Source organism: Zea mays, chromosome 2 (genome assembly GCF_902167145.1).
Source record: "Zea mays cultivar B73 chromosome 2, Zm-B73-REFERENCE-NAM-5.0, whole genome shotgun sequence".
NCBI lineage: Eukaryota > Viridiplantae > Streptophyta > Magnoliopsida > Poales > Poaceae > Zea > Zea mays.
This window is the reverse complement of record NC_050097.1, coordinates 32,691,307-32,813,880: the sequence shown is the minus strand read 5'-3', so window position 1 is coordinate 32,813,880 and position 122,574 is coordinate 32,691,307. Positions and strand designations below refer to the sequence as shown.

At 45.6% G+C, this 122,574-nt stretch overlaps 3 protein-coding genes, 1 long non-coding RNA gene and 1 pseudogene across 7 annotated transcripts; 3 read left to right on the top strand and 2 right to left on the bottom strand.

The window, feature by feature from the left end:
• The first annotated feature begins 25,730 nt into the window (after nucleotides 1-25,730).
• On the top strand, nucleotides 25,731-44,801 carry LOC100382433 (uncharacterized). Its single transcript, NM_001372218.1, has 3 exons — nucleotides 25,731-26,254; nucleotides 34,452-35,365; nucleotides 43,998-44,801. Exons 1-3 carry the CDS (start codon nucleotides 25,907-25,909, stop codon nucleotides 44,482-44,484), a joined length of 1,749 nt encoding a protein of 582 aa, NP_001359147.1. The 5' UTR covers nucleotides 25,731-25,906; the 3' UTR covers nucleotides 44,485-44,801.
• On the top strand, nucleotides 36,296-42,545 carry LOC118476297 (uncharacterized). The gene is made up of 2 exons (XR_004856171.1): nucleotides 36,296-36,501; nucleotides 41,206-42,545. It is a non-coding gene; the product is annotated as an uncharacterized lncRNA (long non-coding RNA).
• Nucleotides 44,802-44,994: 193 nt separating the features above from the next.
• LOC103648531 (potassium transporter 10-like) lies at nucleotides 44,995-76,177 on the bottom strand (annotated as a pseudogene).
• A 773-nt stretch (nucleotides 76,178-76,950) lies between these two features.
• LOC100382185 (uncharacterized) lies at nucleotides 76,951-84,027 on the top strand. Of its 2 annotated transcripts, NM_001361627.1 has the most exons (9): nucleotides 76,951-77,324; nucleotides 80,571-80,638; nucleotides 80,736-80,959; nucleotides 81,250-81,333; nucleotides 81,813-82,026; nucleotides 83,009-83,185; nucleotides 83,270-83,389; nucleotides 83,487-83,726; nucleotides 83,813-84,027. In NM_001361627.1, the coding sequence occupies exons 1-8, from the start codon at nucleotides 77,051-77,053 to the stop codon at nucleotides 83,700-83,702; spliced, it is 1,377 nt and encodes a 458-aa protein (NP_001348556.1). In that variant the 5' UTR covers nucleotides 76,951-77,050; the 3' UTR covers nucleotides 83,703-83,726; nucleotides 83,813-84,027. The 2 variants fall into 2 exon arrangements, 1 of the variants encoding a protein (NP_001348556.1); NR_158539.1 differs by lacking the exon at nucleotides 81,813-82,026.
• A 7,008-nt stretch (nucleotides 84,028-91,035) lies between these two features.
• On the bottom strand, nucleotides 91,036-99,642 carry LOC100273563 (uncharacterized). 3 transcript variants are annotated; one of them, XM_008669305.3, is made up of 16 exons: nucleotides 99,266-99,642; nucleotides 98,375-98,766; nucleotides 98,169-98,297; nucleotides 97,537-97,744; nucleotides 97,262-97,408; nucleotides 96,843-96,917; nucleotides 96,674-96,745; nucleotides 96,410-96,481; nucleotides 94,843-94,914; nucleotides 94,612-94,683; nucleotides 93,970-94,041; nucleotides 93,645-93,716; nucleotides 92,281-92,424; nucleotides 91,969-92,040; nucleotides 91,629-91,775; nucleotides 91,036-91,550 (listed from the first exon to the last, which is right to left on the bottom strand). In XM_008669305.3, exons 2-16 carry the CDS (start codon nucleotides 98,579-98,581, stop codon nucleotides 91,366-91,368), a joined length of 1,746 nt encoding a protein of 581 aa, XP_008667527.1. In that variant the 5' UTR covers nucleotides 98,582-98,766; nucleotides 99,266-99,642; the 3' UTR covers nucleotides 91,036-91,365. The 3 variants fall into 3 exon arrangements, with proteins under 3 accessions (XP_008667527.1, XP_008667528.1, NP_001141453.1); XM_008669306.4 differs by having other exon boundaries at nucleotides 99,289-99,531; NM_001147981.2 differs by having other exon boundaries at nucleotides 91,087-91,550; nucleotides 99,263-99,402.
• Nucleotides 99,643-122,574: the final 22,932 nt, after the last annotated feature.

Here is a 122,574-nt window from a genome sequence, read left to right as displayed (position 1 = left end):
TGTGCTTTGCAATGAATGCTAGCTCTTGTATAGTAGTTGGAAGCTGGAAAACTTGGATGCCATGAATGGTGGGGTGGTTGGGGTATTTATAGCCCCAACCACCAAACTTGACCGTTGGTGGAGCTGTCTATTCGATGGCGCACCGGACAGTCCGGTGCACACCGGACATGTCCGGTGCCCCAGCCACGTCACCAGTTCCGTTGGATTCCGACCGTTGGAGCTTCTGACTTGTGGGCCTGCCTGGATGTCCGGTGCACACCGGACATGTACTGTTTACTGTCCGGTGTGCCAGTATGGGCACGCCTGACCTCTGCGCGTGCTGCGCGCGCATTTAATGCGCCGCAGGTAGCCGTTGGCGCGGAGAAGCCGTTGCTCCCGAGTTGCACCGGACAGTCCGGTGCACACCGGACATGTCCGGTGAATTATAGCGGACTAGCCGTTGGAGATTCCCGAAGCTGGCGAGTTCCTGAGGCCGCTCTTCCTTGGCGCACCGGACATTGTCCGGTGTACACCGGACAGTCCGGTGATTTATAGCGCGAGTGCCTCCGGAAATTCCCGAAGGTGGCGAGTTCGAGTTGGAGTCCTCTGGTGCACCGGACATGTCCGGTGGTGCACCGGATATGTCCGGTGGTGCACCGGACAGTCTTGTGTGCCAGACCAGAGGTGCCTTCGGTTGGCCCTTTGTTCTTTTGTTGAACCCAACTCTTGGTCTTTTTATTGGCTAAGTGTGAACCTTTAGCACCTGCATAACTTATACACTAGAACAAACTAGTTAGTCCAATTATTTGTGTTGGGCAATTCAACCACCAAAATTATTTAGGAACTAGGTGTAAGCCTAATTCCCTTTCAACCTCCCCCTTTTTGGTGATTGATGCCAACACAAACCAAAGCAAGTATAGAGATGCATAATTGAACTAGTTTGCATAATGTAAGTGCAAAGGTTGCTTGGAATTGAGCCAATATAAATACTTACAAGATATGCATGGATTGCTCCTTTGTTTTTAATATTTTGGACCACGCTTGCACCACATGTTTTGTTTTTGCAAAAATCTTTTGTAAACCTTTTCAAAGTTCTTTTGCAAATAGTCAAAGGCAAATGAATACGTTTTTATGAAGCATTTTCAAGATTTGAAATTTTCTCCCCCTGTTTCAAATGCTTTTCCTTTGACTAAACAAAACTCCCCCTAAAAGAGATCCTCCTCTTAGTGTTCAAGAGGGTTTTGATATATCATTTTTGAAATACTACTTTCTCCCCCTTTTGAACACAATAGGATACCAATTGATAAATACTCTTGGAAAACACTAAGTTTTTGAAATTGGTGGTGGTGCGGTCCTTTTGCTTTGGGCTAATACTTTCTCCCCCTTTGGCATGAATCGCCAAAAATGGAGTCATTAGAGCCCTAGAAGTAATTTCTTCCCCTTTGGTCATAAACAAATGAGTTAAGATTGTACCAAAGATGAAGTCCTTTTGCTCTCTCCCCCAAAGATGGAGAGTTGCTTGGAGTGACAGCGAAGGATGAGTTACGGAGTGGAAGCCTTTGTCTTCGCCGAAGACTCCAATTCCCTTTCAATATACCTATGACTTGGTTTGAAATAGACTTGAAAACATATTAGTCATAGCATATAAAAGAGATATGATCAAAAGTATATAAATGAGCTATGTGTGCAATCTAGCAAAAGAAGTTGCGTGAATCAAGAATATTGAGCTCATGCCTAAGTTTGGTAAAAGTTTGTTCATCAAGAGGCTTGGTAAAGATATCGGCTAATTGATCTTTAGTATTCATGTATGAAATCTCGATATCCCCCTTTTGTTTGTGATCCCGAAGAAAATGATACCGAATGGCTATGTGCTTAGTGCGGCTATGCTCGACGGGATTGTCGGCCATTTTGATTGCACTCTCATTATCACATAGCAAAGGGACATTGGTTAATTTGTAACCGTAGTCCCGCAGGGTTTGCCTCATCCAAAGCAATTGCGCGCAACAATGACCCGCGGCAATGTACTCGGCTTCGGCGGTTGAAAGAGCGACCGAATTTTGCTTCTTTGAAGCCCAAGACACCAAGGATCTTCCCAAGAACTGGCAAGTCCCCGATGTGCTCTTTCTATTAATCTTACACCCCGCCCAATCGGCATCCGAATAACCAATCAAATCAAATGTGGATCCCCGAGGGTACCAAAGCCCAAATTTAGGAGTATAAGCCAAATATCTCAAGATTCGTTTTACGGCCGTAAGGTGGGATTCCTTAGGGTCGGATTGGAATCTTGCACACATGCAAACGGAAAGCATAATGTCCGGTCGAGATGCACATAAATAAAGCAATGAACCAATCATCGACCGGTATACCTTTTGATCCACTGACTTACCTCCCGTGTCGAGGTCGAGATGCCCATTTGTTCCCATGGGAGTCTTGATGGGCTTGGCATCCTTCATCCCAAACTTGTTTAGAATGTCTTGAGTGTACTTCGTTTGGCTAATGAAGGTGCCCTCTTGGAGTTGCTTGACTTGGAATCCTAGAAAATACTTTAACTCCCCCATCATAGACATCTCGAATTTTTGTGTCATGATCCTACTAAATTCTTCACAAGTAGATTCGTTAGTAGACCCAAATATGATATCATCAACATAAATTTGGCATACAAACAAATCATTGTCAAGAGTTTTAGTGAACAAAGTAGGATCGGCCTTGCCGACTTTGAAGCCATTAGCAATAAGGAAATCTCTAAGGCATTCATACCATGCTCTTGGGGCTTGCTTGAGCCCATAAAGCGCCTTAGAGAGCTTATAGACATGGTTAGGATACTCACTGTCTTCAAAGCCGGGAGGTTGCACTACAGGAATCCGAAGCATCCCCGTCGGCTACTTTAATTCCCGTCGGCCGGAGACCGGGCCGACGGGAATAACGTAATCCCCGTCGGCCAAAAGAAGGCCGACGGCGATTAATTAAATCCCGTCGGCCAAGAACGCCAGCCGACGACGATTACTTTATTCCCGTCGGTCAGTTTGTCAGCCGACGGGAATAACTTAACTCCCGTCGGCCCAATGCTCTGGCCGACGGGAGTTATTGGAATAAGTCAACAGCCACGCCGCCGCGAATTCATTTTCCTTCCTCTCCCCGGAAACGAACGCCCGCCCGCCGCGCAAGGACGACCGCCGTCCGGCCACCGCGACCACCGTTGCCGCCGCCCGTCCGGCCACCTGCCCGACCGTGCCAAGCGCCGCCGCCGCCCGTCCGGCCTCCGCGCCCAACGCCGCCGCAGCCCACCCGTCCGCCCGCCCGCCGGACCGGCCAAGCGCCGCCGCCAGCCCGTCCGGCCTCGGCGCCCACCGCCGCAGCCCGCCCGTCCGCCCGCCCGCCCGACCGGCCTCCGCGCCTAGCACCGCCGCCCGCCCGTCTGGCCACGGCCGTCGCCGCCCTCCCGTCCACGCCCAACCGCCGCCGCCCGTCCGCCGTTTGCCAGTGTTGTTTGCTGCGCCGCCCGACGCTGCCGCCTCCCCACGCCATCCGTCGTCGCCACAACGCCGTCGTGCACCACCGTCGTCCACCGTCTTCGTCCACCACCGTCGTCCGCGCAAGTCAAGGTATATTATATATATTAAAACATTTTATTTTCGTCGGTTTTTTGTGGCCGACGGGAGTTAACTGTTATGTGATTAGATTTTGTTTAAATTTGTTAGTTGATATTGTTATTAGTCTTCATATGACTTTATACAGTGTAGTTGTTATTTTTAATTTTATGTTGCAAAATAAAATGTGTTGTTTGATGTTATTAGTTATTGAATATGATGGTGAATGTGATGTGTTATACAAATAGTAGTTATTGCAAATATTATTATTTAATGAATTTGATGTTATGCAAGTATTAATCATGTTATTGTGATGAAGTTATGTTATGTATATATATATAGTTTTACTACTTACCTATAGATGTATGTGTGACGTGTAGAAACGTGATTGTCTCACACACACTCTTTACTCGTACACAGCCGCAATAATGGGTGATAGACGTGATTGGATGTATGAAGGTTTCAAGAAGGGTGGGTGTCACACTAGTGAATGGTTTGCCAAGACGCAAATATTTCTGGACCATGCAGCTGCTTTGTCACAAATAGATAATATTAGGTGTCCATGCAATAAATGTAGAAATATGACGAGCCACACCAAGAGGCAGGTCACACTACACCTGTGCTCGCATGGTTTCGTGCCAGGCTATAAGGTTTGGTATCTCCACGGTGAAGATGCTGAACGAGCAACAGAAGTAGAAGTTGATGACGGTGAAGATGATGTTGATAGGATGGACCAGATGCTTGAGGATCTGCAGCCTGAACTGGCACCAGATCATCATGATTCACCTACACCGGAGGTTCAGAAGTTCTTCGACCTACTCAAAGCGTCAGAAGAGCCTCTTCACGGGCAAACTGACGTGACCGTCCTCGAATTCGTGACCCGACTGATGTCAATCAAGTCAAAATTTGCATTTTCAATTAATTGTTACAAGGAGCTTGTGGATTTGATTAGCGAGGTTCTTCCTACGGGTCACAAGATGCCCAAAGACATGTACCAGTCCAAAAAATTGCTTGAAGGTCTTGGTATGGAGTATGAGAAGATTGATGTTTGCCAAGACAACTGTATGCTTTTTTGGAAGGAACATGGCAGAGAACAAAAATGCTTAAAATGTGGGAAGTCAAGGTACGTGGAGCTTGTAAATGAAGATGGGGAGAAGGTGGTGACAAAGGTTGCACATAAACAGCTTCGGTACATGCCTCTCACTCCTAGAGTGAAACGTTTGTTTCTCTCGAGGAAGACCGCTATGCACATGAGGTGGCATAAAGATTGTATGGACAGACAAGATGGGTTAATGGTGCACCCGTCAGATGGTGATGCATGGAAGGCTCTTGACAAATTTGATCCAGATTTTGCCAGCGATGCAAGAAACGTTCGTATCGGCTTGGCAACTGATGGTTTCACGCCGTTCAATATGACCGCTGCGTCGTATTCATGTTGGCCTGTCATTGCCATACCGTACAACCTTCCACCTGCTCTTTGCATGAAATATGAGTTTATGTTCCTATGTCTTGTTATACCTGGGCCTGAGCATCCTGGCGTACGCCTCAATGTGATGCTTCAACCACTGATTGAAGAGTTAAAGAAGCTATGGCAAGGTGTGGAAGCCTATGACTGCTTCAAGAAGCAGAAATTCAATCTTCGTGTTGCATATCTGTTCTCGGTTCATGATTTTATGGCGTATGGTATTTTCTCTGGATGGAGCGTGCATGGTAGATTGACGTGTCCTTATTGTGCTAAAGATACAGATTGTTTTCGTCTTAGTGCTGGTGGCAAGATATGTTACTTTGATTGCCATAGATGTTTTCTACCCTTCAATCACCCCTTCAGAAGGCAGAGAAAGGAATTTAGGAAGGGCACCATTGTCACGAAGGGACCGCCCAAGCGACGTAGTGGGATAGAAATTACAGAAGAGCATATGAAACTTGTCCTAGACGAGAGTGGTAAAAGGTATCAAGGTTTTGGTGAGGAGCATAACTGGACTCACATATGTGGCTTGTGGGAGCTTCCTTATGCTAAGTCATTGATTTTGATGCACAACATCGACGTCATGCATCAAGAGAGTAACTTTTGCCAAGCCCTCATAAATACATGCATGGATTTCCCTGATAAAACGAAAGACAATGACAAGGCACGCATGGACTTAGCAGTGATATGTGATCGTCCAACCCAAGTGCTTAGAGAAAACGGAGGCAAACCAAAAGCTGACTATTGTCTGAAATCTAAGCAACGGAGAGAAGTGATGAAGTGGATGAAGGATATTAAATTCCCCGATGGTTATGCCGCTGGTTTTAGAAGATCTGTGAACTTGAAGACAATGAAGATGAATGGACTGAAGAGCCATGACTTCCACATAATTATGGAGAGGCTCATGCCTGTAATGTTTCGTGGGTACATTTCCGAAGCTGTGTGGAAAACGTTAGCTGAAGTTAGCTATTTCTACAGACAGTTGTGTGCTAAAGAAATCAGAAGAGATGTGATGGAACAGCTGGAGAAAGAGGCACCGGTGCTTTTGTGCAAATTGGAAAAAATATTTCCACCGGGTTTCTTCAATCCTATGCAGCATCTCTTTATACATCTTCCATATGAGGCTAAGGTCGGTGGTCCTGTTCAGTATAGGTGGATGTTTCATATAGAAAGAGCATTAAAGAAGCTTAGAGCAATGGTGGGCAATAAGGCAAGAGTTGAAGGATGTATTGCGGAACAATTTAAACTAAAGGAGGTAGCACACTTCACAAGTTGTTACTTTGCAGAAGAACATAATGTATTTGCTCGAAAGAAAAGGTACCATGATGATGAACGAGAGATGCCTCCGTGTAGTGATCTTTCGATTTTTCAGACAAACGGCAAAGCCGTTGGTCCACCCAAGGCATATCACCTCAGTATGGAAGAACAGAAGTCTGCTTTACTGTACATGTTCACGAATATGCCTGAGGTGGAGAAATACTTTGTGTAAGACTTATTTTCTTAAATTGTTCATATGTGAATTAGTTTATGTTATCAAATATCTCATGTCATACAATAATATTTGACAGCGAGTTTGATGAACAAAACATGAGGTGTCTTGGTAGGCCAACAGCGAGAGACATAGATAAATTGCGACGCGATGGTATGCATGGGCGACCTAATTTCATTATGTGGCTTCGGGACCGTGTAAGTCTTAATTATGTGGCTCCGACAGCTAATTTCAGTTAACTAATATTACAGAATTTGCTAATACTTTGTGGCATAATTGACAGTTTGGGGAGGAAATGAATTTGAATGATGACTTACGTCAGTTATCTATTGGAAGCGTAACTGCCAAAAGCTATGGACGTTACGACGTCAATGGATATCGCTTTCGTTCAAGCATTTTCGAATCAAGTCATCCTATGGCCGCCACTCAAAATAGTGGAGTCGTTACTAGGGCAACCGACATGGAAGGACACGAAGCCTGCTATTACGGGAAAATAAAAAATATAATCGAGATTACATTTGCTGGAAATAAGCCTTTAGCGCTAGTTTTCTTTGAGTGTAAATGGTATGACCCGAAGTATTATAGGACCGAATTTGGGATGACACAGATCCAACCTGAAAAATTGCTTCAAGGACACGACACATATATCCTTGCCCATCAAGCAGACCAAGTTTATTTCTCGACATATCCATGCAAAAAGTTGTCTAAATGGAGGGTTGTGTACAATGTAAATCCCCGCGACCGCCTATACACTCCTGGTGAGGACGAATATCAAATTGGTCACCTTGAGCAGGTTGATGAGGTGTTTCAAGAAGAAGAGTTGCCAACTAGTTTTCATATTGATCCTGCACCGGCATTAGATTCACTAGTTGCAGACGTTAACGACTTAACTTTTCCCGAGAAAAGGAGAAGACAACCTGTTAGGAGAAAAGTAACATGGCGACCTCTACATAGAAGAGAACAAATAGATCCTGATTTTGATGATATTTAACAAGTAAAGTTGTTTTGTTATTTAATTTGTTTATATTTTAAGTATTATGTCATTTTTTATCCTAATTTGTTTATATTTAACAAGTAAAGTTGTTTTCTTATTTTTTATGCAGGATGCCGCCAAAATCAAAGAAGTCAGTAAAGGGGTTGTTCAAGGGCCTGGGCCTTTTTCAGGGCAGTTCTTCGAGCAGCAGCAGACGTCGAGAGCTGTTGAGCGCGGTACATGGAGATGAGGTAACATATCTTGTACAAATAAATTTGTTTACATATTTACAAATAAATCTTGAGTTGTATGTACCAGGATGAGCAGCACACTGAGGAGCAGCACATTGAGGAGGAGCAGCACAATGAGGCTGAGCAGCACAATGAGGAGGTGGAGCACAATGAGGAGGTGGAGCACGTGACATGGGACCAGGCCGCACAGCATCACCAGCCATGGGACCAGTGGGACCACCAGAGAGAGCAGCAACAGGCGTGGGACCAGTGGGGCCAACAGGGCGAACCGGCTGACAACCCGATGGATGATGGCTCGGGAGGCTCTTCAGCGACACGCACACGTCGCTCAAGAAAAAGCCACTCAGTAAAGCCTCGTCACGCGATAGAGCGAGAGGCTGATAGGACTTTAATCATGCCACATGGAGATCGGTGAGTGTAATATATTAACTTATCTCATATAACTATTATGTGTATTGTTAATGTTTTTGTGTAATGCAGGAATTGGGAGGACCTGTCCTTTGACGGCAAGGGACACCACACTCAGGTTAACCTTACGTTGGGTTCTCTTTGCCGCCTTCACTACCCTGGTATAGTGAAGGTGTCAAACGGTGATACCGAGGATGCGGTGCTCGTCAGTACCTGGGACGAGTACAAGTTTAAAAAGGAACGAAACCACACCGACAGACAGGGACTTGTGCGTAATGACTTTTGGGTATGAATTCTTTATTATTTTTGTTATGTTTCTTAATATTGTAAATCTATGACTTATACCATTGTATTTGTATTCTTTATGTTGTAGCTTCGATATCGGTTGCCTGACGGAGAGGATTACATGGGGCACGCTGAACGTGTCTTCCAAAACAATGCAAAGAAGCTAGTGAAGGATGCCATATACTATGCGAGAATTCAGGCTACAAACCTGTATTTTCAAAAGCATCCGGAAGAAGCAGGCCCCTTGACTAAAAAGGAAGGGTCGTCAAAGATATATTTGACTGAGGATCAATATCGTGAGGTTAGTATTCAATTTGTTTTACCCTTTATATTTATTGTTGTGATTGATAATATGTAACATTGTGTGTGTGCAGGTGATGGTTCCATGGATGGCGCCCGTGCCTGATGCGTACTATGCTTGGTGTCGATATTGGGCTTCCGAAGGCTTCTAGAAAGCGTCAGCGCATCACAGACAATGTCGAGGAACCAATCCTAACCACAAGTTTGGCGGTGACGACATGATACAAAAAGCTAAAAGAATGGTAAGTTTGATCTATCTATGTCGATCAGCAAATAATACGATTGCTTATGAATGTTTTTTGTTTATACAGGAAGCTACGAGTGGCCAAAAGCCTAGTGACATTGAGGTCTACCAGGAGGGCCACAAAGGACCAGACCCGAACAACCCTGACCAGCTCTGCAGCCAGACAGCCACGGATCGCTTGGTGAGTTTTGGCTCAAAAGTTCAAACGTTCAAAGTATATAAATTCCTGCATTTGTAAGGTTGTCAATGATGTATAGGCGGCATATGGGGAGGAGATGGTTCGTCGCCATGGCCCTGAGTTCGACTGGCGCCATGAACCGGTGGATCCCTCGGTGGTGTACGCAAGTGGTGGTGGCAAAGCGCATGGACGGTAAGCTCTAACTTATGAAATTATATGGTTGACACTAAATTGATTATACAATAATCACATTTTTTGAATAACTTATAGATACGCACTCTTCGACGGATTCATTGACTCGTCGTCGGTGAGATCTCAGAGGACGGGTTCATCTTCCCGTAGCTCATGCTCTCGTCGACCGAACGAGCAGGAGTTGGAGATTATGAGGATGCGCGAAGAGATGAGACAACAACGCGAATTTATGGAGGCTTGCAATGCACATAACCAAGCGATGTATCAAGTGAGTACACATAATCCGAACTCTAAATTATTATATTTCAATACAACATCTTCGGTAGTAACACATATATGTTTAACAGTTAATGCAGCAACAGGGCATGACATCAAATTTTCCACCGCCACCACAATGGAGCCAATTTGCAAACACACCAGTTCCACCACCACAGTTCACCACCCCTCCGACACATATACCTGCACCTGGAGATAGGGTACGTTTGATAACTCTCCATTAATTTATATACTTATATACTTTTTTGATATTTGCATTTAACGTGATGATATTTGCTAACTTGCATAGGTTACGCCCGAAGCGGGTGGTAGTGGATCTGATCCCGCAGCAGGGACTGGATTTGTTGACTCGCTCTTCGCGTTCCCTCCTCCTGGTTGTGGTGGCGGCAGCGGTCAAAGCTCTAACCACCCAAGTGGTGGTTATCTCTAAACACATGAACATGTTTCTTAACTCGTGGACTCTTGGTCGTACTTGAACATATGTCGTACTTATATTTCAATACTATGTCGTACTCGTTGACTCGATGTGGTGGTTGAACTTATATTTGAAATGTTGGTGGATGTTATGTTTGTAATGCGTGATTTTATTATGAATGCATGTGTTTGTAATGTGGCTGTTATCTGTTATTTATGTTATGTGTGATATATGTTATGTGTGCAGAAATAGTGTCCTAATTTAGTGCTGTTTTTGTAGCAGTATAGGGTAATTCTCGTCGGCCCAGTTAATTCCCGTCGGCTATGGTCGAACCGACGGGAATTAACTAATAACTCCCGTCGGCCCAGTTAATTCCCGTCGGCCTGGGGAACCGACGGGAATTAACTAATAACTCCCGTCGGCCCTGTGAACCGACGGGAATTAACTCATAACTCCCGTCGGCCTGGTGAACCGACGGGAGTTAGCATTAATTGTCGTCGGCTAGTTAGTAGCCGACGGGAATTAATAATTCCCGTCGGCCGCCGACGGGGATAAACGTATCCCCGACAAGGGACGCCTGGCGGCTGAAAACCGACGGGAATAAGCCCTAAACCGACGGGAATTAAGTAATTCCCGTCGGTATATGCTTATTCCCGTCGGTTTCTGGCCGACGGGAATTAAGTGAATTCCTGTAGTGTTGCTCAACATAGACCTCTTCCTTGATAGGTCCATTGAGGAAGGCACTTTTCACGTCCATTTGATAAAGCTTAAAGCCATGGTAAGTAGCATAGGCCAATAATATGCGAATTGACTCAAGCCTAGCTACGGGTGCATAGGTTTCACCGAAATCCAAACCTTCGACTTGGGAGTATCCCTTGGCCACAAGTCGAGCTTTGTTCCTTGTCACCACACCATGCTCGTCTTGCTTGTTGCGGAAGACCCATTTTGTTCCTACAACATTTTGATTAGGACGTGGAACCAAATGCCATACCTCATTCCTAGTGAAGTTGTTGAGCTCCTCTTGCATCGCCACCACCCAATCCGAATCTTGAAGTGCTTCCTCTACCCTGTGTGGCTCAATAGAGGAAACAAAAGAGTAATGCTCACAAAAATGTGCAACACGAGATCTAGTGGTTACCCCCTTATGAATGTCGCCGAGGATGGTGTCGACGGGGTGATCTCGTTGAATTGCTTGGTGGACTCTTGGGTGTGGCGGCCTTGATTCTTCACCCTCCTTGTCTTCATCATTTGCATCTCCCCCTTAATCGTTGCCGTCATTTTGAGGTGGCTCATCTTCTTGATCTTCTTGTTCAACATCTTGAGCCTCATCCTCAATTTGAGTTGGTGGAGATGCTTGCATGGAGGAGGATGGTTGATCTTGTGCATGTGGAGGCTCTTCGGATTCCTTAGGACACACATCCCCAATGGACATGTTCCTTAGCGCTATGCACAGAGCCTGTTCTTCACCTATCTCATCAAGATCAACTTGCTCTACTTGAGAGCCGTTAGTCTCATCAAACACAACGACACAAGAAACTTCAACAAGTCCTGAGGACTTGTTAAAGACTCTATATGCCCTTGTGTTTGAGTCATATCCTAGTAAAAAGCCTTCTACAGTTTTGGGAGCAAATTTAGATTTTCTACCTCTTTTGACAAGAATAAAGCATTTGCTACCAAAAACTCTAAAATATGAAATATTGGGCTTTTTACCGGTTAGGAGTTCATAGGATGTCTTCTTGAGGATTCGGTGAAGATATAACCGGTTGATGGCGTAGCAGGCGGTGTTGACCGCCTCGGCCCAAAACCGATCCGGAGTCTTGTACTCATCAAGCATGGTTCTTGCCATGTCCAATAGAGTTCGATTCTTCCTCTCCACTACACCATTTTGTTGTGGAGTGTAGGGAGAAGAGAACTCATGCTTGATGCCCTCCTCCTCAAGGAAGCCTTCAATTTGAGAGTTCTTGAACTCCGTCCCATTGTCGCTTCTAATTTTCTTGATCCTTAAGCCGAACTCATTTTGAGCCCGTCTCAACAATCCTTTTAAGGTCTCTTGGGTATGAGATTTTTCTTGCAAAAAGAACACCCAAGTGAAGCGAGAATAATCATCCACAATAACTAGACAGTACTTACTCCCGCCGATGCTTATGTAAGCGATCGGGCCGAATAGATCCATGTGAAGGAGCTCCAGTGGCCTGTCACTTGTCATAATGTTCTTGTGTGGATGATGAGTCCCAACTTGCTTCCTGGCTTGGCATGCGCTACAAATCCTGTCTTTCTCAAAATGAACATTTGTTAGTCCTAAAATGTGTTCTCCCTTTAGAAGCTTATGAAGATTCTTCATTCCAACATGGGCTAGTCGGCGATGCCAGAGCCAACCCAAGTTAGTCTTAGCAACCAAGCAAGTGTCGAGTTTAGCTCTATCAAAATCTACCAAGTATAGCTGACCCTCTAACACTCCCTTAAATGCTATTGAATCATCACTTCTTCTAAAGACAGTAACACCTACATCAGTAAATAGACAGTTGTAGCCCATTTGACATAATTGGGATACGGAAAGCAAATTGTAATCTAAAGAATCTACAAGAAAAACATTGGAAATAGTGTGGTCAGGTGATATAGCAATTTTACCCAATCCTTTGACCAAACCTTGATTTCCATCCCCGAATGTGATAGCTCGTTGGGGATCTTGATTTTTCTCATATGAGGAGAACATCTTCTTCTCCCCTGTCATGTGGTTTGTGCACCCGCTGTCGAGTATCCAACTTGAGCCCCCGGATGCATAAACCTACAAAACAAATTTAGTTCTTGACTTTAGGTACCCAAACGGTTTTGGGTCCTTTAGCATTAGAAACAAGAACTTTGGGTACCCAAACACAAGTCTTGGAGCCCTTGTGTTTGCCCCCAACAAACTTGGCAACTACCTTGCCGGATTTGTTAGTAAGCACATAAGAAGCATCAAAAGTTTTAAATGAAATAGCATGATCATTTGATGCATTAGGAGTTTTCTTTCTAGACAACTTGGCACGAGTTGGTTGCCTAGAGCTAGATGTCTCACCCTTATACATAAAAGCATAATTAGGGCCAGAGTGAGACTTTCTAGAATGAGTTCTCCTAATTTTGCTCTTAGGATAACCGGCAGGATACAAAATGTAACCCTCGTTATCCTGAGGCACAGGAGCCTTGCCCTTAACGAAGTTAGACAAGTTTTTAGGAGGGGCATTAAGTTTGACATTGTCTCCCCTTTGGAAGCCAATGCTATCCTTGATGCCAGGGCGTCTCCCATTATAGAGCATACTTCTAGCAAATTTAAACTTTTCATTCTCTAAGTTATGCTCGGCAATTTTAGCATCTAGTTTAGCTATATGATCATTTTGTTGCTTGATTAAAATCATGTGATCATGAATAGCATCAACATCAATATCTCTACATCTAGTACAAATAGTGACATGCTCAATGGTAGATGTAGAGGGTTTGCAAGAATTAAGTTCAACAATCTTAGCATGTAGTATATCATTCTTATCTCTAAGATTGGAAATTGTAACTTTGCAAACATCAAAATCTTTTGCCTTAGTAATTAATTTCTCATTTTCACTCCTAAGGCTAGCAAGAGAAATGTTTAATTCTTCAATCCTAGCAAGCAAATCATCATTATTATCTCTAGGATTGGGAATTGAAACATTACAAACATGTGAATCAACCTTAGCATTTAACCTAGCATTTTCATTCCTAAGGTTGTCAATCATCTCACGACAAGTGCTTAGCTCACTAGATAATTTTTCACATTTCTCAATTTCTAGAGCATAAGCATTTTTAACCTTAACATGTTTCTTGTTTTCCTTAATTAGGAGATCCTCTTGAGAATCCAAAAGGTCATCCTTTTCATGAATAGCACTAATCAATTCATTTAATTTTTCTTTTTGTTCCATGTTAAGGTTGGCAAAAAGGATACGCAAATTATCTTCCTCATCACTAGCATTATCATCACTAGATGTTTCATATTTAGTGGAGGATCTTGATTTTACCTTCTTCCTTTTGCCGTCCTTTGCCATGAGGCACTTGTGGCCGACGTTGGGGAAGAGGAGTCCCTTGGTGACGGCGATGTTGGCGGCGTCCTCATCGTTGGAGGAGTCGCTAGAGCTTTCGTCGGAGTCCCACTCCCGACAAACATGGGCATCGCCGCCCTTCTTCTTGTAGTACCTCTTCTTTTCTCTCCTCTTGCCCTTCTTGTCGTTATCCCTGTCACTGTCACTTGATAATGGACATTTTGCAATAAAGTGACCGGGCTTACCACACTTGTAGCAAACTTTCTTGGAGCGGGACTTGTAGTCTTTCCCTCTCCTTTGTTTGAGGATTTGGCGGAAACTCTTGATGACGAGCGTCATTTCCTCATTGTCGAGCTTGGAGGCGTCGATTGGTTGCCTACTTGGTGTAGACTCCTCCTTCTTCTCCTCCGTTGCCTTAAATGCCACCGGTTGCGCCTCGGACGTGGAGGGTTCGTCAAGCTCGTTGATCTTCCTTGAGCCCTTGATCATACATTCAAAGCTCACAAAATTCCCGATAACTTCCTCGGGGGTCATTAGTGGATATCTAGGATTACCACGAATTAATTGAACTTGAGTGGGGTTAAGGAAAATAAGAGCTCTTAAAATAACCTTAACCACCTCGTGGTCGTCCCACTTTTTGCTCCCGAGGTTGCGCACTTGGTTCACCAAGGTTTTGAGCCGGTTGTACATATCTTGTGGCTCCTCCCCTTGGCGAAGACGAAAGCGACCGAGCTCCCCCTCGATCGTTTCCCGCCTGGTGATCTTGGTGAGTTCATCACCCTCGTGCGCCGTCTTGAGTAGGTCCCAAATCTCCTTTGCATTCTTCAACCCTTGCACTTTGTTGTATTCCTCCTTGCTTAGAGAGGCGAGGAGAATGGTTGTGGCTTGGGAGTTGAAGTGCTCGATTTGGGCCACCTCATCCTCATCATAATTAGGGCTGGGCATTCGGTCTATTAGGGTAATTCGGTTCGGTCTATTCGGGTTTGTGAAATTTCGGGTTCTGAAAAATGAGAACCGAAATTTCCAAAAATATTTTAGGAACCGAACCCGAATAGACTCACAATTTCGGTTCGGTCTATTCGGTCCACCGAATAGACCCGAATTGTAGAGAGACTAGTATATTTTGTTAAAATATATACAATGAATAATTAATTGAAAGTACTATTACTACAACAAGTGACTATAAAAATTAGCATATAAAGATATATATACTATCGTTAAGATGATATCATTATTTCTAGCTAATAAGTTCATAAATCATATAATAATACCATCACATATTAAGAGCTTTTTTATATTTCGGGTTATTAGGTCTATTCGGGTTTTAAAGGTTAGGAACCGAACCCGAACCTATAACCCGAAATATAGCACATATAGGAACCGAACCCGAACCCGAAAACCCGAATAGACCGACAATTCGGTCTATTCGGGTTCGGTTCGGGTTCGGGTTCGGTTTTCGGTTTTAAAATGCCCACCCCTAATCATAATCTTTATCCCTTATGGATGGTACCTGTGCACCAAACTCAATAACATCCCATATACTTTTGTGGAGTGAGGTTAGATGAAATCGCATTAAATCACTCCACCTAGCATAATCTTCACCATCAAAAGTTGGTGGTTTGCCTAATGGGACGGAAAGCAAAGGTATATGTTTGGAAATGCGAGGGTAGTGTAGGGGGATCTTACTATACTTCTTGCGCTCTTGGCGCTTAGAAGTGACGGATGCCGCGTCGGAGCCGGAGGTGGATGCCGATGAAGAATCGGTCTCGTAGTAGACCACCTTCCTCATCCTTTTCTTCTTGTCCCCACTCCGATGCGGCTTGTGAGAGGAAGATCTCTCCTTCATCTCTTTGTGGTGAGAAGAAGATTTCTTCTCCTTCCCTTTGTTGGAGGAGCTCTTCTTCTTCTCCTTCCTCTTGGTGCGGGACTCTTCCGATGAAGTGCTTTCGTGGCTTGTACTGGGCTTTTCGCCGGTCTCCATCTCCCTCTTGGTGTGATCTCCCGACATCACTTCGAGCGGTTAGGCTCTAATGAAGCACCGGGCTCTGATACCAATTGAAAGTCGCCTAGAGGGGGGGTGAATAGGGCGAAACTGAAATTCTCAAAAAAATAATCACAACTACAAGTCGGGTTAGCGTTAGAAATATAATTGAGTCCGCGAGAGAGGGCGCAAAACAAATCGCAAGCGAATAATAAAGTGAGACACGCGGATTTGTTTTACCGAGGTTCGGTTCTCTCAAACCTACTCCCCGTTGAGGAGGCCACAAAGGCCGGGTCTCTTTCAACCCTTCCCTCTCTCAAACGGTCCCTCGGACCGAGTGAGCTTCTCTTCTCAAATCACTTGGGAACCAAACTTCCTGCAAGGACCACCACACAATTGGTGTCTCTTGCCTCAATTACAAGTGAGTGTTTGATCACAAGAAAGAATGCCAAAGAAAAGAAGCGATCCAAGCGCAAGAGCTCAAATGAACACTACAAATCACCCTCTCTAGTCACTAAAGCTTTGTGTGGAGTTGGGAGAGGATTTGATCTCTTTTGGTGTGCTTTGCAATGAATGCTAGCTCTTGTATAGTAGTTGGAAGCTGGAAAACTTGGATGCCATGAATGGTGGGGTGGTTGGGGTATTTATAGCCCCAACCACCAAACTTGACCATTGGTGGAGCTGTCTATTCGATGGCGCACCGGACAGTCCGGTGCACACCGGACATGTCCGGTGCCCCAGCCACGTCACCAGTTCCGTTGGATTCCGACCGTTGGAGCTTCTGACTTGTGGGCCTGTCTGGATGTCCGGTGCACACCGGACATGTACTGTTTACTGTCCGGTGTGCCAGTATGGGCACGCCTGACCTCTGCGCGTGCTGCGCGCGCATTTAATGCGCCGCAGGTAGCCGTTGGCGCGGAGAAGCCGTTGCTCCCGAGTTGCACCGGACAGTCCGGTGCACACCGGACATGTCCGGTGAATTATAGCGGACTAGCCGTTGGAGATTCCCGAAGCTGGCGAGTTCCTGAGGCCGCTCTTCCTTGGCGCACCGGACACTGTCCGGTGTACACCGGACAGTCCGGTGATTTATAGCGCGAGTGCCTCCGGAAATTCCCGAAGGTGGCGAGTTCGAGTTGGAGTCCTCTGGTGCACCGGACATGTCCGGTGGTGCACCGGACACTGTCCGGTGTGCCAGACCAGAGGTGCCTTCGGTTGGCCCTTTGCTCTTTTGTTGAACCCAACTCTTGGTCTTTTTATTGGCTAAGTGTGAACCTTTAGCACCTGCATAACTTATACACTAGAACAAACTAGTTAGTCCAATTATTTGTGTTGGGCAATTCAACCACCAAAATTATTTAGGAACTAGGTGTAAGCCTAATTCCCTTTCATGGACTCTACTCGTACTCCCCATCCTAGGAAAAGGGGAGAAAACCGGATGATTCAGTATCAGCCAAGCGGGGACGCCTGCACCGGCAAGTTACTGAAGAGAATGCAACATGCTCCCTTTCAGATGTTCCAGCAGTAACACACCTTGAAGGTGAACGTCCTAGTGCAAATGTGCGCACAAATAAAAGCACAAGGACTTCGGAACAATCGGTTTCAAATAACTTGGGAAATCACAATAAACTGGATGATTCAGTTGAAGAAATTGCCATAAACTATGTTGAGACGGGAGAGTTATATAACCGAAAGACTACAGTTGTCGACACTGATTTCGTCTCTATGATCGCCATTGTGATTGCTGAGGATCCTGAACCAAAGTCCATGGCAGAGTGCCAGAAGCGCTCAGATTGGGTCAAATGGAAAGAAGCAATAGAGACGGAATTGCTCTCGCTTTCAAAGAGGCAAGTATTTGGGCCTGTCGCCCGCACGCCCCCCAATGTTACCCCAGTCGGGTTCAAATGGGTGTTCGTCCGAAAGAGGGATGCGAACAACGTGGTGGTGAGATACAAAGCGAGACTTGTAGCACAAGGGTTCACGCAGAGACCCGGCATCGATTACGATGAAACTTACTCCCCGGTAATGAGTGGCACAACGTTCCGATATTTGATATCACTGGCAGCAGGTTTAAACTTAAAAATGCAGATGATGGACGTAGTGACCGCATACTTGCATGGGTCATTGGATTCGGAAATCTATATGAAGGTCCCGGATGGGCTGAGAGTTCCGGATGCCAAGTCAAATCGCAACATGTACAACGTTAAGTTGCAGAGGGCGCTGTATGGGCTTAAACAATCTGGGCGGATGTGGTACAATCGGCTCAGTGAATTCCTCCTGAAGAAGGGATACGTAAATAATCCAACTTCTCCTTGTGTATTCATTAGAAAATCCCAGAAGGGTTTTTGCATAGTTTCGGTCTATGTTGATGACTTGAATATCATTGGATATGTTGAGGATATTGAGGAGGCCAGCGCCTACCTCAAGACAGAGTTTGAAATGAAAGACTTGGGAGAAACCAAGTTTTGCTTGGGCCTGCAGATCGAGCATCTCCTAGAAGGAATATTTGTACACCAGTCGACCTATTGTAAAAAGGTCCTTGAGACATTTAATATGATTAAAGCTCACCCTTTAAAGACCCCGATGGTCGTGAGATCCCTTGAAATGGATACCGACCCATTTAGACCAAAGAGTGATGATGAGAAATCGTTGGGACCTGAAGTTCCTTACCTTAGCGCTATTGGAGCACTGATGTACCTTGTGAATTGCACCAGACCTGATATTGCATTCGCGGTAAATCTACTAGCTAGATACAGTGCAGACCCAACCAGAAGACATTGGGTAGGTGTTAAGACTATACTTAGATACCTCAAAGGCACTCAAGATCTTGGCCTGTTTTTTTCCGAAGAATCAGGACCAGACTATGGTGGGCTATGCTGATGCTGGATATCAGTCAGATCCCCATAATGGTATATCTCAGACTGGCTTTGTATTTCTATGTGGTGGCACTGCTGTATCCTGGAGATCGTGCAAACAGACATTAGTAACAACGTCTACTAACCACTCAGAAATAATCTCACTATATGAAGTCGCACGAGAATGTGCTTGGCTACGACGGATGACTAACTACATCTAGAAGTCATGTGGTTATAACACCGCAAATACCCCCACCATTATCTATGAAGATAATGCTGCATGTGTTGCACAAATGGAAACGGGCTATATTAAGAGCAATATGACTAAGCATATCTGTCCTAAGTATTTTTATCCTCATGAACTCCAGAACGAGGGTGAGATAAAAATCCTGCAAGTCAAGTCTTGTGATAATCTGGCTGATTTATTCACTAAATCCTTACCTGCAGTCACATTTAGAAAATGTGTACGAGGTATAGGGATGAGGCATTTGAGAGACCTGCAGGGTTCAGGGGGAGATCACCTCTGAATTTCAGCCCTTACAATTCGACCTGAAGATCGTATATTATACACCTTGAAGGTTATGGTTGTCCTGAAGACACCCGTTGTACTCTTTTTCCCATTGTGAGTTTTCCTGAAGTTTCTCACAGATGGTTTTTTAACGAGGCAACAAGTGCAATACATCGAGTGGCACTATGCTCTCTTTCTCCATTTTTTCCCACTGGGTTTTTCGGAGTTTTGATGAGACATAAGTCGTCACGGTATTCGCCCAAGGGGGAGTGTTGAGAAACCCTAAAAGGGGTTTAATGGGCTAATACCGAAACTGCCCTTAGGGGTACACAGGTTATATATATGTACCCATACCCATCATAATAAAGATAGACAGAAGAGCTTCCATTCACTGTGTCTCTTGTTCCTCTCTGTGTTGAGTTACTGGGAAGGGAGCGGGCTTCTACAACTTCTCACGTCCCTACTGCTGTTGGGAGGGTTTGGAGTCCGGATCGGGGATCTGCGACAACCACGTTGTTTAACAATCTAAACATCAGGGGCATCATGTTCTTTGGGGAACCCTAAGGATGTTTTAAGGCCTTCTGAGTCTATAAGGCTTTATATGTGGTACTTGGGGCCCTCTAGGGTGTTGGGACTCTGGTCATTTGGGATGTTGGGGCCCTTGGGGTCATATGGGGGTGTGGTTGCTGAGAGTACCTGGGGCATCAGTGGTCGTCCATGGGTTTCAGGGCTGTTAGGCAGGCTATGGTTATTATTTTGTTTTGGGGCTTGTTTGCGGTTAGATTTGTTTGTCATACGTGTAGAGGTGATAATGGACTCTAAATTTTGTATTATAATAAAATTTAAGAATCGAACTGGATTAGGATCATGTTATATCTATATCTATTTTAAACTAAAATTTATTAAGGGACCTAACTCACCATAAAGAAGCATTTGGATCGTGATCCATTAATATCCTACATAACTAATGGACATACATTATGATACTAGTTAGGTGTTCATACGTAGTTACAGTTTCCATTTATATTTAAGTATAGAGTATAAAACACAAAATAAATATGTATTTTGTTGGATGTAGGGTTCAAATTCCGATTATAGAGGTGCAAACGACTAAGTTTTTGAGAGTGTTTTTGTGACGACTACTCGCTGGTCAACTTGTTTTTGATGGATGGAGAGGTGACACTGTGATCATCTACCAGGATAAAAGTAATAGATTTTAAAGAAACACCTTTTTTGTCTCGCGAAGTTTCTTGATACCCACGCACGGTTTTCATTTATCTCTCCCCTCAAATCAATAAAAGTAATACGCCAATCTCCTACTGTCTATACTAAAACATGATTACAATACCTTACAATGATTGCTCTTAGGTGCATGATTGAACCGCTAGCTGGATGATCCCGATCTCCATGGACCGATCGAGATGAGATCGTCTGCCCAGCAAAAGCGGCAAAAACAAAGACCAAAGCGGCCTTTAGCGCCTCGGAAAGGCCGCTTTTTTCAGCCCTCCTGTCGCGCCGCGCGAGGCGATGCATAATCAACCGGATCCACACGCCGCGTGTTCGCGCGAGGACCATGAGCCGAAGACGACGACGGCCGACGAGTTCATCCGTATCGGCGCACCAACCAATCAATCGTATTATGGGATGGGAGCTTGGCAGCGGGATATTTGTTAGAGGGACTAAAGATTAGTCTCTAGTTTTTAGTCTCATTTAGTCTCTTTTTTGCCAAACACTAGGACTAAAATATGGACTAAAATGATTTAGATTCTGTTTGGTTGGGCTGAGGCTGTGAAAAAAGCTGTTGTGGGCTGTGAGCTGTGAGAAAAGCTGCTGTGGTCTGTGAGCTGGTAAAAAGCTAAAAAGTGTTTAGTGGAAACCACTAAAAGTCGCTAAAATTTTTTCCATATATATTTTCCCAGTTCCATCAAAAGCCGCTAAAAGCAGGTCCAGAGGTGCTTTCAGTTTTGCACTGTATGAAAGTCGGCTTTTAGAAAAAGCTGCTTCCTAGATCCAATCCTTTGATTTGACTTTTGGCTTTTAGGAGGTAAAAGCCAAAACCAAAAGCCAAACCAAACACACTCATAGTCTTTAGTCCTTCACATAAGTGTTAAAAGAGACTAAAAGCCCACATGAGTGTATTCCAAGGGTATTTGAGTCTTTGGACAATGTATTTAATGATTTTAGAATATATTTAGTCCTTATAACGAAATAAGTAGAGACTAAAGTTTAGTCTAGTACTAAAGTTTAGTCTTAAGACTAATTGAAACCAAACATTGCCTAAAACGACGACTCGCATTTTTTTTTCTTTCTTTCTTGCTGCCAACCAATTCGCGGCGGGACGGAGAGCGACCGGGACGCGTCGTTACCGCTCTGAGACTGCCGGAGGCAATGGCCGACAGAAGAGTCGGGAATCGGGAGGGTGGGCACGCGCGTTCATCTTCATGCATCGACTTGCTCGTTCGGGAGGTGACGAAGCCTGTGTTTTTGCTCATTCATGCACGTGACGGAAGTCCTAGAAACATCGGTCGCTAATCCCCTTCACACCAAAACGACAAGTTACGTGAACAGGTTCTTCTACTTCTAGGAAGGCCACAGCCAGGAGACATTTTGTCAGGACAGTCTAGCATGACAGCGAAGCAGGAAATGACTATCGCTGGACCAGCAGGCCTGCTGTGTCGGCCGTCGACCACCAGCGCGGCGATTAAGCATGCAGACACTGATATGATCTTCGATCCCGCCATAACCCAGGTCAACTCGCAAGTGTCAGCGTTCCTCCCGGGGCAGTGGGGCACCCCGGCTCTGCTTAGACTGACCGCACCGGTCTACCCTACCGTGTCTACCCTACCGCTCCTCCTCCCCTTGTATGTCGGCTGTAGGGGACACCCTATGGCCGCAGCGGTGTCCCTACAGCGCCCCTTACGTGTCGGTCCCTTTCTTTCTCCTCTCAGATCTAGCGTGTCACTGTTCATCACCTAAACACTGTGCTGTGGGTCCATGAGTAATTGTTAGTAGATAAAAAATTGATAGTTGGTATAGAAAATGATATTTTATAGTGGTAGTGGGGTATAGGGGGTATTTAGGGGGAACCGCTGCGTGAGATGAAAAAATTGGGGGGAAAATAGGGGGAAAAAGTGATATAGGGGGGAAATTTTAGGGATAACGGTTGCGGATAGCTTAGAAACCACGCATCATTGCGTCGAGACACAGGCGGATCGAAAAAAAAAATATGGCGACATTAATTTCCGGCGCGACTCTGCCACTCGACGTCGTGATGATATGAGTAATCGAGTATAGTAGTGAACACGGAGTATACTAATCGACAGCTACTTCCATGTGCCTTGTCACGCAGACACGTCGTCACAGAATATATATGGTTTGCCTTTTCTTCTAGCTCGTCGAATATTATCCCAAGTAGGCGGGCATATTCTGCGAAGGGCATTGGATCTTTTTTTTATTTTTGTCCGTGCTCGTAACACCGGAATCATATGATTACTACGCTACTCTTATCAACAGCCTTTTCACCATCTGTTCTCGCGAAGAGTTTTACTCTTCTTCTTAAAAAAAACAATAAAACGAAAAAAAACTAGCCAACAGTTCGCTTAATCTGAAGTTGGCCACAGCGACTTGTCTCTGTAGTCGCTCGATCTCGAACATTCACTTGTATCCAATGGTAATCAGGATGCTAGGAGCATGTGTGCTGCCCCCACGCTGCTCAGTAATTTTTCTAACGTATTTCTTACAATCATTATGTGTTCTTAGGGTTTAAAACGGACTGAAAAAATCCCGTCCCGATCCGTACCGTTTTCTACATTTGATCTGACCGTTTCCGTATTTACGAAAAAATATGGAAACGGGACGAAATCCCGTTTTTTTCCGGATTAAACCTGTATTTATTCCGTATTTGACAAATATGGGACGAGCCTAATATGCATTAGTATATAAACTAAATCCTCGTGTATTTAGGTAACAAAATATAGCACAATTGGTCATTGTAACCACCGACTCTTTTCAAATGACAAGTGATCTAAAGTCTTAAACAACATCGGATGTAGCTAAATGTACACATTTAGCAACCAAACAACAGTAGAATGTTGCCTCTCTATATCTATTTGTTTTATGTTATTGTTCTGCCAATCAATCACTAGTCAAACATCAATAACATTTTTATTTGTATTAAATTATGAGATTTCATTAGTATTTCCATCTCAGTTCGTTTTCGCAATTCTGTTTATCCCGCTCCCGTTTCCGTTTCCGACTATTCCGGACCCGATCCCGTTTTTCGATGATAAAATGCGGATACGGAAACGGAAGAGAGTTTTTTTCCGTCCGTTTTCATCCCTATGTGTTCTTGGCTTGAGAGAGATCAAAGTACTGTTGTTATGGATAAAAACCAAAACACTAATTTTGGTTACTAGAAATTATTCTCGATTTTTTTCTGAAATATAGAACTTAAGAGGGTTACCAACAATATAGAAAAAAACAGATAAAAAAATCCAGAAACGGAAACAAGAATGAAAATATTCTGAAAATTACCGCATTTATTTGGTATTATACGATCGCTTAATTTTAAATTAACTTTTATAAATTTATCTTAACTTATAAAAATATGAAACTAATTTTATTTTTTATTGAAATTCAGTATAAATTTATAATAACTTTATATTTTCCCAAATTAGGATGCATTTAATATAAATTTATAAAAAATATTTGTATTTTTTTTAAAAAATATCAAATTTATCACTGACAATAAAATAAGAAATAAATATAAATGAAAGAGACATAAATTCTTTATTTTTCATTTTTGATTTTTTCTGTCGATTTTCGTTTCTATTTTGTTTGTGTACCTACATTTAGTCATAAATTTCAGTAGTTTTGAAAATGATTTTTAGTAACAAAAAATTGCATTTTTTGTTTTCATCCTTAGTAACAGAAGTTTGATCCCTTGGACCCTCGCGCCTCGAAAATCATTATCATTTTCGGAAACGATCAAAAGAGAACGTTTCTGATTTTTTTATCGATTTTGTTTCTATATTTTTGGTAACCCTTTTCGTTTAGTTTTAAATTTCAGTAAAATTCCGAAAATAATTTCCAGTAACCAAAACTTGCATTTTTGTTTTCATCTATAGCAACAATAGTTTGACTCTCTCACGCCAAGAACACATAAGGACTGTAAAAAATAGGTTAGAAAATTTGTCGAGGCTTTAATACGTGAAGCGGCGGCGTGCAAATATTGGGCCGAAGTCCAGCAAAGCAGCGTGGGTAGCACACATGCTGACATGCTCGTAACATCTTGGTTACCGTTGGTTACAAGCGAGCGTTTGAGATCGAGCAACCGCATAGACAAAGTCGTTCTGATTAGTGCTGGGAATTGGGCCGGGCCGGGCCAGCCTGGCCCAAGCCCATACGAAGCAAATCGTGCTTCGTACCAAACGGGTTCGGGCCAGAAAAGACCAAATAATTTTTGTGCCATGCCGTGCCAGCTCGAAGTGTAAAAACAGTGGCTTAGTCTGACCCCAAACCAAGTCGTGCCTTCGTTGGGCCGTGCCGACCCAAACCCGGCCCGTATATTTGACCACATAAAATCAAAATATTATAACCATATAAAGTTCATAGCTTAATAAATTAAAGATATTAAACAATTCTATCATCATATAACCATATAAACTCCAAATATAACAACAATATAAAGTCGATATCTTACTAAATTAAAGAAATTAAACAGATTGAGCTTAATTGGGCCGTGTCGGCTCATCTATGCGGGCCATGCCGGGGGCCCGACAGGTCGGAATTTGAGGCCCGACCCAGGCCCGTCTTCGTGGCGTGCTAGTCCGGCTCATTTCGTGCCGAAAGTGCCACCTGAATCCCAGCCAGTTTTCAGGCATTTGAAGCGCAGAAGAAGTGTTGTTTCTGTAGTTGACCAGTAGGAGAGTAAAGAAAGCTAGCGGCCAATTATACCAACCTATCAGCAAAGTAGTAGATCACGCAATGCGTCCAAACTTCCCTTTAGGCTTTACCGAGTTTAAGATGATAGGAACAGCCAAAGGTCCTTCTCACGGTCACGGCCAACAGACAACAGCCCAACACCGAACGAAAAACGCGACCGGAATTCCTCCTCTCCTCCTAGTGGGGACACGGACTAGTCAACTGTTACTACTCCACCAAAACGTCCAAACGCCGGCCACGAGAGCAGAGCGAAATCCCCCGAACGAACCGAGTACTCGAGTGGCGCTCGTTCGCCCCGCAGGTCCGCCGCCCGCCGGGGTTATATTCCACTGATGCTGTGACGCATCGAGTCCAGACACCAGGCAAATGCGGCGAAGGCACTGAAGAAGCCACACCGCCGCCGCTGTAGCCTGTAGGCTGTCGCCACGACCCACGCCCGCGCGCGCGCTGCTGCCGTGCTGCGGTCTGCTGCCACTGCCACGCACCTGACCTGTCAGCAGCCTCCGGAGGAGGCCCGGCCCGGGGCAGTGCGGCGGCATGGCTGGTGGTGGTGGAGGGCCGGGGCCGGGGCGGGTGAAGGCGGGGAGCCGCCCGCCGTGGGTCGGGCTGGCGGCGGCGGTGTGGGTGCAGGTGGCTGCGGGGAGCGCCTACGTGTTCCCGCTCTACTCGCACGCCGTCAAGGAGGCGCTCGGCTACAACCAGCAGGCGCTCACCATGCTCGGCGTCGGCAACGACGTCGGCGAGAACGTGGGGCTCGTCCCGGGGTTGCTCGCCAACCGCCTCCCGCCCTGGCTCATCCTCGTCATCGGCTCTGCGTGCGCCTTCTTCGGCTTCGGCACGCTCTGGCTCGCCGTGACCAAGACCGTCGCCATGCCTTATTGGGTGGTACGCTCCTCCCCCCTGCCTCCCTTTGTTTCCCCGCCGCTTTCAGTATTGCGCCGATCTAGCTCCTGACATGTGTGCTTGCTTCGCATGCTATTTTTGGGCTGTTTGTCATTGTTTTGCTTGATTCGACGAGTGCTCGGTGCCACGGGGAATGGATCAACGAGCTAAGCTGGGGCTTAATTCTTAGCTAGCTCTTCAACCTTCTATTTTCGAGTTTGATTAAAAACGAAATCTATTCAGTTTTTTTTTACTATTTCGGTACCAAATGTAGTTTAAACTAAAGGAGCCGTGTTCATTGAACAAATCCGTGGTGTTAGCCTGTCATAAAGTAGGGAGATATTTTACACTTTTGTGTTTCAAGTAAATGAAACCATTGTGTCCACACGTGCATGTTTTTTAATTCATGTTTGACAGTAAGACCCGCACATATTTCATGTTTTCAAGTTGGCTGAAGCGAAATGATATGAAGGTTTTCTTTGCTGCAGTCGTTTACATTTTATTAGAATGCTGGTTTTGGTCTATAAGTTGCTTATTCATTCATGCTTTGGCCAATCATTTGTGTGGAAGGGATTTGGTTTCAGTGGCCGACCACACTATAAATTCTGACATGTGTGCTTCAAGGCTGTCTCTAGCAGGTAGCAGCTCTCCTATTCTATCTCCTATTTCAAACTTTACTGCAAACAATATTATCTACCGTGCAAAAACACGGTGACAAAGCCAGCGGGGTTGGCAGGGTCCATGGCCCCTCCCAAGGCTGCGACATATATCTACACACTAGATTTTGTACAGTTATATATATATACTAGCTGAGTGCCCGTGCGTTGCAACGGTAATATATAATACCAGTATACTACGATAACTTATATATAAAATGTGTGTTATATTGTTATGAGAAAATGTTTCATAATCAATTTGTGATCCTAGTCATACATAAATTTTTTTATTTTAATCTAGTCGTTTCACCACTACATTGCAACCATCAGTATCATGCAGACTTCGATATATGCCACGATTTGTATGGTCTCATCATTGGAGAGCACGTTCCACATATACTAGAAGAAATTTCTTCGTACATCGTTAGTCATCAGGCACGCACCACCATACGCTCTTGCTTAAACAAAAAGGTAAATGTGTGTGTTTGCGAAGAGAATTAAAGGCAGGTCGGCACAAAAGCTACCCTGACGGTGGCGAGGATGACGAACTGGTCACTGTTGTCGATCCTCCTCTGCGTCACCTCCGACGCTAAGATGACGCCACAATCCTCAATATAGTAGTCGTCGAACACGCGCGACATGACGAGTACCGATGACTCTTGGTTGGGCTGCCAAACGAAGTGTACCCCGGGCTCATCAGCGAGGTAGTACCCCTGGCCGTTGCACCACCAGATGCGCTACTCCACTACATACATCATGTTCGAGGACACTCACACAACGTCAGCAACGTCCATCGTCCCAGCGCACAAGAATTCATGTCCGGTCAGTAGCGACTTACGTGGTAGGTTGGGCTTCAGGTGGACGATGAGCTAGACGACGTGATGGCGTCGTCGTCGGATGCGGTGTCTAGAACAACCCGAGAGTCGTCGATGTTGGCGACAACCATGAGGCCTCCCTGCTTAACGATGGACAGTGCGGTGCGGCTGCTCTGGACCGCGTCCAAGTGGTGGCTTCGCGGGAGCTTGTCGTACACAGCGGCGCATGCGACCACGTAGGACTGCTTCTAGAGGTCGAACTGACAGTCGCCAAGCTTCTTCTCGTCATCGATGAGCGACGCCAACGTGAGTGCCTCTTGCTCATGGTGTTTGTTCGGGGTTTCAAGTAAGAAACATGGATTCATGATTGGCGTTGGTTTATGAAAATAACTCAGAAGTCTGATCTATGGACAAAAAATATTACGGAGAAAAATGTCACGCATGCAAAAAAAGAATTTAAGTATAATACATTATTCAAACAAAAGAAATTGAATGCAAAGCTCTTCTTTAAATAATATTACCTCCATCCAAAAATCTAATTCAAGAATCTCGGTGATACTTATCTACTACTACGCATTGTGCAAGGGTAGCAAGTGAGCTTGGTGAGAGATGTAGTAGATGTGTTTCCTGTCATAATTGTAGACATAAACACATATGTGGTGTAGTGGTAGCTACTCCTGGCCTTTGCTTAAGAGGTCACGGGTTCAAATCCCCTTGAGGACATGTGTTTTTTTAATTTTAGCTAGACATAGGCTGTACGGGGGAATGATGGGAATGACAGACATGGGAATGGGAATGAGAACAGTGGCAGAACGGGAATGGCAGAACAGGAATGATGGCAGAACACGGGAATGGCCGACTACTCTTGCAGCCTTAATAGTAGTATATATATATATATATATATATATATATATATATATATATATATATATATATATATATATATATATATAGAGAGAGAGAGAGAGAGAGAGAGAGAGAGAGGTTGTATATTACGAGCCATGTGTTTCCAATAATTAGAGGAAACCCAGGTTAGAGGGTGCAATCCGGTCAAGCCGGACCAGGTCCGGGCATCTATAAAAGAAGACCCGGAGTGATAGGGTTTAGTTTTTCACGCCCCATCCCGATTCATTAGCGATGGTGCCTACACAGGCGCGTGTGACGGTGGCGGTTGCCCGAGAGCGCGCGGCGGTGGACCCCCGACCAGTGGCTGCGGTGGTCGTGGCTCCTCGACCCGGACGCACGGTAGCGGCGGTTCCCATGTCGACCAATATAGGCGAAGAAGAAGACACGACTGCCAACAAAATAGCCGACCCAAAATACTTCATGCTCCGATGGTGCCCATAGGGACTGACACGGTCTCAAAAACCGAAATTGCAGCGCTTGAGAGCAAGAAAAAATATTTAATGATACACATCCGCAGTACCCACTACCGCAAAAGAGGTGGAGGCTAAAGGCCGTTGAAGTAAATCAAACGACCACGAAGACAGAAAACAAGACAGCAGCTTTACAGCTCTCTCAGGAGTTGACTTTTCTGATTATCAGTCCATAAGTATAGATAGCAAAGGCTTCATTCCTGTAATGCTAGAGTCGATGGAGAATCGGTTGAATCCCAAATAAACTCTAAATGATGAGTACACCTATAAGGAATGTGATCCAGGTCGCGGACAGTTCGACCCCCAAGGCTGGACGGTCCGAGGATAGGCAAGAAAATCCTCAGGGTTCAACCCAGGACGCGGACGATCCGATCTCTTCCAGAACAGCTCGGTCCTTAAGGCCGGGCAGTCTGGCTACTGCCATACAATGCTACAACGCGGGTCCTGTGTCGCCAGTGGCGGAGCACCCATTATGGCCTACTATGGCTAAAGTCATACCTAAAAAACATGTTTGGTGTAGTGGTAAGTACATACTACTTGCAATCAATAGGTTCCAAGTTTGAGTCCTACGTGTTGCATAATGTTTTTTTTCTTTTTTATCCTTCTTCAGCCATACCTAATTATTATTCCGTCCTCCGCCACTGTGTGTCGCGGACGGTCCAGCCTTAGAGGCCGGACGGTATGCAACTGAGAAGAGGGTGCCTAATTCTTCTGAAGGAGGCATAATAGAAGAATTTCGGGATCTCGACAAGCTAGGACAGGGGTTTACATTGGTCGATCCTTTGGAGGAGATTGACATAGGAGATGGTAAAACTCCGAGGCCGACTTTCATAAACAGGACCCTGAAGGCCGATCCTAGAGATGAAATGATCGGTATATTAAAAGAATATTCCGATTGCTTTGCTTGGAATTACACTGAGATGCTAGGATTAAGCCGAGAGATATTAGAACATCAGCTGCCTATTAAGTACGATTTCAGGCCTTTCAAGCAAAAACCCAGATTATTTCGTACAGACTTACTCCCAAGGATAAAGGACGAAATCCACCGGCTTTTAGAAGCTAATTTTATTAGACCTTATAGATACGCAGAGTGGGTCTCCAATATTGTGCCGGTGAAGAAAAAAGAATCAGGTAAGCTCATAGTGTGTATTGATTTCCGCAATTTAAATAGAGTAACCCTTAAGGATGAATATCCTATGCCATAGCCGATATTTTCATTAATAATGCGTCAGAAAATAGAATTATTAGCTTTCTTGATGGTAATGCCGTATATAATCAGATTTTTATGGCCGAAGAAGATGCGTCTAAAACAACCTTTATATGTCCAGGCTTTATTGATTTATTTGAGTGGGTTGTCATGACATTTGGTCTGAAGAATGCTGGTGCTACTTATCAAAGGGCTATGAATTTGATCTTTCACGAGCTGTTGGATAACGTTGTGGAAGTTTACATCGATGATATTGTAGTCAAATCGGTTGAGTTTAGTTCTCATATAGTTGATTTACGCAAAGCCTTTGATAAAATACGTCGGTACGGTCTAAAAATGAATCAACGTAAATGTGCTTTTGGAGTGTCGGCTGGTAAGTTCTTAAAATTTACCATTAATGAACATGATATAGAGATAGAGCCTGACCGAATTAAATACATTCAGAATGTGGGACCTCCGACCTGTAAGTTTGAAATGCAGAAATTTCTCAGCAAGGTAAATTATTTACGAATGTTTATTTCTAACCTAGCCGAGAAGATTGATGCCTTCACTCCTATTCTCCGACTTAAAAATATGCCGAATTCACTTGGGGGGCAGAACAACAGGAAGCATTTAATCTTATTAGAAAATATTTGTCTTCGGCTCCCGTGTTAAAAGCACCACAAGCTGGAGTACCATTCAGGTTATACATTGCAACCGAAGATATAGTTATTGGAGCTGTTCTGACACAAGAGACCAAAGGAAAGGAGCATGTGGTAACCTACCTAAGTCAGAGACTGGTGGATGCTGAAACAAGGTACACTTTCATCGAAAAGTTATGCTTATGCCTGTTTTATGCATGCACCAAGTGTAGGTGTTATTTATTATCTAGCCATTGCACCGTTTCTGGTCAAACCGATGTGATCAAATACATGTTGCAAAATTCGATCATGAGTTATAGAATTTGTAAATGGGCTTATGTACTTATAGAATATGACTTGGCCTATAAACCATTAAAATCTATAAAAGGACAGGTCGTAGGAGATTTTATTGTAGAACATCGGATTGATGATACTCGTAAACTAGACATATCATATTTCACTGTTACTCACTGGACTTTGTATTTTGATGGATCAGTTTGTAATGAAGGACAAGTAACTGACATCGTGCTTATTTCGCCAAGTAACGCCTCCTTCGACTTCTCTGGCCGATTAGAAACTTATTGCACTAATAATCAAGCCGAATATGAGGTCCTCTTATTTGGCTTGTAGTTTTAAATTGTATGGGAGTAAAACATGTGAAGGCATTTGGTGATTCTCAGTTGCTTGTCCAGCAGATATTAGATGGTATTCTAAATAGTTAACTTGAAAAATGTTAGGACATAATTCATTCTTTTGACGAATTCAACATTCAGCACATATCAAATGTTGAGAATTGCAGAGCTAACAATTTGGCGCAAGATGCATTAGGTTATCAGATAAAGCGAGGGAAATTTCACAACACCGAAAATCTGATAACTGGTGTCGCGCTAGATCCTAAGGTCATGGACCGTCCGGGCTGCCAGCACGGACCGTCCGCGGCAGGTTCGAACCGTCCGGGTATGGGATCCGGACCGTCCGACGTTGCCAGGAAAGTTCTCCTGATTGATTCGGCTGATAACGAAGCCGATGCAATTGATTGGAGGACACCCATAATTAATTAACTATGAAATCCCAGTGTTAAGCCGAATAGGAACGTTCGGCGTACAACTTTCAAGTATGTTTTAATGAGTGATGAACTCTACCGCCGAACGGTCAACGATGTCCTGCTTAAATGCTTGGGCCTAGGTAATGCTATATTAGCCATGACCGAAGTACATGAGGGGATTTGTGGTACTTATCAATGGGCTCTAAAGATGAAGTGGTTATTGCGAAGATCTGGCTTCTATTGGCCTAACATAATAGCTGATTGTTTCAAGTATTACAAAGGATGTCAAGTATGTCAGAAATTCGGCGACTTACATTTGGTCCCTGCAGCCGAATTACATCCTATCATCAAACTTTGGCCTTTCAGAGGATGGGAATTGGACTTTATAGGAGAGATTCATTCTTCATCATCGAAAGGGCATCGATTCGTGTTAGTTGCCACAGATTATTTTACTAAATGGACTAAAGCCATTGCTCTGAAGAACGTGACACACAGATAGGTAATTGAGTTCGTAACTAAGAACATTATTCATAGATTCGGCATTCTCCAGACCTTGACCACAGACCAAGGTGCTTCTTTTATGTCAAAGGAGGTACTTGAATTTGCTGAATCATATAAAATTAAATTGCTCAATTCATCTCCGTATTATGCTTAGGCCAATGGGCAGACCGAGTCTAGTAATAGGACATTAATTAGCTTAGTAAAAAAGAATATATCTGATCATCCCAAGCATTGGCATAAGATTTTGTCCGAATCTTTATGGGCTCACAGAATATCTAAACACCGTGCTACTAAAGTATCTCCGTTTATGCTTGTTTATGGGCAGGAAGCAGTGTTTCCTATAGAGATAAGTTTGAATGCTGTCAGGTTCGCCAGGAAAAATGATCTAACTGTCGGTGAATATTATAATTCAATGATGGACAATATTGATGAAGTGACCGACAAGAGAGTGACAACTTTAGGAGAAATAGAAAAGGACAAGATCATGGTCGCCAAAGCTTACAACAAGAAGGTCAAGGCTAAATCATTCCAGTTACAACAAGAAGGTCAAGGCTAAATCATTCCAGGTAGGGGACCTGGTATAGAAGATTGTCTTGCCTCTAAGGAGCAAAGACCGAAAGTTTGGGAAGTGGTCGCCAAGCTGGGAAGGCCCTTATAAGGTCACACAAGTGATATCCGGTAACACCTACTTGCTGCAAACACTACAAGGCAAAGACTTGCCCAAAGCGCTAAACGAGCGTTTTCTCAAGTAGTACCATCCTAGTATGTGACAAGATGTCTAAGAAAATCGATGTGATCACATCGAGTTAGTTTTCAGCCTGTGCCAGTGCTTTTGGTTCGCTCTGCTCCGCCAAAAGACAGGGGGCATATGTTGAGCGCCGAATTAGCCGAGCGGACGGTCCGCGCGCACGCAGAATCAGTTAGAATTCCGAGTTTTTTGCGGGATTTGTTAGCTAAATCTGCGGGATTAACTCGAGAATCGGCTTGTAACGGGTCCAAGCCTCCCCCCTCTCTATATATATGAAGGGCTACGACCGATTGGAACACCAACAATCGATCAATCAATCAATATACATCTAGTTCTTTACATTTTGCCCTAGGAGTAGACAGTAAATTAGATTCCTCTCTAAATCTTCACCTCTATCTGGCTCTACGTCGATTAGAGGCGTCTTGGGTGGCCTGTCGATCCTCCCCGACGGGTCCCTCCTGGGAGCGAAATTCAGGCGCAGTCGGCGAACTCCGCTGCCCTTGTGCACGCGCGGACCGTCCGACTCGTCAGGCAGGACCCTAGCCCCTGCGCCAGGTCGCGGACCATCCGCGCCTCCGCAGAGAGCACCGCCGCCGGTTCTCATCGCAGTGATTGGCGTCTGGATCGGCGCCAATAGACACTATGATCTCACTTTGATTGTTGGAATTTCTTGTAATGATTGTGGACTTGTGGTCAAAAGGACCCAAAGTTGGACAATGTGAAAATCTACTCTTCCTGCTTACCTCTGGACTAGTAAACTAGGCGTGCAAGACACATGCATGTCCTGTTCATTGTGTCCAGTAGAGAAAATAGAGCAAAATAACTCATAAAATAGTCAGAGATTCATAGTGCACTTAATGCTAACCATGTGGCCTATCGTGACAATCTTTGTTTGATTTTGCCAAAGAAGTTATCCCTTGACATACCTATGGGCGGTAATGGGCTATAAACTTTACACTGCAAATTTTAAGGGTCGAATCGGATTAGGATCGGACCTTATTCTTATTCATTTTTGAACTAATATTATTTGAGGGCCTTAACTTTTTGTGAAGAATCATTTGGATCGTGATCCATTACCACCCCTAGACATACCCCAAAAATATACCTTCAACATTATTTTTTATGGAACTATGTCATTTGTTGCAACATCAGTATGCATTTTTTTCAGATCGAGCCAGCTTATTTTCTTTTTCTTTTTTTGGTACCTTGACTAGTTCATTGTATGCTTGCAGTTGTGGATAGCTTTATGTATTGGCACGAACAGCAGTGCATGGTTGGGCACTGCTGCTCTTGTTACCAACATGAGGAATTTCCCTCTCAGCCGAGGCACTGTTGCTGGTCTCATCAAGGGTTATGTTGCTGTTAGTGCTGCTGTCTACACTGAAACGTTTAATGGAATGCTAGGCAATTCACCCACAAATCTTTTGATGTTGCTTGCCTTGGGGATCCCAACAGCATGTATTGTGGTGATGTATTTTGTTAGGCCTTGCACTCCATCACTGGATGAGGACAACTCAACAGAACACAGCCATTTCATGTACACACAAATCTCAAGTGTGGTTCTCGGAATATACCTTATGGTTGCTACAATACTTGGTGATACTTTAAAACTAAGTCAGGCTGTCACCTATCTATTGTTTGGCATAATGATACTTTTGCTCCTTGCTCCACTTGCAATACCAATAAAGATGACACTTTATCCAAACAAACAAACAAAGGAAAAGGCCAGCACCCTTGCTCCATCTTATTCAACTGATAGTCTGTCTGGTGCGGATCCAGAGAACTCACAACCACTTTTGGGCAGTGCCTCAACAACACTTGCTACAGGTACCAATGAATCTGATGACAGTACTGATTTGGATCTTCTATTGGCTGAGGGTGAGGGAGCAGTGAATTTGAAGAAGAAAAGGGGGCCAAGAAGGGGGGATGATTTCACATTCCTTGAAGCCCTAGTAAAGGCGGACTTCTGGCTACTGTTTGTTGTTTACTTTTGTGGAGTTGGCACAGGGGTCACTGTTCTCAATAACCTGGCGCAGATTGGAATGTCTGTTGGTGCTAATGACACAACTATTTTGTTGTGCCTCTTTGGCTTCTGCAACTTTGCTGGTCGTATCCTTGGTGGATCTGTCTCTGAATATTTCGTAAGGTAAGCTACATTTAACTTATTCGCAACAACTTAACCTGTACAATTTCCCTACAATGCATCACTTACTATATTCCAGCTTATTTAAGCTGAAAGCTGAAAGTAGTAAAGCTGATTGCTTTCTACAGTACTGTGATATATTGATATTACTAAACATCAAACAAGCATTATTGAACATTGCGGTTAATTCCCAATGCCATTGATCTCTAACCGCCGTGTTACTTTGCATATGTTTTGAGGACTTAGTCATCTAGAATCGTTTGGATTTTTTTTGTCGAACATGCAACAGAGCTGCACATCTTTTATATTAAGGAAAAAGGGGTACAGATTTATTTTTATCAAGAAATACTAGTCAATCAACCTGTGCTCTAGCATGGCCTTGGATCTTATATTATCTATAATTATTGAAAGTTTTATGAATAAATTTAGTACGTACAACCAATCAAATTTGCTTATGCTTACTCTATATCCCTCTATTCATTTCCTAACACAATACACATAGATACTCTATAATCTCTATCAGGTTATGAACTTGTGCTAAATTTATCGGGCTCCTCGTCTTCTGCGTCATCGGCATGAGCAGCCTTTGCGTGGAGGTTGATGCGCCGCCGCTGGACATGAGCCGAGGCGGTGGCTAGCCCACGCGTGGCTGGTTCGCGACAGCGGCCGGCGCAAAGGCTGCTCATCCATGCTTAACACAATACACATAGACACACACTCTAACAATACCAATTACATGTGTTTTTGTCATGTGCGGGCGCACATATAGGCGCCGCCGTGACGCACGCCGCGCTGCAGAGCGCGCTGAACGCGCAAAGGAGGAGGCTACAACCAGTGGATAGATTTAGAAATAAAGATAAGGCTAGAGAATAAGATTTAGATGAGAGAATTGTGGAGAGTTAGTTGGCAGCAGATAAGTCCAAGAAAATAGGAGTTAGTTGAGAGTTTATAGGAGAAGTTGGTTAGCCATAGGGCTATTTATAAGCCACATGGCAGCAGGGAATAAGGCAAGCAAGATTATTATTTCCTAATCTCTCTCTCTCTAAACAAGCCGACGGTTGAGGGGAAAAACCTCACCGGCGACGACGGACCGTGGCTACGAACTCCGTAGTCAGGGGCCAGCTACCCTAGGTCGGGAGGTCCTTGACAACCTGGTATCGCGATCCAGTCGTTCCTCGACTTCTTCCACCCAGCCGCAATCCCAGCCAAGCCCACCAACCTTGCCGCCTTACGCCGACACCACCTCTACCATGGCCGAGCCAACCACCTCTGATTTGGCCAAGATAATCGAGACCCTGACATCAACGGTCGCCGCCCTCCAATCCTCTGTCGCCGAGCTCCAGAGGGGAAAGACCTCGTCGGGCGGCCATGGGACCAATGATGGGCAGCACCACAATGATCGACCGCCGCGCTTTCAAAAGATGGATTTCCCCCGCTATGATGGGAAATCTGATCCACTGATTTTCACCAGTCGGTGCGAATCGTATTTCCATCAGCAGCGCATCATGGAGGAGGAGAAGGTATGGATGGCCTCCTACAACCTTGAGGAGGGCGCACAGATGTGGTACCTTATGGTCCAGGAGGACGAGGGCACGCCATCCTGGCGCCGCTTCACGGAGCTGCTGCACCTTCGGTATGGGCCGCCCCTGCGTTCCGCGCCGTTGGCCGAACTAGCGGAGTGTAGGCGCACCGGTACGGTTGCCGAGTACCAGGACCGGTTCCAGGCCCTGCTTCCTCGCGCGGGACCACTCCAGGAGGCGCAGCGGGTACAGCTCTTCGTCGGCGGACTCCAGCCGCCACTCAGCATCGACGTCAGGATCCAGAATCCTCAGACGTTGGCCGTCGCCATGAGTCTGGCGCGCCAATTCGAGTTGCGCGAGCAATTCGTCGCCCCGGCCGCGCGCGCTCCTGGGCGTCCTCTACTGCCGGCCCCTGCCGCCCGGCTGGCCCTACCCGCGCCGCCAGGAGCCAAACCGGCTGCGCCGGGGACCATTACCGTCGAAGGCCGCACCATCAAGCGCCTCTCGCAGGCAGAACAAGAAGAGCGCCGCCGCCTTGGCCTCTGCTACAATTGTGACGACAAATTCACAAGGGGCCACAATCGCATCTGTAAGCGGCTGTTCTTACTGGAGGGCCTTGAGGAGGAGGAAGATGAGGCTGTCGAGGATACCGGGACTGAGGAGACCCCAGTATTCTCCCTCCAAGCTCTTGCGGGCGTGGCGCTCACCGACACGATGCAGCTGCAGGTCACGCTGGGGGCCACCTCCATCGTCGCCATGCTAGATTCGGGCAGCACTCACAACTTCATATCGGAAGCCGCGGCTGCACGCACGGGCCTGCCCCTCGAACACCGGCCACGCCTCACAGCCATGGTCGCGAATGGGGAGCGCGTCGCGTGTGTGGGCGTCATCCGCAACGCACCACTGGACATCGGCGGCCACTGCTTCCCTGCTGACCTATACGTCATGCCTTTGGCGGGCTACGACGTGGTCCTAGGCACCCGATGGCTGGCAGCGCTGGGACCGATCATGTGGGATTTCAGCAACCACGCGATCTCCTTCACCTTCCAGGGCAGAGCGTTCTGCTGGCAGGGGCTCGCGGCCTGCCGAACGGCTGCTGTCAGCACAACCACCGCCACCAGTACACTCCTCGACGAGCTCTTGGCGGACTTCGACGACGTTTTCAGCGAGCCTCGCGGCCTACCTCCCCCACGCAGTCGGGACCACAGCATCACCCTGGTGCCGGGGGCACCGCCAGTGGCAGTACGCCCGTATCGCTACCCCGCCCTGCACAAGGACGAACTGGAGCGTCAGTGCACAACTATGCTGGACCAGGGGCTCATTCGGCGCAGTAGCTCCGCGTTTTCGTCCCCGGTGCTCTTGGTCAAGAAACCGGATGGCTCGTGGCGGTTCTGCGTCGACTACCGCGCGTTGAACGCCATAACCATCAAGGATGCGTTCCCCATCCCGGTCGTCGACGAGCTCCATGGCGCCAGCTTCTTCACCAAGCTCGACCTCCGATCCGGATACCACCAAGTCCGCATGAGGCCGGCCGACATCGACAAGACAGCATTCCGGACGCATGACGCCTTCTTCGAATTTTTGGTCATGCCGTTCGGACTCTGCAACGCGCCAGCCACCTTCCAAGCTCTCATGAACGACGTGCTGCGCGCTTACCTCCGCCGGTTTGTGCTTGTCTTCTTTGACGACATTCTGATCTACAGCTCATCCTGGGCGGACCACCTGCGCCACCTCCGCGTCGTCCTCTCGGTGCTCCGACAGCACCGTCTCTTCGTTAAGCGCTCCAAGTGCGCTTTTGGCGTGGACACCGTCGCCTACCTCGGCCACACCATCTCGGCGTCGGGCGTGGCCATGGATCCGACCAAGGTGCAGGCCATCCGTGATTGGCCGCAACCGCGCTCGGCCAGGGCGGTGCGTGGATTCCTCGGGCTCGCAGGCTACTACAGGAAATTCGTCCACAACTACGACATCATCGCAACCCCCCTCACCGCTCTCCTGAAAAAGGAGGGGTTCCGATGGAACGACGACGCAGCGAGGGCCTTCAGTACTCTCAAGGAGGCCGTGACATCTGCACCCGTACTGTCGCTCCCTGACTTCACCAAGCAGTTCGTCGTAGAGTGCGACGCTTCGACGTACGGCTTCGGCGCGGTGCTCGTCCAGGAGGGCCACCCCATTGCTTTCTTCAGTCGGCCGGTGGCTCCACGTCACCGCTCCCTCGCAGCTTATGAGCGGGAGCTCATCGGCCTGGTACATGCCGTTCGCCACTGGCGGCCATACCTTTGGGGGCGGCGTTTCACCATCAAGACGGACCACTATAGTCTCAAGTACTTGCTCGACCAGCGCCTCGCCACGATTCCGCAGCACCATTGGGTCGGCAAGTTGCTGGGGTTCGACTTCTCCGTCGAGTACCGGTCAGGCTCCACGAACACGGTGGCCGACGCCCTCTCCCGCCGCGACACTGAGGAGGGCGCCGTGTTGGCCATTTCTGCGCCGCGCTTTGACTTCATCGGCCGCCTCCGTCACGCCCAGGCTACCGATCCGGCACTGGTGGCCATCCACGACGAGGTGCGCCGAGGCACCCGCACCGCGCCCTGGTCGGTCGTCGACGACATGGTCGCCTACGAGAGGCGCCTATACATTCCCCCCGCCTCTCCACTACTACAAGAAATTTTGGAGGCCGTCCACGGCGACGGGCATGAGGGCGTCCACCGTACACTGCACCGGCTCCGCCGTGATTTCCATTTCCCCAACATGCGACGTTTGGTGCAGGAATTTGTGCGGGCGTGCTCCACTTGTCAGCGGTACAAGTCCGAGCATCTCCATCCAGCAGGGTTGCTCTTGCCTCTACCCGTGCCCTCGGCGGTCTGGGCCGACATCGCGCTGGACTTTGTGGAGGCGCTACCCCGCGTGAATGGGAAGACGGTGATCCTGTCCGTGGTTGACCGCTTCAGCAAGTACTGCCACTTCATTCCACTCGCGCACCCGTACACGGCAGAGACGGTGTCACAGGCATTCTTCACCGACATTGTGCGCCTCCACGGCGTTCCGCAGTCCATCGTCTCCGACCGCGACCCCGTGTTCACCTCGACGTTCTGGCAGAAGCTCATGAGGCTTATGGGTACTAAGCTTCACATGACGTCCGCTTTTCATCCCCAGTCGGACGGCCAGACGGAAGCCGCCAACCGAGTCATAGTGATGTACCTGCGCTGCTTCACTGGAGATCGCCCCCGCCAATGGCTGCGTTGGTTGCCGTGGGCTGAGTACACCTACAACACCGCGTACCAGACTTCGCTTCGGGACACACCGTTTCGGGTGGTGTATGGCCGAGAGCCACCTTCCATCCGCTCTTATGAGCCGGGGGAGACGAGGGTGGCAGCCGTCGCCCGGGACATGGAGGCTCGGGAGGCCTTTCTGGAGGAGGTCCGGTACCGCCTAGAGCAGGCCCAGGCGACCCAGAAGCTTTACTACGATCGGCACCACCGTCAAGTCTCCTACCAGCCAGGGGATTGGGCCCTCCTTCGTCTTCGGCAGCGGGCAGCTTCTTCAATGCCCAGGACCACCACGGGCAAGCTAAAGCCTCGCTTTGTGGGGCCCTACCGCATCGTCGAGCTCATCAACGACGTCGCCGTTCGCCTGGCCTTGCCGCCAGGGGCGCGCCTCCATGATGTGTTCCACGTGGGTGTCCTCAAGAAGTTTGTCGGCGTTCCACCAGCGTCCCCGCCTGCCTTACCAATCATCCACAACGGCGCCGTGGTCCCTGAGCCGCTGCAGGTTACTCAGGCACGCTTGGCGCGAGGCGTGCGTCAAGTTCTCGTCCACTGGAGGGGCGAACCGGCCGAGTCTGCTTCCTGGGAAGACCTCGACGAATTCCGCAGCAAGTACCCAGACTTTCAGCTCGAGGACGAGCTGGGTCTCGAGGGGGGGGGGAGAGATGTCATGTGCGGGCGCACATATAGGCGCCGCCGTGACGCACGCCGCGCTGCAGAGCGCGCTGAACGCGCAAAGGAGGCCACAACCAGTGGATAGATTTAGAAATAAAGATAAGGCTAGAGAATAAGATTTAGATGAGAGAATTGTGGAGAGTTAGTTGGCAGCAGATAAGTCCAAGAAAATAGGAGTTAGTTGAGAGTTTATAGGAGAAGTTGGTTAGCCATAGGGCTATTTATAAGCCACATGGCAGCAGGGAATAAGGCAAGCAAGATTATTATTTCCTAATCTCTCTCTCTCTAAACAAGCCGACGGTTGAGGGGAAAAACCTCACCGGCGACGACGGACCGTGGCTACGAACTCCGTAGTCAGGGGCCAGCTACCCTAGGTCGGGAGGTCCTTGACAGTTTTCATATTTTATATTGCACTTCTATGGATCTTTAATATGTATTTCGTTGAAACTTTAATTAAGTTATATCAGCTCTTGTTGCATTTTTTACCTTATGACTCTAAATTTTGGCTTTCAACATTTGATCTTATTAGTTGTTGCAAGTTTTTATCCATGTGTTAAGTTGAAACAGATTCTAGGTCCTATTATTAACAGGTCCTATTATTAACCTTGGGGATTTGATACGATAATTACTTCATTAGTGGAAATGACTATATATAAAGAGCCTCATAGGCCATACATGCTTATATTATATGGGCATTCATATACTTAACACTCCCTTCAAACTCAAGGTGGAAGTATAGGATCTAAAGTATTGAGCTTGATCAAATGAAGCCAATGTTGCTCTCGAGTCTGCTTTAATAAAGAAATCAGCCAACGACACCTCAGAAGGCACATATTGAAGAGCAATGGTTTTTTTATGACAATGAGAAAGTGAAGAAAGCATTGGCACCAATATGTTTGGTAAGTGCATGCTTCATAGGATCATTGATTGTGTTGTCACAGGGAAGTGGTGTGACAACATCACAAGAAATCCCAAAATCAACCAACAACCATCGAAGCCATACAATCTCTAAAGTAGTAGTGGCAAGTGCTCAATGTACTGCCTCTGTGCTAGAGCGAGATACAACTTCCTGCATCTTGGACTCCCATGCAATAGGAGAAGAGCCAAGAAGAATACAATATCCTGTGATGGAATGACTGGTTACTCACCCAAGTGGAGTACGAGTAAGCATGGAGCTGAAGTGAACTATTATAGCATAAACATCGATATGATGTCCCCCATAAATATCGTAGCACATGTAGTAAATGTCCAAAGTGAACGGAAGTAGGAACACATACAAAATGGCTCAAAATATGGACTCCATGAGCAAATGTCGGGTTTGGTAATGGAATAACAGTGAGATAAAACAAGGCTTCCCATAATGTATCTATATCTTGAGGGAACCATAAGAGGTGTATCATCACTAGGTCGAAGTTGTGGGTGAAGATCCATGGGTGTGGCAGCTATTTGATTGTCAGTGATACCGAAACGAGCAATAAGATCATGTATGTACTTGGTCTAAGAAAGATAGTATCTATGGGCATCCTCTTTAACCTCAATTCCTAAGAAATAGCTGAGGAAACCTAAATTAGACATTTGAAATTGCTTACCAAACTTCTACTTCACAAGAGAAATGTGTTCCACATCATCACCCATAATCAACATATAGAAGAAGCAAAGTACGACCACGTGGTGAGATGAATTTTTTTCTCGAAAAACATAGGAGAGCTGCGTTTCATTCCATTAAGAAGAAAAACAGAGATAATACAAAAACAACCACCTCACGGGGGGCCAAGTACAGGAATACTGATACTCATCAATGAATAAAACACCCAAAGCTACAAACTCTAACACAAAACCTATAGACCTGGATGCGACTAGTTAGCAAGGATAACTTTCTTGCTCCAGCCAACTCCCACTTCTCTCGCTCTTGATCAGCCATCCTAACAACAAGCTCCACAACGTGGTGAGATGAATAAATAGAGTAGGATCATGATCACTAGGTGTGAAACCAGCAACCTTTAACACGGATACAAAACGCTCAAACCAAAAGCACAAGAAGCTTGTTTAAGACCATATAAAGTATGACGAAGCCAACAAATATAACCTGGAGGAGCATTAACACATCCTTAACATCCATATGACATATGGCCCAAGAAGAGGAAGCACCCACTGCAAGTAAAGTACGAAGAATAGTCATATGAGCAATGAGTGCAGAAATCTCACCATAATCGCGACCGTGGTTTGTTGAAAAACCCTGGCAGCGAGATAGGCCTTATCTCTCTCTCTATAGAACCATCCGACTTTGTCTTAATTTTGAATACCCACTTAGAATTGAGAGACACAACATGTGACAAAACGCTAGTTGCCTTCTAACAAATAGATACACTCCTGGGTTTGTCCAATCATGTTATATCCAATAGTAAACTTTCAAGTAAAATGCATTAACGATCCTTAAACTTGGCACATTGTGTCACTTGGATCCCCAAACTAGAAAACAGGTCCTAAAACTTGGTTCGGCCGTGCAAAACCATAAAAAATCAGGTTTGCTCAAACCGGATGCTAACGTGGTGTGCCATGTTGGAACACACTAATGAAAGTTCGGGGACCCAAATGACATATTATACCAACTTAAGAGACTCAAGTGACACAGCAATGCCAAGTTCTAGGACCCAAGTGAGTCTAACGTGGCACGCCACGTCGGTATCCGGTTTGAGCAAACCTGGTTTTAGATGGGCCGCCAAGTTCCAACACATGTTTTTCTGATTTTGATAGTTCAAGGATCTAAGTGACATAGGATGCCAAGTTCGAGGACCACTAATACATTTCCCATATAACAACTCTGTACATGTGACAGTAAAAGAACAGATCCCAAGTGCATGTACGATCCAGTGCAGCAAGTTTCTCAGACATAACAAGCTGCCATTCCGGAATGCTAGAGCCTTGTTGATAAGTGGAAGGCTCATCCACAACAACATTAACACGTGGAAAAAATCATGCTTGTCAGCAGCTCCAATAGTGGCACGATCTGGTATCACCCCGTGAGTCATCACAAATAGCACATGACTCATCCATATTAATAGAATTAAGATGTATAAATAGCACACGATCTCGTAGGCCTTCTAATCAGTAATATTACTAAGATTAAGGAGTGTGTACTTAAAAAAGGACTGCTAAGAACATGATATTCTGCAGGTCAAGGATGCTCCCTCGTCCTTTCTGGATGATGTGCACACAAATAATCATGGTGGTAACGTTCCTGCTCTTCGCGACTGGTCTTCATAGCTTGATTTATGTTTCAACTACTCTCCTGGGGATATGCTACGGGGTCCAATTTGCTGTCATGATACCAACGGTCTCGGAGCTTTTTGGGCTAAGGGACTTCGGGCTAATGTACAACTTCATGCTGTTAGTGAATCCACTCGGTGCATTCTTTTTCTCAGCTCTTCTTGCTGGCTACATCTATGACAAGGAGGCAGCAAGGCAGCACCCAGGTGTACTGGAGCCTTCCGACTGCTATGGGCCTGACTGTTTCAGATTGACTTTCTATGTCTGCGCCGTCGTGTGTTGCTGCGGTACCCTGTTGGGCGTGTTCTTCATATCGAGGATAAAGCCGGTCTACCAGATGCTCTACGCAAGTGGATCGTTCAGACATCCTCGGAGCCAACAGCAGCTCCACTGATGTTGCATATACACTACAGTCATATGCTAAGAAATAGTCCTATTGAGTTTTGGGAATGAAATCATAATGTTCTGGAGTAAATCATCTGCTGGATGCCATGTTCCGGTGCTGTATCGCATTAACGGTGCTTGATTTGCCCCTGTTTGTATCAGAGTTTTATTCTGATTTCATTTGTCCCTGCTCTGTAAGGTCGCCAGCCTAGTAGATATAATATAGCGGGTCATCAATATATACTGGTAAACCAGCTGCCTATTTATATGGCAGCTCGTGTGCATCAGCAAGTTTGAGGACGTCATAAAGCGAATGTATCTTCTTTATTCTGTTGTTCCTATACAATGGGTTTCCTCCATTGAGACGCTGCTGCTTCTTTATTCTGTTACTAGGTATGTACCCGTGCGTTGCAACGGTACACAGATTAATTTAGTCGAGCCTTATGACACCGTACAATTCCATCGGTGCTGCAGTGGCATTCTGCGCAGCGGGTACGAACATGAAGAGTGAGATAGACCTGAATGCGTCTTATGATCATAGAACTTCGAACCGCATACAATAAAGTGTGAAAAAATATAGAATAAAATGAAACAAAAAACGAGGTAAATGGGCACGCAAGTTGGTGACGAAATGCGAGAAGATAGCTGGGATGTCGGTTTCGAGCTCGGTGTGGATGAGGCCAATGCCACGAACGCGGACAATGCCAAGGTTTAGGCTGAGACCAAGGAGCCAGTTGATGGAGACCTTGCTCTCGACGTCAAACTCGTACTTCTTGATGGTGCCATAGTGCCATACGCACATTATCAAGATGAAGATGGGAGCAAGAACGATTGGGACCCAGGCTCCCTCCCTGAACTTGATGAGTGCGGCTGAGAAGTACAGTGCCTCAATGGTCCCAAAGAACAGGATGAAGCCAATCGCAAGGAATATGCTCTTATGCCAGCACAAGACTATCACCAGGGACATCAGGCACGTTGTGACCAGCATGACGGTTATAATAGCCAATCCTATGTAAAAATAACAAGTAGATGTGAGATGGTCAGATGGACATCCATTACTACTCACTTTTAGTATGTATATATGTTAACATTGGCATACCTGATGCATTTCCCAAGTGTTTTGTGTTCCTAAAACCAATGGTTACAGCTAAGCACAGTATCATCATAATCCAATTGATCTCAGGGATGTATATTTGCCCGTGTACTTTGGCAGATGTATGGATTATCTTCACCCGAGGAAAGCAGCCCAGAGAAGCGCACTGCTTGATCATTGAGAATGTACCAGTGATGACGGCTTGGCTTCCCACAACTGCTGCAAGAATAGCAATTGTCATAATGGGCCACCTAATTTTCTCTGAAATGGTGCACTGTAAGCATTAAGAATCAACACTGATTCTGATATCGCGCTATGGTTCGCATCTCTGATGATAAGAACTGACGAGAATAACTTTTTTTGAAGAATCAGTAGGGGAGGTCCCTACTGAGAAATTTATTAAGGAAGCGAAACGAAAACGTTAAGACAAGGTCTTTTTACAAACGTTAAAAAGTAATGAAAAAGGGAACACTACTCCTATGCCTGTCACAGGCTCAGCCAATTCGGGATAGAGGTGTCAAATTTCCCCCGCGCTCTGTGCATGATCAATCGCAGCTCTTTGCTGAATTCCTGCGTACAACGGTGCACCGAAGGATCTTTGTTTGAAAACAACCACTCGTTTCGGCTTTTCCAGATGCTCTAAGTCATGAGAATAATAATCTCACTTTCCATGATATGATGCTTACACAGATAAGCAGCTTGTCCCATGTATGCAAGGATCAATGTTGGATACACCATGTGATAGTCGCCTAGAGGGGGGTGAATAGGGCGAAACTGAAATTTACAAATATAAACACAACTACAAGCCGAGTTAGCGTTAGAAATATAAACGAGTCCGCGAGAGAGAGTGAAAAACAAATCGTAAGCAAATGAAGAGTGTGACACGCGGATTTGTTTTACCGAGGTTCGGTTCTCGCAAACCTACTCCCCGTTGAGGAGGCCACAAAGGCCGGGTCTCTTTCAACCCTTCCCTCTCTCAAACGGTCCCTCGGACCGAGTGAGCTTCTCTTCTCAAATCACTTGGGAATCAAACTTCCCGCAAGGACCACCACACAATTGGTGTCTCTTGCCTCAATTACAAGTGAGTGTTTGATCACAAGAAAGAATGCGAAAGAAAAGAAGCGATCCAAGCGCAAGAGCTCAAATGAGCACTACAAATCACTCTCTCTAGTCACTAAAGCTTTGTGTGGAGTTGGGAGAGGATTTGATCTCTTTTTGGTGTGCTTTGCAATGAATGCTAGCTCTTGTATAGTGGTTGGAAGCTGAAAAACTTGGATGCAATGAATGGTGGGGTGGTTGGGGGTATTTATAGCCCCAACCACCAAACTAGCCGTTTGGTGGAGGCTGACTGTCGTATGGTGCACCGGACAGTTCGGTGCACACCGGACATGTCCGGTGCGCCAGCCACGTCACCAAATGCCGTTGGGATTCGACCGTTGGAGCTCTGACTTCTGGGCCCGCCTGGATGTCCGGTGCACACCGGACATGTACTGTTCAATGTCCGGTGCGCCAGTATGGGCGAGCCTGACTTCTGCGCGCTTCTGGCGCGTATTGAATGCGCCTGCAGGTAACCGTTGGCGCGAAGTAGTCGTTGCTCTGCTGGTTCACCGGACAGTCCGGTGTACACCGGACATGTCCGGTGAATTATAGCGGAGCAGCCGCTGCGTTTTCCCGAGGCTGGCGAGTTCCAGAGGCCGCTCTTCCTTGGAGCACCGGACACTGTCCGGTGTACACCGGACAGTCCGGTGAATTATAGCGGAGTGCCTCTGGAAATTCCCGAAGGTGGCAAGTTTGAGTTGGAGTCCTCTGGTGCACCGGACACTGTCCGGTGGTGCACCGGACACTGTCCGGTGTACACCGGACAGTCCGGTGCCCCAGACCAGAGGTGCCTTCGGTTGTCCCTTTGCTCCTTTGTTGAATCCAATATTTGATCTTTTTATTGGCTAAGTGTGAACCTTTTACACCTGCATAACTTATACACTAGAGCAAACTAGTTAGTCCAATTATTTGTGTTGGGCAATTCAACCACCAAAATTATTTAGGAACTAGGTGTAAGTCTAATTCCCTTTCAATCTCCCCCTTTTTGGTGATTGATGCCAACACAAACCAAAGCCAGTATAGAAATGCATAATTGAACTAGTTTGCATAATGTAAGTGCAAAGGTTGCTTGGAATTGAGCCAATATAAATACTTACAAGATATGCATGGATCGTTTCTTTGTTTTTAACATTTTGGACCACGCTTGCACCACATGTTTTGTTTTTGCAAACTACTTTGTAAATCCTTTTCAAAGTTCTTTTGCAAATAGTCAAAGGTAATGAATAAGATTTTGCAAAGCATTTTCACGATTTGAAATATTCTCCCCCTGTTTCAAATGCTTTTCCTTTGACTAAACAAAATTCCCCCTAAATGAGATCCTCCTCTTAGTGTTCAAGAGGGTTTTGATATACCATTTTTGAAATACTGCTTTCTCCCCCTTTTGAACACAATAAGATACCAATTGAAAATACTCTTTGAAAAACTAAGTTTTTGAAATTGGTGGTGGTGCGGGTCCTTTTGCTTTGGGCTCATACTTTCTCCCCCTTTGGCATGAATCGCCAAAAACGGAATCATTAGAGCCCTCGAAGTACTTTCTTCCCCTTTGGTCATAAGTAGATGAGTTAAGATTATACCAAAGATGAAGTCCTTTTGCCCTCTCCCCCAAAGATGGAGAGTGGCCTGGAGTGACGGCGAAGGATGAGTTACAGAGTGAAAGCCTTTGTCTTCGCCGAAGACTCCACTTCCCTTTCAATACACTTATGACTTGGTTTGAAATGGACTTGAAAACTTATTAGTCATAGCATATGAAGGAGACATGATCAAAAGTATATAAATGAGCTATGTGTGCAATCTAGCAAAAGAAATTGCGCGAATCAAGAATATTGAGCTCATGCCTAAGTTTGTTAAAAGATTGTTCATCAAGAGACTTGGTAAAGATATCGGCTAATTGATCTTTAGTGTTAATATAAGAAATCTTGATATCTCCCTTTTGTTGGTGATCCCTAAGAAAATGATACTGAATGGCTATGTGTTTAGTGCGGCTATGCTCGACGGGATTATCCGCCATCTTGATTGCACTTTCATTATCACATAGCAATTGGACTTTGGTTAATTTGTAACCGTAATCCCGCAGGGTTTGCCTCATCCAAAGCAATTGCGCGCAACAATGGCCTGCGGCAATGTACTCGGCTTCGGCGGTGGAAAGAGCGACCGAATTTTGCTTCTTTGAAGCCCAAAACACCAAGGATCTTCCCAAGAACTGGCAAGTCCCCGATATGCTCTTCCTATTGATTTTGCACCCCGCCCAATCGGCATCCGAATAACCAATCAAATCAAATGTGGATCCCCTAGGATACCAAAGCCCAAACTTAGGAGTATAAGCCAAATATCTCAAGATTCGTTTTACGGCCGTAAGGTGAGCTTCCTTAGTGTCGGCTTGGAATCTTGCACACATGCATACGGAAAGCATAATATCCGGTCGAGATGCACATAAATAGAGTAAAGAACCTATCATCGACCGGTATACCTTTTGATCCACGAACTTACCTCCCGTGTCGAGGTCGAGATGCCCATTAGTTCCCATGGGTGTCTTGATGGGCTTGGCATCCTTCATCCCAAACTTGTTTAGAATGTCTTGAGTATACTTCGTTTGGCTTAGGAAGGTGCCTTCTTGGAGTTGCTTCACTTGAAATCCCAAGAAGTACTTCAACTCCCCCATCATAGACATCTCGAACTTTTGTGTCATGATGCTACTAAATTCTTCACATGTAGACTCGTTAGTAGACCCAAATATAATATCATCAACATAAATTTGGCATACAAACAGGTCATTTTCAATAGTTTTAGTGAATAGAGTAGGATCGGCCTTTCCGACTTTGAATTCATTAGTGATGAGAAAATCCCTAAGGCATTCATACCATGCTCTTGGGGCTTGCTTGAGCCCATAAAGCGCCTTAGAGAGTTTATAGACATGGTTAGGGTACTCACTATCTTCAAAGCCGGGAGGTTGCTCAACATAGACCTCTTCCTTGATTGGTCCATTGAGGAAGGCACTTTTCACGTCCATTTGATAGAGCTTAAAGCCATGGTAAGTAGCATAGGCCAATAATATACGAATTGACTCAAGCCTAGCTACGGGTGCATAGGTTTCACCGAAATCCAAACCTTCGACTTGGGAGTATCCCTTGGCCACAAGTCGAGCTTTGTTCCTTGTCACCACACCATGCTCATCTTGCTTGTTGCGGAAGACCCATTTGGTTCCTACAACATTTTGATTAGGACGTGGAACTAAATGCCATACCTCATTCCTAGTGAAGTTGTTGAGCTCCTCTTGCATCGCCACCACCCAATCCGAATCTTCGAGTGCTTCCTCTACCCTGTGTGGCTCAATAGAGGAAACAAAAGAGTAGTGCTCACAAAAATGTGCAACACGAGATCTAGTAGTTACCCCCTTATGAATGTCGCCGAGGATGGTGTCGACGGGGTGATCTCGTTGGATTGCTTGGTGGACTCTTGGGTGTGGCGGCCTTTGATCTTCATCCTCCTTGTCTTGACCATTTGCATCTCCCCCTTGATCATTGCCATCATCTTGAGGTGGCTCATTTGCTTGATCTTCTAATTCATCAACTTGAGCTTCATCCTCATTTTGAGTCGGAGGAGATGCTTGCGTGGAGGAGGATGGTTGATCTTGTGCATTTGGAGGCTCTTTGGATTCCTTAGGACACACATCCCCAATGGACATGTTCCTTAGCGCGATGCACGGAGCCTCTTCAGTACCTATCTCATCAAGATCAACTTGCTCTACTTGAGAGCCGTTAGTTTCATCAAACACAACGTCACAAGAAACTTCAACTTGTCCAGTGGACTTGTTAAAGACTCTATATGCCCTTGTGTTTGAATCATATCCTAGTAAAAAGCCTTCTACCGTCTTAGGAGCAAATTTAGATTTTCTACCTCTTTTAACAAGAATAAAGCATTTTCTACCAAAGACTATAAAATATGAATATTGGGCTTTTTACCGGTTAGGAGTTCATAAGATGTCTTCTTGAGGATTCGGTGTAGATACAACCGGTTGATGGCGTAGCAAGCGGTGTTGACCGCCTCGGCCCAAAACCGATCCGAAGTCTTGTACTCATCAAGCATGGTTCTTGCCATGTCCAATAGAGTTCTATTCTTCCTCTCTACTACACCATTTTGTTGTGGAGTGTAGGGAGAAGAGAACTCATGCTTGATGCCCTCCTCCTCAAGGAAGCCTTCGATTTGAGAGTTCTTGAACTCCATCCCATTGTCGCTTCTTATTTTCTTGATCCTTAAGTCGAACTCATTTTGAGCCCGTCTCAAGAATCCCTTTAAGGTTTCTTGGGTTTGAGATTTTTCCTGCAAAAAGAACACCCAAGTGAAGCGAGAATAATCATCCACTATTACAAGACAATACTTACTCCCGTCGATGCTTATGTAAGCAATCAGGCTGAATAGATCCATGTGGAGTAGCTCAAGCGGCCTGTCGGTTGTCATGATGTTCTTGTGTGGATGATGGGCTCCAACTTGCTTTCCTGCCTGGCATGCGCTACAAACCCTGTCTTTCTCAAAATGAACATTGGTTAATCCTAAAATGTGCTCTCCCTTTAGAAGCTTATGAAGATTCTTCATCCTAACATGGGCTAGTCGGCGGTGCCAGAGCCAACCCATGTTAGTCTTAGCAATTAAGCAAGTGTCGAGTTCAGCTCTATCAAAATCTACCAAGTATAGCTGACCCTCTAACACTTCCTTAAATGCTATTGAATCATCACTTCTTCTAAAGACAGTGACACCTACATCAGTGAAAAGACAGTTGTAGCCCATTTTGCATAATTGAGATACAGAAAGCAAATTGTAATCTAATGAATCAACAAGAAAAACATTGGAAATGGAATGGTCAGGGGATATAGCTATTTTACCCAAACCTTTGACCAAACCTTGATTTCCATCCCCGAATGTGATAGCTCGTTGGGGATCCTGGTTTTTCTCATATGAGGAGAACATCTTCTTCTCCCCTGTCATGTGGTTTGTGCACCCGCTGTCGATTATCCAACTTGAGCCCCCGGATGCATAAACCTACAAAACAATTTCAGTTCTTGACTTTAGGTACCCAAACGGTTTTGGGTCCTTTGGCATTAGAAACAAGAACTTTGGGTACCCAAACACAAGTCTTGGAGCCCTTGTGTTTGCCCCCAACAAACTTGGCAACTATCTTGCCGGATTTGTTAGTCAAAACATAAGAAGCATCAAAAGTTTTAAATGAAAGACTATGTTCATTTGATGCACTAGGAGTTTTCTTCTTAGGCAACTTAGCACGGGTTGGTTGCCTAGAGCTAGATGTCTCACCCTTATACATAAATGCATGATTAGGGCCAGAGTGAGACTTCCTAGAATGAATTCTTCTAATTTTGTCCTCGGAATAACCGGCAGGGTATAAAATGTAACCCTCGTTATCCTGAGGCATGGGAGCCTTGCCCTTAACAAAGTTAGACAATCTTTTAGGAGGGGCATTAAGTTTAACATTGTCTCCCCTTTGGAAGCCAATGCCATCCTTGATGCCAGGGCGTCTCCCACTATAGAGCATACTTCTAGCAAATTTAAATTTTTCATTTTTTAAGTTATGCTCGGCAATTTTAGCATCTAATTTTGCTATATGATCATTTTGTTGTTTAATTAAAGACATGTGATCATGAATAGCATTAATATCAACATCTCTACATCTAGTACAAATAGATACATGCTCAACGATAGATGTAGAGGGTTTGCAAGATTTTAATTCTACAACCTTAGCATGTAACATGTCATTCTTAGTTCTAAGGTCGGAAATAGTAGCATTGCAAACATCAAAATCTTTAGCCCTAGCAAGCAATTTTTCATTTTCAATCCTAAGGCTAGTAAGAGAAATGTTTAATTCTTCAATCCTAGCAAGCAAATCAACATTATTATCTCTAGGATTGGAAGTTGAAACAATACAAACATGAGAATCAACCTTAGCTATCAAATTAGCATTTTCATTTCTAAGGTTGTATATTGTCTCATGGCAAGTGCTTAGCTCACTAGATAATTTTTCACATTTCTCAATTTCTAGAGCATAAGCATTTTTAACCTTAACATGCTTTTTATTTTCCTTGATTAGGAAGTCCTCTTGGGAGTCCAAGAGATCATCCTTCTCATGGATGGCACTAATCAATTCATTTAATTTTTCCTTTTGTTCCATGTTAAGGTTTGCAAAAAGGGTGCGCAAATTATCTTCCTCATCACTAGCATTATCATCACTAGAGGACTCATATCTAGTGGAGGATTTAGATTTAACCTTCTTTCTTTTGCCGTCCTTTGCCATGAGGCACTTGTGGCCGACGTTGGGGAAGAGGAGTCCCTTGGTGACGGCGATGTTGGCGGCGTCCTCGTCGGAGGAGGACTCGGTGGAGCTCTCGTCGGAGTCCCACTCCCGGCACACGTGGGCATCGCCACCCCTCTTCTTGTGGTACCTCTTCTTTTCTCTCCTCTTGCCTTTCTTGTCGTTATCCCTGTCACTGTCACTTGATAATGGACATTTAGCAATAAAGTGACCGGGCTTACCACATTTGTAACAAACCTTCTTGGAACGAGATTTGTAGTCCTTCCCCTTCCGTTGCTTGAGGATTTGGCGAAAGCTTTTGATGATTAAAGCCATCTCCTCATTGTCGAGCTTGGAGGCGTCAATTGGTTGTCTACTCGGTGTAGACTCCTCCTTCTTCTCCTCCGTCGCCTTAAATGCCACCGGTTGTGCTTCGGACGTGGATTGTTCATCAAGCTCGTTAATCTTCTTTGAGCCTTTAATCATACATTCAAAGCTCACAAAATTCCCGATTACTTCCTCGGGAGTCATTAGTGTATATCTTGGGTTGCCACGAATTAATTGAACTTGAGTGGGGTTAAGGAAAATAAGAGATCTTAGAATGACCTTAACCACCTCGTGATCATCCCATTTCTTGCTCCTGAGGTTGCGCACTTGGTTTACCAAGGTTTTGAGCCGGTTGTACATATCTTGTGGCTCTTCCCCTTGGCGAAGACGGAAGCGACCGAGCTCCCCCTCGATCGTTTCCCTCTTGGTGATTTTGGTGAGTTCATCACCCTCGTGCGCGGTCTTGAGTAAGTCCCAAATCTCCTTTGCATTCTTCAACCCTTGCACTTTGTTGTATTCCTCCTTGCTTAGAGAAGCGAGGAGTATGGTTGTAGCTTGAGAGTTGAAGTGCTCGATTTGGGCCACTTCGTCCTCATCATAGTCTTCATCCCCTACGGATGGTACCTGTGCACCAAACTCAACAACATCCCATATGCTTTTGTGGAGTGAGGTTAGATGAAATCGCATTAAATCACTCCACCTAGCGTAATCTTCACCATCAAATGTTGGTGGTTTGCCTAATAGGACGGAAAGCAAAGGTGTATGTTTGGAAATGCGAGGGTAGCGTAGGGGGATCTTACTATACTTCTTGCGCTCTTGGCGCTTAGAAGTGACGGATGCCGCGTTGGAGCCGGAGGTTGATGGCGATGAAGAATCGGTCTCGTAGTAGACCACTTTCCTCATCCTCTTTTTCTTGTCCCCACTCCGACGCGTCTTGTGAGAAGAGGATTTCTCCTTCTTCTCCTTTTGGTGTGAAGAAGACTTCTTCTCCTTCCCTTTGGAGGAGTTCTTCTTCTCTTTTCTCTTGGTGCGGGACTCTTCCGATGAAGTGCTCCCATGGCTTGTAGTGGGCTTTTCGCCGGTCTCCATCTCCTTCTTGGCGTGATCTCCCGACATCACTTCGAGCGGTTAGGCTCTAATGAAGCACCGGGCTCTGATACCAATTGATAGTCGCCTAGAGGGGGGGGGGGGTGAATAGGGCGAAACTGAAATTTACAAATATAAACACAACTACAAGCCGGGTTAGCGTTAGAAATATAAACGAGTCCGCGAGAGAGAGTGAAAAACAAATCGTAAGCAAATGAAGAGTGTGACACGCGGATTTGTTTTACCGAGGTTCGGTTCTCGCAAACCTACTCCCCGTTGAGGAGGCCACAAAGGCCGGGTCTCTTTCAACCCTTCCCTCTCTCAAACGGTCCCTCGGACCGAGTGAGCTTCTCTTCTCAAATCACTTGGGAATCAAACTTCCCGCAAGGACCACCACACAATTGATGTCTCTTGCCTCAATTACAAGTGAGTGTTTGATCACAAGAATGAATGCGAAAGAAAAGAAGCGATCCAAGCGCAAGAGCTCAAATGAACACTACAAATCACTCTCTCTAGTCACTAAAGCTTTGTGTGGAGTTGGGAGAGGATTTGATCTATTTTTGGTGTGCTTTGCAATGAATGCTATCTCTTGTATAGTGGTTGGAAGCTGAAAAACTTGGATGCAATGAATGGTGGGGTGGTTGGGGGTATTTATAGCCCCAACCACCAAACTAGCCGTTTGGTGGAGGCTGACTGTCGTATGGTGCACCGGACGGTCCGGTGCACACCGGACATGTCCGGTGTGCCAGCCACATCACCAAATGCCATTGGATTCGACCGTTGGAGCTCTGACTTCTGGGCCCGCCTGGATGTCCGGTGCACATCGGACATGTACTGTTCAATGTCCGGTGCGCCAGTATGGGCGAGCCTGACTTCTGCGCGCTTCTGGCGCGCATGGAATGCGCCTGCAGGTAACCGTTGGCGCGAAGTAGTCGTTGCTCTGCTGGTTCACCGGACAGTCCGGTGTACACCGGACATGTCCGGTGAATTATAGCGGAGCAGCCGCTGCGTTTTCCCGAGGCTGGCGAGTTCTAGAGGCCGCTTTTCCTTGGAGCACCGGACACTGTCCGGTGTACACCGGACAGTCCGGTGAATTATAGCGGAGTGCCTCTGGAAATTCCCGAAGGTGGCAAGTTTGAGTTGGAGTCCTCTGGTGCACCGGACACTGTCCGGTGTACACCGGACAGTCCGGTGCCCCAGACCAGAGGTGCCTTCGGTTGTCCCTTTGCTCCTTTGTTGAATCCAATATTTGATCTTTTATTGGCTAAGTGTAAACCTTTTACACCTGCATAACTTATACACTAGAGCAAACTAGTTAGTCCAATTATTTGTGTTGGGCAATTCAACCACCAAAATTATTTAGGAACTAGGTGTAAGTCTAATTCCCTTTCACCATGCATGTAAAAGCAATCTGCCCAAGATTTTTTTTTATTGGAGAATAATTTGCCATATACTGCTTCTAGGATGAAACGCAGAGAAAAGTTAGTTTGCAGCAAACATTCTTCACCTGTATTGACAACTGGTTGAAATGCCCCAGATCAACAGACATTTCTTCAGAACCTGAAAGAGTTAAAGGGTCACCTTGTAATAAGAGAAACTCCAAAGATCAAGACAAAAGGTTCAGAAATGGTTTGCTGAGCATAGTACCAGTTACACATAGCAGTATTCCTCCCAGGGACATCCAACCTCCCCTCTGCGTCTTTCCTCAAGAACTTGTACATGTAATACGGAGATAATGCTCGATATACAGTGGGTTCCCAGTGAATAATATTGTAAACATCGATCAGGGTTATACATAGGAGCCATGTGATCACCACTGGAGCAAAAATGAAGCCAACCCGGTGTGTACCGTAGTGTTGCAGTGCAAACAGGCAAACCAGTATGATACAAGCAATAGGAAGTTCCACATCTGCAGATTCACATTAGCAGAACTTGATACAGTTAGAAGGGACTTGTAATAAAACAGCACATTATGGGCGCAAAAGGGAATCAGAATAAAGTAAAGTCATAATTAGCTTGACAAAGCAGAAATTATTATTTGAAAAGTCAATAATAGGGTCCTTTGCTTCACAATTTGACCTTGGCAAATGTGAACTTCTATCAGCACAAGTGGCCTTTTTCCCCAAGTCCCTGAATCTTACTAAGTGGTACCATCTTTCTGCCATCCCACTTTTTTATACTAACACGACATCAATTTGGGTAGCATATCTTACATGAACTATTATCCTTCCTCTATGACGAGCAGTTCAGTTTAAGACCTCTACCTATATCCCTAAAAAATGAGTAGTTCCATGTATTGTAGCATGGGTTGACCAATAGTTAGATTTTGCTACACATGAAAATTGTCAGTATACATGACTACTAAAGAGATATGTCTTATTTGATGATCTCTTCCTGTTTCCCAGTCAAAGAATCAAAGACCCTCCAAGATGAACTGTATCTCCACCACAACTTCAGATTAAACAAAGAGATAACTCGAGGCGATTGTGTTCGACAGTTCACACCATGGGATTAAAACTTCTAGTAACCAAATTCTTCAGTTACAAGGCATCTGATTTGACCACCTTTTCCTATGAGAAACTCCAAATACAACAAATCCAGTCTTGCACACTTGTCACAGATAAGAAGCAGTCGCTGAAACAAGACGGAGACATAACATACCTCACAAATTGTATGATTGTACCAGGAAACTTTGAGATGGACCCTGATTCATTTGACTAACAACTTCAATCGACGAACAGAACAACGCTACCTATAAAGCTACAAAGACAAATCTAGACAACAAATACAAAATCAATAGAAGGGCGATGATTGGATCCTTACATTTATGATGTTCCTTCGCCATGGACAGCTCTAGCCCGGAGACTGCAGAGAACACTGCAACAGTAGAGCAGCATGTCAGAATCGGAACAGAACTACACAACACACCAACACAACCCAAACAAATCAGGCAAGGCGATAGCGGACTCACCGGAGATGGCCGACGTGAGCACTCCGTCGCCGATCACCATGCAGGTGCCCACCAGCGCCAACATGAGCAGAACCCGCTGAAAGGGAAATAGGCTTTAAACCTTTTCCTAAATAATTTTGGTGGTTGAATGTCCAACACAAATAAATTGGACTAACTAGTTTGCTCTAGATTGCATGTTCTACAGGTGTCAAAGATTCAACAAAAACCAATAGAAAGAACAAGACAGGGTTCAAAACAAAGGAGCAAAAAGAAACCGAAGTGCTCCCTGGTCTGGCACACCGGACTGTCCGGTGTGGCACCGGACAGTGTCCGGTGCACCACCGGACAATGTCCGGTGCACCAGGGAGGATTGCCTTCGAACTCTTCACCTTCGGGTTTCTTAGGCGCAGCCCACTATAATTCACCGGACTGTCCGGTGCACCACCGGACAGTGTCCGGTGCTCCAGAGTGAAGCGGCTCTGAACTGGCCAGCTTCGGGAAAATGGAAGGCCGCTCCGCTAAAATTCATCGGACTGTCCGGTGTACACCGGACTGTCTGGTGCGCCAGCGGAGCAACGGCTACCTCGCGCCAACGGTCGACTCTGACAGCGAACAGTGCGCAACAGTACACGCGACAGAAGTCAGAGCAGAAGGACAGAGGGGCACCGGACTGTCCGGTGTGCACCGGACTGTCCGGTGCCACATGAGGACAAAGCCTCCAACGGTCGACCAGCTCCAACCCCAACGGATAGGATGACGTGGCTGGCGCACCGGACACTGTCCGGTGTGCACCGGACTGTCCGGTGCGCCCATCGCCAGCAGCCTTCTCCAACGGCTACATTTTGGTTGGTGGCTATAAATACCACCCAAACCGGCCACTTCAAAGTGGGGGAGCCCAAGCAACATTCCAAGTCATCTAGTTGACATACTCAAGCCCTCCCAACCACATATATTCATTGATCCATCCTATACACAAGATTTGGACCACTACAACCAACACAAGTGACACAAAAGAGAGAGCAAGCAATTGAGAGCTACTCAATTGAGTTTAGCCCTAGTGCCTTGTGAGATTCCTTGAGAGATAGTGTGTGCTACATCTTTGTGTTCATTTGCGCGTGGAGTATTGACTCCCATCGAACTTCCTCCAAAGTTTTGGAGGCTTGTAAAAGCTAGCAAGAGACACCAAAAAAGTGTGGTGGTCCTTGTGGGATCGAGAGTGATCCTTGAAAAGAAGAAGAGCTCGCCGATCCTTGTGTGATCGGTGGAGAGAGGGAAAGGGTTGAAAAGGACCCGTCCTTAAGTGGACTCCTCAACGGGGACTAGGCCTTCGAGGGCCGAACCTCGGTAAAACAAATCACCCGTGTCTCGTGTGCTTATTGCTTGTGATTTGTTTGTTCTTTCCCTTCTAAGTTTCTCTTGCACTACTCTTTGCTAATTCTATTTGGTGTTGCTTTAAGTTAAACTCACATTTAGTGAAGCAACTCATTGCAAGAGAAAACTTGTGTTATTGCTTTTCCTTGCCTAAGCACTCTTGCTTTATTCTCATAGACTTATTAGTAGTATTGATTTATCAATTCCGCATTATTTGAAAGCAATACTCTTTACAAGCAAGGACTTAGTTTTTATACTCCGATAATTGTATATCTTGTTCTAACCACTAATCAAGGGATCTAGTTGGGGGATAAAATTTTAATTTTTCAGGTTTCGCCTATCCACCCCCCTCTAGGCGACTTTCAATTGGTATCGGAGCTAGGCACTTCATCTTGAGTCTAACAACTCGAAGTGATGGCTCGTAGAAGATCCCAAAAGAACAAGAAGACTCCTCCAACGAACGCAACTCAAAAGGAGGTAACTCTTGAGATATTATTTGATGATTGTTCTAATTATGATTCATGGTCTACTAGTGTGATAAATGCTTTTAAAACCGTAGATCCACGATTAGAACAAATTATAGACAAGAGAATTTTTCCCTCTAGTTTTAATGGAAAAATTAATTCCGAGGAGGATCAAAGATGTTATCGCTTAAACTATCTAGCTTTTGACATCTTAACTAATTCTCTTAGCAATGAAGATTATCGTGCCTTCATATCAAACTATGATGAATCCATTCATGATGCGCATGATATTTGGACTAGAATTAAAACTAAATTTGATGAGTCCAAACATAATAGTTCATTTGATGCTTCTACTTCCTTTAGTTCTTGTGATACTAACCCTTGCAAGGAGGAAGAGGAAAATGAACGATGGAGATCAAACGATGAATCCACCTCTCCAAAAGGTTTGTCTTTCCATTTTGATTCCCACATGTGTTGTGTGGCTAATGAAAATGATAGCGGAAGCACAAATGAGGATGAGGAGGAAGAAAGGAGCTTTGTGCAACTCTACGCTCGCCTAAGCCAAGAAGATAAGGCAGTCATGCTCAAACTTCTAGAAAGAGCGAGAGAGCAAAGCGAAGCTCGTCAAAGGCTAGAAGATATTCTCTCCATGAAAATGCTACACTTTGACGAGTTGACTAAAGAACATGAGGAGCTAAAGTGCTCTCATGTTGATTTGGTCCAAAGGTATGAAACTATTTCAATTGAGCAAGATAATGCTTTACATTGTATCGCTCAATTAGTAAATAGGAATACCTTGCTTAAGGACCAAGTAGAAAAGCTAAAAATTGAAAATCTAGCTTTTCAACAAAAATATGATATGCTTCTATGTTCTCATGAAAATCTTAGAGATGATCATATCATATTAAACATTGCTCATGAGGTTGTAATAGAAAACTTAAAATCCCAACAACCTCACTCATGCACATGTATTCAAATAGAAACTATATTACCATGTGCTAATGCTTGTTGTCCGTCGACAAGCAAATCTTCCTTTGAGCTAGAATTTGCAGGAACAAATGATGAAACCTATCAAAAGCTCAAAGAAGAAAATGAGAGGCTAAAGATGAACTTGACACAACTTAAAGGGAAGTGCATTGCTCGACCTTCTCAAGATAACTGTGATCACATGGTGAAGAAGCTTGAGACAGGAACAACCGTGGCATGCACTACATCCCTTGAAGAAAATGTCAAGGACTTGAGGATTGACAAGAGGAAGAAACAAAAGATGAAATTCAATACCTCCTCCAAAAGCCTCAACCTCGCCTCCACAAAAGGTAACATCCAAGGTAATGATCAAGCCACACTTCACACTAAGATAAATAAGAAGTGCAGTGAATGCTTTGAAGAGGGACACTTGATTAGGTCATGTCCCTACATTAAAAATGGCTTGATTATTAACAAGGATGATAGACTTTGTTTTAAATGCTCAAAGAAGGGACACTTAGTTAAATCATGTCCCTATTTAAAACAAAAAGGCATGATGTTAGAAAAGAAAGTTTTTACTAACCATGTAGCAAGCAACAAACAAGGAAAGAAGAAATCTTCAAAACTTGGAAAACGCCTATGCTACACATGCCGGAAGAAGGGACATCAATGCAAAGATTGTCCCATTGGTAAAAATCCCACTCCTAACTTGTCATTTGATTCATATATAACTAGGCAACCCAAGATTGTAACTTGTGCTAGAAAGGTAACGAGTTTACCAAGCGCTAGCACAAAGGACACTTGGGTTCCTAGATCTTTGTTTACTAACCTTAACGGACCCATCAAGCGATGGGTACCAAAATGTGCTTGACAAGCTTTGTAGGAGAAGGAGATGGTATGAAGCCTTGGGGTGCTTGAGGGAGTTAATTCAATTCTAATCAACTCAAGCTATCAATCTTCAAATGATCTACATATTCAAGATTGACCCAAGGTTACTTCAATTTATTGTATTCAAAACCCATATCATCTCGGGGAAGATATTAATGTTGTAGGAAATAAAGAATCATCATGTGCGGAAAATCAAGGCCTACAACATGGAGGAACGTCAAAGGATGGTAACACTTATGCTTTTAAAGTGCAAGTATCTTAAATTATCATTTCTTATGTGTCTGGTGTAGTCACATAGAAAAAAGGGAGCACTTAAGATGTTTTTAAAATTATGTCACCATTCTTTAAAGAAATTCCTCTCATATGGTAGATTGCATATTCTTCATTTCTATATTATGGCAATCTACATGCTTTAAATTGTTGCAAGTTCCCATGGCATGTTTTTATCTTTAATTATCCTATTATTGCCATGATCTAGATAGAGAAAAGGATTCCATGTTCTTAAAATAATAAGGTGTCATGTAAGGAATTCAAATCCTAAGGACACTTATAAAAGAGAATCTTTCTTTATGTCTAGAATAGTGAGACTAATGTTGTTATCTAAGTAACTGAAAGGGAATTAGGCTTACACCTAGTCCCTAATTAATTTTGGTGGTTGAATTGCCCAACACAAATTTATTGGACTAACAAGTTTGCCCAAGTGTATAGATTATACAGGTATAAAAGGTTCACTCTCAGCCAAAAAAAAGACCAAGTTTTGGATTCAACAAAGGAGCAAAGTGGCAACCGAAGGCCCTCTGGTCTGGGAGCACCGGACTGTCCGGTGTACACCGGACAGTGTCCGGTGCACCACCGGACAGTGTCCGGTGCACCAGAGGACTCCAACGCAAACTTGCCACCTTCGGGAATTTCTAGAAGCGACTCCGCTATAATTCACCGGACTGTCCGGTGTACACCGGACAGTGTCCGGTGCGCCAAGGAAGGTCAGCCTCAGGAACTCGCCAGCTTCGGGAAAACTCCAACGGCTAGTCCGCTAAAATTCACCGGACTGTCCGGTGCGACTCCGGAGCAACGGCTATCTTCGCGCCAACGGCTCTCTACCGCGCATTTAATGCGCGCTCTGCGCGCGCAGAGGTCAGGTGCGCCCATACTGGCACACCGGACAAGGAACAGTGCATGTCCGGTGTGCACCGGACACCCAGGCGGGCCCACAAGTCAGAAGCTCCAACGGTCAGAATCCAACGGCAGTGATGACGTGGCAGGGGGCACCGGACTGTCCGGTGTGCACCGGACTGTCCGGTGCGCCATCGAACAGACAGCCTCCCAACGGCCACATTTGGTGGTTGGGGCTATAAATACCCCAACCACCCCACCATTCATTGCATCCAAGTTTTCCACTTCTCAACCACTTACAAGAGCTAGGCATTCAATTCTAGACACACCAAAGAGATCAAATCCTCTCCAATTCCACAAAAGGCTTTAGTGATTAGCGAGAGAGATTTGTCGTGTTCTTTTGAGCTCTTGCGCTTGGATTGCTTCTTTCCTTTCTCACTTACTCTTGTGATCAACACTCAATTGTAATCAAGGCAAGAGGCACCAATTGTGTGGTGGCCCTTGCGGGGAAGTTTTGTTCCCGGCTTTGATTTGAGAAAAGAAGCTCACTCGGTTCGAGGGACCGTTTGAGAGAGGGAAGGGTTGAAAGAGACCCGGCCTTTGTGGCCTCCTCAACGGGGAGTAGGTTTGCGAGAACCGAACCTCGGTAAAACAAATCCGCGTGTCACACTCTTCTTTTGCTTGCGATTTGTTTTGCGCCCTCTCTCGCGGACTCGTTTTTATTTCTAACGCTAACCCGGCTTGTAGTTGTGTTTATATTTGTAAATTTCAGTTTCGCCCTATTCACCCCCCCTCTAGGCGACTATCAATTGGTATCAGAACCCGGTGCTTCATTAGAGCCTAACCGCTCGAAGTGATGTCGGGAGATCACGCCAAGAAGGAGATGGAGACCGGCGAAAAGCCCACTACAAGCCACGGGAGCACTTCATCGGAAGAGTCCCGCACCAAGAGGAGGGAGAAGAAGAAGAGCTCCTCCAACAAAGGGAAGGAGAAGAAATCTTCTTCCCACAAGCCGCACCGAAGTGAGGACAAGCCAAAGAGGATGAGGAAAGTGGTCTACTACGAGACCGACACTTCATCAACATCGACCTCCGGCTCCGATGCGCCCTCCGTAACTTCTAAACGCCAAGGGCGTAAGAAGTTTAGTAAGATCCCCCTACACTACCCTCGCATTTCTAAACATGCACCTTTACTTTCCGTCCCATTAGGCAAACCACCAACTTTTGATGGTGAAGATTATGCTAGGTGGAGTGATTTAATGCGATTTCATCTAACCTCACTCCACAAAAGTATATGGGATGTTGTTGAGTTTGGTGCACAGGTACCATCCGTAGGGGATAAAGACTATGATGAGGATGAGGTGGCCCAAATCGAGCACTTCAACTCTCAAGCGACAACAATACTCCTCGCCTCCTTAAGTAGAGAGGAGTATAACAAAGTTCAAGGGTTGAAGAGCGCCAAGGAGATTTGGGATGTGCTCAAAACCGCGCACGAGGGAGATGAGCTCACAAAGATCACCAAGCGGGAAACGATCGAGGGGGGGCTCGGTCGGTTCCGGCTTCGCAAAGGGGAGGAGCCACAAAACATGTACAACCGGCTCAAGACCTTGGTGAACCAAGTGCGCAACCTCGGGAGCAAAAAGTGGGATGACCACGAGGTGGTTAAGGTTATTCTAAGATCTCTTATTTTCCTTAACCCTACTCAAGTTCAATTAATTCGTGGCAACCCAAGATACACACTAATGACCCCCGAGGAAGTAATCGGGCATTTTGTAAGTTTTGAGTGCATGATCGAAGGCTCGAGGAAGATCAACGAGCTTGACGAACCCACCACATCCGAAGCTCAACCCGTCGCATTCAAGGCGACGGAAGAAAAGAAGGAGGAGTCTACACCAAGTCGGCAACCAATCGACGCCTCCAAGCTCAACAATGAGGAAATGGCGCTCGTCATCAAGAGCTTCCGCCAAATCCTCAAGCAAAAGAGAGGGAAAGACTACAAGTCCCGCTCCAAGAAGGTTTGCTACAAGTGTGGTAAGCCCGGTCATTTTATTGCTAAATGTCCTATATCTAGTGACAGTGACCGAGGCGACGACAAGAAGGGGAGAAGAAAGGAGAAGAAGAGGTACTACAAGAAGAAAGGCGGCGATGCCCATGTTTGTCGGGAGTGGGACTCCGACGAAAGCTCAAGCGACTCCTCCTCCGACGAGGACGCCGCCAACATCGCCATCACCAAAGGACTCCTCTTCCCCAACGTCGGCCACAAGTGCCTCATGGCAAATGATGGCAAACGGAAGAAGGTTAAATCCAACTCCTCCACTAAATATGAGTCTTCTAGTGATGACAATGCTAGTGATGAGGAGAATAATTTGCGTACCCTTTTTGCCAACCTCAACATGCAACAAAAGGAGAAACTTAATGAATTGATTAGTGCCATCCATGAAAAGGATGATCTCTTGGACACCCAAGAGGACTTCCTAATCAAGGAAAATAAAAAGCATGTTAAGGTTAAAAATGCTTATGCTCTAGAAGTAGAAAAATGTCAAAAACTATCTAGTGAGCTAAGCACTTACCGTGAGTTGATTGACAACCTTAGAAATGAAAATACTAATTTGTTAGCTAAGGTTGATTCTCATGTTTGCAATGTTTCAATTCCCAACCCTAGAGATAATAATGATGATTTGCTTGCTAGGATTGAAGAATTGAACATTTCTCTTGCTAGTCTTAGATTAGAAAATGAAAATTTGATTGCTAAGGCTAAAGATTTTGATGTTTGCAAAGTTACAATTTCCGATCTTAGAGATAAAAATGATATTCTACATGCTAAGATTGTTGAACTTAATTCTTGCAAACCGTCTACATCTACTGTTGAGCATGTATCTATTTGTACTAGATGTAGAGATGTTAACATTGATGCTATTCATGATCATATGGCTTTAATTAAACAACAAAATGATCATATAGCAAATTTAGATGCTAAAATTGCCGAGCATAACTTAGAGAATGAAAAATTTAAATTTGCTAGAAGTATGCTCTATAATGGGAGACGCCCTGGCATCAAGGATGGCATTGGCTTCCAAAGGGGAGACAATGTCAAACCTAGTGCCCCTCCTAAAAGATTGTCAAATTTTGTTAAGGGCAAGGCTCCCATGCCTCAGGATAACGAGGGTTACATTTTATACCCTGTCGGTTATCCCGAGAGCAAAATTAGGAGAATTCATTTTAGGAAGTCTCACTCTGGCCCAAATCATGCTTTTATGTATAAGGGTGAGACATCTAGTTCTAGGCAACCAACCCGTGCTAGGTTGCCTAAGAAAACTCCTAGTGCATTAAATGAGCATAACATTTCATTTAAGACTTTTGATGCATCCTATGTTTTAACTAACAAATCTGGCAAAGTAGTTGCCAAGTATGTTGGGGGCAAGCACAAGGGGTCAAAGACTTGTGTTTGGGTACCCAAAGTTCTTGTGTCTAATGCCAAAGGACCCAAAACCATTTGGGTACCTAAAGTCAAGAACTAAACTTGTTTTGTAGGTTTATGCATCCGGGGCTCAAGTTGGATACTCGACAGCGGGTGCACAAACCACATGACAGGGGAGAAAAGGATGTTCTCCTCATATGAGAAAAACCAAGATCCCCAAAGAGCAATCACATTCGGGGATGGAAATCAAGGTTTGGTCAAAGGTTTGGGTAAAATTGCTATATCTCCTGACCATTCCATTTCCAATGTTTTTCTCGTTGATTCTTTAGATTACAATTTGCTTTCTGTATCTCAATTATGTCAAATGGGCTACAACTGTCTTTTCACTGATATAGGTGTCACTGTCTTTAGAAGAAGTGATGATTCAATAGCATTTAAGGGAGTGTTAGAGGGTCAGCTATACTTGGTAGACTTTGATAGAGCTGAACTCGACACTTGCTTAATTGCTAAGACTAACATGGGCTGGCTCTGGCATCGCCGACTAGCACATGTTGGGATGAAGAATCTTCATAAGCTTCTAAAGGGAGAACACATTTTGGGACTAACAAATGTTTATTTTGAGAAAGACAGGATTTGTAGTGCATGCCAAGCAGGAAAGCAAGTTGGCACCCATCATCCACATAAGAACATCATGACGACCGACAGGCCACTGGAGCTCCTACACATGGATCTATTCGGCCCGATCGCTTACATAAGCATCGGCGGGAGTAAGTACTGTCTAGTTATTGTGGATGATTATTCTCGCTTCACTTGGGTATTCTTTTTACAGGAAAAATCTCAAACCCAAGAGACCTTAAAGGGATTCTTGAGACGGGCTCAAAATGAGTTCGCCTTAAGGATCAAGAAAATAAGAAGCGACAACGGGACGGAGTTCAAGAACTCTCAAATCGAAAGCTTCCTTGAAGAGGAGGGCATCAAGCATGAGTTCTCTTCTCCCTACACGCCACAACAAAATGGTGTAGTGGAGAGGAAGAATAGGACTCTATTGGACATGGCAAGAACCATGCTTGATGAATACAAGACTTCGGATCGGTTTTGGGCGGAGGCGGTCAACACCGCTTGCTACGCCATCAACCGGTTGTATCTACACCGAATCCTCAAGAAGACATCATATGAACTCCTAACCGGTAAAAAGCCCAACATTTCATATTTTAGAGTCTTTGGTAGCAAATGCTTTATACTTGTTAAGAGAGGTAGAAAATCTAAATTTGCTCCTAAGACTGTAGAAGGCTTTTTACTTGGTTATGACTCAAACACAAGGGCATATAGGGTCTTTAACAAGTCCACTGGACTAGTTGAAGTCTCATGTGACGTTGTGTTTGATGAAACTAACGGCTCTCAAGTAGAGCAAGTTGATCTTGATGAGATAGGTGAAGAAGAGGCTCCGTGCATCGCGCTAAGGAACATGTCCATTGGGGATGTGTGTCCTAAGGAATCCAAAGAGCCTCCAAATGCATAAGATCAACCATCCTCCTCCATGCAAGCATCTCCACCAACTCAAAATGAGGATGAAGCTCAAGTTGATGAAGAAGAAGATCAATCAAATGAGCCACCTCAAGATGACGACGATCAAGGGGGAGATGCAAACGAGGAAGACAAGGAGGATGAAGAACAAAGGCCGCCACACCCAAGAGTCCACCAAGCAATCCAACGAGATCACCCCGTCGACACCATCCTCGGCGACATTCATAAGGGGGTAACCACTAGATCTCGTATTGCACATTTTTGTGAACATTACTCGTTTGTTTCCTCTATTGAGCCACATAGGGTAGAGGAAGCACTTCAAGATTCGGATTGGGTGGTGGCGATGCAAGAGGAGCTCAACAACTTCACTAGGAATGAGGTATGGCATTTAGTTCCACGTCCTAATCAAAATGTTGTAGGAACCAAATGGGTCTTCCGCAACAAGCAAGATGAGCATGGTGTGGTGACAAGGAACAAAGCTCGACTTGTGGCCAAGGGATACTCCCAAGTCGAAGGTTTGGATTTCGGTGAAACCTATGCACCCGTAGCTAGGCTTGAGTCAATTCGCATATTATTAGCCTATGCTACTTACCATGGCTTTAAGCTTTATCAAATGGACGTGAAAAGTGCCTTCCTCAATGGACCAATCAAGGAAGAGGTCTATGTTGAGCAACCTCCCGGCTTTGAAGACAGTGAGTATCCTAACCATGTCTATAAGCTCTCTAAGGCGCTTTATGGGCTCAAGCAAGCCCCAAGAGCATGGTATGAATGCCTTAGAGACTTCCTTATTGCTAATGGCTTCAAAGTCGGTAAGGCCGATCCTACACTCTTTACTAAAACTCTTGAAAATGACTTGTTTGTATGCCAAATTTATGTTGATGATATTATATTTGGGTCTACTAACGAGTCTACATGTGAAGAGTTTAGTAGGATCATGACACAGAAATTCGAGATGTCAATGATGGGGGAGTTGAAGTATTTTCTAGGATTTCAAGTGAAGCAACTCCAAGAGGGCACCTTCCTAAGCCAAACCAAGTACACTCAAGATATTCTAAGCAAGTTTGGAATGAAGGATGCCAAACCCATCAAGACACCCATGGGAACTAATGGGCATCTCGACCTCGACACGGGAGGTAAGTCCGTGGATCAAAAGGTATACCGGTCGATGATAGGTTCTTTACTCTATTTATGTGCATCTCGACCGGATATTATGCTTTCCGTATGTATGTGTGCAAGATTCCAAGCCAATCCTAAGGAAGCTCACCTTACGGCCGTAAAACGAATCTTGAGATATTTGGCTTATACTCCTAAGTTTGGGCTTTGGTACCCTCGGGGATCCACATTTGATTTGATTGGTTATTCGGATGCCGATTGGGCGGGGTGCAAAATCAATAGAAAGAGCACATCGGGGACTTGCCAGTTCTTGGGAAGATCCTTGGTGTCTTGGGCTTCAAAGAAGCAAAATTCGGTTGCTCTTTCCACCGCCGAAGCCGAGTATATTGCCGCAGACCACTGTTGCGCGCAATTGCTTTGGATGAGGCAAACCCTGCGGGACTACGGTTACAAATTAACCAAGGTCCCTTTGCTATGTGATAATGAGAGTGCAATCAAGATGGCCGACAATCCCGTCGAGCATAGCCGCACTAAGCACATAGCCATTCGGTATCACTTTCTTAGGGATCACCAACAAAAGGGAGATATCGAGATTTCTTATATTAACACTAAAGATCAATTAGCCGATATCTTTACCAAGCCTCTTGAAGAACAAACTTTTACCAAACTTAGGCATGAGCTCAATATTCTTGATTCACGCAATTTCTCTTGTTAGATTGCACACATAGCTCATTTATATACCTTTGATCGTATCCCTTCATATGCTATGACTAATGTGTTTTTCAAGTCTATTTCAAACCAAGTCATAGGTGTATTGAAAGGAAATTGGAGTCTTCGGCGAAGACAAAGGCTTCCACTCCGTAACTCATCCTTCGCCGTCGCTTCAAGCAACTCTCCGTTCTAGGGGGAGAAAACATGAGCACCAAGCAAAAGGTCTCAATCTTTGGTATAATCTTCACTCATTTGTTTTGACCAAAGAGGGAGAATGTAACTTCGAGGGCTCTAATGATTCCGTTTTTGGCGATTCATGCCAAAAAGGGGGAGAAATGAGCCCAAAGCAAAAGGACCGCACCACCATCTATTTCAAATTTCAAAAACTCAGTGTTGAATATTTTTCAATTGGTATCCTATCGTGTTCAAAAGGGGGAGAAAGTAGTATTTCAAAATGATACATCAAAACCCTCTTGAACACTAAGAGGAGGATCTCTTTTAGGGGGAGTTTTGTTTAGTCAAAGGAGAAGCATTTGAAACAGGGGGAGAAAATTTCAAATCTTGAAAATGCTTTGCAAAATCTTATTCATTCACCTTTGACTATTTGCAAAAGAACTTTGCAAAAACAAAACTCGTGGTGCAAGCGTGGTCCAAAATGTTATATAAGAAAGAAACAATTCATGCATATCTTGTAAGTATTTATATTGGCTCAATTCCAAGCGACCTTTACACTTACATTATGCAAACTAGTTCAATTATGCACTTCTATATTTGCTTTGGTTTGTGTTGGCATCAATCACCAAAAAGGGGGAGATTGAAAGGGAATTAGGCTTACACCTAGTCCCTAATTAATTTTGGTGGTTGAATTGCCCAACACAAATTTATTGGACTAACTAGTTTGCCCAAGTGTATAGATTATACAGGTATAAAAGGTTCACTCTCAGCCAATAAAAAGACCAAGTTTTGGATTCAACAAAGGAGCAAAGTGGCAACCGAAGGCCCTCTGGTCTGGGAGCACCGGACTGTCCGGTGTACACCGGACAGTGTCCGGTGCACCACCGGACAGTGTCCGGTGCACCAGAGGACTCCAACGCAAACTTGCCACCTTCGGGAATTTCTAGAAGCGACTCCGCTATAATTCAACGGACTGTCCGGTGTACACCGGACAGTGTCCGGTGCGCCAAGGAAGGTCAGCCTCAGGAACTCGCCAGCTTCGGGAAAACTCCAACGGCTAGTCCGCTAAAATTCACCGGACTGTCCGGTGTGCACCGGACTGTCCGGTGCGACTCCAGAGCAACGGCTATCTCCGCGCCAACGGCTCTCTGCCGCGCATTTAATGCGCGCTCTGCGCGCGCAGAGGTCAGGCGCGCTCATACTGGCACACCGGACAAGGAACAGTGCATGTCCGGTGTGCACCGGACACCCAGGCGGGCCCACAAGTCAGAAGCTCCAACGGTCAGAATCCAACGGCAGTGATGACGTGGCAGGGGGCACCGGACTGTCCGATGTGCACCGGACTGTCCGGTGCGCTATCGAACAGACAGCCTCCCAACGGCCACATTTGGTGGTTGGGGCTATAAATACCCCAACCACCCCACCATTCATTGCATCCAAGTTTTCCACTTCTCAACCACTTACAAGAGCTAGGCATTCAATTCTAGACACACCAAAGAGATCAAATCCTCTCCAATTCCACAAAAGGCTTTAGTGATTAGCGAGAGAGATTTGTCGTGTTCTTTTGAGCTCTTGCGCTTGGATTGCTTCTTTCCTTTCTCACTTACTCTTGTGATCAACACTCAATTGTAATCAAGGCAAGAGGCACCAATTGTGTGGTGGCCCTTGCGGGGAAGTTTTGTTCCCGGCTTTGATTTGAGAAAAGAAGCTCACTCGGTCCGAGGGACCGTTTGAGAGAGGGAAGGGTTGAAAGAGACCCGGTCTTTGTGGCCTCCTCAACGGGGAGTAGGTTTGCGAGAACCGAACCTCGGTAAAACAAATCCGCGTGTCACACTCTTCTTTTGCTTGCGATTTGTTTTGCGCCCTCTCTCGCGGACTCGTTTTTATTTCTAACGCTAACCCGGCTTGTAGTTGTGTTTATATTTGTAAATTTCAGTTTTGCCCTATTCACCCCCCTCTAGGCGACTATCAGTAACCTAAGTAGTCTCACATTTAGAGAATAAGTTTCTCTATGGAAATGTGTAATCCATCATGCCAAGGAAAATCAATCCAATAATTTATGTTGTATGTCTTATTGCTTAAATTGGATATGATTCTTCTACACTTATCGCTCTCCATGTTATGAATTAGATTTATTCCCATGATCTTAAGGAATTGAATATGCTTGTCTTACAAGTTCAAACTAAGCATTCTTCTCAGAATAATCTAGTTCATATTATAAAGTTTCCATGCTGTAGCAATACACTTTTCATTCCATGTCAAAATGATTACAAAAAGGGAAACTAGTGCTTGTGTTACTAATAACATATTTCTTGAGCATATTTATGAAAATCTACAAAATAGTATGCTCAACTCATTAAAAGACACAAGCATCAATGGGTACTCTTCACCCAAAGGAAGAAAGGTAAAAGCAAAGGTATGGGAACTCAACTTCTTAATCAAATATAGTTCCCTTCAATGGTAACTTACTCTAAATTATCATTCTTGAAGAATAGATTCTTTATTGGACTAAAAACTTATCTAGAAGTGCATTCAATCTCATTCTTTTAAATGCACTTGTCCATTAGAATCTAATTCATGCCTTTTGCTATATTTATTTTCATATTAATATGCTTCTAAGGTATGATATTAAAATTCAATATGAAGAAGTAAACTTTCTATGATTAATCAAAAATGTTTAAAAGGTGCATATTCCTCTTTTCTAATGATATACACTATTAATAAGGATTTTACTTCATGTCTGTGTGACTTGTGGATGATGAATTGTGTATATTAATTATCTAAAGAAATCATTCTTCATCATATACTCCCTCACACTATTAACATCTCTCTTGAGTATTTTCAATAAGTTTGGAAGAAAAAGGAGACAACTACAAAGGGAGGACACTCAAATGAAAAAGGAAGAACATCAAGGACAACAACACCTACTTGGACAATAAGGTCTTCACAACAATCAATGGTGTGGTTGTAAGCATTCTAAATCTTTTTCATTGTGAGAATATAAGACTTAAGTTGTTTATTGCAAATTTTATAAGCCTTGATCAAGATGTATAATGGGTCTCCCTTTATGTCTTTAAAAGTGAATGCATCGAAATCAATTCTTTCAATTACTTGATGCATATCTTTAGGGGGAGTCCATTCCTATATTTTGATTATGTTGAGACTATTGCTTTATCTTAGTAATTTCATATAGTCTCTTGCATGAGAATAATGTTTCTCATCTAGTATGCTACTACACATCAATCCAACTTGTTAAAATAATGTCGCTCTTATCAAGGATTGTTGCTTTCATTGCTAAAGTAGCATGCTTACTGGATTCTCCTATAATAAGCTTATTTGTTAATCTAATGCTCATATTGTTCTTTTGATCACATCTGTTATTTGTTTGATCATTGAATAACTTCTATTAACACTTATACTTCTTAGTGCCTCATATAAAATCAATCAATATCTCTTGATATGCACTAAGTTGAAAGGAGAATTCATGTTGCCTTTATACAATTTGTGATCCATTTAATTTAATCTAACATTAACTTGGAAAAGGATCACTAGTTGTAGAACTCTCTCTTGTGCAAATATTTCCATATATTGTCTTGAGTATAGGTCTTAAGCAACTAAGACTAAGGACAAAGCACAATGAAGAGAGCATCTCTATTTGAAGGTACAAAAGGGTAAAACTACTTCCTTTCATTCAAACTTATACCTAAAATCTTCCTTTTCTATACTTTCCTTACATATCTTGTATAAAAGGAAGAGAAAGCATGTCCATGCATTTTTCCCTGCTTCATACCTAGTTTATCCTCTCAAACATTTCATTCCTGCATTTATGCATCTTTGTTAAAACTGGATGACGTGATCTTATTGTCAAAGAGCTTAAAGCTTAACCTTGTAACGAGGATAAGCTGCCTTTGTTCCAAAGGTGGATGGTCCTTAAGCCTCTTTGAAATCCTTAAGGGAAAATGCTTAAGACACTTATAACATGCTTTCATAAGTGCATAAACTGTCATGAGCATCACACTTATACTAGGACACAATGCACTTCACATTCTGTATGGTATAGATATGTTCTCATTAACCTCATTATGTGCAATTGGCATTTCAAGGCCAAAATATGTATTCCTATCAAGGCACATATTTAGGGGGAGCAATCTATATTATATAGAACTATGATCATGCTTAATTGACATATCTTTTGATCATATCTCTTTCATTTTGGTACAAATGCATATATCTTATTATTCTCGTACCATGACTACGACTAATATGTTTCCAAGTATATTTCTATACTAAGTCGTAGATTGAAAGGGAAATGGAGTCTTCGGCGAAGACAAGGCTTCCACTCAACTCTATCGGTACCATTTATCCTTCGCCATCACTCCACACTAGCTCTCCACATTGGTATAATCTTTCACTCATATATTATTTGCCAAAGAGGGAGACAACTTATAGAAAGGGCTTATATTTCACTCAAAGTATCCGTTTTTGGCGATTCATGCCAAAGGGGGAGAAAGTATTCGCCCAAAGCAAAAGGACCGCACCACCACCAATTTTCAAAATTTAAAAGGTCTTGAAATGATGAATTTTCAATTGGTATAGTCTTTTAATTTGGTTTTAAAGAAGTATTTTCAAATTGGTATCTTACTTGTGATATAATTTCAAATTGATATACCCTCTTCAAAATTAATATCAAAACCCTCTTGAACACTAAGAGGAGGATTTCTTTAAGGGGGAGTTTTGTTTAAGTCAAAGGAAAAGCATTTGAAACAGGGGGAAAAAATCTCAAATCTTGTAAATGCTTCTCAAAATTCTTATTCATCTACCTTTGACTATTTGCAAAAGACTTTGAAAAGAATTTCCAAAACGTTTGCAAAAACAAAACATGTGGTGCAAGCATGGTCCAAAATATCAAAAATATAAAGAAACCATTCATGCATATCTTATGAAATCAATATTGGTTTAATTCCAAGCAATCTTTGCACTTACCTTAGGCAAACTAGTTCAATTATGCTCTTATATATGTGCTTTGGTTTGTGTTGGCATCAATCACCAAAAAGGGGGAGATTGAAAGGGAAATAGGCTTTAAACCTTTTCCTAAATAATTTTGGTGGTTGAATGTCCAACACAAATAAATTGGACTAACTAGTTTGCTCTAGATTGCATGTTCTACAGGTGTCAAAGATTCAACAAAAACCAATAGAAAGAACAAGGCAGGGTTCAAAACAAAGAAGCAAAAAGAAACCGAAGTGCTCCCTGGTCTGGCACACCGGACTGTCCGGTGTGGCACCGGACAATGTCCGGTGCACCATGGAGGATTGCCTTCGAACTCTTCACCTTCGGGTTTCTCAGGCGCAGCCCACTATAATTCACCGGACTGTCCGGTGCTCCAGAATGAAGCGGCTCTGAACTGGCCAACTTCGGGAAAATGGAAGGCCGCTCCGCTAAAATTCACCGGACTGTCCGGTGTACACCGGACTGTCCGGTGCGCCAGCGGAGCAACGGCTACCTCGCGCCAACGGTCGACTCTGACAGCGAACAGTGCGCAACAGTACACGCGGCAGAAGTCAGAGCAGAAGGACAGAGGGGCACCGGACTGTTCGGTGTGCACCGGACTGTCCGGTGCCACATGAGGACAAAGCCTCCAACGGTCGACCAGCTCCAACCCCAACGGATAGGATGACGTGGCTGGCGCACCGGACACTGTCCGGTGTGCACCGGACTGTCCGGTGCGCCCATCGCCAGCAGCCTTCTCCAACGGCTACATTTTGGTTGGTGGCTATAAATACCACCCAAACCGGCCACTTCAAAGTGGGGGAGCCCAAGCAACATTCCAAGTCATCTAGTTGACATACTCAAGCCCTCCCAACCACATATATTCATTGATCCATCCTATACACAAGATTTGGACCACTACAACCAACACAAGTGACACAAAAGAGAGAGCAAGCAATTGAGAGCTACTCAATTGAGTTTAGCCCTAGTGCCTTGTGAGATTCCTTGAGAGATAGTGTGTGCTACATCTTTGTGTTCATTTGCGCGTGGAGTATTGACTCCCATCGAACTTCCTCCAAAGTTTTGGAGGCTTGTAAAAGCTAGCAAGAGACACCAAAAAAGTGTGGTGGTCCTTGTGGGATCGAGAGTGATCCTTGAAAAGAAGAAGAGCTCGCCGATCCTTGTGTGATCGGTGGAGAGAGGGAAAGGGTTGAAAAGGACCCGTCCTTAAGTGGACTCCTCAACGGGGACTAGGCCTTCGAGGGCCGAACCTCGGTAAAACAAATCACCCGTGTCTCGTGTGCTTATTGCTTGTGATTTGTTTGTTCTTTCCCTTCTAAGTTTCTCTTGCACTACTCTTTGCTAATTCTATTTGGTGTTGCTTTAAGTTAAACTCACATTTAGTGAAGCAACTCATTGCAAGAGAAAACTTGTGTTATTGCTTTTCCTTGCCTAAGCACTCTTGCTTTATTCTCATAGACTTATTAGTAGTACTGATTTATCAATTCCGCATTATTTGAAAGCAATACTCTTTACAGGCAAGGACTTAGTTTTTATACTCCGATAATTGTATATCTTGTTCTAACCACTAATCAAGGGATCTAGTTGGGGGATAAAATTTTAATTTTTCAGGTTTCGCCTATCCACCCCCCTCTAGGCGACTTTCACCCGCTGCAACACTTTGTGCCGCTCCAACAGTAGCCTCCTGACGCTGGCGACGGCGCCCCCTCCCAGCATCACAGCATTGCCATTCTGCGCTGTAGCCTTGTTGGTGCCACCGCCGGCTCCGTCCGAGAACTGGTCCTCGTCCCAGGCGGCGGTTCGTCCTAGCGGGAGGAGCGCGGCGCGCGCGTGGCGGCAGAGGACAACTCAAGCCGCGACTGCTTGATTTTTGGATGGAAGGAAGCCTCCACTGCTCGATTCGAGGATGGAAGGAACCGCCGCTGCTTGATTCGAGGATGGAGCGCGAGATTCGTCGCCATAGAAAGAAGGCTCCGCGGGCGGGATTCACGGCGGATTTGGCAGACCGGCGATTTATGGATCCATGGATTCGCCGATCCATCTCGCGTCGCGCAAGGAAAGGGGCAGGCAGGCGCTGTTGGGGGAGCGGGGCAAGGCTGCCATGCCGTCCCGCGATTTGTGGGCTCGATCTCGCCGATCTCACTTCACGCAAGGAAAGGTGAGCCGATCTAGCGTCGCATAGACATGGATGGGAGCCGGCGCTGCGGGGGGAGCGGGACGCGGCTGGGGGAGCGGGGCACGCGGGCTGCCGGAGCGGGGCACGCGGGAGCGCGATTTGTGGGCTCGATCTCGCCGATCTAGCTTCACGCAAGGAAAGGGGAGCCGATCTCGCGTCGCGCAGCCATGGATGGGAGCCGGCGCTGCGGGGGAGCGGGACGCGGCTGGGGGAATGAGGCAGAATGTGCACCAACAAAAATATGGACGCCTACACTACTGACTTAAGTAGTAGTAGAGATTCCTGTACCATGAGTTTCCTCTTTTGAGATGCTGCTGCTTCTTAAAAAAAAATGAACGTGGCACAACTGCAAGTCTGCAACATTAATAAGGTAGCCCCTTTATTTCCCCCTTGGTCATTCTACTTTAAATTGTTATCTCGAAACACTGAAAATTCTGGTTTAATTAATGACACTGGGAGCACTACATTTGTAACATTGTACACGTGCACCGGGGCGTCTGGTCACCGTCTCGCACCGACAAGTCGCAAAAGGCGTCCCCGCCACAGCGGCGACGCGTCCCTCGGTCGGTCGGTCCACACTGACTCCACAGTCCACACCACCACCACACCCAGGCTTCCACTTGCCGCCGCGCCCGCGCCTCCCCCTCATTTTCTCCCCCTCCACTGCTTTGCGCCTACGCATCGCCGCCCCGCCTCTAGTCCTCTGTCCTCCTCTTCCTACTGTAAACCACCTCGTCCCTATCCGCGGCAACCGTTCACCGCGCCGCGAGGCCTGCTGATCCGACCGACCTTCCACCGTCATGGCTCCCCTGCGCCGCGCGTCTCGCCTCCTTCGATCAGCCGTCTGCCGGCTGAGGTCTCCAGCGCCGGCTCGGGCCTTCTCCAGCGCCGCGGCGACCGAGACGGGTGCCGTGATCGCCGCCGCTGCCGTGGCGGTGGCCAGCTCCGGGCTCGGGCTGTGGCTGAAACCGCCGTCGCTTGCCGACTCCGGCGAGGCGCCCGGCGACCAGATCTCGGTCGCCTGTGCCGGCGCCACGGAGGCGCGGGAGGAGAAGGGGTGGTTCCTGTTCGCAGGTGAGCGTCTCCCCTTTCCCGTTTGCTTCCTCCTCTTGCGCTATCTCTGTCTCCGTGTTTGCTGTTCGCAGGTGAGCGTCCTCCCTTTCCCGTTTGTTCCTACCTCTCTGTCTCCGTGTTTGCTGAGGGGTTTGGTGGTCACCGCCGCCGCTGTTGTTTAGTGTGGCTTGGCTTATTGTTTTGCGTTTGTATTTAAGCTTTGCTCTGTAAAGCTACAAGAGGTGCTGGGTCATCTTACCGAAGGGTGTCACCTCTACTGATTTTGACCGCCTGCTTGCTTCAATTGCGACCTGTACGGTGCTCCCCTGGCTGTACCGATCCTGTTGTAGATAGGAGTACGTGATAAGCCACGTTTGCTTTCCCCCGGCTGTACCGATCCTATTATATATAGGAATATGCGATAAGCCAATTGGCCACTAGATTCCAAACTATACATGGCACGGGAGCACCATTCAGTGAAGTCTGTTACGATGTCTGCTTTTTGATCAACATCAACACTAAATATGCACTGCTTGATGAGTGTAGTGTTGCTTAATTGTCTGAGAGCATTGTATTTATCTTCTTCAAGCTTTGCAAATTTGAGCAGTGTGTTTATATTTTTTTTAGATAATGGAACAGAAATAAGGTCCCAGCCTCTACACCATCCAAGACAGCGTACACAGCGTATCGATACATCCAACAAGCGCTTAGGCTCACAAACAGACTCAAAAAACCAAGTTTACCCAAGACAGCTAGACGACTAAGCCGCAATTCTATTTGAGAACTTCCACCCAAACTTAGCGAACACCTCCATAACGACCGACTCCAATAAGCGACATGCCCTGTTCAGATCGGTCCTCGCGTCCTCGTCTCTAAGCAGCAGCGACCAAGAACGTGCCCAATATGTCGCCCTGAAAATAACCTGCATGAAAGTGTTAGCCTTGGCGCAATTGAACACCATATCATTTCTATTCAACCATATAGCCCAACAAATAGCAGAAAAACCTACACAAATCTGATTTCTAAATGCTGGCCGAAAACCAGCAAGCCAAGAACCAAACAAGTCGTGGGTGCTAGAGGGAGGTTGAATTCCAAAGGTGATATGTATTGTATTCCAAATAAAGCGGGCGAAGCGACATTGGATGAAAAGATGTTCAATAGTCTCTAGGGAACTACACGAACAACATTTTAGATTTCCTTTCCAATCCCGCTTTGCAAGGTTATCTTTAGTGAGAGTAACTCCATTTTTGATGTACCACAGGAAAATTTTAATTTTAAGTGGTATCTTAATCTTCCAGATTGGGGACTTAAGTGGAACAATACCATCACAAATCAATACCCTATAGAAAGAGCGTGTTGAGAATACCCCACTTTTGTGTAAATTCCAAATGAAAATGTCCCTATCACCTGTAAGGCTAGTGTTGAGGACACATGCCACCAATTTGTACCACGACTCCAAGTTAACGCCCGTTAATGCCCTTCGAAAGGTCACATTTAGCGGTGTGGTGCTTAGCACCTCGGCTACCGTTGCGGACTTTTTGCGCACAATCTGATAGAGGTTAGGATAGGCGATTTTAAGACACCTATCACCAACCCAGTTGTCCTCCCAGAATCTAGTTTCCTTTCCATTATGAACTTTGAAACGTCCGTAATGTAAGAATTGGTCTTTCACTTTCATGAGTCCAGACCAGAAATGGGAATCCCCGGGCTGTCTTTGAGCTTGGGCAAGGTTTTTATGTGACAAATATTTCCTTCTTAGAAGATTTTGCCAAATGCCTTCCTCATTAATTAACTTGAAAAGCCACTTACTCAAAAGACACTTGTTTTGGGTTTCCAAATTCTGGATGCCTAAACCCCCACAGTCTGTAGGCCTATACAAGATGCTCCACTTAGTGAGCCTGTATTTCTTCTTGTGTTCATCACACTGCCAATAGAAACGTGAGCGATAGTAGTTGAGTTTTTTAAGCACACCTTTCGGTATCTCAAAGAAAGACAACATATACATGGCAAGGCTAGTAAGCACAGAATTAATCAGAACTAGCCTACCCCCTACTGACAACAATTTTCCTTTCCAACTACTGAGTTTTTTCTGAATTTTTTCCCCAATTATCTTCCAGTCGTTGTTTGATAACTTCCTATGGTGCATGGGGATTCCAAGGTATTTAAAGGGAACACAACCAGTTTTGCACCCAAAAAGATTTGCATATTCATGCTCAAAATCTTTAGCCTCTTCATAGCAATATAGCTCGCTCTTATGGAAGTTTATTTTAAGACCCGATAGCTGCTCAAAAGTACTTAACACTAGTTTAAGATTTTTGGCCTTATCGAGGTCATGTTCCATAAATAGGATAGTATCATCAGCATATTGAAGTATAGAGAGTCCTCCATCCACTAAGTGTGGTACTAATCCTACTAAGTCAACAGTATTCTTTGCTCTCTCAATTAAAATGGCCAACATGTCCGCAACGATATTAAAGAGGATCGGAGACAGAGGATCACCTTGTCTAAGTCCTTTCTTTGTTTGAAAGTAGTGGCCAATGTCGTCATTGACTTTGATACCGACACTACCTCCCTTGACAATTTGGCTGATCCAATTGCACCACTGGGGGGAAAAGCCTTTCATGCGCAAAGCTTGTTGGAGAAAGGACCAATTGACCTTGTCGTAGGCCTTCTCAAAGTCGAGTTTTAGTACGACGCCATCAAGCTTCTTCCTGTGTAACTCGTGGATCGTCTCGTGTAAAATAACGACTCCCTCCATAATGTTTCTTCCTGACATGAAAGCAGTTTGAGAAGGCTTAATGACTTTCTGTGCTACTAGAGCCACACGGTTCGTCATTACCTTGGTAAAAATCTTAAAGCTCACATTAAGCAGGCATATAGGTCTAAATTGTTGAATTTGTTTGGCCTCTTTTAGCTTGGGGAGTAAAGTAATTATACCAAAGTTGAGACAGTATAGGGGCAGATTTCCCTTATGGAACTCAAGAAAGAGGCATAGTAAATCGTCTTTGATTACGTCCCAGAAGACTTGATAAAATTCAGCTGGGAAGCCATCAGGTCCTGGTGCCTTATTATGTTCCATCTGGAAGATTGCCTTCTTGACTTCATCCATCATAAATGGTGAAGTAAGAATTTCATTTTCCAGGTCCGTTACCTGTGGGATATCGTCTCTGACCGATTCAACCATGGAAAAATGGTTGGGTTCTGAATGTGTTTATATGATCATAATCCTATCATTTTGTCCTCCTCTTTAATCTACTCTCTCTACAGACTCATTTCGTAGAAGGGTCTTCTTCAACTACGAGAAGAGGATACGGCTTCTCAGTCCTCCTGAGAAGGTAATGCTTGAAGCGATGCATTAAGGGCAGTTCTGGGAAATTCTATTAAGTTTTTGGCATACCGAATTTCTAAATATATGGCTATATTTATGAATAGATTTTTGAGTACTTTGCGTCTGTGAGGAATCGAGAAGGGGAAGTTTACATGTTGCCTGCTGACTTGATGAGAGCAGTAGTCCCTGTTTTTCCTCCATCAGAGTCCACGGTAGTTCGTGAAGGAAGATTAAGGGGGGAGCGGAGCCCTGGAGAATTGCACTGTGCTCCATCAGAGTTCTTTATGCAGTTCGACACAAATAATGATGGCCTCATCTCCTTTGCTGAGTAAGTGGAAAGAAAAATGATGGCCCAATTCAGGATCTTGAACTAGGGATTCATACTCCTGCATAACTACTCATCATTTGCTGTAAGAATGCTATGAAATCTGTAGGTGTTTGTCTAGCACCTGTTCAGGATAACTGATGTAGCGTATATATTAATAAATCATGATGTTACACCATAGCTATGCTGCATATATTGAAAGTCATGGTGCGGTGCATTAGCCATTTGCCATCTGATGCATTGTTGCACAGGCTATATGATTGGTTTCTAAATTGTCGGTGTTGTACTGACAGGTACATTTTTTTTGTGACATTGCTCAGCATTCATGAGTCAAATTTCACTGTGGCCTTCAAAATGTTCGACATTGACCACAGTGGGTGAGTTCTTATCCTACCGTTGCTCTAAGTCTTCAGAATAGGTTCCCCGACCCTGCTGAAACACATCTGTTGACCAGAATTTTCTCAACCTGTACACTTCTATTTGGTTTTGATAAACGATTAAAATAAATTTGATGTTTTGAGAGGAAATTTAGTTCTTCAAGTCCTGTTTGCTTCAGTTTGAAATTTCTTTTCCTGTGTAAACATATGTTGTTTAGTAATGCTGATAAAGGTATGTCGTTCTGTACTCATGCATAAACAAGAGGACAGTTAATATGGTCTTGTTTGTGTTGTATTGTTGTTTACCTGTGATCATTGCATGCAGTTAATTTATCTCGCCAAGAAAAAAGACCTGCTCGTTATGAGCATGTTCAATCATCTGACTTGTTTGTTGATGGTAAAAGAAGGGTATGAACAAATTTTGTCCACCTTCTTCATTGTAAATTTGTTGTTCTCATCTAGGACATGCCGCTTTTCAGGGTGATAGACAGAGAAGAGTTTAAGAAAATAATGGCACTGATGCGGTCCTTTAACAGACAAGGGTCGACTCATAAGGATGGTTTACGTATTGGACTTAAAGTTGGCAAGCCTGTGGAAAATGGTGGGGTGGTCGAGTACTTCTTTGGGAGTGATGGGAATGAACCTCTACACTTTGACAAGTTTTCTAAAATTTTGAAGGAATTGCATGATGAGGTGGTTTGCTTCTTTCATACCTTGATCCAACATGATGAATTGTCCATAAAAGTTGACCCTGACTTAACATGGAAGAAAAATACATTTATGTATTATTTAAACAACTTTTTTCATAGCACATGTCTAGTGCAGTGGTGAGAAGCCTTCCCATTGAGGCAAAGGTCTAGGCTCGACGCAGTCTCTCTGAAAAAATAGAGGGGTAAGGTTTGCCTCGGTTATTCCTTACCTAGATCTCACTCATGTGGGAGCCACCAACACTCGGTCTGTCCTTTTTCATGGCATAGATATGCATATGCCTACCTACCAAATAGTGGACTTCCTTTTCTAATTGCCTCAATCACTGTTCTTAAGGCCTCGCCTAGGCGTCCAGGTGGGGGTCCAACGCCTAGGCGCCGCCTAGACGTCCATGCGGTGGTCCAACACCTTGTCTCGTCATACCGCTTTAGGCCTTGTTCGTCTATTTCAATTCCATATGGATTGGGTGGGATTGAGATGTATTTTTGCCTTGTTATGGATTTAAGACGACTCAATCCCACCCAATCCACATGATTTAGCATTAAAACGAACAAGCCCTTAAAAACCATGGCCTCAATGATTGCTATAGAATTACGTTGACTTTATTTCTTTAAGTAGGCTATTGAAAATTTTCCAAACTTAACTGAAGTTCTTAAATGGTACAACATGTACTAATAGAGCTTAGATGCACTGTGTTCTAAAACAGCTTCTCTTTTCATTCTACACAATTTATTTATCTGATACTCCCTCCGTCTCAAAATATAATTCATTTTAGACTAAACATATATTCATTAGTTAACCTATGAATATAGTTTGTATGTATATCTACATTCATTATCAATTATTCGAATGTGGACGGAGAACTATATTTTGGGACGGAGGGAGTACTACTTGGCTTTATCTGATACCATTTATTTATTTTGCTTTCTACACAATTTACTTATGAATATTTCATACAATTATTCAGATTATTCAACTGGAGTTCAGTCATTATGATGTCAAATCGTCTAAAACAATACCAGCAAAGGATTTTGCATTGTCCATGGTTGCTTCTGCTGACATGAACCATATCAACAAGCTGCTTGATAGAGTTGATAGTTTGGTCAAGGAGCCAGATCTGAAGGACATACGCATCACCTTTGAGGTATGACTTGCCTTCTTGATATCAAAAAAATTATTCTACTCAGTTTATCTTATTATTCTCATGGATGTTTATTTGCAACTTCAGGAGTTTAAGGCATTTGCTGATTTGCGACGAAGATTGGAGCCACTGTCGATGGCTATCTTTGCTTACGGTAAATTGAATGGGTTATTGACGAAGGAGGATCTAAAACGTGCAGCGCAACATGTAAGATTTTCTTACCAGGTTTGGCATGCTTATTTATGTTATTTTGCTTCTAACTGATGTCTAGCTATGTAATTTTTCATTTTGGTTTGTGTTGTAGGTTTGCGGGGTCGACTTAACAGATAGAGTAGTAGACATCATTTTCCATGTGTTCGACACAAATCAGGATGGGAACTTGAGCCCAGAAGAGTTCTTAAGAGCGTTACAAAGAAGAGAAACTGATATTCGTGAACCAACAATACCAGGTCCATTGGGGTTCTTGTCTTGCTGGTTCAGTGGTAGGAAGTGTTCTTCACTAAAACATGTGGTTATCTGATTGAGCCCCTATTTGATCCTCACGGTATCTGTCATTCGCCTTTGATTGTCATCTCCCGTTACGTACCCCTGTTATGATATCCTGTATTGACACTTCTCATCGATATTCAGGCGCAGAAGGTAATCACCAAGCAGTGCATTGCTGATCGTTACAACGGACTTCACTGTATGTCGTCTTGGTGGCCGAAGCTTGACTAGCAGTAACAGCTCTAATTGTAAATCGTGTCTTCTGTAGCCCTAGGACTGAGTGATATACATCGTTATTCTCACGTGTAAATTAAACCCCATATGGCCATATGGCTTCAATATATGAAACATTGTCATTTAGCTTTATTTTTAGTTGAAAACGTGACTCACTTTTGCCGGAACCGTAGCGTTAGAGTGCCAAACAGACCAACCAGGTAGCAGGCAACAATCAGCCACTAACGTCAAGACAAAAGATTTGTAGTTTTTCTTTCTTTTTTGCGAGCTGTGTGAATCTCTCTTATAAAACCAAATCTCACTATCTTTCAATTTCTACATGCAAGCTATCCGCGTATCATACTCCACTAAATAACATATCAAAGTGCTACAACATCTTTTACTAAAAATGATCAACATATTTACAAGAAAGATGTGTATCAGGAGTTATTTTTCATCAATAATATTCTAAATATGTTTTTTCATCGAACACGTATGAGACGATATAGGATGTGTTTGGTTGTCTGGCCCAGCCTGAGCCTGGCCCAGTAAGAGGACCAGGCTCAGAAGAGCCCGGATGTACCGAGCCAACAAAGACTGTTTGGTTGCCTGGTCCAAATAAACCAGGCTCATATTATACATTGTTTGGTTCCCTTTTTTTTAGCTTGGCTCAATTAGGTGGGTTGTCGACAGTTTTCTTCTGTACAATGAAGCTCCCGCCAAATTTTAAAATTTTAAACGCTACTACACAAATTACAATAGATTTGAACTAAAAATATAATCACAGATTACACACAGAAATTATCACAGATTGCACAGATTACAACAGAAATTATCACAGATTGCACAGATTACAACAGAAATTATCACAGATTGCACAGATTACAACAGAAATTATCACAGATTGCACAGATTACACAGATTTGAACTAAAATTACAACAGAAATTATCACAGATTGCACAGATTACACACAGAACACTTGGTCCTTCAAGATGAACAGAACACCTCCTGAAACTGGGAGAGCACAACTGAACCACCACACACTTTGCACAGAACAAACAGGAACACCACACACTTTGCACAGAATAAACTGGGAGAGCACAACTGAACAGTCAGAATCCACTTTGCACAACTGAACAGTAAGAACAAACAGGAACTGAACATAAGAACAGGAACCAACACACTTTGCACAGAAATAAGAACCAAGCTCAGGACTTTCAAGATGAACTGAACACTTGGTCCTTCAAGATGAACAGAAGAAGCACTTTGCACAGAAACTAGGTTCACTTTGCACAGAAGCACTTTGAACAGAAGAACCAAGCTCCATAAACATCACTATACCAGAAATTATACCAGAAACTGACTGTGTCCCCTTGATCAACAGTCAGTGTTCAATATAAACAGTCAGTGTAAACACCATAAACAGTCACTGGTTATCATCACTGGTTGGACATAAACAGGGAAGTCAACAACTCCATAAACAGTCAGTGTATAGTTTTCCGCAGAAATTATTATATAGATCACATAAATTGCCTCAGAAATTATTATCAATTACAATCACTTGATCAACCCATGAGAGTAAATACAATAAATTGCCTCAGATTTGTATGAATAAACACCTCATTTGACCATACATGGGAAAACATAGGGCAGATGGAGAAATCAGATTAAAGGATAGAGTATGTTTGGTTGCCTGACCCAAAATAAAACCAAGAGCAAGGAAAACAAAGCAGTAAGTCAAACTCCCATGAATGGTCATCAGTCAAACATATTTCATCATAGGCAAAATTCACAAAATGAGCAAGGAAAACAAAGCACCAAGTCATACTCCCTTGATTGATCATCATTATAAAACATATCATCATAGGCAAGTAAAGGCAACAGTTAAATATAAAATCATCACAGACCAAAGTCTCAGAATTATTAATTATCATCCACAGTTCCAGATTCAGTGTCATAGGCATAGAGCAAAGTATTAGGCGTATATCAAAGTACTACGCATCGAGCAAGGTGCTTGGACATAGGACTGGTCTGGCATCATAGACATAGGACTGGTCTGCTCAAATCTTTGCAAGGTGCTGCCTTAGCCAAAGCACACGGTGTTTAGGCTCCATCTTCACAAAGCCATCACCTTGCCTTTTGTTGTCCAGTAGGTAGGTAAGGCAAGTCATCAACTCCTCATCAGTGAAACCTGGAATACTCATGCAAATTTGATACAGATCAGGGTGGACATCTGTGGTCTGGACTACAACAGGTGCTTGGACAGCTTCAGCCAATTTGTTCACAGCTCCAGTAAGTCCTGCCATAATCCCAAGCTCTTCATCACTGAGTCTCCTTTTCTTTCCATTTGATCCATAGGAACTACCAGCACCAGCACCACTATGAGAAGGGCTGGCACCAGCAGAACCAGAGGCAGTAGCACCAGTACCAACAAGACATGGTTCTTCAGATGCACCAGCACCTTCAGTGATATCCGAGATGGTGCCAAGGGGCTCATTTGAGGCCATGGCATACTTGCCAGTAGCCTGCCCAGCTCCAAATATAATTTGCATCTGCACATAGTTTTCAATTGGCACATTGAGGAATTCAGCATCCTTTGGGTTGTCTTTTGTATGGCCCAGCAGGTGTTCATCATCAAGGATGATTGTGAATGTATTCTCATCCCAATGAGCACCGCTTAGGTCCTTGAGCCTACAAACCCTGATCCATTTTTGACGCCACTTCCTCAAATGATTGTAGACCTGGGTTCCTGTGACTTCTTGGCCACTGAATTCAGTCAATGCCTTGGCAACAGAGTTGACATGGACCTCCTTGAACCCTTTATCCGTTTTTACTCCTTGCCCGACCAAGTCTGCAAACTTCCTGAGGATAAAGCCTGACATCACAGGGGTCCAGCGCATGGCAGTCCTTGAGGTACTACCAGCAGCAACTTGCTCAACTTCCATAGTCTATATAAAATTGAAGTCAAGAGAAGAGGTAATGAAATGGCATCATAGCATAGGACCAGTTTTCTCAGCATATAAAAAAATAATTAAGCTTCAAAGCAGAAAGTAATTTCTCTCAGCATATAAAATTAATTAAGTTCCAGAAAAAACATCACTGCAGATCACAATTTCTCTCAGCATATAAAAATAATTAAGTTCCACAAAAAACATCACTGCAGATCACAATTTCTCTCAGCATATAAAAATAATTAAGTTCCACAAAAAAGATCACTGCAGATCACAATTTCTCTCAGATTGTAAGGCTGATAACAAAAACATCACTGCAGATTACAATGTTTCTTAGAAGAAAACCACAAAGAAATTACACACGGCTAGACCCCCTATGCTGCCACATTTGAGTTGATATAGCATCTCTTTGTTGGGTCCAAGTTTGGTTATCATGAACTGCATCAATGGCACCTTCCACATTGGCAATGTTTGGAGCCCAAGTGTTTTCCGAAGGAAAATGTGAATCCAGCCCATATCTAAGAATCCAGTTGTGAAGGATGGTGCATGCTAACACAAGCTTAACTTGTGTCGGATATGGATGAAAAGGCTTGTTGTATAGAATCTTGAATCTATTCTTCAAGGCACCGAAAGCTCTCTCAATTGTTACTCGGAGGGAAGAATGCCTTAGATTGAAGAGTTCTCTTGGATTGAGTGGATGATTTCCTCCACCAAATTCTCTTAGATGATATCTTGTGCTACGGTATGGAGGTAGAAATCCAGGTCTAACAGCATAACCAGCGTCAACTAAATAGAATTTTCCTAGTTCAAAGAATTCTAGTTAGTTTGATTGTGAAGTAATTTAAAAGCATATTCAAACATGTTATGGAATTACCTGGTGGCACAATGAGGCCATCAGATCTTTCCAATGCATCCGATAGAATCAAGGCATCATGAGCTGAACCTTCCCAGCCAGCAAGAACATAGGTAAATCTCAAATCAAAATCAACAGCTGCTAGAACATTTTGTGTCGTTGTGTGCTTTCTACCCATGAAGGCTGCTCTCATTGAACTAGGAACCCTAGCCAATACATGTGTGCCATCAATGGCACCAACGCAATCCTAAATGTTTAAGTTAAAATTATTAAAACAAAGACAATACTAACATATTTCAATTAAATGGTTATTGTGCAATCCTAAATGGAATGGAAAGTACCTTGAAGTACGGGTACCATCTTCTACTAACATGAATTTTGGGATGGACAGAGGTGGAAGGAGGGGTGATCATCTCAGTGCGTAGCTCACCAATTGCACTTAACACCTCGTGAAAATATCTACTAATAGTCTCAGTAGATCTTCGGAAGGTGAATTTGAGAACCCTAAACCTTTGATTATGACCAACAACATGTAGAAACATTGCAACTTGTTCTTCTACAGAACTGTGAATACTATCCCTTAGCAAGTGTCGAGACCGAAACAAACCACAAAGCTCAAAGAAAGGGACCTTAGACATTCTAAGCAGCTCCACACATTGGATATCATCAGATTCATAGATAAATCTAAGATTTGCCTGCCTCTCAATGTCCCTTTGAAACATTGGACCATATGTGACACGAGGATGAAAGAGTCTACGCGTAAGGCATGCAAACATCCAACAAGATATAGCAACGACTAATGCCGATGCTCTCAACTTCAGCAAATGACGATTTGGACCCAACATATCTGAATAAATAAGAGAAGGGAATTGTTGAATGAGAAAAAAATTGTACTCTGCTCAGATTGTAAAAAACAAGCCAGGGTTGCTACATCTAATGATGTTCCTCCAAACTGGCTTGGTAACATCACAGAAAAATTGTACTCTGCTCAGATTGAACCAAAAAACATCACTGAGAAATTGAGATCTGCTCAGATTGAACCAAAAAACATCACTGAAAAACTGTGGTCTGCTCAGATTGAAAAAAAACATCACTGAAAAATTGTGGTCTGCTCAAATTTACAGAAAACATCACTGAAAACTGGTCCTAAGCTCAGACTTTAAATAATTTCATCACTGAAAAATGATCAGAATAAAAGAAGAGAGATATGGAGGTAGCAGCATAATATAATGCATTAACTACCTGCATAGTATAAAAAGAATATAGTTATGGAGGTAGTTGCATAATATAATGCATTAATCCATTAAATTAAACAAGACAATAGGCTAAAGAGGGGGAGAAGAAAGGAGGAACAAAAGGTAAGATTGTTGTAAGGGAAGAGGGAAACAGGAATAGATGAAGGTAAGAGGGGGAGAAGAAAAGAGGAACAACTAGCTACTTAATATAATAGACAGATTATGCTAGTTGCATAATCCATTATATTAAACAAGCAGAAACATGGCAAAACATGTTAAAGTTCAGTTAAGCACACAACTAATATTGCATAATCCATTATATTAAACAAGCAGAAACATGGCAAAACATGTTAAAGTTCAGTTAAGCACACAACTAATATTGAAAGATGGCAAAATTCAGTTAAGCATTTACTTAACTAAACACAACAGAAGGATTCAAACAGCTAGAACACAGGAGGATTCAAACAGCTAAACATGTTAAAGCATTTTATTACAGCTAGAACAGTTAAACATCTGAACACAGGAGGATTCAAACAGCTCATGAATCAAGATAGAGCACACTGCAACATGTTAGTCTAAATGTCTACCATACAGAAGTAGGTGAAGAGCACATTGTAATTTCTAATATATTGAATCCGGCTACTGAGGTGCATCAAATGATCCATGTAAAACTAGATTAGTTCTACCATACAGAAGCATGTGAAGGCTACTGGCAAGTAAATCTAGTTTTGCGTGGCATCAGATCTGAGGTGTATGAGGTAAACACAAACAAGCAGGCCAACAAATCTGAGGTGTATGAGGTAACACAAGCTTTTTTTGCATGCTAACACAAGCTTGCAACTAAACACAACAGATCTGAGGTGTATTAGCGAATCAAGAAATAATCGAAGCAAAAAATCTGTCTGTGATGACCTTGCAACTAAAAACAACAGATCTGAGGTGTATGAGGTAAACAATCAGGCCAACAAGATCTGAGGTAAACAATCATTCTAAACAATCAGGCCAACAAATAGAGGAATTCGAGTTGGGCCAGGCAACAGATCTAGGTGCAGATCTAGGTAAACAATCATTCTAAACAATCATTCTACAAACAACAGGAAGATCAAGAAATAGAGGAGTGTGAGGTAAAGACTGGCCTGTGTATGAGGTACTAGCGAATCTAGGTCAGGCAGCAGATCTAGGTGCAGGGGGAGATGACCTTGCAACAAGACCGAAGGATTAGTATAATCGAAGCAAAAAATACAAGAAAATGTTTAAAGAACAACAGATCGATGGGGGACAAACCTGAGAAGATGAAGATGCGATTGTTGCTGCGGTGATCTGATCTAGGACAGGGGAATGTGTTCGCTCGCAGAAGAGAGTCGATCGAGGCCACAGGAAAAACAAATCAATCGTCCAAATCCTAGTGTCGGCGGAAGAGAGAGGGAGAGGCGAGAGAGAGCATGGCGGCAGAAGAGTCCAAACCCTAGCGTCGGCGGGTGCGTCTGAGAGAGGCGTCTGAGGAGTGACGGGAGTGACGGGAGAGACGGGAGAGACGGGAGAGGCGTCTCCAAACCCTAGCGTCGGCGGCTTCGTCTGAGAGGCGAGAGTGACGAGAGTGACGGGAGGAGAGAGTGGCGAGAGTGGCGAGAGTGACGAGAGGAGCGTCTGACGGGAGAGGCGTCTCCAAACCCTAGTGCCAAGTGAGCCAGGCCGCGGAGCGAAGCTCGAATGCTGCGTTCCTGCGGAGCCAGGCCCAAAATTAAATCTGGCTCGCCTCAGCCAGGAATTTGAGTTGGGCCAGGCAACCAAACACAGTTAACTTGTACGAAACGGGCCTGGTCGTGGGTTGGGCCAGGCAACCAAACATGCCCATAATGCACACAAAACACAACTACACAAGCACACCCAGTTACTGCTTAGATGCAATCACTCCAGTTACCCTACATATCCAAATGGGATAGCCCCCTGGTCGCCTTCAAATTCACCAGAGGTTAGAGGTTCTCCTGAGACAACCCCTGGACGGCGTCAAATACACCAGAGATTACAGGTTCTCCTTTCACTTCCACGCATGAAAGTCGAGCCCCCTGCAATGACCGTGACGGCGTGACCGCAGCAATTGGTACATCCACGAATTTACATGGAAACTAGCACCGATACCACGATGTTACCAAGCAGAGGTATTTAGCAATGCACCAATCTATTTATACAGCAGCACCCCACATGGAGAGGAAGCACGGCATATTTACAACTGCTCCTTACTACCACAGGGTCCGTGGGATACCATGCACACGTTGGCACGGACGTATTAGCCCGTTGCCATCAGGCACACTGACACGACACGACACGACGAACAATATGTACAGACACCTCGTTTTTGCAAAAGTATGTACAAGGCGGCCTGCTCTAGCCAGGCGCCACTTGCTCCACAGTTACAGGTCGCTGTGGGAGCGCTGGCGGTCGTATCACTCCGGCCGCACACTGATAAGGTTGGGGAGGGCGACCAGCCGGAGCTTATCCATCTCGCTTGCCGTCACCCTGCAGGACTCCAGGGATAGGGAGCGCAGGTTCTGCAGCGGTTTCAGGTGGTGGAGGCCCGAGTTGGAGACCCGGGAGTTGGACACGTTCAACGACACTAGCGCAGTCAGGCCTGTCAACAGATGCAGCTCTTGAGACGAGCACAGTCGTGTGCTGATAAATGCACTCGGAGAGAACAACGGAAATGTACCGGAGATCAGCTCCAGGGTTTTGTCCGTGAGCTTGCCGTTTTGAGATAGGTTGAGCAACGTCAGAGCTTTCAGGTCCTTGATGTTCTTCACGCCAGCATCCGTAATCAACCCACCGCAGACCTCCAGGGACTGAATATTCTTGAAAACTGAAAAAAAACATAGTGATATTCCTTATTTACAAACACTGATATAAACAAGTGCAATGCTCCTGCAAGATGATCACAAAGAGTTGAGACGCATTCCATCAAGGTAGTATGCGCCAAGAGAAGCTGATGCATTTTGTAGCGCTAACATGGTAGTCTTCTTGGATATGATAGTCTTTTGAGCATGCATACTTACATCTGAAGCAGCTCATGCCAGAATCAGTTATGCGAGCTCCAAATAGGTCGAGGTGTGTCAATCCAGTGAGACCTGCACTAACCAAGTGACCTTAACTAATGCCATGGTAAAGTTTACAGCACAAAACGATGCCTAATGACACCGGAAAACCCTGCTACGATACAATTTACACATGAAACAAACCACCACCACCAGAAGTGAAAATATGCTAATCAGAGAAATGAGAGCACTATAGTTATGAGTGATAAGATGCTTGTGTTTAAATTTAAACAAAAACAGTCACAATATATCCAACTAGTATGAGAAGCATACCTGTAAGAGACGCTAAACCAGTATCTGTGATTTGGCGATTGTCAAGATTAAGAGACTTCAGTGAACTCAAGCCAGAGATCTTCTTCAAACCAATGTCAGTAACCAATGTGAAAGAGAGATTGATGCTCTGCAAATTACGCAGACCTGCAGAAACAGACAACTTAAGAACTTTCACAAAATGTGGACCACGGTATATTTGTAACAAGTTAATATCATTCTAGTATAACAGGCCACCCTAGTACAATAACAATTTAAAATAGGGAATTCGAAATAACAGTGGCGTAGCTAGGATTTTAGTGATAAGTGGTCCAACTTCATTTTTAAAAAAAAAAAAATAAGTGCAACACATCGACACATCAGCATGTAAAAAATTAAATTTGCCAAATATAATATGGTCAAATAAAAAGATCGTACAATCATCTAAGATTTTAGAAATAAAAAGTATAAAAGTCATCTGACATCTTAAAAAATAAAAAAATAAAAGAAAATTAGCAAATACAATATCGTTGTACATACTGCGAGTACATACTACATACTATGCATGTACGCAAAATTTTATGAGAATTGATCGATCGGGTGTTGTCAATGAGATTCATGGTACCTGCACGGCGAGCGTGACCTTCTCCTACCTAAGCGACTTGACGAGGGTGGCAAGTGTGCAACTTGTAGTACTTAGCCTAGAACGCGTGTGTGGCGTAGTCGTGCCCGATCTCACCGCGCTCGCTTGTTCTAGAGCCAGATAGCCACCTGATACGACTGCAGGCCCAGACGCCCAACTTCACATGTTGTCGTGATGTGTTGTGTCGTCGCCATGGACACGCCAAATAAATAATTAGGAATAATATTTTTTATACCTAATACCTATAGCTTAATAAGTTTTGTGCTTGGGTGGTCCGTGGCCCACACAGACCACCCTATAGCTCTGCCACTAGGAATTAGGAAATAAGTGTATGGATAAGGAACATCTATTGAGAGTACGTGTTAATTCATCAAAGGCTGTAGCAACAATGTCAGGGAGGTGTTTTGTTTAAGGAACCATCATAGTCTATATGAGGTGGTGCACCATGAGTTCATCCCGTAAATTTTAGTGGAATCACCCATTCATCAATTCTTATACAAATTTTAGTTTGTGAGGGTGGTGGGGAATCAACACATTATATTCCAGAAACCAAACAAAAAAGTTTTCCAAAAAAAAACCAAACAAAAAAGTAAAGGAGAAAATGATGGACCAGTCCATTCCTCAAACCGAACACACAATAAATTAAAAAACGACTAGACGATTTGAATTGGTCTACCAGAATGGATTAACAAGAAAAAAACAATTGCCAATAATACTAGCATTTCTGCAGGCGTTTTAAATCAACCAGAAAGATGACGAAGTCCATTGCTTCCAACTTCAGTGTCTGAAAGCTCCAGGTTTTTTAGCTGTATGAGGCCTATAGCACATCAAGATGCAAAGATAGATTACAGGATGCTTTGCAACAACAGAAAAACACAGATTATAGTATCTATAACGAAAGAGAGAATATGTTTAGGATTTCAGCAGAGAAAAATGGTTAATAAGCACAAAAGAGAGTTAAAAGCCAGCAGTTTATTCAGTGTTTTTTATCTTAACAAAACACTAGGCAAACAAGGAGAAATGATAATTGCCACTGTAATAAAGAATTTACCAATGCACTAAACCCTGACCTTTTAGGTGAAATAGACCCTCATCACCAATCTTACATGAGTCCAAGTTCAAGCACTCCAAGTTGACCAAATCTGAAAGGAACATAGGGCATCAGAAAAGAATTAAAAACAATTTCCTTATTATGCATGAATCAATACTAAGAAACACCATAATTCTGATGCACTTCCAGAAAGATCAATACAATAAGTGTCGTTTTCCAGGTTCCAGTAAACGTTGTGCTTATAGGCAATAATGTTGCACACAATGTTAGGACAAAGTGTGCAATACCCTCCTTGAAGATGTCATTCCAGGCTGGCATCTGCTTTTCATCTTATCAGCATTACTTGCACATGAAAGAAACAGTACTCTTTTGTTAGAAGAAGACGTGGGCTGATCTGGCAGGGAGGCCCAAGCCCCCACCCCAACTGCTGGAGAACCATGGAGAGCAAGAAGAGGGGAAAGAGAAGAAGAGGGGCCAGGGTGCTGGAGGAAGGGGAAGATGAGACACTGGGAAAAGGTCTGATTATTTTTCTTAGACATAGTGATTAGGTTTCACGGAATGCTACATCAAAATGCTTTTCCACGAACTATGCAACATAGTTGTTTCTTAGATACAAATGCTATGGTGAACTAATATAAAGATAACAAGTGATAACGTTTACCTTTTAAATGAATTAAACATGCATCTGTAATTTGGTTGAACCCTAAACTTAGAGCCTTCAATTTTGTAAGACCTGCAAGGCAGTGCCAGTAAATGAGCTAAACAAAATTGATATGAATTTAGTGGTACAGACAGACAGCTTGCAGCAAAACTTATGTCTGACCATTAATCTAGACAAGAAAAAAGGAACCAATCTAGATTCAACAAGATCAGTAATTTGCATCATGTTTACCTTTCAAGTTCTCACAGCCTTCATCGCATATGCCACACCGACTCAGATTCAACAAGACCAACGAAGCAAGCTCTGCAATAGCACAAATCTGAGTCTTAGTAAAGTTTGGGGCGCCTAAGTGCTTAGCTTGAAGCTGTTTACAGAAACATTGATGAGAAATACAGTCGAGATGCCTACTCTGTGCACTAAGGCATCAAAGATTTTTTCGCACGAGAAAAATAAAAGAGAACTAAATAAATCCATAAATTAGTGAGTAGTTCTTCTAAGTTGTTGATGATGCATGTGGTCAGCTGTTTGTAGTTGTTAATGATTTGTCATAGGTGTGACCGCCCTCTTTTGTTAATGGTTTGTCGTAGTTGCTTTCGTGACCAGTTTTTTCTACTGTTTCAAACTGCGTAGTTGGCTTTCTTCGCAGTATGGGTTGCTCCTCTAGTAGCGGGTCTTGCTCGCTTTTTTAGCCTAGGGGTTGCTCGATTTCTGGGCCTGGTTCCACCATAAAAAATGGGTCAACTCTTTTCTTCTAATAATATGTGCAGTAATGCTCATGCCACTCTTTCGAAAAAAGTAAGTAGTAACAGCTACATGGCATGATTAGACTTCATACAGAAGTACACCTTTGTCAAAAACAAGTGTACTCCAGCCAACAAGTTTCTTTTGAAAGTAACAATAGAATTTCAGAATCAGATTGTGTTCGTCGTGTGTTGGGGTGCAAGGATTGAGAAGGGAGGCGGGGAGGGGGCTCCCCTAATCTTCTGTATTTGTTCCCTTCTTTCTTAATGAAATGACACATAGCTCTCCTGCGTTGTTCGAGAAAAAAAAAGATTGTGTTCACCACACCTCAACAACAAAAGAGTTATGTTCCTGTCCAGCTGTATATGTAGTAACCTACCCTGATAATAGTTGAAAGCCTGAAAAACACTCAAGGGTATCTAGTCTGACATTTGGGAACTTTTGTGTTGTCTATTCGTGCACTCTTAATTGGATCCTTAATCATCTACTAGCCAGTTGCCCGTGCTACGGTTGTTATATATTCAAATATAACTATTGTTTATTTCTAAACACAAGGTATTTGTGGTCTGGTGGTTAACCCAAATTTCTAAAGCAGGGGGGCATGGGTTCGAGTGCTCGCTCTGCACTATTTTTTGCGCGGTGTGGTCGAGGGTGAAGCCGCGGTATCACCAGGTGCCCACGTTAGGTTCTTAATAGATTAGTATAGATATAATGACAACTGTAAATGATTGGTGGCACTAGCTTCCACGGGCAGAAGGAACACATATAGGGACTTCTTCAGACTAAGGGGTGCTTGGTTTGAAGAATGAGTTAGTTCATCATCTAACCATTCCTCACTTTATTTGTTTGGTTTGTAAAATGGAACATGATGATGCATTATCACCTTATTCTTCATAATTCAAGTCATTCCACTAAATTTGGGCAACTCATGACGCACCACCTCATTTAGAATGCAGTGGTTCCTCAAACCAAACACCCTATATAAATGTAAGATATTTTTCACAAAAGTGACAACTGATGGCACGGTATGTGGCATATGTCCAGGAAAGATACAAACCAGATATAACCTCCAAACAAACTGCAGTAACTGCACAGCCCTCCAGGTTTAGATGACCTAGCTTGTGCAAACCTGAATTGAATGACCCAACAACTAAAAGCAATGAGTTACTGCTAACTTTAATAAAACTTCATGATTACTGAACAACTAAAGGCAATGGTAGTCAAAAATAAAAAAAAGCACCTACCTACACAAGAGCATGTACAAGAAATAAATACTATAGTGAAGAAAATAAAGAAATTTATTCATGTTTCTTGGTGTTACCTCTCAGATAAGAAACACCAAAAGCAGATATTTTGCAGGAAGAGAGCTGTAGCTCTCTCAAATTCGTGAGATCTACATAAGGAAAATGCTATATGTTAACCTTGAGATCATTGTAAGTTATGATATACTGATATGCATTTTACAACAGTCAGCTAAGGAGAAGTACTACCTGACAAATATTTCATGTCTGAATCTGTGATGCCATTACAGTATCTCAGATTCAGTTTTTCCAGTTTTTTCAAGCCTGCATCACAAAGTTTGTCATTGCATCTGGTGGAATTTAAGTTTGAAGCATTAATATAATGGAGAATGAGCTGAATTCACATCATAGGTGTGTACAAGTTTCTCCAGTCTAGTGACTTGGAACATGCAAAGATAATCATTATTCGCGTTCAAACAACATTGTCATGGTCAAACATTAACTGGTGCTACTAAGTCTTTTGAACTTTTGATAAGCATTATTCACGTTCAAACAGCATTGTCTTGGTAACAAACATTAACTGGTGCTACTAAGCCTGCCACAGCCTGCAGATAAGGTGATGGTTCGCATATAATTAATGACTGACGAGCTTAGAAAGAAAGGGATACCTTTTAAATGTATAAGCCCACCATTAATCTTTGGACAACGCTCGAGGTCTAAGTTTACCAAATTAACTAAGTTTGCAAAGGCTTTTGCTCCTTCAGCAGTAACAGCAGCACATTTCTTAATGCTCAGTGATGTCAAGTTTGAAAAGCCTACAAAGTTAGGAGATTATTGTGGCAGAGTAACAAAAATAAGATCTCTAATACTACACTAAGTTGACACAACAATATCATACAGCTGACAGCAAACTCAGCTGTTGTGCTATCAGCGTAACACTGACCTGATAATGTCTTAAGTCCATGTTCTGAGATTTGATCACAATAATCACATGCCAAACTTTGCATGCTTGAGCAATCTTTAAGAAGATTGAATCCACTATCAGTGACATCCGAGCAAGAGAGGTCAACAGATAGCAAGGACTGCCCTTGAGAAGCCACTACTTCCATCCAAGCATCAGTAACTCCAGGGTAGTCTCCCAGACAAATATCCTGTGAAGAGATGTCCCATGTTAGGTCCTGCTCAGCGTAGTGCAATAGTGCATGACAGTAATCTTAAGACTAGGCTATTCAAGCCCCTACATAACAGTAGATATCAAGGCTTGCTAAGATGCCTTTGTCGTTCCTTAATACTCCCACCATTCCAGATAATAGATTGTTTCGTCTTTTTAGTTTTTAATACGCTACACATCGCATTGCTATGTACCTAGAAAAGCTAAAATGTCGTGTAATTTGGGTCAGTGGGAGTAGTAGATATCATGGTCTGATCGATTTGACGACTATACATCATTGTTCATATTCCACAGGAAACGCAAAGTTATGTTATAACATTCCTTAAATTTTCACACAATAGTGGAAAACTCCATGTGTTTAAGTTCACCTAGAATGGTGTGCCAAACAAGAACAGAATCATCACCTGCAAATCGCAATCACGGAAAGCCCCAAGCGATGCCTCCGTGAGGCATCCACATTCCACCAGCTCATTGAATATCTGCTGACTAAGATCTCTGGGCAGCAGGGATAAATCAGAATACATATTTATGTCCTGCAATCATCCCATCAATTCAGCCAAGAACAAGTTCACTCTTCAGAAACTGAAAAACAAAAAAGGCAATAAAACACCTTGCAGACTTTGGCCACGCACAGCTCCACAAGCGACGGGCACCGGTTTGGAGCTGGGCCCTGTGCTCTCCGCTGCACATCAGCAAAGTTGCTGCGGGGCAGCGTATGCAGCAGCCACTTGAAGCTGCCGCTCTTGGAGAACCTCGCACTGTAGAGATCATCCTCTTGGACCAGCTGGCCCCTCTTCCTCGAACAGGCACTACCCATGAATGTCACAGACTCTGGGTGCGCTGAGCTTAAACCAATCAATCACTCCTGGCCTCGGTGGCTCAGGGGTTAAAAAGACACAACAGTATGAGTTGTGACCGATGATTGTCTGATTTTTATGATCTTATCATCCACTCCCCGCGTGATTATGACCAGGGACAGACTCCACTTTCTTCGTCTCCATCCTGCAGGCACAATCAAAACATCACACTGTTTGTCAGATTTTATTTTTACCCACGACAGTAAACAAGCCCACATGGCATGGCCAGTGGCCACTGGCCAGAGACAAGATTTACAGTTCCACGCAATCGAGCTTCTTATTACAAAGTTACAACGACACACTGCCAGTCCTAAGTGCAATCAACCCCACTAGGATAAATTGATCCTACCCCTACCACAACAAACGCAGCCATCGCCTACGGGGAGAGCAAAGCATAAATCCTGCGACCGTACGATTGTCCATTGATTGAAACACAAATATCCCCAAGGTAACTAACTGCATCAAATGTTATTCACAAATTACCACGAGAGAGTGAGAAAAGCACAAGAATGCCCGAAATCCCAACCCGCAACCGCAATCACCAAAGCGAGAGGGAAAATCGCAAGCGCTGCGACGGCACGCTGAAAAGATCAACAACCACCGAAAAAATCGCGCCAAATTAACAGGGAGGAGGATAGAACCACCTGATTGGAGATGCGATTCTCACCGGGAGGCCGCCGAACCAACGAGCCAGGGTTTAGTCTGGGATTACAGCTAAAATAAGCTAACGCCTCGAATCATCATCCCATCCAATCTAGATTAGACGAAAACCAGAACGGGGAGAGAGCGACAGGGAAGGAGGGAGAGGCGGAGAAGAAAGGTTAAGCTGAGAGTCGAAGCGGGGCGTGAGTTCCACGTGTCGTGAGTAGACACTCAGCTAGAACAGCAGATTTTCACCACTGACATGTGGGGAATGGGTTTCGTCGGTCCTGGTGTCAGTGACTATGTTTGCTGGTAGGTTGGTGGCTGATAGGGATGGTGGAGCCCACAGCACAGGGAAGCGAAGAGGATAAGGCAAAGGAAGAGAGAGAAAGCACCGGGGCGCGCTGCCGGTTTTGTGGGCCTGTGGCCGCTGGTCCGTCCTATGGCCTACACATGGGCCCCGCGGTTTTACTGGCTGTGGGCTGCGCTTGCTCCTCCGGTCCAGCGATCTACTTGTACGGTTGTGGCGTACGTGTACCTTTGTGCCGTCCTGCGCGGCTGCGCTTGCTCCTCCGGTCCTCCCGCGATCTACTTGTAGGGTTAGGTCGAGGTCGAGGATGTACATGGCATGCAAAACATTTTTTAAGGATATCGTTTGATTAGATGAAGCCGGTTATTTAAACTGTTGTAATTATAATTTATAGACAAAAACAGTATAAGCTGATATGGATTAAAACTAAACAAACATATTATGTTTAGATGTACAGCCTTCGATGGCCCTGGCTGACTGCATACGACAGTTTTCTGGCTTCTCGTGTATGAGCTAATGCAATTAAATGGTTACAAAATGACTTGTTTTGCATCCGCTGATGAGGTTTGCGCCTGCTGTATACAGGTAACTAAACAAAAGCTTAAACAAAGTCAACATATGCAGTAGTCTAAGATGAGACGATGCGGGTAACCAAACTGACAGATAGTGTTTTAGAGGGTAGAGTTTGAAAAATGAGATAAAAGGTGGGATAAGAGGCCTCGGCGACTGTATTTTCTTATTTTCTCCACGAGTTTTCACCGTCTAATATGAGGTACATATATCTATTTTTAATCTGCCCATATCCACTTTTATCTCTATTCACTTCCATCTTCTTCTCCTTAATGACAGAGTTGTTCATGCGTTCATGTGAGCGGTAGTGGCGACCGTCTTTTTTTTGCATTTTAGCCCTTTTTAGGTTTTATTTTCACAAATACGTCCTTTTCAGTTTCATTTCAAAAAATGAACCCTCAGCTCGGCGTCATCACTATTGGCGCCGAGCTACAACGTATCGGTGTCAATTAGTTTGGCGTGTACATGTAAGAGTCGATGTCTACGTGGATCTGACGTGGCAGTACCTCGGCGTCGTGGATCTTGGCGCCGAGGTCGGCGCCGACCTCCGTGTATATAAATATCCCACTCCGGCCGTCGGTTTTTTTATTTTTGGATGATAGTAGTCATTTTATCAATTATTCTTTTTCATACTTAGTTTATTTGGTTTATGAATTTGTGTTCTGTTGTTGGTGACCTAAATTGTAACTTGGATAGTTAATGATCTTATACCTGTTAAAATTTACAACTTAGCATTTGATAGGTCAGCCACGGAGACATCTCCTGCAAAGTGGTTGGAGTGTTTTTGTGATCGCCAAGCGTCTTGTCGCGGGGGATGCCTTCATATATTCTCAGGTGCTATGATGAGCAGTTAATGTTGGTTGCTCTTAACTCTCCTTTTTGACCGTTGACTACCATACCAATACCTGGTTCCTTAATTTTTACATGATGGAGGTGAGAATGGGGAGCTACGTGTTGGAGTTCGACGTGCACTGAGGCACCAAACCACTATCACATCTTCAGTCATATCAAGCCACAATATGCATCTTGGTGTTCTTGCAACAACAAGGCATGCAGTGAACACTGGTAGTATGTTCACTGTCTATTACAAGCCAAGGTTTGCAAGGAATTATGAGCTTAGTTAAACTATTTCTGTTTCTGTGTTAACTTTTAGTTGCAGGGCTATTGCAATCTGTTACTGAAAGTCGCCTAGAGGGAGGGTGAATAGGGCGAAACTGAAATTTACAAAGTTAATCACAACTACAAGCCGGGTTAGCGTTAGAAATATAAAACGAGTCCGAGAGAGGGCGCAAAACAAATCGTGAGCGAATGGGAAGTGTGACACAAGGCGTATGTTTAGGAATGCGAGGATAGCGTAGGGGGATCTTACTAAAATTCTTGCGCTCATGGCGCTTAGAAGTAATGGACGGCGCGTCGGAGCCGGAGGTGGAAGGTGATGAAGTATCGGTCTCGTAGTAGACCACCTTCCTCATCTTCTTTTTCTTGTCGCCACTCCGATGCGACTTGTGGGAAGAGGCTTTCTTCTCCTTCCCCTTCCCTTTGTTGCGGGACTCTTCCGATGTAGCCTTCCCGTGGCTTGTAGTGGGCTTGTCGCCGGTCTCCATCTCCTTCTTGGCGTGATCTCCCGACATCACTTCGAGCGGTTAGGCTCTAATGAAGAACCTGGCTCTGATACCAATTGAAATTTGCCTAGAGGGGGGGGGGGTGAATAGGGCGAAACTGAAATTTACAATGCTAATCACAACTACAAGTCGGGTTAGCGTTAGAAATATAAAACGAGTCTGAGAGAGGGCGCAAAACAAATCGCGAGCGAATGGGAAGTGTGACACAAGGATTTGTTTTACTGAGGTTCGGTTCTCTCAAACCTACTCCCCGTTGAGGTGGTCACAAAGACCGGGTCTCTTTCAACCCTTTTCCTCTCTCAAACGGTCCCTTGGACCGAGTTGGTGTCTCTTGCCTTGCTTACAAATGAGATGATCGCAAGAAAGAATGAAAGAAGGAAGCAATCCAAGCGCAAGAGCTCAAAAAAACACAACAAATCTCTCTCACTAATCACTAAAGCCTTGTGTGGAATTGTGAGAGGATTTGATCACTTGGGTGTGTCTTGTATTGAATGCTTAGCTCTTATAAGTAGTTAGAAGGTGGAAAACTTGGATAACTTGAATGTGGGGTGGTTGGGGTATTTATAGCCCCAACCACCAAACTAGCCGTTTGGTGGAGGCTGCTGTCGCATGGCGCACCGGACAGTCCGGTGCGCCAGCCACGTCACCAGGCCGTTGGGTTCCGACCGTTGGAGCTCTGACTTGTGGGCCCGCCTGGCTGTCCGGTGGTGCACCGGACAAGCCCTGTAGGCTGTCCGGTGTGCCACCCGCGCGTGCTCTGCTCCTCTGCACGCGCTGGCGCGCATTTAATGCTGTAGCAGGTGACCGTTGGCGCGGAATAGCCGTTGCTCCGCTGGCTCACCGGACAGTCCGGTGTGCACCGGACATGTCCGGTGAATTATAGCGGAGCGGATTCCCGAAGCTGGCGAGTTCAGAGTCGCACTCCTCTGGGGCACCGGACAGTCCGGTGAATTATAGCGGAGCGCCTCTGCGTTTTCCCGAAGGTGCGAAGTTTAGCTTGGAGTTCCCTGGTGCACCAGACACTGTCCGGTGGCACACCGGCAGTCCGGTGCGCCAGACCAGGGTAGCCTTCGGTTATCCCTTGCTCTCTTTGTTGAACCCTTTTCTTGGTCTTTTTATTGGCTTAGTGTGAACCTTTGGCACCTGTATAACTTATAGACTAGAGCAAACTAGTTAGTCCAATTATTTGTGTTGGGCAATTCAATCACCAAAATCAATTAGGAAATAGGTGAAAGCCTAATTCCCTTTCAATCTCCCCCTTTTTGGTGATTGATGCCAACACAAACCAAAGCAAGTATAGAAGTGCATAATTGAACTAGTTTGCATAATTATAAGTGCAAAGGTTACTTGGAATTGAGCCAATATAACTACTCATAAGATATGCATGGATTATTTCCTTATTTTTAACATTTTGGACCACGCTTGCACCACATGTTTTGTTTTTGCAAATTCTTTTGTAAATCCTTTTCAAAGTTCTTTTGCAAATAGTCAGAGGTAAATGAATAAGATTTTGCGAAGCATTTTCAAGATTTGAAATTTTCTCCCCCTGTTTCAAATGTTTTTCCTTTGACTAAACAAAAACTCCCCCTTAATGAAATTCCTCCTCTTAGTGTTCAAGAGGGTTTTTAAGATATTGATTTTGAAAATACTACTCTCTCCCCCTTTTGAACACAATGAGATACCAATTTGAAAATCATACCAATTGAAAAACTCTTTTTAAAATTAGTGGTAGTGGTGGTGCGATCCTTTTGCTTTGGGCTAATACTTTATCCCCCTTTGGCATGAATCGCCAAAAACGGATACTTGAGTGAGATATATGCCCTTCCCGTAATTACTTTCTCCCCTTTGGCAAATAAAACATATGAGTGAAGATTATACCAAAGACGGAGAGTTGCTCGGAGCGACGGCGAAAGATGAGTGACGTAGTGGAAGCCTTTGTCTTCGCCGAAGACTCCAATTCTCTTTCAATATACCTATGACTTGGTTTGAAATTTACTTGAAGACACATTAGTCATAGCACATGAAAGAGACATGATCAAATGTATATGAATGAGCTATATGTGCATGTCAACAAAAGAAGTTCCTAGAATCAAGAATATTTAGCTCATGCCTAAGTTTGTTAAAAGTTTGTTCATCAAGTGGCTTGGTAAAGATATCTGCTAATTGATCCTTAGTGTTAATATATGCAATCTCTATATCTCCCTTTTCTTGGTGATCTCTTAGAAAATGATACCGAATGGCTATGTGTTTAGTGCGGCTATGCTCAACAGGATTATCCGCCTTGCGGATTGCACTCTCATTATCACATAGAAGAGGAACTTTGGTTAATTTTGTAACCATAGTCCCTAAGGGTTTGCCTCATCCAAAGTAGTTGTGCGCAACAATGGCCTGCGGCAATGTACTCGGCTTCGGCGGTAGAAAGAGCTACGGAATTTTGCTTCTTTGAAGCCCAAGACACCAAGGATCTTCCCAAGAACTGGCAAGTCCCCGATGTGCTCTTTCTATTAATTTTGCACCCCGCCCAATCGACATCTGAATAACCAATCAAATCAAATGTGGATCCCCTAGGATACCAAAGCCCAAACTTAGGAGTATAAACTAAATATCTCAAGATTCGTTTTACGGCCGTAAGGTGAGCTTCCTTAGGGTCGGCTTGGAATCTTGCACACATGCATACGGAAAGCATAATATCCGGTCGAGATGCACATAAATAGAGTAAAGAGCCTATCATCGACCGGTATACCTTTTGATCGACGGATTTACCTTCTGTGTCGAGGTCGAGATGCCCATTGGTTCCCATGGGTGTCTTGATGGGTTTGTCATCCTTCATCCCAAACTTGCTTAGAATATCTTGAGTATACTTTGTTTGGCTTAGGAAGTTGCTTTACTTGAAATCCTAAGAAGTACTTCAACTCCCTCATTATCGACATATCGAATTTCTGTGTCATGATCCTACTAAATTCCTCATATGTAGATTCGTTAGTAGACCCAAATATAATATCATCAACATAAATTTGGCATACGAACAAATCATTGTCAAGAGTTTTAGTAAATAGAGTAGGATCGACCTTTCCGACTTTGAAGCCATTAGTGATAAGAAAATCTCTTAGGCATTCATACCATGCTCTTGGGGCTTGCTTGAGCCCATAAAGCGCCTTAGAGAGTTTATAAACATGGTTAGGATACTCACTATCTTCAAAGCCGGGAGGTTGCTCAACATACACCTCTTCTTTGATTGGTCCATTGAGAAAGGCACTTTTCACGTCCATTTGATAAAGCTTGAAGCCATGGTAAGTAGCATAGGCTAATAATATACGAATTGACTCAAGCCTAGCTACGGGTGCATAAGTTTCACCGAAATCCAAACCTTCGACTTAAGAGTATCCCTTGGCCACAAGTCGAGCTTTGTTCCATGTCACCACACCATGCTCATCTTGCTTGTTGCGGAACACCCACTTGGTTCCTACAACATTTTGATTAGGACGTGGAACCAAATGCCATACCTCGTTCCTAGTGAAGTTGTTGAGCTCCTCTTGCATCGCCACCACCCAATCCGAATCTTGTAGTGCTTCCTCTACCCTGTGTGGCTCAATAGAGGAAACAAAAGAGTAATGCTCACAAAAATGTGAAACACGAGATCTAGTGGTTACCCCCTTATGAATGTCGCCGAGGATGGTGTCGACGGGGTGTTTTCGTTGGATTGCTTGGTGGACTCTTGGGTGTGGCGGTCTTGGTTCTTCATCCTCCTTGTCTTGATCATTTCCATCTCCCCCTTGATCATTATCGTCATCTTGAGGTGGCTCATCTTGTTGATCTTCTCCTTCATCAACTTGAGCCTCATCCTCTTTTTGAGTTGGTGGAGATGCTTGCGTGGAGGAGGATGGTTGATCTTGTGCATTTGGAGGCTCTTCGGATTCCTTAGGACACACATCCCCAATGGACATGTTCCTTAGCGCGATGCACAGAGCCTCTTCATCACCTATCTCATCCAGATCAACTTGCTCTACTTGAGAGCCGTTAGTCTCATCAAACACAACGTCACAAGAAACTTCAACTTGTCCAGTGGACTTGTTAAAGACTCTATATGCCCTTGTGTTTGAATCATATCCTAGTAAAAAGCCTTCTACAGTCTTAGGAGCAAATTTAGATTTTCTACCTCTTTTAACAAGAATAAAGCATTTGCTACCAAAGACTCTAAAATATGAAATATTGGGCTTTTTACCGGTTAGGAGTTCATAGGATGTCTTCTTGAGGATTCGGTGTAGACATAACCGGTTGATGGCGTAGAAGGCGGTGTTGATCGCCTCGGCCCAAAACCGATCCGAAGTCTTGTACTCATCAAGCATGGTTCTTGCCATGTCCAATAGAGTTCTATTCTTCCTCTCCACTACACCATTTTGTTGTGGGGTGTAGGGAGAAGAGAACTCATGCTTGATGCCTTCCTCCTCAAGAAAGCCTTCAATTTGAGAGTTATTGAACTCCGTCCCGTTGTCGCTTCTAATTTTCTTGATCCTTAAGTCGAACTCATTTTGAGCCCGTCTCAAGAATCCCTTTAAGGTCTCTTGGTATGAGATTTTTCCTGCAAAAAAACACCCAAGTGAAGCGAGAATAATCATCCACAATAACTAGACAGTACTTACTCCCGCTGATGCTTATGTAAGCTATCGGGCCGAATAGGTCCATGTGTAGGAGCTCCAGTGGCTTGTCAGTCGTCATGATGTTCTTATGTGGATGATGAACACCAACTTGCTTCCCTGCTTGGCATGCGCTACAAATCATGTCTTTCTCAAAATGAACATTTATTAATCCTAAAATGTGCTCTCCCTTTAGAAGCTTATGAAGAATCTTCATCCCAACATGGGCTAGTCGGCGGTGCCAGAGCCAACCCATGTTAGTCTTAGCAATTAAGCACGTGTCGAGTTCAGCTCTATCAAAATCTACCAAGTATAGCTGACCCTCTAACACTCCCTTAAATGCTACTAAATCATCACTTCTTCTAAAGACAGTGACACATATATCAGTAAATAAACAGTTGTAGCCCATTTGACATAATTGAGAAACAGAAAGCAAATTGTAATCTAAAGAATCTACAAGAAAAACATTGGAAATGGAATGGTCAGGTGATATAGCAAGTTTACCCAATCCTTTGACCAAACCTTGGTTTCCATCCCCGAATGTGATAGCTCGTTGGGGATCTTGGTTTTTCTCGTAGGAGGAGAACATCTTTTTCTCCCCTGTCATGTGGTTTGTGCACCCGCTATCGATGATCCAACTTGAGCCCCCGGATGCATAAACCTACAAAACAAGTTTAGTTTTTGACTTTAGGTACCCAAATGGTTTTGGGTCCTTTGGCATTAGACACAAGAACTTTGGGTACCCAAACACAAGTCTTTGACCCCTTGTGCTTGCCCCCAACATATTTGGCAACTTCCTTGCCGGATTTGTTAGTTAACACATAAGATGCATCAAAAGTTTTAAATGAAATGCTATGTTCATTTGATGCACTAGGAGTTTTCTTCTTAGGCAACTTAGCATGGGTTGGTTGCCTAGAACTAGATGTCTCACTCTTATATATAAAAGCATGGTTAGGGCTAGAGTGAGACTTCCTAGAATGAATTCTCCTAATTTTGCTCTCGGGATAACCGGCAGGGTATAAAATGTAACCCTTGTTATCCTGAGGTATGGGAGCCTTGCCCTTAACAAAGTTGGACAATTTCTTAGGAGAGGCATTAAATTTGACATTGTCCCCCTTTTGGAAGCCAATGCCATCCTTAATGCCAGGGCGTCTCCCACTATAGAGCATGCTTCTAGCAAATTTAAACTTTTCATTTTCTAAGTCATGCTCGACAATTTTAGCATCTAATTTTGCTATATGATCATTTTGTTGCTTAATTAATACCATATGATCATGAATAGCATCAATATCAACATCTCTACATCTAGTGTAAATAGAAGTATGTTCAACGGTAAATGTAGAGGGTTTGCTAGATTTTAATTCTACAACCTTAGCATGTAATATATCATTTTTACTTCTAAGGTCGGAAATGGAAGCATTGCAAACATCAAGTTCTTTAGCCTTAGCAAGTAATTTTTCATTCTCAATCCTAAGGCTAGCAAGAGAAATGTTTAATTCTTCAATCTTAGCAAGCAAATCATCATTATCATTTCTAAGATTGGGAATTGAAACATCACAAACATTTGAATCAACCTTAGCTAACAAATTAGCATTCTCATTCACTCCCATAAAACTATATCTATCTTCATCTACATACCCGTATCTATTATGGGTATAAGATTCATCATACCTCCATCCTCATTCAGATATCGGATCCCTAATGAGTTCACATCCCCAATAAAAAAGCATGATCACATTATATATAATATAGCATTAACAGACACATGACACCAAACAAATACATCATAAATAAATCTGACAGGTAACGAGAAAATATTGTTTAGCCTTGCAAAACAATAAAAACAAAGTGACACATAGATTGATGGGCGGGACAGCCGGTGTTTGGCCGCCTGAGTTGGATAGATGAGTGCTTAAAAAGGGTTGAGAGATGTATGATTAGTTGTTGGACTTATTGCCTATTGGGATGCACAACTAAATTCACTGGATGAACATTATCCATAGGTAATTGGGTTCGGATTCTGCTTTCTCGTACTTACACCCACCCACTGAGGAGAAATTTTATCCTAAATATGTACCCATGGAGATTAAAATCTTCTTATACCTTAACCCTAAGGCCCCTTTATTTCCTTTAATTTTGTGGAATTGGAATCTAACTAATTGAGTAGACTATTTTTTCTAGAACATGACATTCCACAGATTTCCAAAATTTATATATAAACCTATCTCAAATCCATTGATTCTATAGATTTACATGTTACTTTTCTAATGTATAATTTATAGCACACTTTTGTACTTGCTTAATGTAGTGTATAAATATCTCTTTAATATGATTTAGAATAATATACAAATATATTAACTTAACTAGTTTTGTTTAAATTATAATTATCAGAATGAAATTCAATTTCAACGAAACAAACATGACCTAATAGAATAATTTCCATAATTTCCATGGGTTATCAGTATTGGATTCCGTTGACATCTCTACTCGAGACCACCATCAGTCATCCCATCTTCCTCCTCCAGCAGCGCCCTTTCCCTTTCACTGTCGAGTGGCGAAGGTCGGTCGTTGTGTATCAGCCCGCCGCCTCCTCTGTCATATGTAGGGAGTCCCACGCTAGCGATGACTAGGAGAAGAGGAGGTCGTCGTCGCGCCTGACATCCACCAACAGGCCACGGAGGTGGATGGTGTTGTGTCCAGGATCACGCCCACCAATGATGAAGTCTGACTGCCTGGTCACCACCAACAGTAAGTTATATATACCTATTTAACAAAGTTGTAATTGTTCATTTCTTATTATCTCGCCTTCCACCCTTCAAATACCTGCCGCAACTCGACCCCCATCCCACGCCGCCTCCGACTCCGGCGAGATGTCACACTTCGGTCGATTCGGACCACCGCCGATCCACGACACATACTCACTCCTCGTCCTCAACATCACCTTCCATGAGTCCCCCTCTTCCCCGCTTTCGTTCTCGTCTCCAGCTACCCTATGGGCTTTGAATTGGTGCCTCTGCCTCATTTGGGTGGCTCATAGGCACGATAGCTGATGACCTCTTCCCTCTCTCCGACAAGTACAACGAGATTGTCGACATCTACATCCCAAGGGACCACCGACCACAGGCGAGCGCGAGTGGAACAGGCTAAGGATGTTTCTATCTATGAATCATTGTGTGCGATGGCTGAGTACCTGGTGTAGAATATGGAATTATAGGGAGTGACGCTCGTGTGCACGTTCTGGGAGGTGTGTTTGTGTGGGATAACACCGATTTGCCTGTGCTCATCTAGGGGTATATATGGCTGTAGGACTGGTAACTCGTGAGGATTCGAGTTTGTGAGGTACAAGGACGAGGACGAGGCACATAAGGCAGTTGACGGGCTCGATGGTGAGTTTAGTTTGAGGTTCTCGTTGACTATGTAGAAATCAGCGTGCTCCATGTGCGGTTTTAGACTGCATGTTGTTCACCTGTATCGTTCTTTGTTTGTAAGGAGATTGGTAGACGGGATGGAGATCATGGTGTAGTTTGACATGTATGTACCAATTGTTGAACGTATGTAAGACATCAGTTTTGGTCCCTGCTCCCGTGGTTGTTCATGAGACCTTCAGTGGTTAACTTAGTTTTAAATTTCCATTTTAAATCCTAAATGTAGTCTTTATGGTTTATTTGTTGGATAGATAAGCATGTAAAACCTATAGACCTTAGAGCATCTCCAAGATACTAGCTAAATGACTCGCCAGGTTAAATTTTGGCTATTCAACGGTAAAATAACTTTCCAACAGATTAGCTATTTGACTCGACAAGCTATCTGACTCTCTAAATTAGCTCTCTCACTAGCTAAATTTGGCTAGTCATCTGACTAGCAAAACTAAATAGATAGTCTGTTGGAGTGAAATGCTACATATAGAGTATAACCATTATAAAAAATTAAATAGAGAGTTAAATATAGAGTCAAAAATAAAGTGTCTCTTGGAGATGCTCTTAGAGCATCTCCAAGAGATTAGCCAAATGATTTGTCGAGTTAAATTTTAAATACTTAACAACAAAATAACTCTCCAACAGACTAGCTATCTAACTCATCAAGTTAACTGTCGGGGACCATAATTAGGGGTACCCCCAAGACTCCTAAACTCGGCTGGTAACCACCATCAGCACAAAGCTGCAAAGGCCTGATGGGCGCAATACAGGTCAAAGCTCCGCCCACTCAAGGGACACGATCTCGTCTCGCCCGAGCCCAGCCTCGGGCAAGAACAACAGACCCAGGTGGATTCACGCCTCGCCTGAGGGTCTCCTCAAGCAACGGGCGCACTTTCGACTCGCCCGAGGCCCAGCTCGGGCAGGCTTCGCGGAGAAGCAACCTTGGTCAGATCGCCTCGCCAACCGACCGTATCGCAGGAGCATTCAATGCAAGGATCGTCTGACACCTTATCCTGACGCACGTTCCTCAGTCGACAAGGCCAAAGTGACCGCAGCCACTTCGCCCCTCCACTGACTGACCTGACAGGAAAACAGCGTCGCCTGCACTGCTCCGACTGTTGTGCTACCCGCCAGGGTGAGGCTGACAGCAGCCAAGTCCAGCCTCGAGCGCCATAGGAAGCTCCGCCTCGCCCGACCCTAGGGCTCGGCCCCCGCCTCGACCTCGGAAGACGGTCTCCGCCTCGCCCGACCCTAGGGCTCGGCCCCCGCCTCGACCTCGGAAGATGGTCTCCGCCTCGCCCGACCCCAGGGCTCAGACTCCACCTCGACCTCGGACGACGGTCTCCGCCTCGCCCGACCCCAGGGCTCAGACTCCACCTCGACCTCGGACGACGGTCTCCGCCTCGCCCGACCCCAGGGCTCGGACTCCACCTCGACCTCGGACGACGGTCTCCGCCTCGCCCGACCCCAGGGCTCGGACTCCACCTCGACCTCGGACGACGGTCTCCGCCTCGCCCGACCCCAGGGCTCGGACTTCACCTCGACCTCGAACGACTGTCTCCGCCTCGCCCGACCCCAGGGCTCGGACTCAGCCTCGACCTCGGAGGAGTCACCGCCTCGCCCGACCTTGGGCTCGAACCGACCACGTCACAGGGGGCCGCATCATTACCCTACCCCTAGCTAGCTCAGGCCACGGGGAACAAGACCGGCGTCCCATCTGGCTCGCCCCGGTAAAACAAGTAATGATGGCACCCCGCGTGCTCCATGACGACGGCGGTTCTCAGCCCCCTACGGAAGCAAGGAGACGTCAGCAAGGATCCGACAGCCCCGACAACTGTACTTCTACAGGGTTTGAGCGCTCCTCCGACGGCCACGACATCACATGAACAGGGCACCAACACCTCTCCAACAGCCACGTCGGCATGTACATAAGGCTCTGGCTCCTCTCTGCTAGACACGTTAGCACATTGCTACACTCCCCATTGTACACCTGGGCCTTCTCCTTACGTCTATAAAAGGAAGGTCCAGGGCCCTCGTACGAAAAGGTGGTCGCGCGAGAGAACGGGCTGACGGGCAGGCTCTCACTCTCTCCCTCGCGAACGCTTGTAACCCCATACTGCAAGCGCATCCGCCCTGGGCGCAGGACAACACGAGCTGCGGTTCCCCTTATTGTTCCCCCTTGTGTTTCGTCTCGCGCCGACCCATCTGGGCTGGGACACGCAACGACAATTTACTCGTCGTTCCAGGGACCCCCCGGGGTCGAAACGCCGACAGTTGGCGCGCCAGGTAGGGGCCTGCTGCGTGTTGACGAACAGCTTCCCGTCAAGCTTCAGATGGGTAGTCTCCAGCAACCTCTCTAGCCCGGGACGCTGCTCCGTTTCGGGAGTCTCGAGTTCATGTCCCTCGACGGCAGCTACGACATGATACTCCTTCCTCCGCCGCGCGAAAACGACAATGGCGACCGTCAGCCCGCCCGCCGGTGGCGGAATCGACGACGTCTTCCCCCCATGGCGGAAGAGCAGCATCCGGGTCTGTCCCGTCACCTTCCCCGCCGACGGAGGAGGAGGCGGGGCAACCGTGGCCAAGCAGGAGGCGGCACCTCGTCGGCTATCGAGCGAGTCGACGACGCCGGCACCCCAGCGGGGGACACGACAGACGTTGACCACGCGTCTGAGACGAAGACGAGCGTCGTTTCCCCGCAACACGCCAACCCCAAGCAGACAGACGACGCCAGCACGCTCGCGAAGGACTTGCTGGGCGTTAGACTCGTACCTGAGATAACGGTGCAGTCCGTCCCCGACGCGACTTCGTCACCATCTGTCGATCAAGAGGTACCGTCTGTTTTCCATCCTATGCCTTTTAGATTCGGCTTCGACCCACCAAGTGATCCCGCTTCGGTGGACGCTTTCATAAAGGCATATCCTAACCTTCTGGGGTACCATATGTGGTCAACCTGGGACCGACTGACGGCCGTCTCGACCTACGGGCCCCCGGGTTCCGAGGAAGATGACGAGCCCGACTCTGGTTGGGATTTCTCCGGGCTCGGTAACCCCAGTGCCATGCGAGACTTCATGGCCACATGTGACTACTGCCTCTCCGATTACTCCGATGATGGCCACAGCCTTGACGACGAGGACTGTGGCCCAAGTCGCGAATGTTTCCACGTCGATCTAGGGGGTCTCGATGAAGGCAACCATCTTGGTATGCCGGAGGACGGCGATCCCCCTAGGCCTACGCCTCGCGTTGACATCCTTCAGGAGCTAGCTGTGGTCCCAGTCCCTGCGGGGGGTCAGGACGCACAGCTCGAGCAAATCCGCGAGATGCAGGCCAGGCTCGACGAGGAAGCAGGACAACTTGTGCAGCTTTGGCAGAACATCGGGCAGGAGCGGGCAGGCCGAGCTCCAGCCGGAGAAGCGCGTCATCTGGCACAGAACGTCCAGCACCGCATCGCCGACGATACCAGGGCAAGGCTGCCCCCGGCCTCCAGTGGGGTCGGCCAGAACCTGGCTGCAGCAGCAGTACTACTCCGAGCGCTGCCGGAGCCATCCACCACCGAGGGGCGGTGTATCCAGGGAGAGCTCAAGAATCTCCTGGAGGATGCCGCGGTTCAACGGGCCGAAAGCTCTGCCTCCCGAAGGCAGGGGTACCCCCGGAGCATCGCGCCGCGACTTCCCGATTCATGCGGGAAGCCTCGGTCCACACCGGGCGCACGCGGGACACAGCGCCTGCGGCCCCGGGTCGCCTCGGCAACGAGCACCACCGCCGAGACAGTCGAGCCCACCTCGACGAGAAGGTGTGCCGAGGCTACCACCCCAGGCGTGAGGGACGCTACGACAGTGGGGAGGATCGTAGCCCTTTGCCCGAACCACCCGGTCCACAGGCTTTCAGCCGGGCCATACGACGGGCGCCGTTCCCGACCCGGTTCCGAACCCCGACTACCATCACCAAGTACTCGGGGGAGACAAGGCTGGAATTATGGCTCGCGGACACCGGCTGGCCTGCCAGCTGGGTGGAACGGACAATTACAACCTCATCATCCGCAACCTACCCCTGTTCCTCTCCGATGCCGCCCGAGTCTGGCTAGAGCATCTGCCCCCTGCGCAGATCTCCAACTGGGACGACCTGGTCAAAGCCTTCGCCGGTAACTTCTAGGGCACATACGTGTGCCCTGGGAACTCCTGGGATCTCCGAAGCTGTCGCCAGTAGCCGGGAGAATCCCTGCGGGACTACATCCGGCGATTTTCGAAGCAGCACACCGAGCTGCCCAACATCACTGACTCAGATGTCATCGGCACGTTCCTCGCCGGCACCACTTGCCGCGACCTGGTGAGCAAGCTGGGTCGCAAGACTCCCACCAGGGCGAGCGAGCTGATGGACGTTGCCACCAAGTTCGCCTCTGGTCAGGAGGCGGTCGAGGCCATCTTCCAGAAGGACAAGCAGCCTCAGGGGCGCCAGCCGGAAGACGTCCCCGAGGCGTCCGCTCAGCGCGACACCAAGAAGAAGGGCAAGAAGAAGTCGCAAGCGAAACGCGCCGCCGCTGATGCAGACCTTGTCGCCGCCGCCGAGCACAGGAACCCTCGAAAGCCTCCCAGAGGCGCCAACCTGTTCGACAAGATGCTCAAGGAGTCGTGCCCCTATCATCAGGGTCCCGTCAAGCACACCCTTGAGGAGTGCGTCATGCTTTGGCGCTACTTCCACAAGGCCGGCCCCCCGGCGGAAGGTGGCAGAGCCCGCGACAATGACAAGAAGGAGGGCCACAAGGCAGAGGAGTTCCCCGAGGTCCACGACTGCTTCATGATCTACGGTGGGCAAGTGGCGAACGCCTCAGCACCGCAAGCAAGAGCGCCGAGAGGTCTGCTCGGTGAAGGTGGCGGCGCCAATCTACCTAGACTGGTCCAACAAGCCCATCACCTTCGACCAAGGCGACTACCCCGACCACGTGCCGAGCCCGGGGAAGTACCCGCTCGTTGTCGATCCCGTCATCGGCAACGTCAGGCTTACCAAGGTCCTCATGGACGGAGGCAGCAGCCTCAACATCATCTACGCCGAGACTCTCGGGCTCTTGCAGATCGATTTGTCCATGATCCGGGCTGGCGCGGCGCCCTTTCACGGGATCATCCCTGGGAAGCGCGTCCAACCCCTTGGGCAACTCGATCTGCCCGTCTGCTTCGAGATTCCCTCCAACTTTCGAAAGGAAACCCTCACGTTCGAGGTGGTCGGGTTCCGAGGAACCTACCACGCAGTGCTGGGGAGACCATGCTACGCCAAGTTCATGGTTGTCCCCAACTACACCTACCTCAAGCTCAAGATGTCGGGCCCCAACGGGGTCATCACCGTCGGATCCACGTACCGACACGCGTACGAATGCGACGTGGAGTGCGTGGAGTACGCTGAGGCCCTCGCCGATTCCGAGGCCCTCATCGCCGACCTGGAGGGCCTCTCCAAGGAGGTACCAGATGCGAAGCGCCACGTCGGCAACTTCGAGCCAGCAGAGGCGGTTAAGTCCATCCCTCTCGACCCCAGCAACGACGCCTCCAAGCAGGTCCAGATCGGCTCCGAGCTCGACCCCAAATAGGAAGCCGTGCTCGTCGACTTTCTCCGGCGAACGCCGAGGTTTTTGCGTGGAGTCCCTCGGACATGCCTGGCATACCGAGGGATGTCGCAGAGCACTCGCTGGATATCCGAGCTGGAGCCTGACCCGTGAAGCAGCCTCTGCGCCGATTCGATGAAGAAAAGCGCAGAGCCATAGGCGAGGAGATCCACAAGCTGATGGCTGCAGGGTTCATCAAAGAGGTATTCCATCCCGAATGGCTAGCCAACCCTGTGCTTGTGAAAAAGAAAGGTGGGAAGTGGAGGATGTGTGTAGACTACACTGGTCTAAATAAAGCATGTCCGAAAGTTCCCTACCCTCTACCTTGCATCGATCAAATCGTGGATTCCACTGCTGGGTGCGAAACCCTGTTGTTCCTCGATGCCTACTCAGGGTATCACCAAATCAGGATGAAAGAGTCCGACCAGCTCGCGACTTCTTTCATCACACCTTTTGGCATGTACTGCTACATCACTATTCCATTTGGTTTGAGGAATGCAGGCGCGACATACCAAAGGTGCATGAACCACGTGTTCAGAGAGCACATTGGCCGAACGGTCGAGGCTTACGTCGATGACATCGTAGTGAAGACGAGGAAAGCCTCCGACCTCCTCTCTGATCTTGAAACGACATTCAAGTGTCTCAAGGCGAGAGGCGTAAAACTCAATCCCGAGAAGTGTGTCTTCGGAGTCCCCCGAGGCATGCTCCTGGGGTTCATCGTCTCCGAGCGGGGCATCTAGGCCAACCCGGAGAAAATCGCGGCCATCACCAACATGGGGCCCATCAAGGACTTGAAGGGAGTACAGAGGGTCATGGGATGCCTTGCGGCTCTGAGCCGCTTCATCTCGCGCCTCGGCAAAAGGGGCCTGCCTCTGTACCGCCTCTTAAGGAAGGCCGAGCGCTTCACTTGGACCCCCGAGGCCGAGGAAGCCCTTGGGAACTTAAAGGCGCTCCTTACAAGCGCGTAGGGATGAAAGTGGTAATCCGAACTGTTACAACAAATTTAATATTTTAAAATAAATATATATAAAATTTGATGTTGATCTTTTCTTATGGTATCAAGCACATTAGTACAAATATGAATCAAATATTATATAAGTTGTTTTATGTATTATTTGCTCTCTACAACACAAAAAGTTGGAAAAATTACCGAATTTATTTCCGAATCCATACCGAAGTTTTTATCTATTATTTGAGAAACTGTAGGATGAATTTGAAGTTTACCTTTTATGAATCTTAACAAGCTGGATGTTAAAAACAAGAATACAAATTTGTATTGTATATTCTATATTCTATTTATTCACAATCAAAGAAAAAACTGATTACCGAGTAAATACCGTTTCCGACCGTTTTCATCCCTAGAGCGCGCCCATCTTGGTGCCCCCCCACTGCCGGAGAAGCCCTCTTGATCTACGTAGCCGCAACCACTCAGGTGGTCCACGCCGCGATCGTAGTCGAGAGACGAGAAGAGGGGCATGCATTGCCCGTCCAGAGGCCGGTCTACTTCATCAGTGAGGTACTGTCCGAGACCAAAATCCGCTATCCACAAATTCAGAAGCTACTGTACGCGGTAATTCTGACGCGGCGAAAGTTGCGACACTACTTCGAGTCTCATCCGGTGACTGTGGTGTCATCCTTCCCCCTGGGGGAGATCATCCAGTGCCGAGAGGCCTCGGGTAGGATTGCAAAGTGGGCGGTGGAGATCATGGGCGAGACAATCTCGTTCGCTCCTCGGAAGGCCATCAAGTCCCAAGTCTTGGCAGACTTTGTGGCTGAGTGGGTCGACACCCAGCTTCCAGCAGCTCCGATCCAACCGGAACTCTGGACCATGTTTTTCGACGGGTCGCTGATGAAAACAGGAGTGGGCGCGGGCCTGCTCTTCATCTCACCCCTCGGGAAGCACCTTTGCTACGTGTTGCGCCTCCATTTCCCGGTGTCCAACAACGTGGCCGAGTACGAGGCTCTCGTTAACGGGTTGCGCATCGCCATCGAGCTAGGGGTTCGGCGCCTCGACGCTCGTGGCGACTCGCAGCTTGTCATCGACCAAGTCATGAAGAACTCCCATTGCCGCGACCCGAAGATGGAAGCCTACTGCGACGAGGTTCGGCGCCTGGAAGACAAGTTCTACGGGCTCGAGCTCAACCATGTCGCCCGACAATACAACGAGACTGCGGACGAGCTGGCTAAAATAGCCTCGAGGCGGACAACGGTTCCCCCGGACGTCTTCTCCCGAGACCTACATCAACTCTCCGTCAAGACCGACGACACGCCCGAGCCCGAGGAGGCCTCGGCCCAGCCTGAGGCACCCTCGGCCCCCGAGGGTGAGGCACTGCGCGTCGAGGGAGAGCGGAATGGGGTCACACCTAATCGAAACTGGTAGACCCCGTACCTGCAATATCTCCACCGAGGAGAGCTACAACTTGACAGAGCCGAGGCTCGGCGACTGGCGCTGCGCACCAAGACGTTCGTCTTGCTGGGTGACGAAAAGAGCTCTACCACCGCAGCCCCTCAGGCATCCTCCAGCGATGCATATCCATCGCCGAAGGTCAGGAGCTATTGCAAGAAATACACTCGGGGGCTTGCGGTCATCACGCAACACCTCGAGCCCTCGTTGGGAACGCCTTCCGACAAGGTTTCTACTGGCCAACCGCGGTGGCCGACGCCACTAGAATTGTACGCACCTGCCAAGGGTGTCAATTCTACGCAAGGCAGACGCACCTGCCCGCTCAGGCCCTGCAGACAATACCCATCACCTGGCCGTTTGCTGTGTGGGGTCTGGACCACGTCGGTCCCTTGCAGAAGGCACCCGGGGGCTTCACGCACCTGCTGGTCGCTATCGACAAATTCTCCAAGTGGATTGAGGTCCAACCCCTAAGCAGCATCAGGTCCGAACAGGCGGTGGCGTTCTTCACCAACATCATCCATCGCTTTGGAGTCTCAAACTCCATCATCACCGACAATGGCACCCAGTTCACCGGCAGGAAGTTCCTGGACTTCTGCGAGGACCACCACATCCGGGTGGACTGGGCCGCCGTAGCTCACCCCATGACGAATGGGCAGGTAGAGCGTGCCAACGACATGATTCTACAAGGACTCAAGCCGAGGATCTACAATGACCTCAACAAGTTCGACAAGCGATGGATGAAGGAACTCCCCTTGGTGGTCTGGAGTTTGAGGACGACGCCAAGCCGAGCCACGGGCTTCACGCCGTTCTTTCTAGTCTATGGGGCCGAGGCTATCTTGCCCACAGACTTAGAATACAGTTCCTCGAGGACAAGGGCGTACGACGACCGAAGCAACTAGACCAGCCGAGAAGACTCACTGGACCAGCTGGAAGAGGCTCGGGACATGGCCTTACTACACTCGGCGCGATATCAGCAGTCCCTGCGACGCTACCACGCCCGAGGGGTTCGGTCTCGAGACCTCCGGGTAGGCGACTTGGTGCTTCGGCTACGACAGGACGCCCGAGGGTGCCACAAGCTCACTCCTCCCTAGGAAGGGCCATTCATCATCGCCAAGATTTTGAAGCCCTGAACATACAAGCTGGCCAACAGTCAAGGCGAGGTCTACAACAACGCTTGGAACATCCGACAGCTACGTCGCTTCTACCCTTAAGATGTTTTCAAGTCGTTCATATACCTCGTTCTCTTTACACACACAAATAAAGTCTAACCATCAAGGAAGGGTCAGCCTTGCCTCGGCAAAGCCCGACCCTCCCTCGGGGGCTAGAAGGGGGGAACCCCCTCTGCGTCAAAATTTTTCCTTGGAAAAAGTCTTTATGTCAGAACGTCTTTCGTGCTTTTCGACTACTTCGATAGTGGGATCCTGAAAACGACGGAGTACACGTAAGCGGCAAGGCCGACCGAGCCAAGGGACTCCTACGCCTCCGGGATACAGATACCTCACTCATCGCCTTCTGCGATAAGTAACTCACGCTCGGATAAGCGATTCCGCTGACCGAACAAGTCTTAACGCTCGAAAACTTTTCTACCGAAACGATTTTTCGTGCCTTCTCGACTATATCGATAACAGAATCCTGCAGACGAGTAAGAGCACACGTAAGTGGCAAGGCCGACCGAGCCGAGGAACTTCTACGCCTCCGGGATACGGATACCTCTCTCATCGCCTTCGGTAAAAAGTAACTCTCGCCCGGATAAACGATTCTGCTACCGACGAACAAGTCCTGATACTCGAAACAAGGGGAAAAGAAACGCAGCTCTATAACACGACGATGATATGTTTGGGCCTCGGCGGCCGCAAAAAACATACGCACACTACAGATAAACTGTTCCTGCAGGTTCAGACATCAGTAGGGGGAGCAGCAGCACCCTCAGCATCGACTCCACCTTCGGCGGAATCCGACCCGACCTTGGACAGCAACACGGTCGGAGGATCTCCACCTCGAAGGAAGATGTCAACACTGCGCCTGAGCCATCGCCGCTGGGATCTCCTCCAGGAACCTGGCCCGAGTAGAAGGCTGGACCGGCCGCTCCGTAGCCTCAGCCAGCTGTCCCCCGAGGACGCCAGCCCGGCTCATGGCCTCGACAGCCTGACTCCAGGGTTGGTTCCGCCAGTGGACGACCCGGCCAGGCTCCGGCCGACGAAGCTTCTTTTCGAGCCAACTCCGCCTCTGTCCACGCTCACACCGCTGCCTCCGGCTCCGGCTCATCGCAGAGCGGCCGAGGGTTCTCTTTAACTGAGCAAGAGAAGCCTGGGGTGGCAAGGCCGACCGAGCCGAGGGACTCCTACGCCTCCGGGATACGGATACCTCACTCGTCACCTTCCGCACAAAGCAACTCACACTTGGTTAAGCGGTCCAGCTAGCCAACAGGCGAGTCCTGGTGCCCGAAATGAGGAAGAAACACGGTATTGCACCAAAAATACCCAGATGTTCAGGCCCCGACAGCCACAATGAACAGACACCGGCACTCAAGGTGCCATTACAAACGGAACTCCAGTTCCACTCCCGTAGGTACGAACAACCCCCCACATTGGAGGGCCTGTGGGACGACAAACTCCGGGTGACTCGCCGGCGACCTCTACAGCAGCAGCGATGGTACCAGGGCGGACGCTACCACCGGAAGGCTCTCGTTCGTGTCCCCACTCGAGGGACGAGAACCAGACATTAAAGCCAAAGAGCCGGAGGTCGGTCCGCGGGTGGCGCTGACGGTCTCGTCGGCGGAGAAGCTTTCTCCAGCTGCCACCACCTCAGCACCGGCGGCGGCGTCCACCTGCCCACCAACACCGCACCAGCGGGCGCCGGCCGCCCCAAAGCACATCGGCAGTTCCTCACTCCTGTCCTCGCCACGAAAATGAGAATGGGACTGTCCCAGAACACGAGTACCGCCCTCGCAGCGTACGACGTGTTGTGAGACCCCCTGGTGCGGCTGGCCACCGTCGCCCGGACAGAGGACGGAATGCTGCACCCTGGCTGGGCAGCAGCGGTTCGCCTTCCCTGGCATGGCTGGAGGGCGCCTCCTCCGCAGAGCTGGAGGATGGTTTCCACCCCAGAAGCCGAAGGAAGAAGCGGGACGCCAGCCCACGCGAAGGCAGGCCCTGGCTCGCCTCGCCCTCCTCCCCAGCAAGGATGATGAAGATCCTTGAAGCTGAGGGCGGGGCAGAGGCTGCATCCTGGCTTGCTTCTCCCCACCATCAAACTAGTGGTCACCGTCTTGGGTGACCATTGGTAAGGGGATGCAGCCGGGCTGCCTGATGAAAATCCTTGAAGCCGAGCGATGGCTGAAAGGTACCAACTTCCGCGAAGTTGCGCTCCTCCAACAACAGCAAGACGAAAGCAACGCGGGCGCTCCCCATCCTAGGGCTCGGAAGGTGGAAGGGCGCGGTGCATGAGGAGAGTGCGAAGGCATGGCTGCCATCCAAGGGGGTCGCCCCCTTTTTAAAGGCGACTCTCCCCACTTGCGTCCTCAGGCGTCGTGGACTGTCTTCACCAACACGCTCCAAGGTCCTCCCCCTACGACACGGGGGCTGGGTCCCACGCGTCATGCGAGCTAGCCCAGGACAGAAGAAGCCAAACCGCCGCGCGCGGAGCGTGCAACCGCCCAGCGGTTACGAGCACTCCTCCATCTTCACCTAAACCAACGGGTGAAAGGGTGGACCGCCATGCAGGCGGCATGCAACTGCACCATAGGGGCGCACCCTTTCGACTTCGACGCGTCCAGCATGAAGGCCCAGGCCCACACGTCATGTAACCGGCGCGCCGGTTACTACGTGCGAAAAACTGCACCGCCCCTTGCGCCAATACTGCGCCTCTCGACTGCGGAACCGGTGCCGCGACTCAAGGAGACCCTGCGGATAGCCCAACAGTGCCAACCAGGCGCATCGGTCACGGATCAGTCAGCCACGGGAGAAGGCGTGACGACCGATATGGCCAAAAGTGGGCCGGCAGTAATGGCGGCGGTAGGCGGGCGGAAGCAGTAGTCAAATCGTCTGCAGGCTCACGTCCCCTCCCGGGACAGCGAGAGAGCCCTCTCCCACGGCGTGAAGACGACGCGCCCGTGTTCCGTTCCTCGAATGGCTCGCGCAACGGCTGCCCCGCGAACCACTCGTCCCGTCGCATTAACTCCGCGGCAGGGCAGGCGACACCTTTGGCTGGCGAAGCGGGCGACACTTCACCTCCGCCATGATGATCGCGTCAAAAAAGGTGCGCCACGTCGTTCAATTTCGTATCCTTTTCCTCTTCCCCTTTCTCTCTCTTGCTACAGGGACCGGGAAAGGGGATACTCCGAAAGCGATCCTTCTCCACGAAGGAAGCGGGCCCCGAGCCCTCCTACTGATCAGAGGTTCGAAGGCTGGCCCCTCGGAAGGGTTCGACAGCCGCCTCAGAGCACTCGGGCTCCGAGCCCTCCTACTGATCAGAGGTTCGAAGGCTGGCCCCTCGGAAGGGTTTGACAGCCGCCTCAGGCCACTCAGGCTCCGCGCCCACTACTGATCAGGGGTTCGAAGGCTGGCCCCCCGAAGGGTTCGACAGCCGCCTCAGAACATGCAGAGCGAGGGATGACTCTAGGTACATCCGATACATGGCCGAGGCTCGGGCTACGCTCCCGAGGTACCCTAGGACATTTCCGAGACTAGCAGGAGCGATTATGTAACGGAATCCCATCAGAGGGAGGCATCGAGCCCTCGGACCCTATCAAACGGGACCGGGTCCG

Excerpts from the sequence above, each read along its gene's own strand:
- LOC100382433 (NM_001372218.1), top strand. The coding sequence starts at position 25,907 with ATGGCTGGTGGTGGTGGAGGGCCGGGGCCGGGGCGGGTGAAGGCGGGG. Across the intron at positions 26,255-34,451 it reads TCGCCATGCCTTATTGGGTG|TTGTGGATAGCTTTATGTAT; the intron begins GTACGCTCCTCC and ends GTATGCTTGCAG. Across the intron at positions 35,366-43,997 it reads GTCTCTGAATATTTCGTAAG|GTCAAGGATGCTCCCTCGTC; the intron begins GTAAGCTACATT and ends GATATTCTGCAG.
- LOC100273563 (XM_008669305.3), bottom strand. The coding sequence starts at position 98,581 with ATGGGTAGTGCCTGTTCGAGGAAGAGGGGCCAGCTGGTCCAAGAGGAT. Across the intron at positions 96,482-96,673 it reads TGGTGTTTCTTATCTGAGAG|GTTTGCACAAGCTAGGTCAT; the intron begins GTAACACCAAGA and ends CATTCAATTCAG. Across the intron at positions 92,425-93,644 it reads TGGACTTCGTCATCTTTCTG|GTCTGCGTAATTTGCAGAGC; the intron begins GTTGATTTAAAA and ends CTGTTTCTGCAG.
- LOC100382185 (NM_001361627.1), top strand. The coding sequence starts at position 77,051 with ATGGCTCCCCTGCGCCGCGCGTCTCGCCTCCTTCGATCAGCCGTCTGC. Across the intron at positions 82,027-83,008 it reads TGAAGGAATTGCATGATGAG|ATTATTCAACTGGAGTTCAG; the intron begins GTGGTTTGCTTC and ends ACAATTATTCAG. Across the intron at positions 83,186-83,269 it reads ACATACGCATCACCTTTGAG|GAGTTTAAGGCATTTGCTGA; the intron begins GTATGACTTGCC and ends TTGCAACTTCAG.